Here is a 105632-nt window from a genome sequence, read left to right on the forward strand (position 1 = left end):
AACTAGTAACATCCACCCCGAATTGGCGAAATTCCTCAGCTGGCGAGACAGTTTACAGCCGGGAAGAGCAGAACTCCCCTGGAAAGGTAAAAAAACCAGGGATTTGGGCAGGAAAGTTTGCCAGACCTCTGAGCCCAGAGAGTCGGAGGGAGACCGCGTGGCAGACAGCCGCGTCCCTTGGGACAGGCACAGCCCCTAACAGGGGAAAGGAGAACCGCGGGATTCCTGGCGCTGCCGGGGGAATTGAGAGCTCGGTCTGTGATCACAGAGGACTGAGCCTAAAGGGGGCAGCCTGAAGAGCTGATCAGACCATGCAGTCCCGGTAAGAGAAGAAGCTTACAGAAACCAAGCCTTCCCCGTTTCCGCGGCCGGCGTTTGTTTGTTTGTTTTCACTGAACCCTGTTCATGGGACATTTCGGATACAGACACTCACCTGTGCTGAAGAGAGGGAGAGTGTGCGGAGGAGTGGAATCTGGGGAGAGACTGAGGAGAGAAGGGGGGCCGGGAGAGGTGGCAGCCAATTGAGTGCTGAGACACCCCTGAGCCCACGTCTGAGGCAGCCATTCTCTCCGGAGAGTGAGACTCCTCCCCCCAGCCCCCAGGCAAGGAGCACAGCCACACCCAGATTCCACCCTGTAGGAGATCAAGGATTAAAATAACCTGATCAGTCCCTGGGAGTTAACAGGGTCTGGCCTATAGAGGGATTTTCAATCCCAGCAACAACACAGCACTGGTAACTCTTACGCAGCCAGCTCTGGGCAGTGAACTTCCACTGGACAGAGAGGCCCTGTAGCCTCAGAGGCCAACCCCAGAACACTGCCACCCAGAGGCTGACCCACAAACTGACTCTTTGCTAAATACAAAATAAGGCAGTCTGGGAAACAAATGCGGCTTGCTTTAAAATAAGGACTGTGGTTTACAACACAGAGGAACAGTGTATCGCAGGGAAACTCAACACTCTCCTGAATACCTGGCAGGTCTAAGGCGAGCCACACTGAAGAATAGAAGAACCGAAGGACCTTCACTACTGCAATATTTTTTTTTCTTTCTTTTTTCACCTTTTAACTAAGAAACCAATTTTTTTTCTTTTTTTTTTCTTTTTTTTTCTTTTCCTCTTCTTCTTTTTTTTTTTCTTCTTTTTTCCATCACCTGATTTTACCCTTTTAATTACTACCTTCTTATTTTTAACCAGTATTATTACTGCTACCATTTTACCATTTTTTTTAAAGTGCCATTTTATTTTCTCTTTATTTTATTTTGGGATTAGTGTTCTCCATTCTGTTTTCATCGTTATATTATTGGTTGTTTCTAGTTTGCATTTATCTCCAGGGAGCTGTTGCTGGAATTTGTTGGGATTAATGGCTGTTCTATAGGAGCATTCTCCTCATATAAAAAGTCTCTTCCCCTCTTCCACTTCATTCTCTCTTTTCGCTCTTTTTTTTTCTTTTCATTTCTTTTCTCGCTTTTACTTTCCCCCCTCCTTTTTCCCACTTTCATTTTTGCACTCCTTTTTTTGGTCCCTAATTTTCTTTTCTTTTTTCTCTTTTCTCTTTTTCTCTTCCTTCTTCCTTATCCCCTAATTCTCTTAATTCAGGTGGTCACCTTTATTTGGGGTTATTAATATCGTGAATATATTTGTGTATAGTGCCTGGTACGTGGTGCCTTGTTGTGTTGTATTTTGTGCCTTTAAATCAACACAGCAGATCCAAGCAACAGCAACCTCCTGAGCACCACACCCTCTGCTGAGGAACAGCAGCTGTACGTGAAACCTCGCCCCACCAGCCAGAAGAGCCACCACAGCTGTGAACAGCACCCACCAGAGGAGTTGCTGCCAACTGAAGAGCAGCTGCTACCGCAACCGCCCGAAGAGGAACCGCAGACCAAGGAGTCACTGCCACCAAGGGAGCAGCCACTGAACGACTCAACGTCTAGATATGTCAGTGAGATCAAACATGGGTAGACAAAGAAACCCCCAAAGGAAAGAGAAGGAGGACTCTCCAGAAAAGCAGCTAAGTAATACAGAGGCATGCAACATGACAGAAAAAGAATTCAGAATAAGGGTCCTAGAGTGCATAAACCGGATGGAGGAAAAAATCGACAACCTCAGCAAGAAGCAAGAAGAAACAGATGAAAAAATCGATAACATATGGAAGAAGCTAGAAGAAACAGATGAAAAAATCGATAACATATGGAAGAAGCTAGAAGAAACAGATGAAAAAATCAACAACTTAAGTAAGACCCAAGAAGATATGAAGAGTGATATAGCTGCAATGAAAAACTCCATTGAAAGTATCAACAGTAGACTAGGAGAAGCGGAGGACCGAATTAGTGATTTAGAAGACAAGGAAGCAAAACACACCCAAAATGTACTGCAATTGGAGAAAAAAATGAAAAGACAGGAGGAGAGCCTAAGGGAGCTTTGGGACAACATGAAACGAAACAACATACGAATAATAGGGGTACCAGAACAACAGAAGGATGAACAAGGATTAGAAAACCTATTAGAAGAAATAATATCAGAAAACTTCCCTGAGGTGGGGAAGAAAAAAGTCACACAAGCCCAGAGAGTCCCAAACAAGGTGAACCCAAAAAGACCCACACCAAGACACATCATAATTACCATGGCAAATGTTCAGGACAAAGAGAGAATCTTACAGGCTGCAAGAGAGAGACGGAAAGTTACATACAAGGGATCTCCCATTAGATTGTCAAATGATTTCTCAACAGAAACACATCAGGCCAGAAAAGAATGGACGGAAATTTACAAAGTGATGCAAAGCAAAGGACTGAATCCAAGAATACTCTATCCAGCAAGGCTATCATTCAAACTTGAAGGGGAAATAAGAAGCTTCACAGACAAAAAAAGGCTAAGGGAGTTTATCACCACCAAGCCAGCAATGCAAGGAATGCTAAAGGGACTGGTATAAAAATAAGAAATAAAAAGCTCAGAAAGAAAACAGCCACACAAAAACAGAAATGCCTACAAACAAGTACCTTTCAATAATAACTTTAAACGTAAACGGACTAAATGCTCCAAACAAAAGACATCGAGTGGCTGAATGGATAAAAAAACATGACCCATACATCTGCTGTCTACAAGAAACCCACCTCATTAGAAGGGACTCACACAGACTGAAAGTGAAAGGATGGAAAAATATCTTTCAGGCAAATGGAAAGGAAAAGAAAGCTGGGGTAGCAATACTTATATCGGACAAAATAGACCTCAAAGTGAAGGCCATAACAAGAGATAAGGAAGGCCACTTCATAATACTAAAGGGATCAATACAACAAGAAGATATAATCCTGGTAAACATATATGCACCCAATGCAGGAGCACCCAAATTCATAAAAAAACTCCTGGAAGATATCAAAGGAGACATCGACAACAATACAATCATAGTAGGGGACTTTAATACACCACTGACAGCACTGGATAAGTCCTCTAGACAAATAATCAGCAAAGATACAGCAATCCTAAATGACTCACTAGATCAGATGGACTTAATAGACATCTTCAGAACACTTCACCCGAAAGCCAGGGAATATACATTCTACTCAAATGCTCATAGGACATATTCAAAAATAGACCACATATTGGGTCACAAGCAAAGTATCCCCAAATTCAAGAAAATTGAAATCATAAAAAGCGTCTTCGCAGACCACGATGGCATAATATTAGAAATAAACTACAATAAAAACAACCCAAAATACTCAAACACCTGGAAGCTGAATAGCATGCTATTAAATATTGATTGGGTTACCAATGAAATCAAAGAAGAAATTCGAAACATCCTGGAAACTAATGACAATGAAAACACAACAATCCAAAACCTATGGGACACAATGAAAGCAATCCTGAGAGGGAAGTTTATAGCTCTACAGGCCTATCTCAACAAACAAGAAAAAATGGTAGTAAATCATCTAACTCTACAACTCAAAGAATTAGAAAGAGAGCAACAAGAAAACCCCAGAGTGAGCAGAAGGAAGGAGATAATAAAGATTAGAGCAGAAATAAATGACATAGAGACCAAAAAAACAATACAGAAAATCAATGAAACCAAGAGCTGGTTCTTTGAAAGGATAAACAAGATTGACAAACCTCTAGCCAGACTCACCAAGAAGCAAAGAGAGAGGACCCAAATAAACAAAATCAGAAACGATAGAGGCGAAATAACAACAGACCCCACAGAAATACAAATGATTGTTAAAAAATACTATGGACAGCTCTACTCCAACAAACTAGACAACCTGGAGGAAATGGACAAATTCCTAGAAAAATACAACATTCCAAAACTCAATCAGGAAGAATCTAAAAATCTCAACAGGCCAATAACTATGGAAGAAATTGAAGCAGTCATCAAAAAGCTTCCAGCAAACAAAAGCCCAGGACCAGACGGCTTCACAGGGGAGTTTTACCAAACATTCAAGGAAGAACTAAAACCTATCCTCCTCAGACTACTACAAAAAATTCAAGAGGAAGGAACACTTCCAAGCTCATTCTATGAAGCCAGCATCACCCTAATACCAAAACCAGGTAAAGACAACACAATGAAAGAGAATTACAGGCCAATATCCCTCATGAACATAGATGCCAAAATCCTCAACAAAATCTTAGCAAATCGGATCCAGCAGTACATCAGAAAGATCATACACCATGACCAAGTAGGATTTATCCCAGGGATGCAAGGATGGTACAATATCCGCAAATCAATAAACGTGATACATCACATAAACAAATTGAAAGAAAAAAACCACATGGTCATATCAATTGATGCAGAAAAAGCATTTGACAAAATTCAACACCCATTTTTGATAAAAACTCTCAGCAAGGTGGGAGTAGAAGGATCATACCTCAACATAATAAAAGCCATATATGACAGGCCCACAGCCAGCATCATACTCAATGGACAAAAACTAACACCATTTCCCCTAAGAACAGGAACAAGACAGGGATGCCCCCTCTCACCACTCCTGTTCAACATAGTACTGGAAGTGTTAGCCATTGCAATTCAGCAAGAAGAAGAAATAAAAGGCATCCAAATTGGAAAAGAGGAAGTAAAACTGTCCTTATTTGCAGACGACATGATATTATACATACAAAACCCTAGAGACTCCATCAAAAAGCTACTGGACTTAATACATGAATTTGGCAATGTAGTAGGATACAAAATTAACCCCAAGAAATCCGAGGCATTTCTATACACCAATAATGATCTTTCAGAAAGAGAGATTATAAAAACAATCCCGTTTACCATCGCACCAAAAAAATTAAGCTACCTAGGAATAAACTTAACTAAAGAGGTAAAAGACCTCTACTCAGAAAACTACAGGACGTTGAAAAAAGATATAGAGGAAGACATAAACAGATGGAAGAACATACCGTGTTCATGGATTGGTAGAATCAACATCATTAAAATGTCCATACTACCCAAAGCAATCTATAAATTCAACGCACTTCCCATTAAAATACCAACGGCATACTTCAGAGATCTAGAACGAACTCTCCAAAAATTCATCTGGAATAAAAAAAGACCTCGAATAGCTGCAGCAATCCTGAAAAAGACCAAAGTAGGTGGGATCTCAATACCAGATATCAAGATGTATTACAAAGCCACTGTTCTCAAAACTGCCTGGTACTGGCACAAGAATAGGCATATAGATCAATGGAATAGAATAGAGAGCCCAGAAATCGGCCCGAACCAATATGCTCAATTAATATTTGACAAAGGAGGCAAGAACATACAATGGAGCCAAGATAGTCTCTTCAATAAATGGTGCTGGGAAAATTGGACAGATATATGCAAGAAAATGAAACTAGACCACCAACTTACACCATACACAAAAATAAACTCAAAATGGATAAAGGACTTAAATGTACGACAGGAAACTATAAAAATTCTAGAAGAATCCAAAGGCAACAAAATCTCAGACATATGCCGAAGCAATTTCTTCACTGATACAGCTCCTAGGGCACTTGAAACTAAAGAGAAAATGAACAAATGGGACTACATCAAAATAAAAAGCTTCTGCACAGCAAAAGAAACCATCAACAAAACAACGAGAAAACCCACTGTGTGGGAAAACATATTTGCCAATGTCATATCCGATAAGGGCCTAATCTCCAAAATTTATAGGGAACTCATACAACTTAACAAAAGGAAGATAAACAATCCAATCAAAAAATGGGCAAAGGACCTAAATAGACACCTTTCAAAAGAGGACATTCAGAAAGCCAAGAGACATATGAAAACATGCTCAAAGTCACTAATCATCCGAGAGATGCAAATCAAAACAACAATGAGGTACCATCTCACACCTGTCAGACTGGCTATCATCAACAAATCAACAAACGACAAGTGCTGGAGAGGATGTGGAGAAAAAGGAACACTTGTGCACTGCTGGTGGGAATGCAGATTGGTGCAGCCACTATGGAAGACAGTATGGAGTTTCCTTAAAAAACTGAAAATGGAACTCCCATTTGACCCTGTGATCCCACTTCTAGGAATATATCCCAAGAAACCAGAAACACCAATCAGAAAGGATATATGCACCCCTATGTTCATAGCAGCACAATTCACCATAGCTAAGATCTGGAAACAGCCTAAGTGCCCATCAGTAGATGAATGGATTAGAAAACTGTGGTACATCTACACGATGGAATACTATGCTGCTCTAAAAAGGAAGGAACTCTTACCATTTGCAACGTCATGGATGGAACTGGAGAGCATTATGCTAAGTGAAATAAGCCAGTCAATGAAGGAAAAATACCACATGATCTCACTCATTCATGGATAATAGAGACCATTATAAACTTTTGAACAATAATAGATACAGAGGCAGAGCTGCCTCAAACAGATTGTCAAACTGCAGCAGGAAGGCCGGGGAGGGTTGCGGGGCAGGAGGTAGGGGGGTAAGAGATCAACTAAAGGACTTGTATGCATGCATAGAAGCATAACCAGTGGACATAAGACATTGGGGGATAGGGGAGGCTAGGGGACTGTCTAGGGCGGGGGGATAAAATGGACACATATGTAATACCCTTTGTAATACTTTAAGCAATAAAAAAATAAATAAATAAATAAAGAAAAGAGGAGAAAGAAAAGAGGACGGAGGAAGATAAAGAGGGAATGTTCTATCCCAGGAATGTTATGATTTGGTACTCGACACCCCCACACACACCCCAAAAGCTTTCAAGATTATCCTTGGCCAAAGCTATATAGGTTACACTGTCATGACTACATTAAAAATACTCAACATTAAGAGTTAACAAGTTCATTAGTCAGAAAAATCTGACGGAAATAAGAAATTCCAAAGCACGACTAGGTGAAAATTTGCTTGGTTAATCAGGCTTTATATTTAGAACCCATGACTTTAAAATTCTCATGTCATGAATCTCTCAATTGATACTAAGTCAGTTATAACAAGTGTGAGTTCAGGTAGTTCTCCCAAGATATGACATTCACTTCACCTTTCTGGTCATATTTTAAAATTTACCAATGTGTTTCTAAAGCTTTTCATAGACCCTTTTGGCAGAGGCAGTGCCTGGTGAAGGCAGAAGAGGCATGCTCTCCTAGAAGGGTTCAAACTTCCTTTAAGACATCATCCATGCCAACAGGATCAACACTGTAGCCAGAGAATTTTAGACTATAAACGCAACCCCAATTCAGGCAGAGCTCAACTGGACTGGCACCCCTTGAAAGGAAATATCTATCCTATAGACAGCAAAACAGCATATCAGTCTATGCCTCTGTTTACTCATCTGTAAGATGGGGATGATAACAGCACCCTCTTTATAAGATTGAGTCAAATATTTAATGAATTCATACATGTAAAATGCTTAGTACAGTGCCTGACAACAGTAAATGCTCACTAAGTGTTAACTATTTTATTGTTGTTGTTATTATTATATTAATACATTTTTCAAACCACAGCAATCTAAGAAGATACAGCCATATAGTGGTTGGCAGAGAGAAGATTTTCTTGTGGGACCATACTGTTTCCCTGTTTTAAATTTATACCTTTCTCATATGCATCCCGAAAGCCCATTTCCTCTATGGAAACATGAGCATAAAATCCTGAGTTTCCTTGACATGAAGGCTCCTTCAAGTGTCCCCAGAAACCAATACAGACTGAAGCACTCAAGTTTCCATAAAGTGATAAAGCAAGGCAGCAATGAAACAAGACTGTGATGAGAATGCTCCCAAGAATAAGAACCAAGACTTTTTTCACTTTTAAATCCCCAGTCGAGTGGAAAACCTGCTCAGAGTAGATGCTAGGTGAAATTTTATTGAATTTCACAAGCACAGAAGGAAGAAGTGATTCTCAGCCTCCCTTAGCAGATGCCACAGCATTAGACAGTAGAGGAACTGAGAGAGAGAGAGAGATGCTGTCATCTACAGTATAAGTAGGGACATAGCAAGGCTTTCATTCCAGAGTCACTTTCTCTCACATTAGATGCAAACTCCTTACTCCTTGCAGATGGCCTGTCTTCTCTGTTGTCACAGTCAACCACCAGCAGCATGGTGTGAACACCAAGCAGCACTAAAAGTGCTTCCTGCCCAAAGTGATCCCCTATAGTGGCCTGTCGTCTGTCTTATCTTCTGAGTAGTAGTCTTCACTCTTTAAAGGGTCAAGATATGTACTTTATACTATCCTTTCTCCTAAACTATAGGGTACACACTTTATATGATTAAGTATTAATATGCAGCAAAGACTGGACATCTGATTAATGTGGAGAGAGCCAGATCTCAATTCTTACAGCTCTTTTGTGGGCAGTCCATGATTCTGCAATCCTTCTAAATTCTAATTACAATATCCTTTTATACTTTTTATACAATGTATTGCTATATTATATATATATTCTACTTTTTATACTTTTATCCTTTTATATTCAATTAGGCATATGATAAGCACATGATTCTCCTACATTATAAGGAAACATCCTGCCCTGGCCAGCACAGCTCAGTGGTTAGAGTGTCAGGCTGTACACCAGAGGGTCACAAATTTGATTTTCTGTCAAGGGCACGTACCTGGGTTGCAAGTTCAATCCCTGGCCCCCGGTGGGGTGCATGTGGGAGGCAACCAATCAATGTGTCTCTCTCATATCCATGTTTCTCTCTTTATCATACCACCCCCCTCCCCTGTCTTCCCTTACACCCTCTCTAAAAACCAATGGAAAAATTATCCTCCAGTGAGGATTAACATAAAAGAAAACATCCTGCTCTTAGACTTGGTGACCAATTGCCTGGTACTCTGTTTATGTCTGATAGCATCCTCTGAAACATTGGCAGACAGCACATAGGTTAAATGACTCTTATACATGACTAGAGGGCCGGTGCATGAAATTCGTGCACTTGGGGGGGTTATCCCTCAGTTCAACCTGCACCCTCTCCTCAGGGGATGTCCGACAGCCAGTTTAGACTTGATCCCTCTCACAATCCAGGACTGCTGGTTCCCAACCACTCACCTGCCTGCCTGCCTGCCTGATTGCCCCTAACTGCTTCTGCCTGCCAGCCTGATTACCCCCTAACCACTCCCCTGCCAGCCTGATCGATGCCTAACTGCTCCCCTGCCAGCCTGATTGCCCCTAACTGCCCTCCCCTGCCAGCCAAATTGCCCCCAACTGCCCTCCCCTCCTGGCCCGGTCACCCCCAACTGCCCTCCCCTGCTGGCCTGGTCCCCCCAACTACCCTCCCCTGCCAGCCTGATCTCGCCCCCAACAGCCATCCCCTGCCGGCCTGGTCACCCTCAATTGCCCTCCCCTGCTGGCCATCTTGTGGAAGCCAGCTTGTGACCACATGGGGGTGGCCATCTTGTGACCATATGGGGGCAGCCATCTTTGACCACATATGGGGGGTGGCCATCTTGTGTGAGAGCATGATAGCCAATTTGCATATTACCTCTTTATTATATAGGATTGCAGAGACTTTATAGGGCCCAGGTCCTAGCTGCATAACCAATTCAAAGGTGCATATATATTTTGTTTAAAGGTAGGAACAATGGTTTTAAGTCAAATTTGGAGGAAGAGCCAAGAGAACTTATGATTAAAGACCTTAATTTTTAAAATATACTAAAATTAACTCAAAATAAATAAAAACCTTAAATTTGTAGAAGAAATCATAAAGGAAAATCTCCATTACCTTTGATTTTTGGCATAGCTTTTTAATTATCACACCAAAAGCACAGGCAACATAATATAATTGCATTTCATCAAAATTAAAAACTTTTGTTCATCAAGTCACATTATCAAAAAAAGTGAAAAGATAATCCATAGAATAGGAGGAAATACTTTCAAGTCATATATTTGAGAAGGGTTTAATATCCAAAATATGTAAACAACTCCTACAACTCAACAACAAAAAGACAAACCATCCAATTATTATATGGGCAAAAGACTTGAATAGCTATTTCACCAAAGATGACATGCAAATAGCCAATAAGCACATGAAAAGATGCCCCACATCATTAGTCATTAGGGAAACGTAAAGCAAAATCATAAAGAAATACTACTTCACTCCTACTAGAATGGCTCTAATAATTTTTTTTAATTAGAAAATAACAAGTTGGTGAGCATGTGAAGAAATTGGAAACCTCACACATTACTGATGGGAATGTAAAATGGTGCCATCACTATGGAAAACAGTTTGGCAGTTCTACAAAAAGTTAAACATAAAACGACTATATGATCCAGCAATTCCACTTCTGGGTATACAAAAAAAAAAATCTGAAAGTAGGGACTCAAACAGATATTTATATACCAGTGTGGGGAGGAAGAAACTTTCCTCTACGCTCCTAGGTTCCTTTTGCTGGTCTAATAATCAAATAGACATGAGACAGATTAACAAGAAAAAATAAATAAATTTAAGTACATATGTATGTATGGGAACCTCACATGCATGAGAGGTTCAGAGACAGAAAGGAAAAATAAGGTATATATGGCATTCCAAGCTAAGGATGAGTAAAGTGCCTTGGGGCTTCAGGTCATTCCCAGGCTGATAAGAGGAGCAGGTACTCAGTAATTAGAAGTTTGCCCTGCCCTATAGATAGATCATAAAAAGTTATTTCTGGTAATAATTCTTATCATAGACAAGTTTCCAAATTTAAATTATTTAAGGGGGAGGTAAAAGTTTCTCTTGAGGCTGCAGGGTCTTGATTTCCTTCAGTTCAAAATGATCCACATGCCAAAGTGGCATGTCTTGGGAGGCCTATTCTGAACCCCTTCATTTAGTGTTGCATCAACATTATTCACAATAGCCAAAAGGCAGAAACAATCCAAGTGTCCATCAACAGATGAATGGATAAACAAATGTATAACTACACAATGGAATATTATTCAGCCATGAAAAATAATGAAATACTGATACATGACACAACATAAACCAAGTTTGAAAATTTGCTGAGTGCAATAATCCAGGCACAAAGAACAAGTATTATATGACTAGTGACCCGGTGCACAGATTCGTGCACATTGAAAGGAAATTAATTAAAAGGTGGCTGGCAGGGTGGAACTGGGCAAGACGGGCCAGAAATGCCCTGGAGCCCACCTCTCGTGGTCCCTCCCAGCTGGCCGCACCTGGGGTGGCACCACGGCTTGAAAGGTGTCTGCGGAGTGAGTGGGGGTCCCTCCAGCAGGTGGGGATCTCTCGGCCTGGCCTGCAGGGATTGGACCAAAAAGAGCTCTCCAACATCCCCCGAGGGGTCCTGGAGTGCAAAAGTGCACTCTGCAAAGCTGCCGTCATACAGGGTGTAGAACACAAACACAAGTGTGCAGTAAACCAGATTTGGCCAACAGTGCCCCAGCAACAATATAACCCAGAGCCAAAGGTGGAATCGCATGGCTCCAGGAGGAATTGGGCTCCCTCCTCTCTGGTTTTGGGGTACATCACCCGAAAACTGCTGCTGCCAAGTCAATGCAGCTCGGCAGCTCCTGCGTTGAGCATCTGCCCCCTGGTGGTCAGTACGCATCATAGCGACCAGTCAGATGGAGGGAGGAACATGTGGGAAGCTGCCTATTAACTTCTCTAGCAGAGAGGTGTGGACAAGGAGCCCGAAATGCTGGTGACCTTTGAGCCCTGGCAAAGGTCAGGGCTATGCACCCACTGTTTAGTCAAGACAATGGTAGCTGAAGCAACTTCCCCACCAGATAGTCATGTAAATCCTTACTGATGAGATAGTCTGTCTGTTACTGGAAATTGCCTGCCTCAGGGCTATAGATGTATCCCAAATTGAATAAAAGGATGGCAAGGCCTGAGCAGAAGCAGAGTCCATCCTCTTGGGATGGGCTCTCACCTGCCCCCCAATTTTCAAATTATTATTTCTTGTCTCATCTCTTTCATTTGCATGCGGCCCCTCTTCCAGAGCCTGAACCCTGAACCACACGGGACGTGGGATCATTCACAGGGACACTTAGCATATTAGCCTTTTATATAGATAGATAGATAGATAGATAGATAGATAGATAGATAGATAGATAGATAGGCAGATAGATATAGATATAGATATATAGATATAGATATAGATATTCCACTTATATGAAATATCTTGAATAGGCAAATTCATAGAGACAGAAAATAGATTAGAGGTTATCACAGCCCAGGGATGGAAGGGAGAAAAGAATGGGGATGCATTGCTTAATCAGTACAGTTTCTGTTTGGGGTGATGAAAACATTTTAGAAATGGAAAGAAGTGATGGTTGCACAACATTGTTAATGTAATTAATGCCATTGAACTGTACACTCAAAATGGTTAAAATGGAAAATTTTATATCATATATATTTAACCACAATGGCAAAATTGTTTTATCTGTGTTATTACTTATATTGGAAGTGAGAAGCCATAACAGAAGCAGAAGCAGCCCAAGGGCATCTTGACAGGGGGACTGAGAATAGTATAGCAACTTCAATCTTACTTTTGCACAAAGATGGTGGTAGTTCAGTGCGCTGGTTCAACTTTTGCCCATTCTCATCAGATGCTGCTTTACTGAGCTATGGGGTGGAATGCATAATCTGTGACTCTGTAGACCTGGAAAATAATAACCTCCGCATTTGTGTTAGGCAGGGGAAGAGGATGTTCAAAGGACTGTGGGTGAAAGACTATGGATGGAGCCAAAGTGTTTGTTGCCCAGGGTTATAATGTATGAAGCCAAGGAGCAGCTTCCAAATGCAGAATCTTGAGGAAGCCAAGATGCAAGTTGGTATAGAACCCAAAATATAGATCCCCAAGTCTGAGGGGTTAGCAGAAATGTAGAACCAAGATATAAAAGTGAAAATTGGAAAGATGCAGCAGCTAACACATGAAGTGAGTTAGGGAGGGTTTAAGTTAATCCTGAGCTGTCTGCCTCAGATTTTTATAGAATTCTCATGCCAGATTTTGTATTTAAAGGCCTGAAAAGAACTGAAAGCTTAAGGTATTTTGACATTATAAACTACAATGATTAGATTCTTTTAAGAACATTTCCTTTTAAGGAGAGAAGTTACCTAGGAAACTGATGGAACTGTTAGCCGGAGAACAGAAGACTCAGAGAATGTCAATCATTTCTCCTCTGCAAATTATCTATAAAAATAGCAGCATCCATCAGTCATAATAAAAGAATTTAAAGGACACTTCATTGCAGGCACAGGGACTTTAGAAATGGAAGACAGAGTAATTGCCTGTTCCCTGAAACTGGATATTGGAAATTGCATATTATATGAAACATGTTCCTTGGGTGTTAGTACCTGCTATAGAAGCTTCGCCTCCAAAGCCACAAAACCCAAATGTTAGCTGTCCAGGTCAGGTCAGTGTCCTAAAGGCTAAGAGTGATAACAGGTAGAGAAAATGGGTCCATCTAGGTAGATCTGAGGCAAAGAGTGATACAAAACCTCTGGTATAAAAGACTTATTACACAACTAGGATGGTCACCCCTTTCAACCTGAACAGTGCTCCCACAGCTCATGCTTATAAATTCAGTGCAGAGGCCACCTAGCACAAACATGGGCCCAAAAGGAATGAAACTGTCTTTGAGTGTGAAGGGGAAGGAGGCAGAGAATTTATAGAAACATTGATAAAAGAAAAGTGTGGAGGGGCACAGAACCCAACCTGCTTCTTATTTTACAATTCTAAGGGCTGAGATGCTTGCAAAACCCCAGAAGAGTCAGGGATTCAATATTTACTCAATATGCAGGGACTAACATAGATTATAAGGTGAAACCAGCTGAATTATGAGAATTACTTGAGCAGCAGAAAACTAAGAAATATTAAAGTCATTCATCAGGCCCTCCTATTGCTAGTAAATGAGAACTGGCCAAATCCAATTTCGGGGGTTGCCCAGAAAAGGTAGTGAGTAAAGAAGGAGGCCCTGGGCAGTTAGCCCTACAGGCATGATTTGGAAGAGAGATGCTTCTTTGCTGTATATTAGCCAGAAAACAAGCAATAGTTTAGTGGTGTGGGGAGAAGGAATGGTGGCAGGGAGGAAGACAGCAAGTCCACGTTACAATAAGGAGTTCAAATATGTTATTAAAGTGTCTAGACCTGGGTTTCTTGATCATTTCTTAGCCATAGATCCTTTTGACAGCTTGGTTAAATATCGATTTCTTTTCATAGTAATATTTTTCAATATATAAAATAAAACACAATGGATTACAAAGGAAACCAAATATACTGCTATACAATTATGTAATATTTCATATATGTCTTAGTAATATATGTTTCCTTATTAACACACTAGAGGTCTGGTGCATGAAATTCATACACTCAACGGGGGGGGGGGGTCCAACAGCCTGGCCTGCACCCTCTTGTAGTCTGGGAGCCCTCAGGGGATGTCCAACTGCTGTGGAGGTGGGAGAGGGTCCTGCCACTGTGGCTGCACTTGCCCGGCTTCTGGCTGAGAGGTTCTCCCCCTGTGGGAGCACAGTGACCACCAGGGGGCAGCTCCTGAGTTGAGCATCTGCCCCCTGGTGGTCAGTGCGTGACATAGCAACTGGTCATTCTGGGGTTTGGTCCATTTGCATATTAGTCTTTTATTATATAGGTTTAAATTAACAAGATCTAGCTGTGGATATAATAAGTACCATGATTTCAAAGCAGTGATGAACATAAGAGGTATTTTGAAATCTCTACAACTTCTGTTATTTTATATAAAAGGATTTCTACTAGTTTCAAAGTTGCAGATACTGTGAATATTACTGCGGTTTGTTGCTTACATTCATGATACAAAATATTCAATTTCAGTTTGAAGTTAGTGAAAACAAGCTGTATTTTTTCCAATATAAATATACTGACCTCTTTATTTGGGGGAGGCACTTAACTGAGGTTTTATTAGAATATTGAAGCAATGTCTTTGAAAAAGGCAGCTCTATAAAATAAATATTTTAAATTAAATCCCTAACTGCATGGACAGGAAACCAGGGGAGAGACTGAAGTGAGGAGCAGCATACCCCATCTCCACATCAACACACGCATGTGCACACACATGGAATGCCTTCACACATGTATGGAGTTGGCCCCGTATGCAGCTCACACATGATATCATCTGCCTTTCTTCGTGGAACTGATTTTTAAGGAGTGGGAAAAACCAAAATGAAATACAACAAAGAGCAGACCATCCTTTGTAAGACAGTTTTGTAGAGACCCCTTTATCTTTTTTAATGAGATATAATTGACATATATTTTTCATGGATACCTTGGGAACTTGTGCACCCAGATTAAGAACTGGTAGAAATGAAAAGCAGGAGCCAAAACCAGAAACCAGGAAACTTAAAAACAAAGAGTAACAGAGGGATTGAGTATGAGGTCTAATTGAATTCAGATGATGAAGAACATATACATGTAGTGGCTCTTTACTTAAGTGTTCCCATCATGCACTTGATTGTCTGACCTACATTCAGGTAAAAAGCCTGGCAAAAGGTAGAGTGGGTAAAAATGAAAGAAAAGTGACTATATGTTGTTAACTATTGAAGTTGGGTGATGACTACAGTAGGTTCCTTATAGTATACCCTCTACTTTTCTGTATATTTGAAATTTTTCTTACTAAAATAATTTAGAAGTAAAAAATAAAATAAAGGATCTGACATGTTTATCAGATCCCTCAAATCCATTCACTTACCTATTCATTGATTCAACAAATACTTATTGTTTCCTCTGGCACAGTATAAGGAATAGCAAGGCTGAAACCCAAGTCATGTGAGGGTCAGACCTGGAGAAACAGTAAGGAGGAGTTAGTTTCAGTCCAGAATGAAAGAAAGAGAATGCTTGAATGAAACCAGAAGGTAGAGTAGAAGGCCCTGAGGGAGGACATTTTGATGGAGGTAAAGTTCTTGAAAGAGAGAGGGAAAAGTGGAGTGGGAACACTACATTACAATGGGAGTGATCAGTACAATCTGGAATGGGGGAATGGAGAAAAATGGCTAAAGAAATGGGGATCCACCAATGGAAGTTTTTGCATCTTTCTTCATAGCTATTTGGTGGCTATTTGCTGCCCAAAAAGACATATTCAAGAATATACCATTTGTATAAACAAACAAGCAAACAAAGGCTGGTCACATCAAAGCTCTCTCCTAGAAACATGAGTTTTAGAGTAAATTGTCAATCTCAAAAGAAAAAATATGTTAGCTTTTTCAAACAGAGCTTTAAAAGGTACACAATATAACTGGTCCCTAATGCAAATCAAAAGTCAGAGAGAATAAATTAATGTCTGTTTATATTTCATTTCCTCTAACATTTGCCTAACTGAGAAAACAGCAACTGGGTTTTAATAACATTGGAGGAGTGAAAATTCCCAGGATATAAACCTTTATTTTTTTTAATCTTTATTGTTCATATTATTACAGTTGTTCCTCTTTTTTCCCCCCGCATAGTTCCCCCCCCACCCGGTTCCCACCCCAACCTCTGCCCTTACCCCCGCCACCACTGTCCTCATCCATAGAAGTACAATTTTTGTCCAGTCTCTTCCCCCACCCCCACACCCTTTCCCCCCAAGAATTGTCAGTCCACTCCCCTTCTATGCCCCTGATTCTATTATATAACACAGTTTATTCTGTTCATCAGATTTTTTTATTCACTTGATTCTTAGATTCACTTGTTGATAGATATGTATTTGTTGTTCATAGTTTTTATCTTTACCTTTTTCTTCTTCCTCTTCTTAAAGGATACCTTTCAGCATTTCATATAATACTGGTTTGGTGGTGATGAACTCCTTTAGCTTTTTCTTATCTGTGAAGCTCTTTATCTGACCTTCAATTCTAAATGATAGCTTTGCTGGATAAAGTAATCTTGGCTGTAGGTTCTTAGTATCCATCACTTCGAATATTTCTTGCCACTCCCTTCTGGCCTGCATAGTTTCTGTTGAGAAATCAGCTGACAGTCATATGGGTACTCCCTTGTAGGTAAGTAACTGTTTTTCTCTTGCTGCTTTTAAGACTCTCTCTTTGTCTTTTGCTCTTGGCATTTTAATTATGATGTGTCTTGGTGTGGTCCTCTTTGGATTCCTTTTGTTTGGGGTTCTCTGCACTTCCTGGACTTATAAGTCTATTTCTTTCACCAGGTAGGGGAAGTTTCCTGTCATTATTTCTTCAAATAGGTTTTCAATATCTTGCTCTCTCTCTTCTTCTGGCACCACCATAATTCGGATGTTGGTAAGCTTGAAGTTGTCCCAGAGGCTCCTTACACTATCTTCATATTTTTGGATTCTTTTTTCTTTTTGCTTTTCCAGTTGGGTCTTTTTTGCTTCTTCATATTTCAAATCTTTTACTTGATTCTTGCGATCCTCTAGTCTGCTGTTGGATCTCTGTATAATATTCTTTATTTCAGTCAGTGTATGCTTATTTTCTAGTTGGTCCTTTTTCATATCCTCGAGGATCTCACCAGACTTATTGAGGGTCTCACTAAATTTATTGGCGGTTTCTAGAAAATTCTTTAAAAACCTTATAACCGTGGTTTTGAACTCTATATCCAGTAGTTTGCTTTCCTCCATTTCTGTCATTTGTGAACTGTTTCTTTGTCTCCACATTTTGGATGCTTTCCTGTGTTGATAGAGTGGCTTTCTGTGCTAGGTGTCCTATATGGCCCAGTGGCTCAGCCTCCCCAATTACCTGAGGTGGACACTCTTGGAGTACCCCTTTGTGGGCTGTGTGCACAGTCTTGTTGTAGTTAAGCCTTGATTGTAGCTGGTATCACTGAGAGGAATTGACTCCAGGCCAATTGGCTGTGAGAATCAGCTGTGTCTATGGCGGGAGAACTTCTGTGCTGGAGACACCCTTATGGGGCAAGACTTGCTTCAGTGGGGCTTTGGTGCTCACTGAGTGTGCCCCCTGAGTGTGTCCCTTATGGATCTGATGAGTTGTAATCTGGATGGTCCCACTCTGACCACTGAGTACACTGGCTCTTGGATCTCTAAGGAGGTGCTAATTTAGCCTCTGCCTGAGGCTACCCAGCAGGAGCTACAGAGAAATCTGCAGATTCCTCTTCTTTGTTTGGGATTTGGAGGTGCCCAGATGAGGCCCAGCTGTGGAGCAATGCAAGCTGCTGTGGGGCCTTGGGCCTTCTTTTGGATGTTCTGGGTCTCTCTGACCCAGCTGCAGTTTGTTAGGTAATTTTAGATTGCAAAGGGCCAGGTCATTCATATGCAAAAGCCTCTGCACACAGCTTGGGTGGAGCAGGGTCTCAGGGAATCAACAGGGCGGAGCAAACAGCTATGGCTGATCCTCAGCCCTGCCCTAAGAGGCCTCAGGTCCCAGTGTCCCGCAGTAATTGGTAATCGCTGTAAGCACCTCTGAGAGAAAGTTGCCCTCGAGTTTTACATGATGCCAGACAGTCCAGTTTCTCCCCGTATGAGTCTGGGTACCCAGAGACTCGCCTGGAACTGGAGTTCAGGGCTGTTGGGAGCTTGTTTCTCCCTCCCAATTGAAAGACAACGGCATCCTCAGTTGCCAGCCCTTTCCATGTGCACCTCCGTACCTCTGCACTTTACTTCCGCACCTCCTCTGAGTTTCAGTCTGCTTTTCTTTTTCCTTCTAGTTGTAGAATTTCCACTCAGCCAGCCTTCCTGTGTTTATGGATGATGTCCCTTTTGTCTTTAGTTGTATTTTGAAGTGGTTGTGTGAGGCAGCAATTTCCGGTGTTTACCTATGCCACCATCTTGGTTTCTCTCAGGATATAAACCTTTAAACAAGTTTTCTTCCAAAGCCCATTTCAATAACAACTTTGTAATTATTGCACTCACAGAAGAGCTCTGGCTGGCACCTTCCAGTGGGAGCTTCAGGAACCTCCTGGCAGCCAGATGCCTGAATTCTAAACCCCTGACTCATTCAAGTAAAGAAATGAAGTCCAGATGAGTTTCATCAGGAAACCCTTTGGTAGGAAGGTTGACAAATTAGAGGAATTCTGCTTCAATTTGTTTCTCCTCCGTTAGCTGCTAGTTGTACTTCCTTCCTTCAGCACTTCCTATGGCTCTGTTGACCCAGACACAGTGACTTGAACTTGTCCAATTGTCAACTAATTCAATTCCCTTCAGATGTTCTAGTTACATCTGCCACAACATCTGAACAGTAGGTGGTCCAGTCCCTGTTCACAGAAAAAGACAATTCAGAAAGGACAATACCTCTTAAAATGTTAATCTTGCCCAGCTAGCATGGCTCAGTGGTTGAGCCGTCACCCTACGAACCAGGAGATCATGGTTCAATTCCAGGTCAGGGCACATGCCCAGGTTTCAGGTTTGATCCCTAGTGTGGGGTGTGCAGGAGGCAGCCAATCAATGATTATCTCTCATCACTGATGTTTCTATATCCCTCTCCCTCTCCCTTCCTCTCCAAAATCAATATATATATACTAGTGGCCCGGTGCATGAAATTTGTGCATGGGGGATGGGGTGTTCCTCAGCCCAGCCTGCACCTTCTCCAATCTGGAACCACTCGAAGGATGTCCTACTGCTGGTTTACAGGAATCAGGCCTAAACTGGCAGTTGGCCATCCCTCTCGCAATCTGGGACTGCTGGCTCCTAACCACTCACCTCCCTGCATGCCAGCCTGCTCGCCCCCAACTGCCCCCCGCTGCCAGCCTGATCACCCCCAACTTCCCCCCCTGCTGGCCTGCTCGCCCCCACCTTCCTTCCCCACTGGCCTGCTTGTCCCCAACTGCCCCCCTGATGGCCTGCTCACTCCAAACTGCCCCCCCCACTGTCCTGATCACCTCCAACTGACCCCCACTGATGGCCTGCTTGCCCCCAACTGGCCCCCCTGCTGGTATGCTTACCCCCAACAGCCCTGCCCCCCACCAGCCTGATCACCCACAACTGCCCTCCTCTCTTGGCCTCTAACCGCCTCTACCTCGGCTCTGCCACCATGGCTTTGTCCAGAAGAATGTCCAGAAGGTCTCCTGGAAGGTCTCCCAGTCTCATTAGCATATTACCCTTTTATTAGTATAGAGGCCTGGTGCACAGGTGGGGGCTGGCTGATCTGTCCCGAAGGGTATCCCGGATCAGGGTGGAGGTCCCCTTGGGGCGTGGGGCAGCCTGGGAGAGGGGCCTGTGGTGGTTTGAAGGTTGGCCATGCCCCAGTGGGGTGAGAGTCCCCGCTGGGGGGGCGTGGCCAGCCTGTATGAGGGGCTGAGGGCTGTTTTCAGGCTGGCCACGAACCCGGGCAACCCAGGCTCCCAGATCCTCCTTGAGCGGAGGCCACAGCAACTGGAAGCAGGTATCTGGGATTTATTTATCTTCTATAAATAAAACTTTGTAACCTTGCACAGAGCCCACAGCCAGCCAGGGCAGGCGGGCAGCTTGGCTTCCTCCATCACCAGGGGCAACCCAAGCCTCTGCTCGCTCCAGCTCCCATGGCCACCGCCATCTTGGTTGGGTTTATTTGCATACTTGATCCTGATTGGCTTGTGGGCATGACTTGTGGGTGTGGCTTGTGAGTGTAGTGGAGGTACGGCCAATTTGCATATTTCGCTTTGATTAGATAAGATATATATATATATATATATATATATATATATATATATATATATTAGAGGCCCAGTGCACTTGGGGTGGGGGGGTCCCTTAGCCCAACCTGCGCCCTCTTGCAGTCTGGGAGCCCTTGGGGGATGTCCGACTGCTGCAGAGGTGGGAGAGGCTCCTACCACTGCCACTGCACTTGCCAGCCTTGAGCCCGCCTTCTGGCTGAGTGGTGCTCCCCCTGTGGGAGCACACTGACCACCAGGGGGCAGCTCCTGTGTTGAGCGTCTGCCCCTTGGTGGTCAGTGTGTATCATAGTGACTAGTCGTTTCTCCATTTGGTCTATTTGCATATTAGCCTTTTATTATATAGGACATGTATATACATACATATATACATATCCTATCTAATAAAGAGGGAATATGCTAATTGACCCTCACGCTATTGCAAAGATGGCAGCTCCCACAGCCAGTAAGGAGGGAATATGTTAATTGACTGTCCCACCCTCAAAGATGGCAGTGCCAACAGCCAATAAGGAGGGAATATGCTAATTGAATGCCATGTCCTCAATGATGGCAACAGCCACAGCCACAAGATGGCTGGCAAAGGTGGGCAGTTGTGGGTGATCAGGCCAGCAGGGGAGGGAAGTTGGTGGGGACCAGGCCTGCAGAGGAGAGCAGTTAGGGGCAACTGAGCTGTCAGGGGAGGGTAGTTTGGGGTGACCGGGCGGCAGGGGAGGGCAATTGAGGGTGACTGGACTGGCAGAGGTGGGCAGTTGAGGGTGATCAGGCTGGCAGGGAAGTGGTTAGGGGGTGATCAGGCTGGCAGGCAGAAGCAGTTAGGGGCAATCAGGCTGGCAGGCAGGTGAGTGGTTGGAAGTCAGCAGTCCCGGATTGCGAGAGGGATGTGCGTCTGCCAGTAGTCGGACATCCCCTGAGGGGTCCAAGATTGGAGAGGGTGCAGGTTGGGCTGAGGGACACCCCCCCAGTGCACAGATTTCGTGCACTGGGCCTCTAATAAATAAATAAATAAATAAATATAAAGATATACACACACACACACACACACACACACTAATAAAAGAGAAACATGCAAATTGGTGTCGCTCCATTACGCCCACCAGCCAGTAAGGATGAGTATGCAAATTAACCCAAACAATGATGGTGGTTGATTCAGAAGATGGCTGCCGAAGGGAAGGCAGACTGTAAGACAGTGTGAGAGTGAGAGAATGAAAGGAGAGTGTGTGGACATACCGAGAGAGTAAATTTGTGGGTGAGCGATAGCTATACTCCAGGGGACTGTTGGAGACTGCCGGATCGGGCTCCCCTAACCGGGCAGCCTCCAATGCTGCTGAAATCTCTCCCGGAGCAGCCAGCTCAGCCACGGAGACCGCACCATCTTGGGTGGCTGATATCGGAAGCGTATACATCCAGAAACCCTGCAACCATGGCACCCAGGGTCCAGCTATGAACCTAGGAACACTGGATCTCAAGCAGTGCAAATACTTGGACTCAGATGAGCCCTGCTCCTCCTCACAGAAAGGTCAGATTTTGCCTAGATAAAGGTGTGGTTTGTAATTCAGGTTGGAGAGAGGAACGCATGCGTGGGGGAAGTCTGTGCCCCACAAAGTCCTCGGCCGTTGGGGCTAGCGTGATCCACAAGTATGGAAGGGGTCCCGCAGGGCTGCTGGCAGAAGGGAACTCTAAAAATCAGCCCATAGCTGGACTGGGTGCAAAAAGGCAGCCTCAGATTTTGCCAGTGTGCTGGCTGCTTAGTGCCAGGGGAGAGAGGACATGCGGAAGAGACTTTGGGAGAATTGTGCACTCTGGCTCTTTTTTTTTTTTCTCCTTAAATCTTTTCTTTTGATTATTAAACCCAATACTTAGGATTGCCCAGTTGGGGTCACTCACAGAGACTGCAGGGGAAAGTTGTTTTTGTGGAACCTGGGAATCAGAGTGGGGAGTAATGACCAAGGAACCAGCTCTGGGGCAGTCAACTCTCCCAAACCAGTATTAAGTGCGATAGGGAAAACAAAAACTAAATACTGGCTAGAGAGGACTTGTAGCCTCAGAGGTCAATCCAGAAACACTGCCACCCAGGGGCTAAACCATGAACTGACTCTTCTGTAAATACAAATAAAGGCAAACTGGGAAACAAAGAAATACTGCCTGCTTTAAAATCAGGACTGTGGTTTACAATACGGAGGAACAGTGTATCGAAGGGAACTTCAACACTCTCCTGAATACCTGACAGGACTAAGGCGTGCCAAACAGAAGAGTAGAGGAACTAAAGGACCTTCACTACTGCACATTTTTATTTTTTTCACCTTTTACTTAAGAAACTATTTTTTTTCTTTTTTCGTCATCTGATTTTAACTTTTCAATTACTACACTTTTATTTTTAACCAGTATTATTACTACTACCTTTTACCTTTTTTTAAGTGTGATTTTATTTTCTCTTTATTTTATTTTGGGATTAGTGTTCTACATTCTATTTTCATCTTTCCTTTAGCATCATTTTACTCTATCTCAACTTTACCTTTATGCCAAAACTCTCTTCCTCACTTTTCCCTTTTTGTTGTCCTGTTTCTCTTACCCTATTCCTGCTTTAGATTTTCCCTGTTCCTTTTTTTTACCCGCTGTTAAAATTTCACCCTACTTACATATCTAATTTCCAATCCCCTGCTCTAAGTACATATACAGCTCTCTCTTCTCTTTCTTCACTATCCAATTTTTTTTTCTCTCTCTGTCATTTTGCTGTTGTTTGCTTGATTGTTGATTATATTTGGGGTTTTTTATGCTTGTTTGTGAGATTGTTTTTCTTTTTATTTTTTTGTTGTTTTTTTCGGTTATTTTTTGCTTCTGTTTTCCCTTGCCTCGCTTGATATTAGTTGTTTGTAGTTTGCAATTATCTCTAGGTATCTGTTGCTGGAATTTGTTGGGATTAGTGGCTGTTCTATTGGAGTTTTCTCCCCATGTAAATAGTTTCTTCCCCTCTTCTATTTCATTCTCTTTCTTTTCTCTCTTACTTTTTTTTCCCTTTTCCCAATTTCATTTTTCCACTCTTTTTTTCTATTTTTTCTTTTTCTCTTCTGCTTTCTTCCTTATCCCCTAATTCTCTTTTCTCTGGTGGTCACCTTTATTTGGGTTTATTAGTATTATGAATACATTTGTGTTCATTGCCTTGTGAGTTTTACCTTGTTGTGTTGTATTTTGTGCCTTTAAATCAACGCAGCAGAGAGAGAACTACATAACCAAACACCTGGAGAAGAGAGATCATGGGAAGACAAAGAAACAGCCCGCATATGAAAGAAAAACAGCCATCACCAGAAAAGGAAGTAAACGAAATGGAGGCAAATGAGGCAAGCAACCTGTCAGAGAAAGAATTCAGAGAAATGGTCATAAGGTGGATGAAAAGAATGGAAGACAAATTCAACAATATGTGTAAGAACCAACAGGAAATGAAGAAGAACCAAGAAGAAATGAAAAATGACATCACTGCTATAAAGAACTCAATAGAAAGTATCAACAGTAGACTAGAAGAAGCAGAGGGCCACATCAGTGAGCTAGAAGATAAGCTAGGAAAAAATACCCAAGCAGAGCAGCTTCTAGAAAAAAAATTAAAAAGCAGGAGGAGAGCCTAAGAGAACACTGGGACAACACGAACCGAAACAACATCCACATAATAGGGGTGCCAGAAGGAGAGGAAAGTGAGCAAGGACTAGAAAACCTGTTTGAAGAAATAATGACAGAAAACTTCCCTGATATAGGGAAGAAAAAACTCACACAAATCCAAGAAGCTCACAGAATCCCAAACAAAATGAACCCCAAAAGACCGACGCCAAGGCACCTTATAATTAAATTGGCAAAGACCAATGACAAAGCAAGAATCTTAAAAGCAGTCAGAGAGAGACAGAAAGTTACTTACAAAGGATCCCCCATCAGACTAGCGACTGATTTCTCAACAGAAACACATCAGGCAAGAAGGGAATGGAATGAAATATACAAAGTCATGCAAAGGAAGGGTCTGAATCCAAGAATACTGTACCCAGCAAGGCTATCAATCAAAATTGAGGGTGAAATCAGGAGCTTCACAGACAAAAAAGGACTATGGGAGTTTCTTACCATGAAACCAGCAAAGCAAGAAATGCTAAAAGGTCTGCTGTAAAAAGGAAAAATAGGAAATGAAGAAGGAATACAGGGGTAAAGAATAAAAATGGCGACAAACAAGTATCCTATATAATAAAGGGTAATATGCAAATTGACTGAATGGCAGAATGATTGGTCGCTATGATGAGCACTGACCACAAGGGGGCAGATGCTCAATGCAGGAGCTGCCCCCCCGTGGTCAGTGCACTCCCACAGGGTGAGCGCCGCTCAGTCACAAGCCATCAGTCACCCCTCAAGGGCTCCCAGACTGCTAAAGGGCGCAGGCCAGGCCGAGGGACCCCTCCCACTCCCGAGTGCATGAATGTCGTGCACCAGGCTCCGAGTCTATCAATAATAACTTTAAATGTAAATAGATTAAATGTCCCAATCAAAAGACATAGGGTAACTGAGAGGATAAGAAAACATGACCCATATATCTGCTGTCTACAGGAAACCCACCTCAGAAAAAAGACGCACACAGACTGATGGTGAAGGGATGGAAAAAGGTTTCTCAGGCGAATGGAAATGAAAAAAAAGCTGGGGTAGCAATACTTATATCTGACAAGTTAGATCTCAAAGTGAAGGACATAAAAAGAGATAAGGAAGGCCACTTTATAATACCAAAGGGAGCAATCCAACAAGAAGAAATAACTCTGGTAAACATATACGCACCCAATATAGGAACACCCAAATACATTAAAAAAAACTTCTGGAGGAGATCAAGGGAGAGATTGACAGCAATACAATCATAATAGGGGACTTTAATACCCCACTATCACCATTGGACAAATCCTCTAAACAAAAAATCAGCAAAGAAACATCCATCCTAAATGACTCACTAGATCAGATGGAATTAATTGACATCTTCAGAACATTTCACCCCAAAGCCACAGAATATACATTCTTCGCAAGTGCACATGGGTCATTTTCAAAGATAGACCATATATTGGGTCACAGGGAGAGTCTCTTCAAATTCAAGAAGATAGAAATCATTTCAAGCATCTTCTCAGATCACAATGGCATAAAACTAGAAATCAACTACAATAAAAACAATCCAGAAAAATAAAACACATGGAGACTAAATAGCATGCTATTAAACAATGACTGGGTCACCAGAGAGATCAAAGAAGAAGTAAAAAATAAAATGGCAACAAACAACAATGAAACACAACAACCCAAAACCTATGGGACACAGTGAAAGCAGACTTAAGAGGGAAGTTCATAGCTCTACAAGCCTACTGCAAAAAACAAGAAACAATGATAATAAATTACATAACCGTATAACTCAAAGACTTAGAAAGAGAGCAACAAGAAAAGCCCAGTGTAAGCAGAAGGAAGGAAATAATAAAAATCAGAGTGGAGATAAATGACATAGAGACCAAAAAAACAATACAAAAGATCAACAAAACCAAGAGCTGGTTCTTTGAAAGGATGAACAAGATTGGTGAAACTCTAGCCAGGCTCACCAAGAAGCAAAGAGAGAGGACCCAAATAAACAAAATAAGAAATGAAAAAGGAAAAATAACAACAGACACCACAGAAATACAAAGGATTGTTAAGAAAATACTTTGAACAACTCTACTCCAACAAACTAGACAACCTGGAGGAAATGGACATATTCCTAGAAAAATACAACCTTCCAAAACTCAATCAGGAAGAATCTAAAAATCTCAATAGTCCAATAACTATGGAAGAAATTGAAGTAGTAATCAAAAAGCATCCAGCAAACAAAAGCCCGGGGCCAGATGGCTTCACAGGGGAATTTTACCAAACATTCAAGGAAGAACTAAAACCAATCCTCCTCCGACTATTCCAAAAAATTCACGAGGAAGGACCACTTCCAAGCTCATTCTATGAAGCCAGCATCACCCTAATACCAAAACCAGAAAAAGACAACACAATGAAAGAGAATTACAGGCCAATATCCCTCATGAACATAGATGCCAAAATCCTCAACAAAATCCTAGCAAATCGGATCCAGCAATACATCAGAAAGATCATACACCATGACCAAGTAGGATTTATCCCAGGGATGCAAGGATAGTACAATATCCACAAATCAGTAAACGTAATATATCACATAAACAAACTGAGAGATAAAAACCACACAGTCATATTAATTGATGAAGAAAAAGCATTTGACAAAATCCTTTTTTGATAAAAACTCTCAGCAAGGTGGGAGTAGAAGGATCATACCTCAACATAATAAAAGCCATATATGACAAACCCACAGCCAACATCATACTAAATGGACAAAAACTAACACCATTTCCCCTAAGAACAGGAACAAGACAGGGATGCCCACTCTCACCACTCCTGTTCAACATAGTACTGGAAGTATTACCCATTGCGATTAGACAAGAAGAAGAAATAAAAGGCATACAAATTGGAAATGAAGAAGTAAAACTGTCCTAATTCACGGATGACATGATATTGTACATAAAAAACCCTAAAGACTCCATCAAAAAACTATTAGACTTAATAACTGAATTCGGCAATGTAGCAGGATACAAAATTAATGCTAAGAAATCTATGGCATTTCTATACACTAGTAATGAACTTACAGAAAGAGAGACTAAAAAAGTACTCCCATTTACTATCACACCAAAAAAATTAAGATATTTAGGAATAAACTTAACTAAAGAGGTAAAAGACCTCTACTCAGAAAACTACAGGACATTGAAAAAAGAGATAGAGGAAGACATAAAGAGATGGAAGAACATATCATGTTCATGGATTGGTAGAATCAACATCATTAAAATGTCCATACTACCCAAAGCAATCTATAAATTCAATGCACTCCCCATTAAAATACCAATGACATATTTCACAGACCTAGAACAAACTCTGCAAAAATTCATCTGGAATAAAAAATGACCCCGAATAGCTGCAGCAATACTGAGAAAGAAGAACAAAGTAGGTGGGATCTCAATACCAGATATCAAGCTGTATTACAAAGCCACTGTCCTCAAAACTGCCTGGTACTGGCACAAGAACAGACATATAGATCAATGGAATAGAATAGAGAACCCAGAAATCGACCCGAACCAATATGCTCAATTAATATTTGACAAAGGAGGCAAGAACATGCAATGGAGTCAAGACAGTCTCTTCAATAAATGGTGCTGGGAAAATTGGACAGATGCATGCAAAAAAATGAAACTAGACCACCTACTCACACCATACACAAAAATAAACTCAAAATGGATAAAGGACTTAAATCTAAGATGGGAAACCATAAAAACACTAGAGGAATCCAAAGGCAACAAAATCTCAGACATGCCGAAGCAATGTCTTCACTGATACATCTCCTAGGACATTGGAAACTAAAGAGAAAATAAACAAATGGGACTACATCAAAATAAAAAGCTTCTGCACAGCAAAAGAAACCATCAACAAAACAACAAGAAAACCCACTGCATGGGAAAACATATTTGCCAATGTTTTCACCGATAAGGGTTTAATCTCCATCATTTATAGGGAACTCATACAACTTAACAAAAGGAAGATAAACAATTCAATCAAAAAATGGGCAAAGGACCTAAATAGACACTTTTCAAAAGAGGACATTCAGAAAGCCAAGAGACATCTGAAAACATGCTCAAAGTCAATAATCATCCGAGAGATGCAAATCAAAACAACAATGAGGTATCATCTCACACCTGTCAGAATGGCTATCATCAACAAATCAACAAACGACAAGTGCTGGAGAGGATGTGGAGAAAAGGGGAACACTCGTGCACTGCTGGTGGGAATGCAGACTGGTGCAGCCACTATAGAAGACAGTATGGAGCTTCCTCAAAAAACTAAAAATGGAACTCCCATTTGACCCTGTGATCCCACTTCTAGGAATATATCCCAGGAAACCAGAAACACCAATCAGAAAGGATATATGCATCCCTATGTTCATAGCAGCACTATTTACAATAGATAAGATCTGGAAACAGCCTAAGTGCCCATCAGCAGATGAATGGATTAGAAAACTATGGTACATCTACACAATGGAATACTATGCTGCTGTAAAAAAGAAGGAATTCTTACCATTTGCAACAGCATGGATGGCACTGGAGAGCATTAGGCTAAGTGAAATAAGCCAGTCCATGAAAGAAAAATACCACATGATCGCACTCATTTATGGATAATAAACACCATTATCAACTGATGAACAAAAATAGATACAGAGGCAGAGCAGCATTGAACAGACTGTCAAACCACAGTGGGAAGCCCACGGAGGGTGGGGGGGGGGACGGCGGGGGGTAAGAGATCAACCGAAGGACTTGTATGCATGCATATAAGCATAACCAATGGACACAAGACACTGGGGGATAGGGGAGGCCGGGGAATTCAAGGGGGGAAAAAAGAGATATATGTAATACTCTTTGTAATACTTTAAGCAATAAAACAAAATTTAAAAAAAAACAAAAGATCATAGGACATAGACACAATTTTCATTAAAAAAAGATGGTGGTTAATTTGCATATGCAGGCACGGAGCGAAGACTAAAGATGACTGAAGACTGAAGATGACTGAATACTGAAGACGACTGAAGACTGAAAAGGCTTGGCTTCTCCGCTGTAGCCAGAGTGGAGAAGCCAAACCTCACTGCGGCCAGAGCAAAGAATCCAAGCCTTGCTGCTGCAGCTGGAGCAGAGAAGCCAAGTCTTGCTGCTGCGACCCAACTGGAGAAGTCAAGCCTCGGTGCTGTGGCCCGAGCGGAGAAGCCAAGCCTCACTGCTGTGGCCGCAGTGGAGAAGCTAAGTCTCACTGCAGCCGCAGCAGAAAAGCCAAGCCTCACTGATGCAGCCAGACCAAAGGCCTGGGTCCCAGGTGCCGGAGGAAAAGCGGTACCGGCAGCCAGGGGAAGGAAGGCCTATTGCACGAATCTTTATGCAACGGGCCTCTAATATCTATATATCTATATCTATATATATCTATCTATATATATATATATCTATATCTATCTATATATATATATATATATATATATATATATATATATATATATACACACACACACACATACATACACACACTAGAGGCCCGGTGCACAAAAATTTGTGCACTCGAGGAGGTCCCCCAGCCCGGCCTGTGCCCTCTTGCAGTCTGGGACCCCTCAGAGGATGTCCACCTCCTGGCTTAGGCCTGCTCCCCTGGGGTATGGGGCCTAAGCTGGCAGTCAGACATCCTTCTGGCAGCCCAAGAGCCCTTGGGGGGATGTCCACTTGCCAGCAGCAAGCAGTCCTAAGCTGCAGTCGGACACCCTTAGCACTGCTGAGGCAGCGGGAGAGGCTCCCGCCACCACCGCTGTGCTTGCAGCTGTCAGCCTGGCTTGTGGCTGAGCAGAGCTCCCCCTGTGGGAGCACACTGACCACCAGGAGCAGCTCCTGCATTGAGCATCTGCCCCCTGGTGGTCTGTGTGTATCATAGTGACCACTCATTCCCAGTGGTTCTGCTGTTAGGGTCAATTTGCATATTACCCTTTTATTATATAGGAGAGAGGCCTGGTGAACAGGTGGGGGCTGGCTGGTTTGCCCTGAAGAGTGTCCTGGATCAGGGTGGGGGTCCCACTGGGGTGCCTGGCCAGCCTAGGTGAGGGGCTGATGGCTGTTTGCAAGCTGGTCAAGCCCCCACAGTAGGGACCCTCACCCCATGGGGGTTTGGCCAGTCTGGGTTAGGGGCAGATGGCCATTTTCAGACTGGCCACAGCCGAGGACTGGAAGCAGGTATCTGGGATTTATTTATCTTCTATAATTGAAACTTGGTAGCCTTGAGCAGAGCTCAGGACCGGCAGGTCAGGCGGGAAGCTTGGCTTGCTCCATCGCCAGGTGCAACCCAAGCCTCCTGCTCACTCCAGCTCTGTGGCCGCCACCATCTTAGTTCGGTTAATTTGCATATTCACTCCTGATTGGCTGGTGGGCGTGGCTGGTGGGTGTGGCTGGTGAATGTGGCTGGTGGGTGTAGTGGAGGTACAATCAATTTGCATGTTTCCCTTTTATTAGATTAGATACTAGAGGCCTGGTGCATGAAATTCATCCACAGGTAGGGTACCTAGGCCTGGCCAGTGACCAGGGCCAATAGGGGCCTTCTGGCTGTTAGCTGGGGCCTTCCTTCTGGCTGCCAGCCCAGGTCTTTCTTCCCTGGCTGCTAGCTGCTGGTCGAGGCCTTCCTTCACTCTGCGCCGCCCCCTGGTGGTCAGCGCATGTCATAGTGAGTGATCAAACTCTCAATCTCCCAGTTGAATGCCTGAGGGGACACTTTGCATATTAGATAGATAGATAGATAGATAGATAGATAGATAGATAGATAGATAGATATAGATATAGATATAGATATAGATATAGATATAGATATAGATATAGATAGATATAGATATAGATAGATAGATGATAGATAGATAGATAGATAGATAGATAGATAGATAGATAGATTTTAATCACTTAAAAGCTCTTACAGCAGAACATGGAAGCAGACAGGTCTGGAGTGAGGGTGTGTGTGTGAGTGGGTTAGTGTATGAGAGGGGAGTGTGTGTGGGTGTGAGTGTGGGAGGGCATCCATATATGGAAACAGGAGGTTAAAGTGGTGACTTGGGGGCTCCAGGCCACTATAATCAAAACAGCCTGGGACTGGCATAAGAACGGACATATAGACCAATGGAACAGAACAGAGAACCTAGAAATTTACCCATGCTGTTATGCTCAATTAATGTTCGATAAAGGAGGCAAGAAAATACAATGGAGTAAAGATAAATGGTGTTGGGATAATTGGACAGCTACATGTAAAAAAATGAAACTAGACCACCAACTTACACCATACATAAGAAAAAACTCAAAATGTAAGTTGTATAACCATAAAAATCCTTGAAGAAAACATAGGTAGCCAAGTATCGAACATCTCATATAGCAAAATTTTCACTGATACAACACCTAGCGCAAGAGAAACAAAAGAAAAAATAAACAAATGGGACCACATCAAAATAGAAAACTTCTGCACAGCAAAAGAAAATGAACATCAAAAAGAAAATGCAACCCACTGTGTGGGAGAACATATTTTCCCATGATACATCTGATAAGGGGTTAATATCCAAAATATATAAAGCACTCATATAATTCAACAAAAGAAAAACAAACAACCCAATCAAAAAATGGGCAGAAGACCTAAATAGACACTTCTCCAAAGTGGACATACAAATGGCCAAGAGACATATGGAAAAATGCTCAGCATCACTAATCATCAGAAAGATGCACATTAAAATGACGATGAGGTACCATCTCACACCTGTCAGAATGGTGCCATCAATAAATCAACAAACAACAAGTGCTGGCGAGGATGTGGAGAAAAAGGAACCCTTGTGCACTGCTGGTGGGAATGCAGACTGGTGCAGCCACTGTGGAAATCAGTGTGAAGTTTCCCCCCAAAATTATTGACCCAGTGATCTGACCTCTAGGAATATATCCTAAGAAGCTTGAAACACCAAGCAGGAAGAATATATGCACCCCTATGTTCATAGCAGCACAATTTACAATAGCTAAGATCTGGAAACAGCCCAAGTGCCCATCAGTAGATAAGTGCATAAAAAAACAGTGGTACACTTACACTATGGAATACTATGCAAGTGTAAAAATAAAGGATCTCTTATCCTTTGAGACAACATGGAGGTCCCTGGATATCATTATGCTATATAAAATAAGCCAGTCAGAGAAAGACAAATATCATATTTCCTATCTCTCACTGGGGAAAAGACCAAAATTCAAAATAAACTGACAAACGAAATAGATCCAGAGACATGGAAGCATGGAACAGACTGATGAATCTCAGAGCAGAAAGAGGAAGGTGGAAAAAGATTAACCAAAGAACTTATATGCATATAGGCATAACACATGGACAGAGACAATAGTGCAGTGAAGGCCGGCAACACAGTACAATGTAAAGTATCACTTGTTTATCCTTGTGATCATGTACTTGACTGGGAGCTATAGCTCACTGCTGCTGCTGCCCAAGCATCATGAGAGGGTATCACATCTCATATCTCTCGCCAGGGGAAAAGACCAAAATTCAAAATGTGAAGTATGGTTTCTACTGAATATATACTGCTTTCACACCATTGTAAAGTCAAAAAATCGTAAGTTGAACCATAAGTTGTACACTGAGTGTCCAGATTATTATGACCACCTGACGTTTGTAGGCAAATTAGCTATAATTTCGCTCTGAAGTTGCTAGAGGGCCAGACCATTATAAATAGGGAAGCAGCCCTAACCAGTTTGGCTCAGTGGATAGAGCGTCGGCCTGAGGACTGAAAGGTCCCAGGTTCGATTCCGGGCAAGGGCATGTACCTTGGTTGCGAGCATATACCCAGTAGGGAGTGTGCAGGAGGCAGCTGGTCGATTTTTCTCTCTCATCGATGTTTCTAACTCTCTATCCCTCTCCCTTCTTCTCTGTAAAAAAAATCAATAAAATATATTTTCAAAAATAAAGAAATAAGTAGGGAAGCAGGTTGTTTATGACAGTAGAAGTGATTTTTTTTCTGAAGATATGGGTAAACAACACAATTTAACAGCCTTTGAATGTGGGATATATATATATATATATATATATATATATATATATATATATATATATATATATCTCGTCAGTATTTTGTTATAGCAGGTGTAGCAAACTCATACACTCTTGAACCATTCTTCCTTTAAAAAATAGTAAAATTACACATTTCCAGCCACTTATTCTCACTACCTGCATGCAACCAATGTTAACCGTTTTGTGCATCCTTCCAGAGATGTTTGATGCATGTGAAAAGAAATACATATATGAGCAGAGTCCTGGGCCACACTTTAGAAATTCTGTTGTAGGCAATGGGAGAGCTGCTAGGATTCTTTAAGCTTCTGAGTTACATGGTGGGATAGGCAGCCTAGTAGCAGGAGAAAGATGACAGTGATGGTTTCCAGCTCAAACATGTAATGGCTGGAAGACTGGTAGGGAGCACAGTGAGGAGATTATAATTCACATGTGAGTATCAAGGGCCTGAAGGAGGGCAGTAACCGTGAGGTCAGAATGGCAGAGAAGTATAGGAAAAACATATCCAAGGTGAAATGAGCAGGACTTAATTAATAAAATGATTTTGTTTATACTCCTCTAAATTTTAAAATTAATTACCATGACTGAAAAACTATACCTCTCACCACTCTGATTATTTTTAATATGGCCAGTGAGCCAGGAGAGAATGGAGGTTTTTCTCTAGATTTATTTTATATCGCCTAAAAGAAATTGTCCACAGAGGTCAGAGATTTGTGCTGCAATTATTATTTCTAAGTGGGAAAAAAAAATCCTCTATGGGAAAAACCTTTAGCTACTTTAACCATAGAAAATAATGAAAATAATAAACCTTCTCTGAACAAGAACTCACTATTGGGTTACTGATGCAAGAGTTAGAACAAAATTTGAATTAATGTACATTTTTATTAAAACCTGTTGACGACTACTGCTGCTCTAAAGACTCCTTTCCATAGCCTCTGAGGCTGCGCATTGGCCTTGTCAGCCCTTCCAGCCTCATTCTCAGCCATTCACCTCCCTACTCTCTAACAACATCCACTTGATCTTCGGTCAGGTGTTCAGTGGTGCCAAACTCCTGCCTGGTACTTGCATATGCTGTTCCCTCTGTCAGTGAAGTTCTATCTCATCCTCTTTGCCTGACTTTACTCATCAAGCCCCAATTTAAGTGTTACTTCTACAGGAAAGCCTTCTCTGATACCCTATATTAGGAAATTTTTCCTTTCTTTTTTTTTAATTGAAATATATTGACATATAACATTGTGTAAATTTAAGGTGTACAGTATGTTAATTTGATACAGTTACATATAAATATTATAATATGATTGCCATTGGAGTGATAATTAGCACCCCTATCGCATGACATTATCATTTGTTTTTAGTGGTTGGAATAATTAAGGTCCAGTCTCTTAGCAAGTTTGAATATAATATATTGTTGTCTACATTCACTGTATGGTGCATTCGATCTCTAGAGCTTTTTCACTACTTATTGTAAGTTTGTACCCTTAAACAACATCTGTCCTACCCTCCACACCCTATTCCCATCCCTGGTAACCACCATTTTATGCTGTTTTTATGAGCTTGGTTTTTTAGATTCCACATATAAGTAAGATCATACGGTATTTGTCTTTCTCTTTCTTAATTTATCTAAGCATAATATACTCATGGATAAAGAAGATGTGAGATATGTACATAATGAAATATAATTTAGCCATGAGAAAGAAGAACATTCTGCCATTTGCAACAACATGGATGGACCCTGAGGAAAAATATTTCTTGAGTGTTTGTTTTCTTAGCACCCTCTTATTTTTCCTCATAGTATTTGTCTGGCTCCCCAACTCAACTGTGCGCTCCAGGAGAGCAGGGCCTATGTCCCTTTTGTTCACCACCATATCCCTAGTGTAGTATAGGTACTCAGTGAAAAGTTAAGCTGAAGGCAGAGAAACTGTACAATATTCCCTAGAAGTGGTTTCCTTATGAGAAGGCTGGTGAAAGGAAAAAAATAAAAAATAAAGAGAAGGCTGGTGAGAGAAGTGACCCAACTACCTCCTCTACTTTCTCCCTCTACCATTTCAGCAGTTTTGTCCAAGATCTCCATTCCTAATCTAACCCATTCTTCAACCCACCCTCTATCCTTTAAATCTTAGTCCTCTCCCTTCTCAGTCTAGCTTTTGTTTTCCGTTTTCCCAATTTTTATAGAAACTGGATATAGAAAAATATTTCATGTCTTTTTAATGTCACTTTTAAAGGAACAACGCCAGTTCCATGAAAAATGGTAACCAACTTTCAGATTCAATGTCAATTTGATGAGGGCAGCCACTGTTCAGTTCCAGTTGGTTGTTCTGAGAAAATGGGGGCCCTGTGTGCCAGATTCCATGTTTTCAGAAGTCAGGAACCCATCTTTTTATAAGAAGCCTCCTATTTTTTGAAATATTGGCAACTATTTTTAATGTGAGCATGTGTTAGCTAATGAAGCCTATCTATGGACCAGAGGTGTCCCAGAAGGCACTACTTTGTGACCAAAAAATAGTAAATAATTTAACTACAATGCAAGTCAGAATGAAAACTGTGGTATGATGGATGTGGAAGCAGCATGCTGTAGGAACATATAGAATGCTACGATCACAAAATGCACATTGCCATATTAACGGATACATTAAAAACATAGCCATTGACCTTTGTGTAAGAGCATAGCCAAAGCAGGATTCCTGTGCCCCAACTTTTGTTTGACCTCCTGAGTCACACAGCTTGTCCATTTATGATCCATGACATGTTCTCATGCCTATATTTGCCTCCTGGATCTTGGCAATGGAGACAGAAAGTAAGGGAGGGATGATGATTAAAACAAAGAAAATAAGCTTAGAAAGGAGCACAATGTTCTTTCAGAAAATCACTACAGGAAATAAGTTCAAGAAAAATGATTCATAGACATTTGTATTCATTAATAGTTCATTCCTAGTTGTACTTTAAGTTGTCATTTTGATTGTAATTTCCAATACTGTACTTTAAGATCTTTTTTTGCTTATTTTTGTTTGTTTGTTTGTTTATGCTTTGAAGGGTATCATATTTAATAATACAGTAAATAGATATTCAGGACAAAAAAGGAAATTAAAAACAAAAAACATATTAACATATTGTCTTATTTGATAGGGCACCAGGAAAAGGGCTTCCTTAGATATTGGAGTTCCCCAGCATATAGAAAGATTCCTAATATATTTCTAGTCAGAAGTGACTACAGAAATAGATAGGCCTGAGAATGGGAGAGAAAGAGCAAGAGGAGAGTCTATATATAAGGGAACTTTTTGCTACATTTATAAATGTCACACTTCCATCTTCATAATCCAGGAATACCCCTACTCGGCCAATAGGTTTGGGCACATATTGCAGTAAAAGTGGGGAGGTGGTGAACACATTGTGGTGCATGTCGGTTTTAGCACAACCAAGAAGATAGAATGCTTTCTGGAGATTTATATTCATTACTATCCAATCATCACAAGAGACCCCTAAAGCCCAATTCCAAGTGTCTCCCACTTCTATCTCTCAGTAATGTTTTCCACGGTGAAAAGTCTGAGTACTCCAGAAAAGAAAACATTCAGATAGTGGAAAGGTATATGGTACACCTTCAATAGCACATCCAACACTCAGGTTTATCAAATCTCCCTGTAGGAAGACATGACTGCGAGTTCTTCCAAGACAGAGAGGAATAATCTCACTGTACAAGTTGAACCTTGCTATCAACCCAAGGACGGTCACTGCAGTGAGCTCTGCTTTCACAGGCTGGGGCATGTGCACACACACTGCCTTACTCCTGTGTAATATGTCTCCAAAATCCAGGAGCAGCTCTACATCTGTTTTATGGCACATTTCCTTCAGCTCTGTATACATTCCTCTTAAAAGCTCCCTCTTGTGTGCCATCCTGGCTTCACTGTCCTTGAGTTGTTCAAAAATCTCATTGCCTTCCCTTTGCAGTCTCTCTATATAATATTGCTCATCCGAATAGAGAAATACAGACACATTATCATATTTAGCTCTGACCGCTTCACCCTTTAAGATCACATAAATCTCCCAAGAACAGATTGTGATAGTTTCCACATTCAGGTTTCTGTCATTTTCACAGCATTTCTCCCATAAAGAGCACATGGTCTTGAGGAGTTTCTCCCTGTGTTGCTCAGCAGCCTCTTCTACTGAACAGTGTCTGTGAGCCTGATGCTCCTGGGAGGTAGAGCAGTGCACACAGAGCAGGCTCCTCTGGTCCTCACAGAAGATCTTCTTTGCCTCCATGTGTATCCTACACCTATTGCCCTTAGAGCACAGGAAATGCCACAGACTGGCTTGTCTGACAGTGAGAGCCATTTGCTTAAGAGAGACATTTGTGTGAAAGTCTCTCTGCTGGATTGCTTTCTGGCAATCAAAGCAGTGAGCAAGGACTGACCTGTTAGGCCAGCTGAGGTAGAAACAGGGCCTTCAAAAGCTGTGCCCAGTCTATGGTGATGGGGGTCTATGAAGCAGTTCCTGCAGATGAGCATATGAGTTCATTCTGGAAGACTTTCAAGATGCCATCCATATTTTGTATGAGCTTCCCCTGATTCAAACTCTGCTTGGAACATTCAACTGGCAGGACTCAAATTTCTCCCTCTCAGTGCAAGACCAAGAATGGCAATGCTTGCTCGAGAAGTTTTAATACAAAGAGGTCATCTCAGGGATCAGGTCTTCCAAGCATGGTGGCAGTAGCTCTCAGAAGTCTCCCTGACCAGGTAAGCTCCAAGCACACTCCCTGTGTTCTACTTTAAGATCTTTACTTTAGTCCTTTGCCTCATATCTTCAGTCTCCTAATTAACCAGAACATTCAAATCTGTGTTTGCCACTTAATCCTACCTAGCCTTAATATTCTAATTTTTTTTTAGTAAAAATACTCCTAAATGCTACTTAAATCTAACCACTTTCTCAAAACTTATCTGGACTATTCTCACTAACTCAAATTATTTCTCCAACCATCCTTTATCCTTTCCATTTCTCTATTCTATGACCCTTTGTGAATACCTCTGTGTAGCTTCATAATTCATGAACTCTTTTATGATTAACCTTAGGTAATTAATTTCCTGGAATATAGCCACAGTCCACAAAACTAATATTCAGAGACCTCCTGTGAATATCTGAAATCCTAGTCAAGCATTTCTGAAGACAAGTTATATAAAGAAGTTTAGAGAACCAAGATGGCGGCATAGGTTAACGCTGGAGTTTGCTGCCTTGAACAACTACTTCAAAAGTGAAACTAAAAGACGGAACGGACATCACCCAGAACCACAGGAACGCTGGCTGAGTGGAAGTCCTACAACTAGGAGGAAAGAGAAACGCATACGGACACTCAGAGGAGGCGCAGTGCTGAAGTCAAATTCTGAGGTGCGGAGTGCGCGGAGCGGGCTGGCAGCGGAGGGCGCGGTTGGCGTTTTCAATCGGGAGGGAGTCGCAGACTCGGAGCTCCAGATACGGGCGAGTATTTAGGGACCCAGACTCAAACGGGAGAAGCGGGACTGTCTGGCTTCGGTCAGAGCGAGTGCAGCTTTCTCTCCGAGGTTTGCAGCGGTTGATGGGACTCAGAGAGGCAGAGCCCCTGGGGACGGGACTGAGAGCCGCCATAACTGCTCTCTCCGGCCCACCCTGTTAATCCTGTGCGACCCGCCCCACCCAAGCCCTGCACAGAGGCATTTGCCAAATAGCCTCAGGCAAAGGCTAGATTAGCACCTCCCTAGAGGACAGAAGTTCTCTCACTGCAGACACAGCTGATTCTCACAGCCACTTGGCATGGAGGTCAAACCCTCCCTGGTATTAGCTACAACAATCAAGGCTTAACTACAAGACTGCGCACAAAGACCACTAGGGGGTGCACCAAGAAAGCATAACAAAATGCGGAGACAAAGAAACAGGACAAAATTGTCAATGGAAGATACAGAGTTCAGAACCACACTTTTAAGGTCTCTCAAGAACTGTTTAGAAGCCGCCGATAAACTTAATGAGATCTACAAGAAAACTAATGAGACCCTTGATGTTATGATGGGGAACCAACTAGAAATTAAGCATACATGGACTGAAATAACGAATACTATACAGACTCCCAACAGCAGACCAGAGGAGCGCAAGAATCAATCAATGATTTGAAATGCGAGGAAGCAAAAAACACCCAACCGGAAAAGCAAAATGAAAAAAGAATCCAAAAATGCGAGGATAGTGTAAGGAGCCTCTGGGACAGCTTCAAGCGTACCAACATCCGAATTATAGGGGTGCCAGAAGATGAGCGAGAGCAAGATATTGAAAACCTATTTGAAGAAATAATGACAGAAAACTTCCCCCACCTGGTGAAAGAAATGGACTTACAGGTCCAAGAAGCACGGAGAACCCCAAACAAAAGGAATCCAAAGAGGACCACACCAAGACACATCATAATTAAAATGCCAAGAGCAAAAGACAAAGAGAGAATCCTAAAAGCAGCAAGAGAAAGAAAATCAGTTACCTACAAGGGAGTACCCATATGACTGTCAGCTGATTTCTCAACAGAAACTTTGCAGGCCAGAAGGGAGTGGCAATAAATATTCAAAGTGATGAATACCAAGAACCTACAACCAAGACTACTTTATCCAGCAAAGCTATCATTCAGAATTGAAGGTCAGATAAAGAGCTTCACAGATAAGGAAAAGCTAAAGGAGTTCATCACCACCAAACCAGTATTATATGAAATGCTGAAAGGTATCCTTCAAGAAGAGGAAGAAGAAGAAAAAGGTAAAGATACAAAGTATGAACAACAAATATGCATCTATCAACAAGTGAATCTAAGAACCAAGTGAATAAATAATCTAATGAACAGAATGAACTGGTGATTATAATAGAATCATGGACATAGAAAGGGAATGGACTGACTATTCTTGGGGGGGAAAGGGGTGTGGGAGATGCGGGAAGAGACTGGACAAAAATCGTGCACCTATGGATGAGGACAGTGGGTGGGGAGTGAGGGAGGAGGGTGGGGCGGGAACTGGGAGGAGGGGAGTTATGGGGGGAAAAAGAGGAACAAATGTAATAATCTGAACAATAAAGATTTAATTTAAAAAATTGGAAAAAAAAAGAAGTTTAAGGACATATGGGACATAAAGAGTCAGATCCGAAGATGTTCACTGAAGCATTGTTTGTACAGACATACCTTGGAGATATTGCAGGTTCAGTTCCAGACCACTGCAATAAATCGAGTAAGGGCATACCTCAGAGATGCTGTGGTTTTGGTTTCAGACCACCATAATAAAGTGAGTATCACAATCAGGCAAGTCATAATCTTTCTGCTGGTGAAGGATCTTGCCTTCCATTTGTAAAACAGGCAACACCTGTGAAGAGCAATCAAGCAAAGCACAATAAAATGAGGTATGCCTGTGATAGAAAAAGACTAGATAAACCCAAAAGTCTACCATTTGTAGAATAAACGGACCAGGGCACAACCATGCTGGGGATCACTATGAATGTTTTGTGTATGAATAGACACAGGTGATCTTGGCTTGGGTTGCTAGAAGCAGGATCTGAGACAAGGATTCTTGTGCACAAGATTTATTGGGGAGGTGCTCTCAGGAGAAGGGAGGAAAGCAAGCAAGATAGGGCCAGAGGAAAAAGCTAGGGAATAATTTGGTCTTAAATGGAGACCAACCTCAGTCTGATCCCACAGAAATTCTCTGGCGTATAAAGTGCACTACCGAGTATTCCCCTCCCCACCTTGAGGAAAAGACCTTTTGTACCCCCATGCCCATCAGTCCAACAGTTCTCAAAATGTTTAAGTTCCCTTCTTCCAGTGCACACTTACCTAATGAAATGACCAGGGGAAAGAACTGAAGTAATCATTACTACATATACATGCAGTGGTATTGCAGGGTCCTTCTTCCAGGGGACTTAGACCCCATGTAGTCCATGGGCTCCAGGTCTGAAAACTAGCTCATGTCCAGAAACTCAGCAGGAGGTAATGGCTTTGTACTGGAGCAACTGCCCTCAGCCTCCTCATCATTCAAGCCTGATGGCTTTTGATTTGCAGATTGACCAGTGCCCTTATCTCCAACTATTTTGCCACTGAGGGATATTATATTTTATTAACCACCTCCACAATTCCCACTGAGTCAGGCCCGCTTGGCTGCCTCTCTGGCCTAGCTCCATACTATGATTATTATATCCACCTAGTTCTGGCAGTTGAGCATAACCACCTGGCCTCTATTACTTTGGTTTTCCCATCATCTCCACTGCTAGTTAATGAGCCCAGCTCTGTGATTGCCTCTCCTACTGTCCACCCTGGCCTGTACATGAACTTCTTAATGATGCCGATGCTCTCTCATCTGCACATTCCTCATGGCCCTGGGGAACAGTAGGTTCCCTGAGCCCTCCTCTGGAACATAATCCTTCAGTGGATATTCTGACCTCACATAACAGATTCACTCAGCAGGCTCCACTCTGAGCCTTCTCATCACTGTCAGGACAATTCAGGCATTTCTACCCAACTTAGTGTCAGCAACATGCTTTCCATGCTTCTAGGATCCATCCTAGCAGTGTGTTTTTACCATCTTCCAGGGTCCTTTCCAGGATATTAAATCCTGGACTCCAGGAAAGAGTCCTATATTTACAAACTATCTTTTATCCAAATTTGTGTTCTACCTCCCTTGGTTCAGCAAAATCTTTGCCTATGCCTACTATCCCAGCTCCTGCTGGTACATTTTGACTAGATGCTTCAGTTTTATCCAGGTATTTTACCTTTCCTATCTTAGCAAGCATAACACACCCCCAGTTGGGGTACATTGAGATGTAACACTAAATAGCCTACTGTCCAGGAAGAGCAATGCAGGGAGGTGGGGCAAGTCCTGAGGGGGTAAACACATGCCTTGCAAAGGAGAGGGCCTCTGTATTGTGTTCAAGCCTAATGGAGCACGCTAGCTCTTAATAGCAACAAGTGGGCCACTTCTACATGCTCAGAGGGTTCATGAGAAGCTGGGAATTCGTTTTCAAGGTCCAGAAGTCTCTCTCGTATGTCGGATAATCATTCTTTCCTAACCAGATCCCTGACCTTGGCATAGCAGACCTACCTTAGTTGGGATTTTAATCACATTTAGAGACTGACTACTCATAAGTCCTGCGCCTGGTCCTTTGCGTTCTCTATCATCCTGCTGCAGGAGGAGAGAGCCTCTTTATATGCTACCAAGAAGGTTCAATGGATTTGACACTTAACTTTAAATTGCCAACTAATCACTTTCAACTTTTTATCTTTTTCCAAAATGTCAAACTTATGAATAACCACAAAATTCCATTTTTATAAAGATTACTATTCTCCTTATATTTCTCAAATGCCTGATACAACCAATAGCTGATATATTCCCTTCCACCAATGAAAAGTTTTAACTGCACTGCTACCCTGTGTCAGGGAATATCTACCTACCACTTCAATGGAGTCCAGCCAGGCAGTGGTGATCCAGGTCCAAAATCCCATAATACCTGCTTCTTCAGACCACTCCTGTCACCAATTGTCACAGAGTCTGGGTTCCCCAGAAAACAGACTCTGAGATTGAGATTAGTGTGCCAGGTATTTATTAGAGAATGCCCTTGGGAACAACACCTGTGAAAAGAAGGTGGAGGAAACAGCATTGGGCAGAGGGAGAAATGAAGCTATGATGCAGTCCCAACAAAGGCCTCAGCCAGCCCCATGGTAGTCTCTCAAACTAGAATGGCTGATTGTCCCAAATTTGGTTAAGAGGCAGGACTGGGCCTTGACACCACTGCATTAATTACTCATTAGATGTGGGCTTACCTTTCAAGGAGGCATGATCTTGGGTCAGGCAGTATTCTTTAGCCAAGGCAATCCCTAAAGACAGCTGATATCTGAGGCCATATTCTAAATGTGCTCCCAGCAGCTGGAGGAATAACATCTTCATTGCTATAGGGAGATCTGGGTGACACATTACAGCGTTCATCACATGTACTCATGGCCATACCATGTGAATGTAAACTTTCTGATCTGCATTCTAATAGGTATGGAAAATAATGCACTCACTAGGCCAGTGATGGCAAACCTTTTGAGCTCGGCGTGTCAGCATTTTGAAAAACCCTAACTTTGGTGCCGTGGCACATATAGAAATTTTTTTAATTTTGTTTTATTGCTTAAAGTATTACAAAGAGTATTACATATGTCTCCTTCCCCCTCCCTTGACATTCCCCCGGCCTTCCCTACCCCCCAGTGTCTTATGTCCATTGGTTATGCTTATATGCATGCATACAAGTCCTTCAGTTGATCTCTTACCACCCCCCTCCCGCCCCCAACCCTCCCCAGCCTTCCCGCTATAGTTTGACAGTCTGTTCGATGCTGCTCTGCCTCTGTATCTATTTTTGTTCATCAGTTTATAATGGTCTTTATTATCCATAAATGAGTGAAATCATGTGGTATTTTTCTTTCATTGACTGGCTTATTTCACTTAGCATAGTGCTCTCCAGTTCCAGTTTTTTGATATTTGCAACCATAGTAAAACAAAGACTTATATTTTTTGATATTTATTTTATATATTTAAATGCCATTTAACAAAGAAAAATCAACCAAAAAAATGAGTTCGCGTGTCACCTCTGACACGCATGTCATAGGTTTGCCATCACTGCACTAGGCCCTGACCAGTGTGGCTCAGTTGTCTGGAATGTCGTCATATACCAGAAAGTGGTGGATTTGATTCCCGGTCAGGGCACATACCCAAGTTGCAGGTTCATTCTCTCTCTCTCTCTCTCTCTCTCTCTCCTCTCCTTCCTATCCCTAAAATCAATTTTTTAAAAAGAATACAGCCCTCCCAGGGTGGCTGAGCGGTTGAGCATTGATCCATGAAACAAGAGGTCACAGCCTCGAACAACCACTTCAAAAATACAACTAAAAGACGGAACGGACATCATCCAGAACCACAGGAAGGCTGGCTGAGTGGAAGTTCTACAACTAGGAGGAAAGAGAAAAACATACCGAGACTCAGAGGAGGCGCAGTGCTGAAGTAAAATACTAAGGTGCGGAGTGCATGCAGAGCGGGCTGGTGGCTGAGGGCGTTTTCAATCAGAAGGGAGTCTCAGGCTCTGAGCTCCAGTTCCGGGCAAGTCTCTGGGGACCCAGACTCATATGGGAGAAGCGGGACTGTCTGGCATTGGTCAGAACCCTAGGGCAGCTTTCTCTCCATGGGGCTTGCAGCGATTACTGGGACACTGAGAAGCAGAGCCTCTGAGGGCAAGACTGAGAGCAGCCATAGTTGCTAACCCCGCCCTGTTGATCCCGTGGGACCCGCCCTGCCCAAGCCCTGCAGGGAGACTTTTGCTGGATAGCCTCAGGCAAAGGCTAGATTAGCACCTCCCTAGAGATCCAGGAGCCAGGAATCCCAGAGGTCAGAGTGGGACCATCCAGTTTGCAGCTCCATGGAACCATAAAAGACACACTCAGGGGGCAGACTCAGTGAGCACCAAAGCCCCATCGAAGCAAGTCTAGCCCCAGAGGGGTGTCTACAGCACAGAAGTTTTCCCACTGCAGACACAGCTGATTCTCACAGCCAATTGGCTTGGAGGTCAATTCCTCACAGTGATAACTACAACAATCAAGGCTTAACTACAACAAGACTGTGCACAAAGCCCACAAGGGGGTGCACCAAGAGTGTCTACCTCAGGTAATTGGGACACTTAGCACAGAAAGGCACTCTATCGACACAGCGAAGCATAAAAAATGCCAAGACAAAGAAACAGGACACAAACGACAGAACTGGAGGAAAGCAAACTGTTGGATATAGAGTTCAAAACCACACTTTTAAGGTCTTTAAAGAACTGTCTAGAAGCCGCCAATAAATTTAATAAGGCCCTCGAAAAGACTGGTGAGACCGCCGATAAATGTAGTGAGATCCTCAAGAAATCTAATGAGACCGTCGAGGTTGTGATAAAGAACCAACTAGAAATTAAGCATACACTGAATGAAATAAAGAATATTATACAGACTCCCAACAGCAGACCAGAGGAGCACAAGAATCAAGTCAAAGATTTGAAATACGAAGAAGCAAAAAACACCCAACCAGAAAAGCAAAATGAAAAAAGAATCCAAAAATACGAAGATAGTGTAAGGAGCCTCTGGGACAGCTTCAAGCGTACCAACATCCGAATTATAGGGGTGCTAGAAGATGAGAGAGAGCAATATATTGAAAACCTATTTGAAGAAATAATGACAGAAAACTTCCCCCACCTGGTGAAAGAAATAGACTTACAGGTCCAGGAAGCGCAGAGAACCCCAAACAAAGGAATCCAAAGAGGACCACACCAAGACACATCATAATTAAAATGCCAAGAGCAAAAGACAAAGAGAGAATCCTAAAAGCAGCAAGAGAAAGAAAATCAGTTACCTACAAGGGAGTACCCATACGACTGTCAGCTGATTTCTCAACAGAAACTTTGCAGGCCAGAAGGGAGTGGCAAGAAATATTCAAAGTGATGAATACCAAGAACCTACAACCAAGACTACTTTATCCAGCAAAGCTATCATTCAGAAGTGAAGGCCAGATAAAGAGCTTCACAGATAAGAAAAAGCTAAAGGAGTTCATCACCACCAAACCAGTATTATATGAAATGCTGAAAGGTATCCTTCAAGAAGAGGAAGAAGAAGAAAAAGGTAAAGATACAAAGTATGAACAACAAATACACATCTATCAACAAGTGAATCTAAAAATCAAGTGAATAAATAATCTGATGAACAGTGTGAACTGGTGACTGTAATAGAATCAGGGACATAGAAAGGGAATGGACTGACTATTCTTGGGGGGGGAGAGGGGTGTGGGGGATGCGGGAAGAGACTGGACAAAAATCGTGCACCTATGGATGAGGACAGTGGGTGGGGAGTGAGGGCGGAGGGTGGGGTGGGAACTGGGTGGAGGGGAGTTATGGTGGGAAAAAAGAGTAACTAATGTAATAATCTGAACAATAAAGATTTAATTGGAAAAAAATAATAACCTTAAATAAATGGGTTAAATGCTCCAATCAAAAGGTGTAGGGTACCTGAATGAATACAAAAACATGACCCAATTATATGCTGTCTACAAGAGACCCACCTCAAAACAAGACACACACAGGATGAAAGTGAAGGGATGAAAAATATTTTCCATGCAAATGGAAAAGAAAAAAAAGCTGAAGTAGCAATACTCATCTCCAACAAAATAGACTTGAAAAGCATCATGCTAAGCGAAATAAGCAAGTCGGAGAAAGATAAATATCATATGATCTCACTCATTTGTGGAATATAATGAACAACATAAATTGATGAACAAAAATAGAGCCACAGGGAGGAAAAATACTCTAGAATATAATAGAAGTAATCCTGTTTTTTGCAGATTTTTAATATTTCCTATAACTTTTGTGATATCATACTATGTTAGTGCAGTTTTGGTAACATCATATTTAAAATCCTTTTATTCTTGAAATATTAATGTTTATTGCATTTAATATTATATGTAAGATCATTTTTCTTGAATAATTGGTGTTTATTGCATGTAACATCATATTTAAAATCGTTTTTATTGAAATATTAAGGTTTATTACATGTAACATTATTATATTTAAAATCGTTTTTCTTGAAATAAAAACTGAAAAAAAGAAACAAGAGGTCACTGGTTTGATTCCCAGTCAGGGCACATGCCTGGGGTAATAGGCTTGATCCCCAGTAGGGGGCGTGCAGGAGGCAGCCAATCGATGTTTCACTCTCATCGATGTTTCTAGCTCTCTATCTCTTCCTTCCCGTCTCTCTAAAATCAGTAAAAAACATATTTTTAGAAAAGAATACATTTACTAGATCAATAGCCACATAGACATAGCCATGCTAACTTGTTCTAGTGAAGCTATCTCATCTGACACAGTAGTTGATACTACTACTTAGTAAAATCTGTGGAACTTCATTTTGTTACCTGCCATGATTTATCCTCTTCTTTTTTTTTTTTTTTTTTTTTTTTTTTTTTTAGGGTTACACTAGTCACTAGTGACTAGTGAATTAAATAGGTACCTGATGGGCACTGCATTGTGTAAGTCTTTGAGAGCACTAAATTCTGCAGTTTTCTCTGGGATGCAATATGGTTTTTAAATTTTATTTACTTACTATCTTAGTAGGTGGAAGTGAGGAGTTTCTGAAGTTTCTACTTGGCCTTTCCTACTACAATAGCTCTTACTCTACTACTGGTCAAGGAACCTATGTGAGGGTTCTGCAATCTGCTAAATTTTTCTAATGCAATAATACAGCCTGGACTATCAGCTAAGTCCACAGACCCAGCAGACCCATGGCGAACTACTCCTGGGCCAGGACTCCATTCATTATCTGAACCCCATTTGTTCCCTCTAGAATAGAGGGAGCTGGGTTTCTCCACTATAAAGTTACTATTTTTCCCCTTGTAATTAATAAATATCTTGGGGGAGATACTTTGAGACTACACAAATATCCCATTTCTTCTCAAATTTTCACCCACTAAATTTAGCATGCATATTGTCCACAACAATTATTATTGAGGTATTTGTCTAATGGCGATATTGTATTTTTCTCATTTTTTTACATTTCTTCATTGGAAATCATATGTAAGGCCTATCTCATCTCTCCAAAGTTTAAGAGATTTATAAGGTCACATAGAGTTGACATTTTATGATTCACTGTATTTATCACAATTTGTAATAATTTTGGTTTTCTGTCTAATTGGTCTGGTTCTGTCCCTCTATCAAGCAGTCCCTAAGCAGCAGTACATTGGCAGCTGCTAAGTTGGCTTACTATACTTTCATAGACTCAGCCAAGAAGACTACAAGCCAAATGGATACAGTTTATTACTTATGCAGGCACCAAAGCAAGATCCTCATGATGTCAGCATCCATGTCTCTAGTGCCACAGGATTACATTGAATTGCTGAGACCAGATGACAGATGACATGAGCAGTGGGTCTCTCTGTTGTAGAGAAGCCAACTCTCAATTACAGCCAAGCCTTTATACTGCAGCTATACTGAGGATAAGTGTGTGCACAATGATAGAGAGCATTATACCTCACCAGAACCAGGAAGGCAGATGAGAAACTGCCTCATGGCAACCTCCCATAAGATAGGAAGGTAGATGAGAACTTGTCTTGCTACAGCTCTTCACAATATTGTTCCATGTTCCAGAAAGGATCACAGGGCATACCTCCAAGATTTGAGTCAAATTGTGGTTGAGCCGTTGCTATGTGGCCTATGTGGAAAAGTTCAAGGTCCCCAGGATACTGTGGCAGAATTATTCCCCTACACTCACAACTAGAATGAAAGTTCCATGAGTCTAAAGTCTGTATATGGCTGGTTCACTGCTATATCCCCAGGAACTAAAATAGCACCTGACACACAGTAGATGCTCAGTAAATGCTTGATTTATGGATGGATGATGGATGGATGGATGGATGGATGGATGACTGGATGGATGGATGGATGGATAAGGACTTATAGTGTCTATTCTTATGGATCTCCACCTCAAAGTGGCATCCATGTCCTCTTTCCTGTTTCTTTTTTAGGTCTAATGATTTACCTCTGTCACTGCTGCTCAGTTTGTATGTACTGCTAAAATCAGTTTGAACAAACAACATTTCTATGGTATGTCTTTACTCCTCTTCCCTCTTCTTCATTGAACGCTCTTGACATTTGCCAGGACCAGACTCTAAGAAAGTTGGATTGACTGATTCAGCTATAATGTTGGGTCACTGACCTTTCTGAGCATTGTAGTTCTCAACCCTGGCTGCACCTTAGAACTAGCTTTAAAAAAAAAAAACAACTTGTCCTGGGATCCACCCCCCAGAAACTCTGATTTAAAAACTTATTGGGCCAAACCAGGGCTGAGAACCACTGCATTATGTAGAGTACAGGCTTGTAACCTATACCAACTGCTTTCTGATACACCTACTCTTGAGACCTTAATTATTTTCAACAGGAAACAAAATATTTCATTCCACAAAAGAGAAAGAATAATCAAATGCAAATGGCCCAGGAGAGGAATTAGACTGAACTAAAAATAGTAGTGGCTGAGTGCTGAGCATCGTAGTCAGATGACCTGGGTTGGAATACAGAATCTGCCACTTACTAGCCAGATGCCCTTGGACAACTAACTTCACTTCTTTAATATGTGAAAGCACCTATCCATATACTCAGCATGTAACATATCCCCAATATATGTTTATTAACTCTGAATATGAATCTCTGAGCTTCATCTGTAAATTGAAGGTAATAATGCCTGCCTGCCTACCTACTTCCTAGGGTTGCTCTGAGACTGAAAATAGATAAAAATAAAGGCATTTTATAAATATTTAGGCTGTACACATAGAAATTATAAGCATTATTTTTCTTTTGTGAAAATATTAAACATATATATCACTTTTTAAAACTTTCCAAGAATCATCATCCTGTGGTCTCACAGAGTCTCACAACAGCACTGAAAGTAAACTGGGTAACAAATTAACTGATAAGAAAACTGAGACAAGAGAGGCTGTGTGCTCCACACAGGTTGCTCAACAAAACTAAGACTAGATTCTAGGACCATTAACATAAAGGCAGACATTCTCTTCACCAAATGACTCTTATAAAACATCTACTAATAGCCCCCTCCCCTTAATAAGTAGGTTGGTTATCTGACCAGACTTATGAACTGTTGAACATGTTGGGACAGTTTTTTTACTTGGCCCTTTTAATGCAAGGATTGTATCTGAGAAAATCCACTCAATATTCTCCAGGTGTGGTTTTTGGTTTCCCTCAATCTCTGTTTTCTCTTGTAAAATATTTCATTAATGATGTCATTGGTACATTGTGGGGGGAAAAAATACCTTACACACTTCACCACCATCAGTTTTGTTTCTTACAATGTGCTAGTTTTCTAATTTCAACCTTAAAAAATGCAGTGAAAATGACAATTCTAAAGACTAATAGCCACAAGATGGCAGAATTTACCATTTCATTTTTTTCTTGCTTACATCATTTATTCATTCATTCATCCATTCATTCAAGAATTTTTCTTTGAGTGTCTACTATGTGTCCAGTGTTTTTCTAGGAAGCAAAAAATTACAAAAGAGGCACACTTAAGGGGTATAGTTCCCGACCTTAATGAGCTTTATGGAAGGGCAGTCTGTTGGGGAGAAAAACACATCTGAGAACCTTCAAATGAAAATACACGTGCCCTGACAAAGTAGCTAAGTTGGTTCAAGCATCATCCTGATACGGTTCCAAGGTTGTGCTTCAGTCCCCAGTCAGGGCACAATTTAAATGGAATAACAAATTGATGTCCTCTCCTCTCCCCTCCCCTCCCCTCTCCTCTCTAAGTCAATAAATATTTTTAAAAGAGAATACATGTGATTATGAGTCCAATGAGTGGTACAGACTGCTGTATGAGTTTAGGAGCCAGGTGGGCAGGGAAGTAAACATGGAGTAAGTGAGAACTGAGCTGGGGCTTGAAGGATGAATAAAATAGATAGATTTGAAAGAAATAATAAATCCCAGGCAAAGGGACCAGTGTGGGTTGTGCTGAAGTAGAAATGAAAAAACATGCACCCAGGTCAGTGATGACACTAACCTTGTTATAACAATCAGATATTGGGTAAACAAGAGTGAAATAAATTAGATCTCCATTGACTTTGTTAAAATCTTGCCCACCATAAAAGGTAAAGTTATCTATTAAGTCTGACAATAACTATAGCCTTTAGGCTGGCAATTTGTTCTAGCTTGTTCATCATTTGTAAAATGTGCAGGCTGGACAAGATGACCTCCAATAGCCCTCCCAAATCTTACAAAAGAGAGAGAGGGAGGGAGGAAGGAAGGGAGGGAGGGAGGGAGGGAGGGAGGGAGGGAGAGAGAGAGAGAGAGAGAGAGAGAGAGAGAGAGAGAGAGAGAGAGATGAAGGGAAGGAAGAAAAGAAGGAAAAGGAGGGAAGTGGAGGGGGAAAGTGGGGAGGGAAAGAAAAAGAAAACTGTAAGTTCCTTAACAATTACTATATTGCCTTTATCATGTTTCCATTGCAAACATAGTGACAGTCTGGGATAGTGATTAAAGCTTGGGCTCTACTGTTAGCTAGACTTAGTTTAACTCTTGCATCAGTCACTTACTATCTGTTCAATAGTAGGCAAGTTTACTTACCTTCTGAGGCCTCACTCATTCACTCAACAAATATATAGGTAACATTACTATATGCTAAGCCCTATTCTAGTCATTGGGAATAGAGAGATAAACAAGACAGACAAGAGTCCTTCTTTGGAGCTTACAGTTTTGTAGGTGAGACAGTCAAAAAATAATCACACAAGAAACTAGATAAAATTGTAATAAGTGCAAAAGTGCAGAGTGCTATGAGAGCAGATAACCAAAAAGCCTAACCCAGTTCTGTAGGTCAAAGAAGGTTTCCCCAAGCCAGCCACGTGGCTCAGTTGGTTAAGCATAGTCCCATAGGCGAGGAGGTCTCTGGTTCCATTCCCAGTCAAGACATGCTCGGGTTGTGGGCTTGATTCCCAGTAGGGGGCATGCAGGAGGCAGTAGACAAATGTTTCTCTTTCATCAATATTTGTCTCTCTCTTCCTCTCTGTGAAATCAATTTATATATTTGTGTGTGTGTGTGTGTGTGTGTGTGTGTGTGTGTGTGTGTGTGTGTGTATAAAGGTTTCCCCAAGGAAGGATAAGCCAGGAAAAGATGAGTTCACTTCAGGTCAAGTAAACAGCATGTGCAAGGGCCCTAAGACTAGAAGGAGCTTGGCATAGCAAGGCACTAAAAGGACACAGTAGCTAGAGCACAGAGAACTACGGCGTTAAGGGCAGAGGGGAGACTGAGGTATGTAAGTCAACAGAGCCTGGGTTATATAGTATCTTGAGAGCCCTATAAAGCCTGTGGACGTCATGCTAAAGCAATGAGATGTCTCCCTTTCCTTATTTGTAAACAAGAGAAAATAGTAACTCCTTCCTTATAGGGTAGCTGTAAATATTAAAGGGCACCACTTCCCTTTCCCATCCACACCTTATTGACTCTGTCACCAAGTCCCATCAGCACTACCTTCAAGAAATCTGTCACCTCCAAAATTGATTTCCATCTCCCCTACTGCCACCCTAGTCCAAGTCACTGTCTCTAATCTGGACTATTGCAAACTGGTCCCCTGACCTCCACTTTTGCTCCCCTCCAATCCATTATCCCTGCAGCAACCCAAATGATCTTACTAAAATGTAAATCTGATCATGGCACAACTTTGCTTAAAACCTTTCAGTGACTTCTCACTGATCTTAGGATAGAGACCAAATCCTTAAGACATATGCTAATGCTGCTCCCTTCCCTAAGGTGTATATTTCAACTCAGGACTCCCACCCCCTACTCACCTACTACATTCCAATTCATCCTTATTTCTCTTCTTCAGGTGAAGCCTTCCCTGTACCCAGCCAACCATCTATTTCAGGTTCTTTAGTAATTTACTCACTGAAAACCATGTTCTTTCCCTTCTGATCACTTATCTCTGTAATTACATGGTCACCAGTGCGATTTTTAAATGTCTGTTTCTGTCACTAAATTATTATAAGTACCAAGAAAGGAAGGAACACATATTTTTTGCTTACTTTTCTATTTCCAGAACTTTGCCCAACACTTGACATATAAGAAGCTCTCACTGAATATCTGTTCATTGAATGATTAAGATGTTAGCTACTGCCATAAATAAAAATAATAGTAAAAGTTTTCATTATTGAGGAGGAAACCAAGATGGTGGCATAGGTACACACCTGAAATTGCTGCCTCGCACAACCACTTCAAAAATACAACTAAAAGACAAAACAGACATCAACCAGAACTACAGGAAGGCTGACTGAGTGGAAAGTCTACAACTAGAAGGAAAGAGAAAAGCACACTGAGACTCAGAGGAGGTACAGAAGTAAAGTGCAGAGGTACGGAGGAACACATGGAAAGGGCTGGCAACTGAGGATGCGGTTGTCTTTTTTAATCGGGAGGGAGACACAAGCTCCCAACTGCTCTGAACTCCAGTTCTGGGTGAGTCTCTGCAGACCCAGACTCATACGGGGAGAAACTGAACTGTCTGGCATCAGGCAGAACTCGAGGGTGACTTTCTCTGAGGTGCTTGCAGCGATTACCACGGGACACTGACACCCAGGATCTCTTAGGGCAGGGCTGAGGATCAGCCATAGCTGTTTGCTCCGCCCTGTTGATTCCCTGAGACCCCGCCCCACCCAAGCTGTGCACAGAGGCTTTTGCATATGAATGACCTGGAGCTTTGCAATCTAAAATTACCTAACAAGCCGAAACTGGTTTGGCTCAGTGGATAGAGCGTCGGCCTGCGGACTGAGAGGTCCCAGGTTCGATTCCAGTCAAGGGCATGTACCTGGGTTGTGGGCATATCCCCAGTGGGAGATGTGCAGGAGGCAGCTGATCGATGATTCTCTCTCATCGATGTTTCTAACTCTCTATCTCTCTCCCTTCCTCTCTGTAAAAAATCAATAAAATATATTTTAAAATAATAAAATTACCTAACAAACTGCAGCTGGGTCAGAGAGATCCAGAACATCCAAAAGAAGGCCCAAGGCCCCACAGCAGCTTGCATTGCTCCACAGCTGGGCCTCATCTGGGCACCTCCAAATCCCAAACAAAGAAGAGGAATCTGCAGATCTCTCCATAGCTCCTGCTGGGTAGCCTCAGGCAGAGGCTATATTAGCACCTCCTTAGAGATCCAAGAGCCAGTGTACCCAGTGGTGAGAGTGGGACCATCCAGAATACAACTCCTCAGATCCATAAAGGACACACTCAGGGGGCACAGAAGTTCTCCCACCGTAAGCACAGCTGATTCTCACAGCCAACTGGCCTGGAGTCCATTCCTCCCAGTGATACCTACAACAATCAAAGCTTAACTAAAACAAGACTGTGCACACAGCCCACAAAGGGGTGCAACAAGAGTGTCCACCTCAGGTAATTGGGGAGGCTGAGCCACTGGGCCATATAGGACACCTAGCACAGAAAGCCACTCTATCAACACAGGGAAGCAGCCAAAATGTGGAGACAAAGAAACAGGTCACAAATGACAGAAATGGAGGAAAGCAAACCACTGGATATAGAGTTCAAAACCACGGTTATAAGGTTTTTTAAGAATTTTCTAGAAACCGCCAATAAATTTAGTGAGACCCTTGATAAATCTAGTAAGACCCTCGAGGATATGAAAAAGGACCCACTAGAAATTAAGCATACACTGACTGAAATAAAGAATATTATACAGAGATCCAACAGCAGACTAGAGGATCCCAAGAATCAAGTCAAAGATTTGAAATATGAAGAAGCAAAAAATACCCAACTGGGAAAGCAAAAAGAAGAAAGCATCCAAAAATATGAAGATAGTGTAAGGAGCCTCTGGGACAACTTCAAGCGTACCAACATCCGAATTATGGGGGTGCCAGAAGAAGAGAGAGAGCAAGATATTAAAAACCTATTTGAAGAAATAATGACAGAAAACTTCCCCCACCTGGTGAAAGAAATAGACTTCCCAGTCCAGGAAGCACAGAGAACCCCAAACTAAAGGAATCCAAAGAGGACCACACCAAGACACATCATAATTAAAATGCCAAGGGGAAAAGACAAAGAGAGAATCTTAAAAGCACCAAGAGAAAAAAAGTCAGTTACCTACAAGGGAGTACCCATACGACTGTCAGCTGATTTCTCAACAGAAACTATGCAGGCCAGAAGGGAGTGGCAAGAAATATTCAAAGTAATGAATAGCAAGAACCTACAACCAAGATTACTTAACCCAGCAAAGCTATCATTCAGAATTGAAGGTCAGATAAAGAGCTACAGTGATAAGAAAAAGCTAAAGGAGTTCATCACCACCAAACCAGTATTATATGAAATGCTGAAAGGCATTCTTTAAGAAGAGAAAGAAGAAGAAAAAAGGTAAAGATAAAATTATGAACAACAATTACATATCTATCAACAAGTGAATCTAAAAATCAAGTGAACAAAAAATCTGATGAACAGAGTAAACTGGTGAATATAATAGAATCAGGGGCATAGAAAGGGAGTGGACTGACAATTCTCAGGGGGGAAAGGGGTGTGAGGGTGTGGGAAGAGACTGGACAGAAATCGTACACCTATGGATGAGGACAGTGGGGGCGGGTAAGGGCAGAGTGTGGGGTGGGAACTGGGTGGAGGGGAGTTATGGGGGGAAAAAGAGGAACAACTGTAATAATCTGAACAATAAAGATTTATTTAAAAAAATATGCTGGACATATAAAATCCCAACGGGGGATAGGCACACACTCCGAGAAGATCATTGAATGGCCACGGCCCAAATTTTAAAAATATTTGGGAGATTCAGGAGACACTATTAGAGCTGTTTGAAGAACTGATCAAAGATTGTAAAACATTTCACGGAGTTGGCTTAAGGTGATCAGATCAGAATTGCAGCACACATGAGTTGAAGAGGGAGGGGAAGGCAGGTGCAAAATACCAGGGCCTGGAGGTCAAGAATACTTGCACTGGGGACACAACTATATTGCATATCAAAATAAAGCTGCTCTGGGGTAAGGGGACGCCAAAAAGCAATCACACAAAGTAGTTTTCACCTGGCCACACTTCTCCCACGTGCTCTACCTCTTACTTGAACTTTTGTAGATTGGCAAGCTGCCATGCTCAGGGTTCTGTTTTAGCACATGCTGTCCATCACTACCAAAGCCTTTTTATAAATTTATGCCAGCTTTAAGGACTTGGAATCTGTGCTATGTCATGAAGGCACAGAGGTAAAGATAACCACTGCTTTTTGCCAAGTGGAGTCTATCAGCTTGTGAGACCTAAAACACAAATTCAAAAATTCAAATTTGGTGACCTGGAAGGCAAGGACTATAGGCCCAGGTTGGTTGTCTGAAGAAAAGCATCTCCTTTATGGTAGAGAAGTGAACTATTGGCTGGATAGGGAGAATGGAGAGGAAGGAATAAAGCAGTGGTTCTCAACCCTCTGGCCCTTTAAATACAGTTCCTCATGTTGTGAACCAACCACAAAATTATTTTCATTGTTACTTCATAACTGTAATGTTGCTACTGTTATGAATCATAATGTAAATATCTGATATGCAGGATGGTCTTAGGCGACCCCTGTGAAAGGGTCGTTCGACTGTCAAAGGGGTCGCAACCCACAGGTTGAGAACCGCTGGAATAAAGGAAGCACAGCCTCAGCCTCTGGAATTGCAAAGACACCTGCAAAATGCTTTCCCTAAGGTGCTTGGAGTCAAGTAAACTAATTTGAGAAGCAAACCCTGCCTCTTTTCACAGGCCCTCAAAATGCTTGTTTCAGCCTCCACCCGCTCTATGTAGAGAGGCAGGTTGAAATCTCATTAGAATGTGGAAAGGCTGTGACCCAGAAGTCCCTATTCTCCTCCAACCTGAGAAGGGAAGTGAGAACTGACATGATCCAGGTGTGTGCCCCTGGGGTCTATGTTTCTTGAAGAGAAAGAGACCATGGTAGCCAAGGTGCTGACAACCATATTTGACATCAACTAAATAGCTGAGAAAGGTAGTACTGTTGCTAAAAACAGGATCAGTGAGAGCAAGGAAGGGCAGGGTTGCTTTAAATAAGCATGTTAATGCCGCGGGCCCTCAGTGGCAACTCTGAGTATGGCCCTAAGAGGCCAGAAATCTCCTTGACTGGTCACATTCAGGCCTTCCCTCATTAAGCATACAACAGCTGAGCAGCCAATCAGAGCATTAGAAGAGAATGGGCAAAGGCAATGACAGAACTCTGTGTAGGATTTGCAGAAGGAGGCATCTGGGGCATTTTGGTGTTATGCAAAAATTTGTGGTGGGAGGATTTGACCCTCTCCTTCACATCTGGATTGAGAGAACTTATCTATTCTCTTCTGTACTCACCTGGAGGTTGATGGAAGGAACAGGTAAGTGGGGTCTTCCTTCATAATAACTCCAGAGTTTTCTCCCCAGGCAGTATATAACATAGTTGAGGCTTTAGACTCGTTTAAGACATGGATTCAAATCTTAACTTTACCACTTATTAGCTCTGTGAGCCTAAGCAATTTAATTCTCTTCTCTGAATCCCATCTGTAAAATGAGAATAATAATTACACAATAGGGTTATTGTGCGGTTTAAATTAAATATTATATATCAATGCCTGATACCTAGAACTCAGTAGATTATTATTACTATAATTTGGGTTGATTACTATACATTTTCATCTAAAAAAAGACAATTTTGGATAGTGGGGGAAAATGTAAGTTTTAAAGACAGACAGACTTAGAGTTATATCCTGGCTCTATCACTAACTATTTGTTTTAGCTTGGGCAAGCCAATGTCATCTGTAATATGAAACACTCCAAATGACCATCAACATTTACACCACAAGCAGATCCAGATACTGTGGGGCCTGAAGTTTATACCATTTGGGTTAAATAAGTTTTTTGTCAAAGTTGGGTACAATCCTAAACATTTATTTAGAATCATAAAAGAAATTACATGTGTTAAAAACTGACAAATACCACCCTGGCCAGTGTGGCTCAGTTTGTTGGGTGTTATCCAGTGCACCAAGAGGTCACCAGTTCCATGCCTGCTCAGGGCACATACTCAGGTTGCTGGCTCAATCCCCAGTAGGGGGCATGCAGGAGGCGGTCAATTGATGTTTCTCTCCCTCTCCTTCCTGTCTCTTTAAAATCAATGAAAACATATTTTTTAAACTGACAAATACCATGAACATCACAAAATCGAAAAAACACATTACTGCTTTAAATTAAATTAACATACCTCTTTGCTACCCTTTTTTATTTTTGGAGCTGCATATCTTTTGAACACCTCTTCACCTGATACCACTTTTTGTGGTATAATTTTTATAGCAAGAATAGAAAAACAAATGAGTTTTTTTCAGCTTCACCACCACTCATCACATGGATAATGTCATGTAAATTATCTGGATTGTTTTCAAATTTGGAAAAACCTCTATCAAACCTCTATCATTTATTTAATATATTAGCTATAATATTTTAGGATATGTCATAGTTTTTATGTCAAGACTAATCTTAAATAAGCTTTAGATTTACTATTTTAGAAGTGTTCCCACAAGTCATTCCTACACTGGTATAGCCAGCAATAACTTAACTATATGCAGAAATGATAGAAAACCACGTAACTATATCCTACTAACCCTAAATAAAGTATCTGCAACTCAATTTCTATTTCGTTATATCCCCAAAGAATAGCTCTGGTAAAAAAACAAACCTCTCCCTAGAAGGCAAAGAAAAGCAGAAAATATGAAAAGAGCAGAAGTCTTTCCTGGGTTGGGAGAAGGTAGACAACAATCATTTTTAATACATCTTGTAGATGTCTTCACATGTAGATTCAAGGTTAATAAATGTATTCCCTTCCAATATACGTTTAAAGTAGTCTAGTGTTGTGAACTCCATTGATAGAACTTAGAAAATGACACCCCAGATTCTGGGGCGCAGAAGAATGAAGCCTCAGAGGAAAACTGGTGGAGCCACCATTGAACTCTAGACCTGTTCTGTGGCAAAGACTTTCTAAAGTGTAGCAAAGACAGAAATCTTAACAAAAAGATGGACAGATTTAACTGTACTATATTAAACTTTAAAACATCTTTGTAGTTAAAGCAAACAAAATCAAACATCAAACAAAATCAAACATCAAACAAAAAGTAGGGAAAATAAGTACTTGTTATTCATATTACAAAGGAATGACAGCCCCAGAGCAGCATTGAACAGACTGTCAAACCACAGCGGGAAGCCCGGGGAGGGTGGGTGGGGGGGTAAAAGATCAACTGAAGGACTTGTATGCATGCATATAAGCATAACCAATGGACACAAGATACTGGAGAGTCGGGGAGGCTGGGGGAATGTCAAGGGGGAAGAAAAGGAGACATATGTAATACTCTTTGTAATACTTAAAGCAATAAAACAAATTTTTTTAAAAAAAGAAATCCATTAAATTTTTGGAAGCATGAGGAATTCAACAGGAGGACCATCAAAGCACATGAACAGGCCATTAACAGAGGAAGAAATACAAAAGGAAAAATTGAAAGAATTGGCAAGCATTTAAGGAAACTAAGTCCTATTGAGAATGTAAATTAATTCACCTTTACATGGGGCAATTTGACAATATAAAAATAACACTAACATTTGTAATGAGCTTGCTATTTGCCAAGTATTCTGGGAAATGATTGACTTACTGGATCCTCACCCAACTTTACTGATATTCAATATGCTCCACTTGTAATAATGAAAGACACAAGACTCTTCAGATAATCGACAATAATGTTTAGTTAAATGGATCATGGAACCTCTATAAAAGTAAGGGAGAGCAGACTTTGTCACCTCAAAATATGCCTCTTTGGGATGTGTATTATTTTAAGCTGGTTATTTTTAAAATGTTTTTTATTGATTTTGAGAAGAGAGAGGGAGGGGGAAAGAGAGACAGAAACATCAATGAGAGAGAAACACCATCAATAGGTTGCCTCCTGCACACACACACACCCTCCTCCGGGGGTCAAACCAGCAACCCGGGCATGTGCCCAGACCAGGTATCGAAACGATGACCTCCTGGTTCCGGGTCTATGCTGGTTACTGTTAAGAAACAAAAAAGAACCTTTGAACTTCCCCCTTTACCTGCCTAAAGGAACTCAGGTAGAAAAACTTGCTTAAAGAAAGGAAGCTATCACCTCAGCATCATAATATGAGCTAAGTGTGGTAGACAGTGAGAAGACAAGCAATGTTGGTTAAGATTTCCCTCTGTGTCCCATTCTTTCTGGGAGGTCTGGCAAGAATTTACCAAATGTTTGCTCTTTCTGGTCTACTTGTGAATTGCCTACTTTCACTTTCAAGTCCCAGACCCCTCCCTGCCTTCCTCTCCTTAGTCGAGAATGGCATATAAGCATCAATTACCCAATATGTCCTCTATTCTCATATTCTTCTTTTTATTTAAATTCTTTATTGTTTACAGTATTACATGTCTCCTTTTTCTCCCATTGACCTCTCTCCGGCTGCTCCCGCCCCCCAGCACATGCCCTCATGCCCCTACTGTCTGTGTCCATTGGTTATGCTTATATGCATGCATACAAGTCCTTTGATTGATCTCTTACCCCCACTCCCACACTCCTCTGCCTTACCTCTGAGGTTTTGATGGTCTGTTCGCTGCTTCTATGTCTCTGGATCTATTTTTGTTCATCAGTTTATGTTGTTCATTACATTCCACAAATGAGTGGGATCATGTGATATTTATCTATCTCCAACTGGCTTATTTCACTTAGCATAATGCTCTCCAGTTCCATCCATGCAGTTGGGAATGGTAAGAATTCTTTGTTTTTTACAGGAGCATAGTATTCCATTGTGTAGATGTACCACTGTTTTTTAATTCACTTATCTGCTGGTGGACACTTAGGCTGTTTCCAAATCATAGCTATTGTAAATTGTGCTGCTGTAAACATAGGGGTGTATATATTCTTTCTGATTGGTGTTTCTCATTTCTTGGTATATATTCCTAGAAGTGGTATTACTGGGTCAAATGGGAGTTCCATTTTTAAATTTTTGAGGAAACTCCATACTGCTTTCTACAGTGGTTGCACCAGTCTGCATTCCCACCAGCAGTGCAGAAGGGTTCCTTTTTCTCCACATCCTCACCAGCACTTGTTGTTTGTTGATTTGTTGATGATAGCCATTCTGACAGGTGTGAGATGGTATCTCATTGTCATTTTGATTTGCATCTCTCAGGTGATGTTTTCATATGTCTGTTGGCCTTCCTTATGTCGTCTTTCGAAAAGTATCTATTTAGGTCCGTTGCCCATTTTGTTATTGGGTTGTTTATCTTCCTTTTGTTAAGTTGTATGAGTTCCCTGTAAATGTTGGAGATTAAACCCTTATTGGTGATAACATTAGCAAATATGTTCTACCATGCAGTGGGCTTTCTTGTTGTTTTGTTGATGGTTTCTTTTTCTGTGCAGAAGCTTTTTATTTTGATGTAGTCCCATTGTTTATTTTCTCCTTAGTTTCCATTGCCCTAGAAGCTGTATCGGTGAAGACATTGCTTCAACATATGTCTGAGATTTTGCTGCCTGTGGATTCCTCTAATATTTTTATGGTTTCCCATCTTACGTTTAAGTCCTTTATCCATTTTGAGTTTATTTTTGTGTATGGTGTAAGCTGGTGGTCTAGTTTCATTTTTTTGCATGTATCTGTCCAGTTTTCCCAACACCATTTTTTAAAGACACTGTCTTGACTCCATGGTATGTTCATGGCTCCTTTGTCAAATATTAATTGAGCATAATGGCTTGGGTTGATTTCTGGGTTCTCTGTTCTGTTCCATTGGTCTACATGTCTGTTCTTGTGCCAGTACCAAGCAGTTTTGAGAACCATGGCTTGGTAATACAGCTTGATATCTGGTATTGTGATCTGTCCAACTTTGTTCTTCTTTCTCAGGATTGCTGTGGCTATTCGGGGTCTTTTTTTATTCCAGATGAACTTTTGGAGCTTGTTCTAGATCTTTGAAATATGCCATTGGTATTTTCATGGAGATTGCATTGAATCTGTAGTTTGCTTTGGGTAGTATGGACATTTTAATGATGTTGATTCTACCAATCCATGAACATGGTATGTTCTTCCATTTGTTTATGTTTTCCTCTATCTATTTTTTCAATGTCCTGTAGTTTTCCAAGTACAGGTCTTTTACATCCTTAGTTAAGTTTATTCTTAAGTATCTTAATTTTTTGGTGCAATGGTAAATGGGATTGTCTTTTTCATTTCTCTTCCTGTGATTTCATTATTGGTGTATAAAAAAAGCCATAGATTTCTGGGTGTTAATTTTGTATCCTGCTACATTGCTGAATTCATTTATTAAGTCTAATAGTTTTTTGATGGAGTCTTTAGAGTTTTCTCTAAAACTGTCATGTCATTTGCGAATAATGACAGTTTTACTTCTTCTTTTCCAATTTGGGTGCCTTTTATTTCTTCTGCTTGTCTGATGGCTATGGCTAGCACTTCCAGTACTATGTCAAACAGGAGTGGTGAAAGTGGGCATCTCTGTCTTGTTCCTGTTCTTAGGGGAACTGGTTTTAGTTTTTGCCCACTGAGTATGATATTGGCTGTAGGTTTGTCATATAAGGCTTTTATTATGTTGAGGTATGATCCCTCTATTCACACTGTACTGAGAGTTTTTATCAAGAAAGAATGTTGTATTTTGTCAAACACTTTTTCTGCATCAATTGATAAGATTATGTGATTTTTGTCTCTCAATTTGTTTATGTGAAGTATCACATTTATTGATTTGCGGATATTGTACCATCCTTGCATCCCCGGAATAAATCCCACTTCGTCATGGTGTATGATCTTTCTAATGTAATGCTGAATCTGATTTGCTAGAATTTTATAGAGGATTTTAGCTTCTATGTTCATCAGGAATATTTACCTGTAATTCTCTTTCTTTGTGGTGTCTTTATCTTGTTTTGGGAATTACAGTAATGTTGGCTTCTTAGAAAGAACTTGAAAGTGTGCCTTCCTCTTGAATTTTTTGGAGTAGTCTGAGGACAGGTTTTAGTTCTTCATTGAATGTTTGGTAAAACTCCCCTGTGAAGCCATCTGGACCAGGGCTATTGTTTGCTGGAAGTTTTTTTATTACAGCTTCAATTTCCTCCATAGTTATCGGCCTACTCAAGTTTATTTTTTGTTTTTTTTTTCCTGATTGAGTTTTGGAAGATTGTATTTTTCCAGGAATATGTCCATTTCATCTAGGTTGTCAATTTTGTTGAAATAGAGTTGTTCATAGTATTTTTTTTTTTTACAATCCCTTGTATTTCTGTGGGGTCAGTTGTTACTTCACCTCTTTCATTTCTGATTTTGCTTATTTGGGTCCTCTCTCTTTGCCTCTTGGTGAGCCTGGCTAGAAGTTCATCAATCTTGTTTATCCTTTCAAAGAACCAACTCTTGGTTTTATTAATCTTTTGTATTTTTTTTTATCTCTGTGTCATGTATTTCTGCTCTGATCTTTATTATTTCCTTCCTTCTGCTCACTCTGGGCTTTTCTTGTTGCTCTCCTTCTAATTCTTTAAGTTGTAGGGAGAGATAATTTATTATAAGTTTTTCTTGTTTTTTGAGGTAGGCCTGTCATGCTATGAACTTCTCTCTCAGGACTGCTTTCACTGTGTCCCATAGATTTTGGATTGTTGTGTTTTCATTGTCATTCATTTCCAGGACTTTTTTTTATTTCTTCTTTGATCTCTTTGGTAACCCAATCATTGTTTAATAGCATGCTATTTAGCCTCCAAGTGCTTGATTTTTTAAATTGTTTTTATTGTAGTTTATTTCTTGTGCTCATATTATGGAATCCCTGCCTGTACATCCATAATTATTTGGCCAATTTCTCCCATTAATCTGACTCATGCCAAAAGAACTTAGAGAGTTAAAAGGAAAATGATTTCCGCCCCCACCCCCCCACAATAGGATTGAGATGATTTATATCTCTTAACATGGAAAACTGTCCAAAATGTAATAAGTTTTTTAAAAGGCTACAGAAGAGAATGTACAATTTAACATTTATATAGTATAAAGCTGTATGAATACATGTCTACATGTGTGTGTATATATAAAGAAATCTCTGGGTTATATGCCAAAATTATAACAATGGTTGTTTAAAGGTGGTAGAATTTTACATGAACTTGGTTTAAAGAGTTATACCTTTCTATTATGCCTTCTGAATTTTTGCTATCACTACTCCTGCTGTCCAGAAGTGATAGGCATGCAACCTATACTGTCACACAAAGTCCCAAGTTTAGAAGAGCCCATGTTTGGTTTAATATTTTGCTGTCAATATGTTTAAATTCTGAATAATTCATGAGCAAGGGGCCTCACATTTTCCATTTGTACTGTGTCCTGCAAATTATGTAGCTGGTCCTGTCAGTACAGCTTGCGTGAAGTGTGTTGATCTCTACCCATCACCACTGTGAGAACTTGCTACTCTCATTTTCCTTCCTTCAAATAGAAGGAGAAAAAACTCTCAACTCTCTTTTGACTTATTTTTTCCACTGTCAGTAGACATATCAACCCTCTCCCTGGAAGGAGAGGGGAAACCCCTGAGGGCAGACTATTTTTCTTCCCTAGTAGATTTTAGCTTTACTCCATCTTGAAGCCCTTGACAGGATAGATTATGGGTGTCTATATTAGAGTATCTGCCCATACCTTCCAAAATGCCAATCTTAGCAGGAGAAAAATCTGTTCTGAGTTCCACAATCAATCACAGCCATGACTCTAGCATCAAATGCACATGTGTACATTTACATATGTAAATTATCTTTAGGTCATTCAATAATGAGCCCATACCCATGCCCCTGAGTTTTCCTTATACTTTATTACCATCAACTAAGCTTTTTATTGTCAGGAAGAGTTTCATGTATTGTCCTCTTGGAGATTTCACAGCAATTCCTTCCTTCATATCTTTTGTAAAGATTTGTTTTTAAAAACTATCCCCTTTTCTATCCCTAAGAAATCATGCTTTTGAAATGTTGGAATAATGTCTTTAACCTCCTTTACCTCTACTATTTCTATTGTTTCCTATTTCTAAAGGCCATATATCTACTGAGAGAAAAGAGGGTCACAGTCCTATGGTGACTCAATTCCATTAAAAATGTGGCTATAACATCTTATCAAAAGCTTTTTGAGACCAATTTATATTATATCCACCAAAAGTTTTATCTGCATGCAATTTAATCCTTCAAATAAATCCAGTTAACTAGATAAGCATTATAAGAAATGACCACATTTCCTCTAAGGAATTCTTTTGGTTCAAATATCCTTACTAGCTTTACTGACATGATAGTCAAAGTCTCCAGTTCTTGAATAACCATCATGGTCCCATAACTGTCATATAAAAACTTCAACTTATGGATATTTTCAAACACACACAAAAGTATAGGGAATACTGCAGTGAAGTTCCAGGTATCCATTATTCAGCTTCAGCAATTACATTCTTCCAATTTTAATCATCACTTTTTAATTTTGTCTCTTGATGTAGAGGAAATTTTGAGCATTAGATTCTAATTAGGAATACAGCCATATTGATATTCTCACTTAAAATAAAGTTGTCACCTAACTAGCAGTTATCTATTAGAATCTAAAAGCATCCACATTCCCAGAGTTTCTATCTCTAACCAACCTGCTCCCCAGTTCTCTCTCCCCCTACTCCTGAATTGCAACTGGCATTTGTCCCAGCTAACTGGTATAATCCTTTCAACTACATAATGTAGGACAGCAGGACTTTGAGAGTAGATTTGCTTACCATACTACAAAAGAGGCAAAAATGTCTCCAACCACTGTATCCCAGAGCAATTTCTTTTCAATTCTTTACCTTCTGGAGAAGCAAAAAAATAACAGCATCAGAACAAAACTTATTTTTTGCCCTAGCCAATGGCTCAGTTGGTTGGAGCTTTGTCCCATACACCAAAAAGTTGTAGGTTCAGTTCCCCATCAGGGTACATACCTAGGTTTCAGGTTCAATCCAAACAGAGGCAACTGCTCAATGTTTTTTGTTTGTTTGTTTGTTTGTTTGTGTTCTCTCTCTCTCTCTCTCTCTCTCTCTCTCTCTCTCTCTCTCTCTCTCTGTGTGTGTAAAATCAAATTTTTAAAAATATCCTCGTCCTAGCCAGTTTGGCTCACTGGATAGAGCGTCGGCCTGGGAACTGAAGAGTCCCGGGTTCGATTCCGGTCAAGGGCATGTACCTTGGTTGCAGGCACATCCCCAGTAGGGGGTGTGCAGGAGGCAGCTGATTGATGCTTCTCTCTCATCGATGTTTCTAACTCTCTATCCCTCTCCCTTCCTCGCTGTAAAAAATCAATAAAATATATATATTTTTTAAAATATCCTCGAGTGAGGATTTTAAAAAATGAGAAAAAACTTGTCTTTTAGGCCTTTTGTTTAAATATCTGTTTTAAAACATGCTCATGTCTGTGCATGTGAAAGTGGATGTTAGGAAAAGAAAGCAAGAAGAACAAGGCTCACAGGGGATAAGATGGAGGATTAAGTTATGGGTCATAGAAAAGGAAGCAATAGTTCTAGGTGCCCTCTGGGAGACTTTGTTTTATTTTAATATTTTTTTAAAAATGTTAATACTCACCCAAGGATATGTTTAGAGAGAGGAAGGAAGAGACAGAGAGAGAGAGAGAGAGAGAGAGAGAGAGAGAGAGAGAGATCAACCAGTTCCCTCCTGTACATGCCCCTACCTAGGGATGGAACCCGAAACATAGGTTTGTGCCCTGACCAGAATCAAACCCACAATCTTGGTGTACAGGATGATGCTCCAACCGAGCCACCTGGCCAAGGCAACTCTATTTCTTTTAATCTTCCCCAAAACTTCAGGTATAATCTAATTCCCATTTTCTAAATGAGGAAACTCAATCTCAGAAGTCTTGTGGCTCAAGATACCTAGTTTGTGAGCCTTGGAGGAGAAATTAAACCTGTCTGACTCCAAAGCTGTGCCCTTTCTCCCCAAGTTGTAGGGTCAGGAGCACTGGGCACTGACACAGGGAATTGGGTGGGGTCCCACGGACAATCCCTTTTGAGGCCTGAGCCTGAAATCAATGCCACTTTGTAGTAAGACTTTCTCTTTTTCTCACCAGATGGTTCCCTTAAATTAGTTGAAGCCTGTGGGCCTTAAATATGCAGGCGGATGCAGGCGGATGCATCTTGATTATAATACAGCAGTTTGGTTTTAGTTGCAAAGTGTTATGCTTAAAATGAAGAATGTGACTGGCTGACTTACAGAATTTTCTTTTTAAAGGATGGGGGTTCTTTGTGCTTGATCAGTCCAGTCCCTGAATGCTTGGCTGCTCTCCATAGCAGAACTATACCCAGCCAGACCACCAAAAGCAAATGTTCTATAGCCATTTCTCTAGGACAGCTCTGGGCTACAGGATCTTTCCCCAGTCCACACTGCTGATACTGCCCCTGAGATCCGCTGGAGGCAGCTCTTGCTTTTCTTCCCTTAGCCAGACGAGGAAAGGTGTACTTCCTCAAGAAGCCACTAGCTAAAGGAGTTCATCACCACCAAACCAGTATTATATGAAATGCTGAAAGGTATTCTTTAAGAAGAGGAAGAAGAAGAAAATGGTAAAGATAAAAATTATGAACAACAAATACATATCTATCAACAAGTGAATCTAAAAATCAAGTGAATAAAAAATCTGATGGACAGAATAAACTGGTGAATATAATAGAATCAGGGGCATAGAAAGGGAGTGGACTGACAATTCTCGGGGGGAAAGGGGTGTGGGGGTGCGTGAAGAGACTGGACAAAAATTGTACACCTATGGATGAGGACAGTGGGGGGGGGATAAGGGCAGAGGGTGGGGTGGGAACCGGGTGGAGGGGAGCTATGGGGGGGGGAGGAGAGGAACAACTGTAATAATCTGAACAATAAAGATTTATCTTAAAAGAAAAGGAAGAAGCCACTAGCTTGCCCGGCCGGCGTGGCTCAGTTGTTGATTATCAACCTATGAACCAGGAGGTCATGGTTCGATTACCAGTCAGGGCACATGCACAGGTTGCAGGCTCGATCCCCAGTGTGGGGCAATCAGGGGGCAGCCTATCAATGATTCTCTCTCACTATTGATGTTTCTATCTCTCTCTCTCTCTCTCTCCCTTCCTCTCTGAAATCAATAAAAATATATTTAAAAATTAATTTAAAAAAGAAGCCCCTGGCTTGCCAGAGTAATATCCATGAAGCTCCTTCTTTGCCATCAGCATTTATCCTTCCCTGCCTGGATCTAGAAGCTGATCCCTCTGGACTAGAGATCCTTCCTTTTCTTCCCCACTGAGTTGGGGAGACAAGAAGCAGCTTTAAAACTTCTCTTTTACTCACATTTAGTATGACCATTTTGTCTATAGGTAAAGACTCCCCTGATCTTATATCTAACTTTGGAACTGAGAGATCAGTCTTAATTCAGTCACACATGCTTCCTCCACATGGCAGTTAGGGTGAAGTGGAGGCAGCAGTGAGGTTGCAGGATCCAGAAGGGATTGGTAGGAAAGCATTCTGAAAGGGAGTGAGGAGCAGTCTCTCTCAGGGAAGAGGGATGATGATGTATCAGAAGGCTAAGCAGGCAGCAGTAAGGAAGATAAATTCACAAGTCAGGCGAAAGACAGGAGGGATTAAGTATCAAGCACTATGTTACATGCTTTACATAAACCAAGTAAGAAGGGACTGGAAGCGGGGAGGAATTTATGAATGTCATTACACTAGTTTAAGCAAGAAGTAATGAGGAACTTCTTAGAAGGATAGCAGTTTGAATGAAAAAGAAAGGACAGAAACAGGATTCGCTCTGAAGGGTCTCAGCCTGACTTAGGAACTGATTGGGTGTAGAAGTCAGGGAGAAAAAGGAAATTAAAAGAGCTTTGGAAAAAAAATAAAAAATAAAATAATAAAATAAAATAAAAGAGCTTTGGGTTTTAATAAGTGACTGAGAAGATAAGGGGACATTAATAGAAAAATTATTGTCAGGAAATGGATGTAGGCAAGGTTAATCAATTTAGTTTTGGACACTTTTTAGCTTTTAACATTTTTATTACACAAATTTCCAAACACAACAGAGAGAATAGGATATTGAAGCCCTATATACCCATTACATAGTTCAACAATTATCAACTCACTGATAATTGAGTTACTGTCAATCTTGTTTCAATACCTTTACCCATCCTCCTCTCTCCAACTGGATTATTTTGAAGTAAATCCCAGACATTTTATGATATCATCCATAAACACTTCAATATATATTTCTGAAAGATTGTCTTAACATAGCCACATATAATTATCTCCCCTAAAAAGTTAACATTAAGAGGAGAAACCAAGACAGTGGCATAGGTAAACACCGGAGATTGCTGCCTCGCACAACCACTTCAAAAATACAACTAAAAGACGGAACGGACATCATCCAGAACCACAGGAAGGCTGGCTGAGTGGAAATTCTACAACTAGAAGGAAAGAGAAAAGCATACCGAGACACAGAGGAGGTGCGGTGCAGAAGTAAAATACAGAGGTACAGAGGCGCATGCGGAGAGGGTTGGCGGCTGAGGACACGGTTGTCTTTTTCAATCGGGAGGGAGTCTCAAGCTCTGAGCTCCAGTTCCAGGCAAGTCTCTGGGGACCCAGACCCATATGGGAGAAACTGGACTGTCTGGCATCGGTCAGAACTCGAGGGCAGCTTTCTCTCGGGGGTGCTTGCAGCAATTGCCAGGACACTGAGAAGCAGGGCCTCTGAGGGCAGGACTGAGAGCAGCAATAACTGCTCTGTTGATCCCCTGGGATCCCGCCCTGCCCAAGCCCTGCACGGAGGCTTTTGCATATGAAAGGCCTGGCCCTTTGCAATCTGATAATTACCTAAAAAACTGCAGCTGGCCCAAGGCCCCAGGGCAACTTGCATTGCGTCACAGCTGGCTCCTGCTGGATAGCCTCAGGCAGAGGCTTGATTAGCACCTCCTTAGAGATCCAGGAGCCAGTGTGCCCAGTGGTCAGAGTGGGACCAACCAGATTGCAGCTCCTCGGATTCATAAAGGACACACTCAGGGGGCAGACTCAGTGAGCACCAAAGCCCCATTGAAGCAAGTCTTGCCCCAGAGGGGTGTCTCCAGCACAGAAGTTCTCCCACTGCAGACACAGCTGATTCTCATAGCCAATTGGCCTGGAGGTCAATCCCTCCTAGTGTTACCTACAACAATCAAGGCTTAACTACAACAAGACTGTGCACAAAGCCCACAAGGGGGTGCAACAAGCGTGTCTACCTCAGGTAATTGGGGAGGCTGAGCCACTGGGCCCTATAGGACACCTAGTACAGAAAGCCACTCTATCGACACAGTGAAGCATAAAAAATGCAGAGACAAAGAAATAGGACACAAATGACAGAAATGGAGGAAAGCAAACTACTGGATATAGAGTTTAAAACCACACTTTTAAGGTTTTTCAAGAATTTTCTAGAAACCGCCGATAAATTTAATGAGACCCTCAAGAAATCTAATGAGACCCTCGAGGTTGTGATAAAGAACCAACTAGAAATTAAGCATACACTGACTGAAATAAAGAATATTATGCAGAGTTCCAACAGCAGACTAGAAGATCGCAAGAATCAAGTCAAAGATTTGAAATATGAAGAAACAAAAACACCCAACCAGAAAAGCAAAATGTAAAAAGAATCCAAAAATATGAAGATTGTGTAAGGAGCCTCTGGGACAGCTTCAAGCGTACCAACATCTGAATTATAGGGGTGCCAGAAGATGAGAGAGAGCAATATATTGAAAACCTATTTGAAGAAATAATGACAGAAAACTTCCCCTACCTGGTGAAAGAAATAGACTTACAAGTCCAGGAAGTGCAGAGAACCCCAAACAAAAGGAATCTAAAGAGGACCACACCAAGACACATCATCATTAAAATGCCAAGAGCAAAAGACAGAGAGAGAATCTTAAAAGCAGCAAGAGAAAGAAACTCAGTTACCTACAAGGGAGTACCCATACAACTGTCAGCTGATTTCTCAACAGAAACTTTGCAGGCCAGAAGGGAGTGGCAAGAAATATTCAAAGTGATGAATACCAAGAACCTACAACCAAGATTACTTTATCCAGCAAAGCTATCATTCAGAAGTGAAGGTCAGATAAAGAGCTTCACAGATAAGGAAAAGCTAAAGGGGTTCATCACCACCAAACCAGTATTATATGAAATGCTGAAAGGTATCCTTTAAGAAGAGGAAGAAGAATAAAATGGTAAAGATACAAACTATGAACAACAAATACACATCTATCAACGAGTAAATCTAAAACTCAAGTGAATAAATAATCTGATGAACAGAATAAACTGGTGATTATAATAGAATCAGGGGTATAGAAAGGGAGTGTACTGACTATTCTTTTGGGGGAAAGGGGTGTGGGGGATGCAGGAAGAGACTCAACAAAAATCGTACACCTATGGATGAGGACAGTGGGGGGGTGAGAGCGGAGGCGGGGGTGGGAAATGGGTGGAGGGGAGCTATGGGGGGGAAAAGTAATAACTGTAATAATCTGAACAATAAATATTTAATTTTAAAAAAAGTTAACATTAAGCTTTTTAATGTCACCAAATACTAAATGTCATCAGTAACTAAGCAAATTTTCTCCTTTTTTGTTTGTTTACAGTTGATTGGTTAAAATATGGATCCAGATAAGCTGACCCATTGAATGTAAGATTCTCTCTGAAACAGCCACATGGAGATATCAAATAAGTTATTCAATTTTGGTTCCAAAACTCCAGGAAGAGATAGTGGCCAGAAATACAGATTTGGAAACCATGATCCTCCAGGTTAATGGTTGAAGCTATTTGAATAGATGAAGCTATTAAGTAGGTATCAAAGGTTGAGAATATAACAATAAAAATGACCCAAGGATAGAACCCTGGGGAGCAACTACATTCAGAAGAGAAAGAGACACCAAGAATGGGGGTAGGGAAGGAGTAGTTTGAGAAAGAAACAACAAGTTGAAAAAGAAAGCAAGATAGTATTGTCACTGGAACCAAGAAAGGAAAGAGCTGCACAGAGGGAGGACCACACAATTTTGCTCACTTAACATTTTCCATCAAAAGAATCTTGGGCCCTGTTGGCATGGCTCAGTGTTGAGCATCAACCTATGAACCAGGAGGTCAGGGTTCAATTCCTGGTCAGGGCACATGCCCGGGTTGTAGGCTCGATCCCGTGTGGAGCATGCAGGACTCAGCCAGTCAATGATTCTCTCTCACCATTGATGTTTCTAACTCTCTCCCTCTCCTTTTCTCTCTGAAATCAATAAAAGTATTTATTTTTTTAAAGAGTCTTAGGATAGGACCTAGTCCTTGATCTATTGTGTACTTCTTAACTTTTACACACAGCAAGAGCAAGTCACCACCCTAAACCCAAGATTCTCCAGATATAAAAAAAAAAATGGATAGACCAGTCACTGGACAAATATGAGAGGCTATTCATTCAATAAATCTTTATTGTTATTTTTATTAATAATGTGAAAATATAACTTGACTGTTTAATGTAGGCTTTAAATTTTTTAATATTGGAAAATCATGAATTTGAAAGGTCATAATTCAAGAGTCTCATTAGATCTAATAGCTAGCTCCTAAGAATATCTACTGTGTATGGGCATTGTTCTAAATGCTCCACATACTCATTTGATCCTCAAAAAAATCTTATGAAATAGGTACTCTTAGTAGCCTTGTTTTACAGATGAGGAAGCTAAGGCTGGGAGAAGGAAACTAACTTGCCCCTGGTCACACAGCTAGTAAGCCTCTGAGCCAGAGCTCAAACTATATCCTTCCTATGCCAGAGCCTGACCTCTTAATCACTACATCAAGCTTCCTCTTTAAAATATGCCTTGGTATTTGACAAAGGAGGCAAGAACATACAATGGAGTCAAGATAGTCTCTTCAATAAATGGTGTTGGGAAAATTGGACAGATATATGCAAGAAAATGAAACTAGACCACCAACTTACACCATACACAAAAATAAACTCAAAATGGATAAAGGACTTAAATGTACGACGGGAAACCATAAAAATTCTAGAAGAATCCAAAGGCAATAAAATCTCAGACATATGCCGAAGCAATTTCTTCACCGATACAGCTCCTAGGGCACTTGAAACTAAAGAGAAAATGAACAAATGGGACTACATCAAAATAAAAAGCTTCTGCACAGAAAAAGAAACCATCAACAAAACAACAAGAAAGCCCACTGCATGGGAGAACATATTTGCCAATGTTATCACTGATAAGGGCCTAATCTCCAAAATTTATAGGGAACTCATACAACTTAACAAAAGGAAGATAAACAATGCAATCAAAAAATGGGCAAAGGATCTAAATAGACACCTTTCAAAAGAGGACATTCAGAAAGCCAAGAAACATATGAAAACATGCTCAAAGTCACTAATCATCCGAGAGATGCAAATCAAAACAACAATGAGGTACCATCTCACACCTGTCAGACTGGCTATCATCAACAAATCAACAAACGACAAGTGCTGGAGAGGATGTGGAGAAAAAGGAACACTTGTGCACTGCTGGTGGGAATGCAGACTGGTGCAGCCACTATGGAAGACAGTATGGAGTTTCCTCAAAATACTGAAAATGGAACTCCCATTTGACCCTGTGATCCCTCTTCTAGGAATATATACCAAGAAACCAGAAACACCAATCAGAAAGTATATATGCACCCATATGTTCATAGCAGCACAATTCACCATAGCTAAGATCTGGAAACAGCCTAAGTGTCCATCAGTGGATGAATGGATTAGAAAACTGTGGTACATCTACATGATGGAATACTATGCTGCTGTAAAAAAGAAGGAACTCTTACCATTTGCAACAGCATGGATGGAACTGGAGAACATTATGCTAAGTGAAATAAGCCAGTCAATGAAGGAAAAATACCACATGATCTCACTCATTCATGGATAATAAAGACCATTATAAACTTATGAACAATAATAGATACAGAGGCAGAGCTGCCTCAAACAGATTGTCAAACTGCAGCGGGAAGGCCGGGGAGGGTTGGGGGGCAGGAAGGAGGGGGGTAAGAGATCAACCGAAGGACTTGTATACATGCATATAAGCATAACCAATGGACATAAGACACTGGGGGATAGGGGAGGCCAGTGGATTGTCAAGGGGGGTGGGAAAAATGAGGACACATATGTAATACCCTTTGTAAAAAAAAAAGGGGGGGGTGGGCCTTAATGTAAAGTAAGTGGTGTCCTAACAAAAATAAAGCAAAAGCTAACCTCTCTCAACAGTTGCCAAATTCAAATGATCAAATCCCATGGATAACTGACAATAAAATTAATCATTTCCAATGTAAAATAAAATAAAATATGCCTTGGAAAATTAGATCACCATATTGCAACCCTAAGAAATTATGAATCTAGGCATTATGCATCAATGGCAGCTATCATCACAAAGAGAGATAGACACACCCTAGCCAGTTTGGCTCAGTGGATAGAGCGTCGGCCTGCAGATAGAAGGGTCCTGGGTTCGATTCCGGTCAAGGGGTCAAGAGCACATACCTAGGTTTCAGGTTCCACCCTGGACCAGGATCTGGTCAGGGCACATGCAGGAGGCAACCAATCGATGTGTTTCTCTCACATTGATATTTCTCCCTGTCTTTCCCCTCTCTTCCACTCTCTAAAAATCAATGGGAAAATACCCTCTGGTGAGGATTTAAAAAAAAGAGACAGATACAATTAGGGTTTACAATTGCCAGATAAAATTCACGATGCCCAGTTAAAATTGAATTTCAGATAAACAAAAATTTTTTTTACTGTAAGCATGTCCCATGCAATATTTAGTGTGTCCTATGCATTATATTTGGGACATGCTTAGACTAAATGAGTATTTGTTGATTATCTGAAATTCAATTTTAACTGGGCAACCTGTATTTTTATTTGCTAAATCTGGCAACCCTACTTTTGATCCAACTACTTGCTTATACTAGTAAGGAACACAAAGGACAGCTAAACATATTAAAGAAACAGGATGAGGCTACCTGCACAGACTGTGGTTAACTGTACAAGACAAAAACAGGTCTCTTCAACAAAAAAATATCAAGGCAGGGTGGAGAGAGTGGAGAGAGCGAGAGAACCTATAGACAAATAGAGACTTTTGAGACACAAAAACCAATCACAATGTGCAGACTATTTGGATTTTGATTAAAAATAAGAATGATATTTGTGATATTATTGGTAATTTGAACTGACTGGATGCTTGGTTATATTAAAGAACTATTCATTTTTAGTTGTCTAGTGGTATTGTGGGGGGAGGGGGGTTTAAGAAGCCTTTATTTCTTATAGATACATTTTGAAATGTTTGTGGATGAAATTCTATGTCCTAAAGATGCTTCACCATAACCTGGGAGGGAAGTGGAAGTGATAGAGATGAGCAATGAACAAGATTGGCTTTGAATTTATGTTAAAGCTTCCCAAAAAGAACATGTGGTTTCATTGTACTTTTCTCTCTATTTCTGTATATGTTTGAAATTTCCCATAATAAAGTTTTTAAAGGAAACAATACCTAGCACGGTGCCTGACCTACTGCAAACACATAATACATATTTGTTGGCAGGTAAACGGGTTTTTTTAAAAAAAGGAAAGCTCTCAGACAGCCATCAAATGGAAAAACATTTTTTAAAATATATTTTATTGCCGAAACCGGTTTGGCTCAGTGGATAGAGCGTCGGCCTGCGGACTAAAAGGTCCCAGGTTCGATTCCGGTCAAGGGCATGTACCTGGGTTGCGGGCACATCCCCAGTAGGAGATGTGCAGGAGGCAGCTGATCGATGTTTCTCTCTCATCGATGTTCTAGCTCTCTATCTCTCTCCCTTCCTCTCTGTAAAAAATCAATAAAATATATTTAAAAATATATATATATATTTTATTGATTTTCCACAGAGAGGAAGGGAGAGGGATATAGGGAGTTAGAAACATCGATGAGAGAGAAACATCAATGAGAGAGAAACATCAATCAGCTGCCTTCTGCAAACCCCCTACTGGGGATGTGCCCGCAACCAAGGTACATGCCCTTGACCGGAATCGAACCTGAGACCCTTCAGTCCGCAGGCCGACGCTCTATCCATTGAGCCACACCGGCCAGGGCTGGAAAAACATTTTTGAAACAAGATTGTAAACATAACTATGTCTGAACACACAAATGAGATTCATTTAGGGACTAAACTATACTCAAATGGAAACAATAATGAATTTGCTCAGTCAAGGGAATTTGTTTATTGAAGATGAACAGTTGTGAAACTCTAGGCAGAATAGGTACATATACCACAGGTACTTAATGTTGGTAAATACAGAAGACATTTTTAACCCTCCAAAAAGATGTTATGTAGAAAACAACCTTAGATTTTCTTCAATATTTATTATTCTAATGAACTGTTGTAGAAAACCATGTTCATTTCCCAAAGGCCTTCCCAGTGGTTTTGAAAATTTGAGGGCTCGTATGCAAGTGAATCGCCAATTACTAGATATTAATCACTTCTCATGCTGAATAATGCATGTACTTGGCAGGAGGGCTTTACCAAAAATGCAGTGTTGTCAGTTTTGAATGCAATTCTGCTTTACCTACTGGGTATATAAAGGCAACCAAACTCAAAAGTAACCCTCCCCCACAAAGTGCAGGTTAGTGTGTTTAGTGAAGTGTTTAATGCAGGTTACTGAAATAAGATGTTTATTTTATGCTTACTATTCCACTACATGGATGCACCATAATTAATTCAACCATTCTCTTATTGATGGACATTCCCTACTTTTGCTATTATAAAAAACAATGCATTTGCCTTATACATTTAGCCTTACATTTTGGTGCTTTAATTTCTGGAGGAGAGATCACAAGAAGTGGGTTTGCTGGGCCAAAAAGTATAAACATTCTTAATTTTAACAGACATTAATTGCATGTTATTTTTCTGTCTTATATACAGTGCATAGACTGCTCATTAGGTTATTCCAAATTTTCTGTCCCCTGAATTAATTTTTTTCTAGTTAGTCTGTTGGTTTCTTTTTTTAATTTATTTTTTAAATTTTCCAATTAGTATACATTCAACATTATTCTGTATTAATTTCAGATGTAAAGTGGTTAGAAAATCATGTCCTTTACAGAGTAGCTCTCCCACTACTTCAAGTGCCCATTTGGCCCAATACATAGTTATCATGATATTACTGACTACAGTTCCTATGTTGTAATCTACATCTCTGTGGCTATTCTGTAACTGCCAATTTGTACTGCTTAATTCCTTCACGTTTTTACCTAGGCCACCAACCCTCTCCCTCTGACAACTGTCAAGTCTGTTCTCTGTATCTATGAGTCTGTTCCTACTTTGTTTATTTTGTTCATTAGATTTCACATATAAGTGAAACCATATGGTATTTGTATTTTCTGTCTGACTTACTTCCCTTAGCATAATACCTTCCAGGTCCATCCATGCTGTCACAAAAGATAAGATTTCATTCTTTAAAGGGTACTTTTACTGGTTTCTTTTCCTCTTAAACACTTTGTCCCTCTAATTTTAAAGATCCCTTTATTAGCTATTCTTCAAATTCAAAAATAGCAAATGCTTATTATAACCAGTGGAACAACGCAATAAGAGGATGTATAAAGACAAAAGTAATCACCCACACCTGGACTTCCTGATGTAATAAATAGTAACAGCCTGCTGAGGAGCCTTCCACAACTCTCCTTGCTCATACAAACAGATAAAAAATGTGTACATATATAAAATTTTGTTTGCTTTCACCAAAGTATATTCATACTATACGCATTATTCTGCAACTCATTTCACTTACCTATGTACAAATGTACATATTTATATATATGATGTGAAAATAGACAATATCTATTAGTTAACAAAATATAGTGAAGATACTCTGCAAACTTTCCAGTACTAAAATTGGTTTTTGTATTCCTTTAAAGAACATAACACCATTATAATTGTTTGTAATGAATAATTTGTCTTTTTTTTCCCTGCTACGCTGAGAGCTCCAAAGGGGGGGGGGGGGCTAATTTTGTTCACCACTATAACTCCAAAATTTAGGGTAGTGCTACCAGGATAGTAAATTCCTAAAATCTATTTGTCCATTGTTTCAGTGCTTCTTGAAACCTTCCATCTACACTGGATCATTGCCAATACTCAAGTATATTGTCTTTAGAAACTCAGACCTAAGTCACCATTCAATGTTTTTTGGATAGAACCTACTAACAGTACATTTTAAATATTTGTAAGACTTTGTGCTTTTTAGAAGGAAAAAAAACCTGTCTGCCACAAAAATTAATTTTAAAAGGCACATAACATGTTTAGCGGAGATTTCTGCACTTTTAATTAGGACCTGGGTTCTAGTCCCACCACTGCCTTTAATTTCTCTGTAACCTTTAGGAAGTGCCTTATCCTGGTCCTGGTTCCTCTTCTGTAGCTCTAGAATTCATTAATTCCACAAATATGTACTGTCCACTGCTAGCACTAGGCTAACTACTAGTGTTGCAGGGGTGAAAATAATAGCCAACATTTAACGAATGCTTACTTTATGCTTGGTCTTTTGCTCATGGTGTCATATGCACTATCTCATTTAATCTCCTATGAGATAGCACTACAGTGATATTTCCCGTATTTTACAAAGAAGGGGCGTGAGGCATAGCAAGGTGAAGTAACTTTCCCAGCATACCACAGGACGCAGTGAAGACAGGCTTGGATTCCAGACTCAGGCTTCAGATGCCATTCCAAAAACCATAGCGAATCCTTGCCCTCGTAATTTGATAACTATTTCTGTGCCTTGTATTTTCGTCCCAGCCCAGTAGTACCGGGTTGAGCACTTTCTGTTAATTAATGGGTGCAATGACGACGGCAAATGTTAGAGAAAACATTAACAAATCTGACACTAGAACGGCAAGAGCAACGCTCTCGCTAGTTCTCCGGAGCTCTCGCAGCTTCCACGCAGGGAAAGTGAAGAGGTAGGAGGTGTCAGCAGGTCAGACGCACGCAGTCTCTCTGGAGGTCCCATTGGGTACAGACCAGCGTGCAGGTCACGCCAGCGGGACGCGCTTCTCTGACCTCGGCAGGGGGCGGGGAAAAGGGGCGTGCTGCGTGCGCGCCGCCCTTCCCACTTCGCCGCCGGTCTGCCGCTCCACCGGGCCAAGGGTTCATTTGTCCCGCCCCGCTGCCCCGCCTTCCCGGCGTCCACTTCCTGGCCCTCCCCACTTTCAGCGAAACCAACGAGAGGACACCGCCTGCATCTAGAGCAGCCCAGCCACTAGCGTAACCAAGGGGCACGCGAACGTGAGAGAAAAGCCTTGCGCGGCTGCGCTTTCTAGACGCGGGTGAGTGCCTGGGCATCAGCCTGCACCCGGAGCGACCCTCAGAGGTGCCCGCCCCGTCCCTCTTTTCTGGGTGGCCTGGGTCCTAGCCGACTCCCAGCATGCTCTAGGCGGGGTTCCCGGGGCAGGTGCAGTGGGAGTAGTTGGGGATGGGGGGGGAGAGATACTTAGAGCCACCTTCTTGGAGGCCCTTCAGTAGGGCCTTAAGGTGACAATGACCTCCCTCTCACTTCTGGACTCCATTTAATTCTCCTCCCTTTTCCGTATTCCACCCCCAGCTATCTTCACCTAAAAAGATGCATCTCAAAAACCACTCTGGTAAGATATGCTTCATTTGTGCCCTGCGCCGTTTTAAGTTTCCCTCTCCTCTGCACCAAATATCCCATCATGTTCATCTCCAGTGTAATTTTTTTCTGTCTCCCTTAATGGAAAAATATATATATCCCTTAGAATAATTGGTGCGGGTAATACATGAGTAGAATCCCCATTGGAAGAATTCTGAAGTACATATGCCCTTATCAAGCTGGGAGACGTGTGAATTATCACATATTGGCCAGAAGATGAAATGCCAAAATCTTATCTGAATTATAGAGTGCATCTAACAATTGTAATATTAGGTAGAACTTGTTTTCTGTCCATTCTATTTTCCTCGTTAGAGCTGTGTTTATTTAATAAGTTCCATGGGTGACACAAGAAACCGTCCTTCCTCTTTCCCCACCTCCCACCCCCACTAAGGAATTACATCTGCCAAGCTATCCCACACCTGTCCTTCTAGTAGAAGTCAAAGTCCATTTCCTCTGGAAGAAAATCAAGGGATGGTTTGCATGTAGCAATATAGTAATGTGTGCAAAATGTCAACTGTGGCTAACAAATCCCACATTTTTTTCATTTGTAGGAAAACAAGGTTATTCTGTAACTTGTTTATTAAGTTATCGATAATATGGGTAGAAGCATTGCTGAGATCATTATTCTCTAATAGAAAAAAACATTAGACTGATGTCAAGAGATCTAATTTCAACTTCAGTCCTACCATTGACTAATTATGTGACTTTGGGTCAGTTACTTACACTCTTTTGACCCTCTGTTTCCCTATCTGTTAAATGAGAAATGACATTAAGCAGCTTCTAAGACCCCTTTCAACTTTAAGAGTCAAAGGGAAAAATCTCAGTAGCTAAATAGAACCATTTCTTGTGGAGATAGAGGGGAAATTGGGGAAAATCTCAATAGTTGTATTTAATGTTGGCTTTTCTTTTATTTCTAATTGAAATAAAAATGTAGACCTCACCCCTTTTACTGCCCCCCAAAATAAGAAAATGCCTTGGGAGGAAATAAAAATGGTCATTAATGGTTCCTAGATATGCCTATATTGACTCAGTTCTTGTGCAAATAATTTATTTTCATTATGGGCTTTTATTGCATAAGCTAGTTGGGTTACTTATTGGAAACCATTTAGTCTTAGGAACAAAAGGGTAAATATTAACATATATGGTGTCAGTCTCAAGAAACTTGTTTTAAATATACTCAAAACATCTAAGGACAGCAACCATCAGTTAAATAAAGCACCAGGTTGAGAACAAAAAATGCCAGCACAGATACCATTGGTGATTTGTCCATTGTTGGTGGTATTATCTGTTCAATTGAAAGTTTTGATATAAAAGTCTATTTATTTATATCTGCAGAGGTATTTAAATAATATAATGCAAGCTTGTGAAACTAAATTCCTTTAAAGGGGATTATAAAAAGGTAAGCTATGAAACATTGGTTTCTCAGGTTAATGCTTTGATTTAGTACTTGGGTAATTAAATCCCCATAGATGAAGTACAAAAATAACCTCCCAGAAAAATTCTACTGCATAGAGGTGTTGCTGCAAAGTTCCAGTTTATACTGAACAGTATAAATTGGAAGCTCGTGATTTATAGACTCCTTGGTACTATATGCAACTAACTTATTTCAAACTTGGGAACCTTCTTTTAATGTTAAGAGCAAAAGGTATTTGTATAAGGAATACCAAATCAAATAAGTAGACTAATATTTTTCTGTTAAGTATCCTAAGAATTTTTTTCTTCTTTATAGGAAAAATGCTTTCTGAAAGCAGTTCATTTCTGAAGGGTATGATGCTGGGAAGCATTTTCTGTGCCTTAATCACTATGCTAGGACATATTAAGATTGGTTATGGAAATAAAATGTACCACCATGAGCATCATCACATACAAGCTCCTAAAAAAGAAGATATCTTGAAAATTTCAGAGAAGGAACGCATGGAGCTCAGTAAGAGCTTTCGGGTATACTGTATCATCCTTGTAAAACCTAAAGATGTGAGTCTTTGGGCTGCAGTGAAGGAGACCTGGACCAAACACTGTGACAAAGCAGAGTTCTTCAGTTCTGAAAAGGTTAAAGTGTTTGAGTCAATTAACATGGAAACAAATGACATGTGGTTAATGATGAGAAAAGCTTACAAATACGCCTTTGACAAATATAGAGATCATTACAACTGGTTCTTCCTTGCACGCCCCTCAACATTTGCTATTATTGAAAATTTAAAGTATTTTTTGTTAAAAAAGGATCCATCACACCCTTTCTATCTAGGCCACACTGTAAAATCTGGAGAACTTGATTATGTGACTATAGAAGGAGGAATTGTCTTAAGTATCGAATCAATGAAAAAACTTAACAGACTTTTCAAGTTCCCTGAAAAGTGTCCTGAACAGGGAGGGATGATTTGGAAGATATCTGAAGATAAGCAGCTAGCAGTCTGCCTGAAATATGCGGGAGTGTTTGCAGAAAATGCAGAAGATTCTGAAGGAAAAGATATATTTAATACCAAATCTGTTGGGCTTTTTATTAAAGAGGCAATGGCTAATCAACCTAACCAGGTAGTAGAAGGATGTTGTTCAGATATGGCTGTTACTTTCAATGGGCTGACTCCTAATCAAATGCATGTGATGATGTATGGAGTATACCGTCTTAGGGCATTTGGGCATATTTTCAATGATGCATTGGTTTTCTTACCTCCAAATGTTTCTGACAACGACTGAAAAATAAAATAAGAGCATGTATATGATCACTGTATAGGACATGTGTTGTCATTATTTGTAGTAACAACTACATATCCAGTACAGCAGTATGTTTCTTTTTCTCTTTTTCAGTTTGGTGACACTGGTTTAATCACACATTAAAATTTAAATAGGATGAGTTTTTTCCTTAAAACATATGAAAATGTCAAACATGTTGGAAAGAAGTGTTTTAAGAATAATTTTGCAAATCAAGCATATATTTATAAATATATTTATGTAATAAATTCTAAATTATGAACATTAAAATCTGTGGCACATATTTTTGCTGACTGGTTAAAATTTTAACATGTCTTTTTAGCTTTCTAAGATATGTAAGTGAATCTCTAGTTCTTAATTTGTGATTAAAGTAAAACTTTTAGCTATGTTTTCATTACTTCTAATGTTGGTTTATGTTCTAAGTCTCTGCAAGTGCCAATGATTTTGCTTTCTCAAAATACACAAACAACAAAGGAAATGTTCCCAACCAATGTAAAAGTGGAAGTTGACATCCATCCTTGAGAGAAAAATTGACAATTACAGAGTGTAATAATTTTCCTGGGAGCTAATCTAATGGCATTCCTTAGCATACACAATTTCAATGTAACTCTCTGTACTTCTCTATGCAAATACTGAAATTGGAGTGGTGACTACAGCACTGGTGACTTGTATCTCAGCTGTGTCTCAGATAAAACTATATCAATTAAAATTTATTTACTCTTGCTGGGCAAATGAGTTCTGTGGAAGTCTCCTTTGAAAAACTTTTGGCAATCGGGCAGTTTCATTTAACCTGAGTTGAATCTTTCCTAGTTTTGTTTACCTGTTCAAATTTTGAAATTTTCCCCCATGTTCATGCTTGTACCATATTCCAATTGGTTTTGGTATGGAAGCCTTAACCTCACCATTCACCTTGGAGTACCATACCATTTGTCTAATTTAAGTGGCTACCCAGAAGTTTTATCCAGTGGTGAATACAGTAGCTCCTGTGCTTATAAATGTGTGAAATACTTGGAGCTGATTTGTCCTATAATTGGGCCTGCACATGCTCAATTAAATTAGATCCATAAAGGCCCCATAGCGTGTGAGACCATGATATTTTAGAGATCAGTATTTCCTGTAACTGAGCTCATGAAGTTAATGGTCTCCCACAGCTTTTGCAAACCAGAAATTTCCCCAAGAGGACCTTGGGCTTAAAATTATTGATCATCAGAGTAGTGTGTAAAAAACCTTTTGTTTTAAATTATCTGATTTTCCGTATTGGAAATTTTTGTTAAAATGAAGGGTTATTTTGAAAAATAGTAAAACCCCTTTATCAAGCAACTTAATATGTTACCTCAGATGCAATTACTACAAATCAAATCATGTTCACTGTGAGTCCAATGATAAACGGTATCTCACTGATTATAACACCAGTTTATGAGGGCCACCTTGCCCCCAAAACCAATATATTAAGTGTCTACTATATTATGTTTGGTTACATTAGTGTATTGGCATATAGTTGTAATAAATATATCAGTGAATGCATTCCATTGTTCAATTTCCTAATGGGTGCTAAGGTAACAGTTGCTTTTACTAGTAAACCAAATTGATGCTCTTGATTATATTTTTATACATAGTATTTGTTTATAATGTAACTCTGTAATAACATTTATAAAATGTTGGTTGTCTTAACATGCTGTCTCTTCGAACTTATTTGTACCAGTTCTTATAGATAAAATCTGAATCTGTCACATAGAAAATAATACTGAGGTCACGGTTACCATGCATTCAATAGCCAAAAACTGTAACTCTAACCCCACCATTATTTGGGGGGATAGTTGGGAAGAATGAAATCGAAGAGAAACTGATCATGATTGTGACTATCCTATATAATAAAAGCTAATATGCAAATCAACTGAACGGCAGAAGGACTATGCACTGACCACCAGGGAGCAGACCCTCAATGCAGGAGCCGCCCCCTGGTGGTCAGTGCACTCCAGGGCAGCACTAAGGATGTCTGACTGCTGGCCATCAGTCAGACATCCCCCGAGGCCTCCCAGATTGCGAAAGGACACAGGCCGGGCTGAGGGACCACCTCCTTCCCCCTGAGTGCACCAATTTTGTGCACCAGGCCTCTAGTATTTTGCATATGGCTAGTGGCTACCATATTGGACAACATGGGTGTAACAAATTCCAGAAGTGTGAGACCCATTGAGATATGAATGAGAAAAACTTGAAACTTCTTCTAAAAGTTGTATTTATCTTTCTGGTTGTCTTGAATACAGTGAAAACTGCAACCTGACTTAGCAGGCCTCAGGCCATCTCCTTACACAAGTTCAATGACTAGATCTTCCTTCTCAAAATTGAAACATTGGATTTGGAGCAATTTACAGATTAGACCCCTTGACTTTTTTTTAGCTAAAAGATTGCTTATGTGTCAAATCTGACTTATAATGCCAAGATTTTTCTGTAATACATTTATTTTTTAGTAAAATTAAATACTTTTATTTTTAGAAGGTTTAAATTGTAGAATAGACACCAGATGGTCAAAGGCAGGGTACTCTGATAAAGAAGGACATGAGGATTGATACCTGAGATTCACCTGGCCTGGAATTGTCACAGGCTGTTTAAGTTAGAGCAGTGATTCAAACAGATTGCTGGGCCCCACTCCCAGTTTCTTATTCAGGTCTCCAGTGTCCCATGTCTAACAATTTCCCGGGTGATGTTTATGCTTTTGGTCCAGAGACCACACTTTCAGAACCATTGCAGGTAGGGATAAAATTCCTTAAGAGAAATGTGCCACATTCTAAGGTACTGTGAAGAATGGAGGTAGAGTAAACCCTTACCATGACTGTTATATATGGAATGTACACCTAACCCAAATCCATGGCCTTTGAGTAAATCACCAGAGGCACTTTGCACTAAGGTCAAAGTACAAGCTATAATAATAAAAGCATAATAAAAACTAATTAGACTGGACAGCTGAACAACCTTCCGGATGAAGCCATGGCAGCTGGGCCAAAGCAGAGGCGGTTAGGGGCAATCAGGCAGGCAGGTGAGTGGTTAGGGGTGATCAGGCAGGCAGGCAAGCGGTTAAGGGTGATCAGGCAGGCAGGCAAGTGGTTAGAGCAGCAGTTCTCAACCTGTGGGTCACGACCCCTTTGGGGGTCGAACAACCCTTTCACAGGGGTCGCCTAAAATCATCAGAAAACACATATAGAATTACATATTGTTTTTGTGATTAATCACTATGCTTTAATTATGTTCAATTTGTAACAATGAAAATACATCCTGCATATCAGATATTTACATTACGATTCATAATAGTAGCAAAATTACAGTTATAAAGTAGCAACGAAAATAATTTTATGGTTGGGGGTCACCACAACATGAGGAACTGTATTAAAGGGTCATGGCATTAGGAAGGTTGAGAACCACTGGGCTAGAGGCAATCAGGCAGGTAGGCAGGCAGGCAGGCAAGTGGTTAGGGGTGATCAGGCAAGCAGGTGAGCAATTAGGAGCCAGCAGTCCCGGATTGCGAAAGGGATGTCCGACTGCCAGTTTATATCCCCCAAGGGTCCCAGATTGCGAGAGGGTGCAGGATGGGCTGAGGGACACACACACACACACACACACACACACACACACACACACTGTGCATGAATTTCATGCACCAGGCCTCTAGTACAAAAATAAAAAAGTACAATACAAACAGGGCCTGGGTCTATACCTGGTTACTAGATATGTATATGAAACTTTAGTAAACATCACCTCCTTACTGAGACAGGTTTGGACATGTAACTTCAAACCTCTCTGATGAATAGAAGTGAATCTATTTGTGATTATATAACTTTCTTATTTGAAATTATGACAGGTAGGCTTACAATAAAGTTAAAAACTATCCTATTCATCACAGCACTGGTGACTTGCACAAAATGTTCACCTGAGCCTGTACCCAGAACAGTATACACCTACCACCTTGAGTGAGCTGTAAAATTCATCTAACACCAAGCTCATTGAACAAGTCAGGTTACTGACGTATATAGTCTCTTGATTCAGGGCATCTCTGAAAGCCTCAAAATTGTGCATCCATTCCACTGCAGAGCTGTGATCAGTGATGTCAGTTTTATCCATGACCACAATGAAAGGTAGTTTGGTTTTGTACAAGATACTGCAGGCATAGAGCATATTGTACATGAATCTCTGGGATGGTACTTCTTTTTTGGGGGGGGGAGGGGAGATGGTACTTCTTGATGTTCCACCATTGTGCCCAAGTCCACATTATTTTGTGACTTCTTTATACTTCCCAGTGTCATAAATATCATTATTGGCAGGGAAGGGAACTTCATACACAGCTCTGCCTGGATTGATCACATACTAGTAAGACGGAGAGCGTCAGCTACACAGGTGTCCTGTGAGCCTCTCAAAGTAGTGCCATGAAAACAGGAATCTTGTCAACCTCATTTTCACTGTATCCCCAGTGCCTGTATTTGAGCCAAATTGATGACAGTTACCAGTAAGCAAGATCTTAAATGCTCCTATAATGCATTTAAACAAACCCACCTATTTGGCCTTTTTAAAACAGGGCACATCTGTATTAGAAAAGTTACTGAAAACAGTCTGGTGATGATGTACCACTTATTTGTCCTACATTTGTTAAGAATATGATGTTCCTTTTAGGGCTAGGTGGATTGGATTAATGGCTAAATGCTTATCTGCGTTGTTACATGAAGAGCATGTTTGTAAAAGTTTAGCTTTCTTTTGGCATACAAAGAAATTCAGAAATGTTTGTCAACCTCCCAGCAAAGGAGTCCCCCAAGGTTTAATTCAAAAATAATCACTCAATATTTCCCATATCATCAAAGATAAGTATTTAAAGGGTAATGGGAACAATGAATTTTTTGGAAAGTATGAAATGATGAAATAATAGTATATATCTGGGGTCTCTATCAAAATAAAAGAAAGAGAAATCCACCTTTATTAGTATGGAGTCTATACACTATAATATTCCTTATATATATTGAGTATTGATGGGCCCAATGCTAGGCCTGGTATTCTGTGGAAAGCAAAAGAGCCCAAACTCATGATTCATACAGAGAGTCAAATAAATAATCACTTTGTGTAAGTTTTGCCTGAGTAGTAAAACAAGCCATAGTCTATTATTAGAATACTAGAGGCCTGGTGCATGAAATTCGTGCACTGGGGAGGGTGTCCCTCAGCCCAGCCTGCACCTTCTCCAATCTGGGACCACTCGGGGGATGTCCAACTGCCAGTTAAGGCCTGATCCTGGCAGTCGGACATCCCTCTCACAGTCTGGGACTGCTGGCTCCCAACCACTCGCCTGCCTGCCTGCCTCCCCGATTGCCCCTAACTGCTTCCTCCTGCCAGCCTGATCACCCTCTAACCACTCCCCTGCCAGCCTGATTGATGCCTAACTGCTCCCCTGCAGGCCCGATCGCCCCCAACTGCCCTTCCCTGCCAGCCCGGTTGCCCCCCAACTGCCCTCCCCTGCAGGGCCAGTCTCCCCCAACTGCCCTTCCCTGCCAGCCCGGTTGCCCCCCAACTGCCCTCCCCTGCAGGGCCAGTCTCCCCCAACTGCCCTCCTCTGCTAGTCTAGATCGCCCCCAACTGCCCTCCCCTGCCAGCCTGCTCGCCCCCAACTGCCCTCCCCTGCTGGCCTGGTTGCCCCCAACTGCCCTCCCCTGCTGGCCATCTTGTGGCAGCCATCTTGTGATGATATGGGGGTAGCTATCTTGTGACATGGGCATGGCCATCTTGTGACCACATGGGGCAGCTATCTTGTGCAAGGGCATGATGGTCAATTTGCATATTACCTCTTTATTATATAGGATGGCGGTCCTTTTGCCTTGAAAGTCTTCAATTTGGCCCTGATCTGTATGGCTTAGTTGGTTGGAGTGTCATCCTGTACACCAAAAGGTGGCCAGTTTGATTCCTGATCAGGGCACATACCCATGTTGTGAGTGCCATCCCTGGGGGGGGGGGGGGGCGTGTGAGAGGTAGCCAATTGATGTTTCTCTCTCCCTTCCTCTCTCTAAAATCAGTAAAGGTTGCCCTAGCCTGTTTGATTCGGTGAATGGAGAGTCAGTCTGTGGACTGGGGGGTACCGGGTTTGATTCTGACCAAGGGCACATACCTCAGTTGCAGGTTCTATCCATAGCCTTGTTCAGGGCATGTGCAAGAGACAACCAATGGATTTTATTTATTTACTAGTGGCCCGGTGCACAAAGTTCATGCATGGGGGAGGGTATGTTCCTCAGCCTGGCCTGCACCCTCTCCGATTTGGGACCCCTCGAAGGATGTCCTACTGCCAGTTTACAGGGATCAGGCCTAAACCGGCAGTTGGACATCCCTCTCGCAATCCAGGATTGCTGGCTCCTCACCGCTCACCTGCCTGCCTGCCTGCCTGCCTGCCTGATTGCCTCTAACCACTCTGCCTGCTGGCCTGCTTGCCCCCAAATGCCCCCCCCCGCCAGCCTGATCACCCCAAACTGCCTCCCCTGCTGACCTGCTCGCCCCTATCTTCCCTCCCCACTGGCCTGCTCATCCCCAACTGTCCCCCTGCTGGCCTGCTCACTCCAAACTGCCCCCCCCCCGCTGTCCTGATCAGCTCCAACTGACCCCCACTGATGGCCTGCTTGCCCCCAACTGGCCCCCCTGCTGGTCTGCTTACCCCCAATGGCCCTGCCCCCCACCAGCCTGATCACCCACAACTGCCCTCCCCTCTTGGCCTCTAACCGCCTCTACCTCGGCCCCACCACCATGGCTTTGTCCAGAAGAACATCTGGAAGGTCTCCCAGTCTCATTAGCATATTACCCTTTTATTAGTATAGATGAATTATTTTATAGAATGGGCATTTTATTACAGATGGTTTCCCATGGCACTTTTTCTAAAGAAGTAAAAATTACTTTAAAAAATGTCTCAGGAAGACTTTGGGAAATTTACAGTATCTGCTTTTCTTCCAAGAAAGTTGTCACTTTTATGCCAGAGTGAGAATTATTTGTATGCTTTGTATGTCAGCATTGGGCCACTGTGACTGGGGGGCACTTAGCTTGACTTGAGAGTAATTATCTTGCTCACTGGCTGGGAGGGAGGTTGTGTGGCAGAGGAGATAAATACTCAGTTCTGGATTATTCATAGATTGCTGACTTTCTGGATTGATTGTGCAAGCCCCTCCTTTTATTGATGTCCACCTTCTATTGACAGACATCTACCCTGGGAGAGAAATGAGATGAAACTCTCTTTCTTTTCATTGTAAAAAGCATTTGAATTCCTAAGGTGTGATAAGGCCTCCCAGCCGTCCACAGTCAAGGTACACATTTTCATGGAGGATGTTCCCACTCTTGAATAAATAAAAACAATTTTTTCTTTTAATTTAAACTTTCTTCTATAACTGTTTTCTTGTTACTTAAAAGCTAGTTTTTTTGAAACTACTTCCAAAGCTTTTCAAGCTGTATATGTCCTTGGAATGAATTTATAAATTAGAATTGAGCCCAGCCAGTGTGACTCGGTGGTTTAGCATCGACCTATGAACCAGGAAGTCACAGTTTGATTCCAAGTCAGGCCACATGCCTGGGTTGTGGGCTTGATCCCCAGTACGGGGCGTGTAGGAGGCAGCCGATCAATGATTCTCTCTCATCATTGATGTTTCTTTCTTTTTTAAAAAAAAAATATTTTATTATTTTTTTACAGAGAGGAAGGGAGAGGGATAGAGAGTTAGAAACATCAATGAGAGAGAAACATCGATCAGCTGCCTCCTGCACGCCTCCTACTGGGGATGTGCCTGCAACCAAGGTACATGCCCTTGACCGGAATCGAACCTGGGACCCTTCAGTCCACAGGCCGACGCTCCATCCACTGAGCCAAACCAGCCAGGGCTCATCCTTGATGCTTCTATCTCTCTCCCTCTCCCTTCCTCTCTGAATCAGTAAGAATATATTTGAGAGAGAGAGAGGAGTATATATGTTTGTAAATAACAAAACATGTATTTGATGCTCTTAGAAAGTCTTATTTTCTTTCATTAAAACTTGTGCAGTATAGGGAACTCCATAGATTCTCTTAATTTGAAGAAAGTTAGAGGGAAAGGTACTAATTCAGAGTTCCTTGGGAAAATGTGTCACTTATTTATTTTTTTATATTTATTTTTTTTAATCAAAAACTGAAATATTTTCTATTCAGAAAATATATTTGGATCTAAATATCTTCTATAATTTTAACCCTAAAATATCAATTTAAATATTTTTAAAATGGTTGGGTTGTTTGTTTTAAATAAGTTAGGTTACTGAAGTTCTACGTGTTGCTGGATCATCTGGGGTAATTTTCTGATTGAAAAATTAAGAATTATAGTCAGAGGGGAGAACATGAGAATTTTTAAAGAACATAATCAATTTACTTTAGAAGCCGAACCTCTCTTATCATGTGACTTGTTTTGTATGTTTGTTAAAGTATATTCTCACATAAGCATTGCTGCTATTGGGACAAACAGTGACAGTTGACTCGGGTCATTTGAATGTCCACTGTCTGTTTTAATTTGTATGTTCGTTTTGACTCTGTCATATGCTCAATCTTCAGTGGAAGTCATGAGAACCTATTATTTTTGCCTGCTCCCTCCTTTACGTTGGAAATACTCTTTTTTACTCAGAGGGACCTTAACTTTAATGTAAGGGATTGTTTCCGTTGCCAACTGTTTTCTTCCTTGCCAAGTAAGAGAGTTGCTGTGAACTCTTCAGTGATGCCTTCCCCAGGATATTTGCAGATGTGGTTGGGAAAAGTCATTTCATCCCCGACCTTTGCATGTCAGGTGCTGAGGTGCTGGGGGTGCCATGGCGATCACGGGAAAGCAGGCCAGCCGGCACCCCAGGCCCCGGGGGATCCGGGATTGCGGGCTGGCCTGCTCCCGGGCTCTCTCTCCCTCCGATCGTCATGGTGATCACAGGGAAGCAGGCCAGCCGGCACCCCTGGCTCCGGGGGTCTGGAATTGCGGGCTGGCCTGTGCCCGGGCTCTCTCTCCCTCTGATCACCATGGCTATCACGGGGAAGCAGGCCAGCTGGCCCCCCCAGCCCCAGGGGGTTCGGGATTGCCAGCTGGCCTGCGCCTGGGCTCCCTCTCCCTCCGATGCACAATGCGATCACCTGCCGCAAGCAGCCCTCACCCCCAGCCTGGGGTTGTTGCCTCGCCTGCTGCCAGGCTTTCCAATGGCGATCACCTACTGGAGGGCGGGCAAAGGTGGCTGGCAGGGCCACCTTTGCCCGCCCCCCAGCTCTTGCCTGCCACCTGGGTTTTCGATCCCTTTCGCCTCCCATGATTGCACCTATGTATGCAAATTAACCGCCATCTTTGTTAGCAGTTAACTGCCATATTGGTTGGCAGTTAATTTGCATATTGCCCTGATTAGCCAATGGGAAGCGTGTCGGAGGTACGGTTAATTACCATGTTTGTCTATTATTAGATAGGACTAGAGGCCTGTTGCACGAAAAGATTCATGCAATAGACCTTCCCTTCCCCTAGCTGCCTGCACCGATTTTCCTTCAGCACCGGGGACCCAGGCCTTTGCTCTGGCCAGAGCCGCCTTCAAAGCCTTCGCTGCTCCAGCCGGACCCGCTTTGATCGCTGCTCCAGCTGGGGCCGGACCCGCTTTGATGGCTGCTCTGGCCGGAGCTGCTTTGATGGCTGCTCAGGCCGGACCCACTTTGATCACTGCTCTGGCCGGACCCGCTTTGCTCGCTGCTCCGGCTGGACCGCTTTGATCGCTGTTCCGGCCAGAGCCGCCTTCAAAGCCTTCACTGCTCCAGCTGGACCCGCTTTGATCACTGCTCTGGCTGGACCGCTTTGATCGCTGCTCTGGCTGGAGTTGCCTTCAAAGCCTTCACTGCTCCAGCAGAACCCGATTTGATCGCTACTCTGGCCGGACCTGCTTTGATCACTGCTCCAGCCGGACCCACTTTGATCGCTACTCCAGCCGGAGCCGCCTTCAAAGCCTTCACTGCTCTGGCCAGACCCGCTTTGATCGCTGCTCTAGCCAGAGCCGCCTTCAAAGCCTTCACTGCTCCAGCCGGACCCACTTTGATCGCTGCTCCGGCCAGACCCGCTTTGATCGCTGCTCTAGCCAGAGCCGCCTTCAAAGCCTTCACTGCTCCAGCCAGAGCCGCCTTCAAAGCCTTCACTGCTCCAGCCGGATCTGCCTTCAGTCTTCGCTCTGCTGCTTCCCGCTACATATGCAAATTAACCGCCATCTTTGTTCTCAGTTAACCGCCATCTTTGTTGGCAGTTAATTTGCATATCTCACTGATTAGCCAATGGGAAGCATAGCGGAGGTATGGTTAATTACCATGTTTGTCTATTATTAGATTAGATTATTATTATTATTTTTAATCCTCACCCAAGGATATTTTTCATTGATTTTTAGAGAGGTCCCAGGTTCAATTCCAGTAAAGGACACGTACTATAGTTGCAGGCTCCTCCCCAGCCCGGACCCTGGTCGGGGCTCATGCAGGAGGCAACCAATCGACGTGTTTCTCTCACATTAATATTTCTCTCAGTCTTTCCCTCTCTCTTCCACTCTCCCTAAAAATCAATGGAAGAAAACTAAAACAACGAGGTACCATCTCACACCTGTCAGACTGGCTATCATCAACAAATCAACAAACGACAAGTGCTGGAGAGGATGTGGAGAAAAAGGAACACTTGTGCACTGCTGGTGGGAATGCAGACTGGTGCAGCCACTATGGAAGACAGTATGGAGTTTCCTCAAAATACTGAAAATGGAACTCCCATTTGACCCTGTGATCCCTCTTCTAGGAATATATCCCAAGAAACCAGAAACACCAATCAGAAAGGATATATGCACCCCTATGTTCATAGCAGCACAATTCACCATAGCTAAGATCTGGAAACAGCCTAAGTGCCCATCAGTAGATGAATGGATTAGAAAACTGTGGTACATCTACACGATGGAATACTATGCTGCTCTAAAAAGGAAGGAACTCTTACCATTTGCAAAGGCATGGATGGAACTGGAGAGCATTATGCTAAGTGAAATAAGCCAGTCAATGAAGGAAAAATACCACATGATCTCACTCATTCATGGATAATAGAGACCATTATAAACTTTTGAACAATAATAGATACAGAGGCAGAGCTGCCTCAAACAGATTGTCAAACTGCAGCGGGAAGGCCGGGGAGGGTTGGGGGGCAGGAAGGAGGGGGGTAAGAGATCAACTGAAGGACTTGTATGCCTGCATATAAGCATAACCAATGGACATAAGACACTGGGGGATAGGGGAGACTAGGGGACTGTCTAGGGCGGGGGGGAAAAATGGACACATATGTAATACCCTTTGTATTACTTTAAGCAATAAAAAAAAAAAGAAACAAAAAAAATCAATGGAAAAATATCCTCAGGTGAGGATTAACAAAACAAAACAAAAAGTAAAAAGGCAGAGGTGAAATTATTTTCAGCATTATATTCTATTTAACGTAATATATCCAAAATATTGTCGTTTCAATGTGTAATCAAAAGAAAATATAGTTAACATTCTTTTTATTAAATTTTTGAAATCCAGTATGTATCTTACAGATACAGCACAGGTCTAAACAATTCCACAAATCCTGGCTGAGTAGCTCAGTTGGTTAGAGTGTCATCCTGATATGCCAAGGTTTCAGGTTACATCTCCAGTCAGAGCATATACAAGAAGCAACCAATGAATGCATAAATAAATGGAACAACAAATAGATGTTTCTCTCTTTCCTCTCTCTAAAGAAATAAATTTTTAAAAAAGAACACAAACAATTCCACAAGTGCAAGGACCCTACCTCCACCTTTGAATGAGAGAAAACTTGGTTTCTTCTTTTTTTTTTTTTTTAATAGAATTTATTGGGAAACTTGGTTTCTTCTAAAAGTCCTGTTTATTTTTCTGGTTGTCTTGAATGCTATGGAAATTGCAACCTCGCTTTTAGTAGGCTCCAGGCCATCTCCTTGCATGAGTTCAATCACTGGATCTTCTTTATCAAAATTAAATCATTAGATCAGGAGCAAAATAAAGATTAGGCTCCTCAGCTTTTTTTCTTAGGTTACAACTGAACCAAACCGCTCCTGTCATTAATTTTAATACTCACTAATCCTTCTCCCCATCTGTCTTTTAGATATATTGATAGTCACAAAGCAGCTGCTAGTACTGCCTTTGTATATTACACTCTACACTGTCACCTCCTCACTTCTTTATTTCTAATTACTAGTAAAAAAAAAAAAAAAGCCATGTGACTAATAACAGAAAAGTTCAGACCTCAGGACTGAATCCAATTTCAAAAGTTATACCCTGCTGATTAAGAGGGAAACAGAAAAACAACCCCTCAAAAGCACGAAGACAATGTGTAAGCAACAACCCAATCTTATGCAATCACATCCCACCCATATTTCCCACTGTGGAACAGAGGTTTGGGAAATTATATTTCTCTCCAGTAACCCATAAACAAAGACGGTGATGGGACTGTGGGCTGAGGTTAACATTTAATAACAAATGAGGGGAGATTGTCTGCAAAACAGGCCCTGCAATCAGGCAGACCTAGGTTCAAATCCTAATTCTGCCATTTATTAGGTGTGTATTTTCAGGAAAGTTATATAACCCCTCTCTGCCTTAGTATCTTCATTTGTAAAATGAGAATTAAAATCTACCTCATGGACTCATCATAAAAATTAAGCAAGAAAATTAAGTGCTCAGGGAATGTTATTTCCCTTTCCCTCTCACAAGTTTAACTAGCACTTTTACAGTTAAATGTGTACCAATCCTTTTTATTAAATATCTTTATGGTAAAATATTAAAATATTGATGTGAATAACAGCTGGTATTGAATATTCTAATTCACAAGAGAACTCCTTAATTAATAGTTTAAGATAACATCTGTACATTTAATCTGTGCCATGTAATAAAATAGCTTTCTCAAACATCTTTTTTATAAGGTAAATATTTTTAAGGTGAAATTCAGAAGTTACTTTTAAGAACATTAATTTAGAGCATGTTCCCCTTCCACAACAAATTAGACATCATTAGAGCAAAAATTGCCCAGATCAGTATGGTTTCTATCTCCTCACACTTTAATCAAGATGTTTCTCTTTATATTGGCAAAAACTATTGGTTAAGTGAGACTCCTGCATCCCTTACAAATGTATCTGGGCATTTAGTACTTGAGACACCATTGGATTTGACAACACCCAGAAGCAAATGAGACCATGTGCCTTCTCTTGGAGCTCTGCATTTGGAAGCAAGAAAGTGGACTCCGTTCTGGACTCCTTTTAAAACATTTTACAAAACATAAAATTTTTACCTTGTAAAACACAACATAAGTACAGTACTGTATAAGTATCCAAGTTTTTACTACATTTTAGCCCTACTATTGTTTTAAAATATATTTTTATTGACTTCAGAGAGGCAGGGAGAGGGTGACATAAAAACATCAATGATGAAAGAGAATCATTGGCTGCCTCCTGCACGCCCCACACTAGGAATCCAGCCCAAAGCCCTGCCATATGCCCTGACTGGGAATTCATAGGTCCACGCTCAACCACTGAGTGGCACTGGCCCTGCACCCCTACTATTTTTAAAACAGAACAAAACATTGCAGTGAAAAATATTTCTCTAGTCACGTGCTTTTTGAAAGCTATTTAAGAGATAGATATTAATTTGATGGGTTAGAAATTGCTATTATTCCACTAAATGAAGCTGTTTCTATCTCTATATTCAAATACATTTCAGGTTGAACTTCTTAAATATAAAATGCTTACACAGCAAACATTAAAACAATCTTAGTCATGCAAAAGCATACTTTTTCCTAATCTTGGATAAATCAACTCTAAGAAAGCTGTCCAGAGCTACAGGGAAAAAGGACATCCCCCTCTTCCCCCCCAAGTCCTCCTCACCTTGCCCAATTTAGTCTAATGTTTAAGTAAACAGTAAATTTTGTCTTTAACACTGAATGGGGAAACATTAGAACTGATGAAAACAGTATCCAGACTAAGAAATACATATGAAATCTTTCAGAAAATTTGTTAAAATGTCAATATGCAGAAAAAATTTTTCAAGCCCTGTTGATAAGGAAGCAAAACTAGAAGAAAGTATATGCTGCAACTTATAAAAGTTGTCTCAAATTTACGCTAATTCAAGGACTATTAATCATGTCAATCTAACGTGCAGTTTCATCACAAAATCATCTTATTGGTTTGCAAGTTCCCAAGCCTCACTGCTTCATCATGCATCAGCATAGAAGGACAACCCAGCATTAGGGACAAAGACAGAAAGTGTCCCCTTTTAAAACAGAAGTTGGTAAGAATAAAAATAGGTCACCTGACTGCAAAAGTCTCCCCAATATGGGAACTGAATTAGATTTGTTTTCAAGGCACATGTTTAGAGAAATGGCACTTTCTCCAAGTAAGTGCTTAGTTAAAACAACTGCTTAAAATCCAGTCTTTTGCTCTTATGTTTATGAAAATCAGAAAAATTACTAATTTCACCATAGATTAAAATTAATAGCTATAGTTGATAATCAAGTCTTATAAAAAATTAGAATAAAATAAGAAGGAAAGAAAAGTAAATCTTTGTACCTCTTAAATTTATGAATATGGTAAAGTTCTGATAACACTTACAATGAACTTGAAAAGAATGGGGTAAACGATTATGCCTTAAAAGTCCACTATATTCACATATTTTCTGAAATTAAAGTATTTTAGAATTGGCAAATGAAACAAGAAAAGCAACAAAATTATGATTTGGAAATTATAATTTGTTTTGCTTTTAAAATGCAATTTTTTAAGTGTATAAGACATCTAAATAACATTGCACAATAGTGAGATATGTAACAACTAGAGTTTTAAGTAGAAATTATTTCACAAATTGATTTTTTATTTCTCAAAGTGTTTAAGGATAAAATATGGTGTTTTTTAATTTTTCACTAATTTAAAGTGAACTAATTTAATAATATTAATTAGCTTATATTTTCTAATCAATGTTTCTTCCCTATGACCTGTTCTAATGAACATATTAAAAGAAATTCCAGTGAGTCATCTCCCATATTTCTTTCCATATGTAAATTATATTCTCCAAGAGGGCCAGCCTCTTCAACCAACCAACCAGCCTACCTAGTAGTCTCAGCAGATTTAAAAACTGGTTCTCAATTTTGTTCATTCATTCCTGTTCTAATGGAGTTAATAGTCCTTTACAAGTCATTAATTAGTTTAAATACAATAGCAAACAAATCATTGTTATGGTTCATTATATCTACTCACTCGTTTACCTGCCATAAAAAGTATACATACAAAGTGTAAAAACATATAATGCAAAGTATACATTTACATGTGTCAGTTTGCATGGTGACAGGTATGATTTCATTAGGAATTATTGTTGAGAGACTCAGATATTAAGAATACAATTTATTTAGTCTAATTTTTACTGCCTTAATACAATTACACACTAAACCAGTGATGGCAAACCTATGACACGCGTGTCAGAGGTGACACGCAAACTCATTTTTTTGGTTGATTTTTGTTAAATGTCATTTAAATATATAAAATAAATATCAAAAATATACATCTTTGTTTTACTATGGTTGCAAAGATCAAAAAATTTCTATATGTGACACAGCACCAGAGTTAAGTTAGGGTTTTTCAAAATGCTGACACGCCGAGCTCAAAAGGTTCGCCATCACTGCACTAAACATAAGTGTTCTGAAGGGTTTTCAAATATATTTTAACTAGAGGCCCAGTGCATAACATTCGTGCACTGCGGGGGGGGGGCGGTATCCCTCTGCCCGGCCTGCACCCTCTCACAGTCCGGGACCCCTCAGGGGATGTCCACCTTCTGGCTTAGGCCTGCTCCCCCTATGGGAGCACACTGACCACCAGGGGGCAGCTCCTGCATTAAGCATCTGTCCCCTAATAGTGCATGTCATAGCGACTGGTCATTCCACCGTTCAGTCTATTTTCATATTAGCCTTTTATTATATAGAATGACCTAATTCTTTTTTTTTTTTTTTTTTTTTTTTTTTTTTTTTACAGGTTTCAATGGTTTTTTTCATTAATAGTATGATGTTAGCTGTGGGTTTTTCATATATGGCCTTTACTATATTGATATAGTTTCATTCTCCATCTGCTTTTTAGCTATGCCTCTTTGTATTATTTTTAGAGGTTTCTCTTGGCATTAACATATGCATCCTTATTATAATCTACTTAAAATTAATATCTGATCACTTGACATTTTATTCTTTATATCTGACTTTCCCCACTTTGTAAATGAAAAAAATGTCACAACAGTTTAATTCCATTTAAACATCCTACCCCCTGAATTTTAAGCTACTGTTTTTTATCTTCTAATTCTTCATAAGTTATGTCGTAAGTCCCATCATAGTGTTATTATTTTTACTTTAAACTGTTATTTTTTTTGTTTAAAAGCAATTTTTTAATATATATTTTTTACTGATTTCAGAGAGGAAGGGAGAGGGAGAGGGAGAGATAAAAACATCAATGATGAGAATCATTGATCATCTGCCTCCTGCACATCCTCTACTGGGGATCGAGCCCATGTGCCCTTGACCAGAATTGAACCTGGGACCCTTCAGTCTGCAGGCCAATGCTCTATCCACTGAGCCAAACTGGCTATAGAATGACCTAATTCTTAAAGGTTCCTAAATAACTTAAATAAATTTCTGATTGCTGAGACCTCAGAAGTGATGGTTATATTGACATAGGATGCATACACATTTTCCCCTTTCGTTATAAATCAGTTTCAGTGGATACTCTTTTAGAAATTGGAACATTTAAATCCTCAACAAAATATTAGAAAACTGGATCCAACGAAACATTAAAAAGATCAAGTGGGATTTATTCCAGGGATGCATGGCTGGTACAATATCTGCAAATCAATAAACGTGATATACCACATAAACAAAATGAAGGATAAAAACACATGATCATATCAGTAGATGCAGAAATGGCATTTGATAAAATCCAGCACCCATTTATGATAAAACTCTCAGCAGAGTGGGAATAGAGGGAACATTCCTCAATGTAATAAAGGCCATATATGACAAATCCTCAGCCAACATCATACCCCTTGGGCAAAAACTACAAGTGTTTCCCTTTAAATCAGGAACAAGACAGGGATGTTGCTTTCACCACTCGTATTCTACATAGTACTGGAATTCCTAGCCACAGCAATCAGACAAGAAGAAATAAAATTCCTCCAAATTGGAAAGAAAGAAGTAAAACTCATTATTTGCAGATGACATGATACTGTGTACAGAGAACCCTAAAGTTTCCACCAAAGATTATTAAACTGAAAAATGAATTCAGTAAAGTAGCAGGATACAAAATAAATACCCAGAAATCAGTTTCATTTTATACACCAATAATGACCAATCAGAAATGAAAACTAAGAAATCAATCCCATTAACAATTGCTTCAAAAAGAATAAAATACCTAGGAATAAATTTAACCAAATATGTAAAAGACCTGTAGTCAAAAAATTATGACACTGAAGAAAGAAATTGAAAAAATACAAATAAGTGGAAGTATATACCATCTTTATGAGCAGGAAGAATTAACATCATTAAAATGTCCATATTACCCAAAGCAATCTATAGATTGAATGCAATTCCTATCAAGATACCAATGGCATATTTCAGAGAACTAGAAAAAATATTCCAAAAATTTATATTGAACCACAAGAGACCCCAAATAGCCACAGGAATGTTGAAGGAAAAAAAATAATAGAGTTGACCCTAGCTGGTTTGGCTCAGTAGACAGAGTGTCGGCCTGCAGACCAAAGAGTCCCAGGTTCAATTTCAGTCAAGGGCACGTACCTAGGTTGCAGGCTTCTCTCTGGCCTGGGCCTTGGCCGGGGCTCGTGCAGGAGGCAACCAATCAATGTGTTTCTCTCACATCAATAGTTCTCTCAGTCTTTCCCTCTCTCTTCCACTCTCTCTTAAAAAAAAAAAAAAAGTTAATGGAAAAATATCATCCTCAGGTGAGGAAATAACTAACTAACTAACTAACTAAATAAATAAATAAATAAATAAATAAATAAATGGAAGGAATCACACCACCTGATATAAAACTGTACAATAAGTCCATAGTCATCAAAATAACATGGTACTGACATAAAAACATACATATAGATCAATGGAGCAGAATAGAGAGCCCAGAAAGAAATCCATGCCTTTATAGTCAATTAACATTTGACAAAGGAGACAAAAACATACAATGAACTAAAGGTAGTCCGATTTGAAACCACAAAAATCCTAGTAGAGCCCTAGCTGGTTTGGCTCAGTGGATAGAGCGTCGGCCTGCAGACTCAAGGGTCCCAGGTGCGATTCCGGTCAAGGGCATGTACCTGGGTTGCAGGCACATCCCCAGTAGGGGGCGTGCAAGAGGCAGCTGAATCGATGTTTCTCTCTCATAGATGTTTCTAACTCACTATCCCTCTCCCTCTCCCTTCCTCTCTGTAAAAAAATCAATAAAATATGTATTTTTAAAAAAAATCCTAGTAGAAAACATAGGCAGTAAAATTTCGGACATTTCTCCTAGCAATATTTTTTCTAATATATTGCCTTGGGTGAGAGAAACAAAATAAAAATTAAACAATGGGGTTATATCAAACTAAAAACTGTAAAGGAAACCATCAAAAAAATTAAAAGACTGTCCTAACTGGTTTGGCTCAGTGGATAGAGCATCTGCTTGCGGACTGAAGGGTCCCAGGTTCGATTCTGGTCAAGGGCATATACCTTGGTTGCAGGCACATACCCAGTAGGGGGTGTGCAGGAGGCAGCTGGTTGATGTTTCTCTCTCATTGATGTTTCTAATTCTCTATACCTCTTCCTTCCTCTCTGTAAAAAATCAATAAAATATATATTTTTAAAAAATTAAAAGACAACCTACTGAATGGTAGAACATATTCGCCAATATTAACTCTGATAGGGGTTAATATGCAAAATTTATAAAGATCTTAATAAAAAACTCAACACTAAAAAAATCCAATTAAGAAATTAGCACAAAACCTAAATACTGTAGATACTTCTCCAAAGAGGACATAGAGATGACCAATAGACATATGAAAGATGCTCACCATCACTAATCATCAGAGAAACGCAAATTAAAACCACAATGAGATATCACCTCACACCTGTCAGAATGGCTGTCATCAATAAATCAAAATATAACAAGTGCTGATGAGGATGTGGAGAAAATGGATCGCTAGTGCACTGTTGGTTGGAATGCAGATTGGTGCAGTCACTGTGGAAGCAGTATGGAGTTACCTCAAAAAATTAAAATTGGTGCTGACTTTATGACCCAGTGATTTCACTTCTGATAATTTATCCGAAGAAACCCAGAACACTAATTTGAAAGAACATATGTATCCATATGTTCATTGCAGCATATTTATAATAGCCAATATATGGAAGCAGCCCAACTGTCCATCAGTAGTTGAGTGAATAAAAAAGGTGTGATACATTTACAGAATGGAATACTGCTCAGTAGTAAAAAAAGAAAAAAAGGAAACCTTACCCTTTGCAACAGCATGGATGGACCTGGAGGGCATTCTGCTAAGTGAAATAAGTCAGAGAAAGACAAATATGTGACTTCACTCACATGTGGAATCTAATGAACAAAATGAACAAGCAAAATAGAAACAGAGTCATAGAGAGCAGGCTGATAGCTGTTGGGGGGTGGCACTGGTTTGGGGCTGAGAGTGTGGAGGGATTGAGCAAAAATATAAAAGAGAGAAAACTCATGGACAGGAACAAGTGTGGTGATTGCTTGGGGGAGGGACATAGGAGAAGGTGGAGGAGGGCATAAGGGTGATAAATGGTGATAGACAAAGACTTGACTTGGGGTGGTGAACACACAATACAGTGTGCAGATGATGTGTTGTAGAATTGTGTACCTGAAACCTGTATAATTTCGTTAACCAGTGCCACCCCAATAAATTTAATATATAGGGGGAAAATTGGAACATTTTGAGTTTCCTGAAGAGCCTTGAAAGATATATTCTCAAAATTAAGGAACTTAGATAAAAAAAAAAAAAGTTAAAACATTTACATTTTGTTTGGGCATACATTCATTTCATATTCCCGTTAAAATTTTTATGAACAACAAAAAAGTAAAATATTTATTAAATACTGCTGCAAATTTAGTTGTCATTCTTATGTAGTTTTTTGAAATACTATGCTTAGAAATACTATATCCTAAGTAGCTGATTTGTATACAGAGAGGGAAGTGGCTGGATATCATTATTATTTGACAAATGCCATATGACCTTCTGTTTGGGGACTATCAAATACCTTGAACTGAAATGTTCATGATTACCCCTGGGATAAATCCAGCTGCTTGTTTTGGATCCAGAACATTTTTTAAAAAGGAAAAGGAAAAAAATAGCTGCCAACAGAAAACCACAAAACCAGTATAACAGTCTGCTAGAAAAGGGTTGATCAGGCCTTTGCATTACTGCAAAATGGGACAGTTGGAATGCAGAACTGTCCAAACTCCAAGACATCTAGATTTTTTTAACCTTCTTACACTGGATACAATAGAAAGAATATTCTTATATTTGGTTCATGTGTAATTTGCAAATTTTGATGGCTGAAATTGGAAAAGCATTAGTAACTTCCTACTGGCCTGTCACCATTGGGCAGATTTTTTTCAAATTTAAATTTACTCACTAAACTGGAAGATCCTTAAGGGTAAGGGCCGCTTGTGTATTATTCAACTTTATGCCACATCACCTAGAACCTAGGAGATATTCAAAAATGTCCTTGAGCTGAACTGACCTTGCCTGAGTAAACGTGTCAGATATACATAAGTGTAGGCTAACTTGACAGAAAATTAATTTTGAAACTTAAATTGCCTAAGAGAAAACAGAATCTTCCTGAATTTCTACTCTCAGGAATGTGGGTAAACTAGGTTCCCTTTAAGCATAGTGCCTAAAGAGGCTGACATGTGTTAGTTTAACCTCTTTGATTTGGGTTCCCTGCATGATCTAATGTTTAGAAAGTGATAAGGCTCCCCTGATTAATACCAATGACCTGAGGCCTCAGACCCAGAGGAAGCAGGAAACAATACATATTTAGTCCACATCACCAAGGCAACACAGTCAATGTACCTCAGCATAGTAGAAAAACAAGCACAGATGCTGATGTTGAATATTTAAAAAGTATTCCCTACACTCACCGTAACACTGGTTAGAAAAAAAGGATAACTTATTTCAGAAACCAAGACATTACAAGGTTTTAATTTCTCTACTATGTGTGCTTTGTTTTTCATTACTAATACTCCATAGGCAATCTTGGTCAATTAACATTACCTTAGCACCAAAAGTAAAGGTTTCAAGTTTAGTATTTGTTTTGTTTTTACTGCTTTTCAAAGAAAGGAAAAAAAAGTATGCTTACTCTTCCATTTCAAAGTTTAGTTTTGACACTGACTCAGATACTCTCTTTTTAAGACTACTATAAAGAGCTATATAGGCCTCAAATAGGGTCCCTCTTTCCCCAGATGGGCAGGTATCTGAATTTGAAATTGGTAAGTCGGCATAAAATGAAACATCTTTGGAAGAAACCTACTCTGAAAGATGATTTATAAATTTGGTACTAATGACATCATTTACATTTTTATCCATCAGGAATAAACAATAAAATATAACAATATGGTATGCTGTAGAATATAACTGTTATAACAAAGGAAAATATTCTATGTATAACTTAAAAAGGATACAGGAAGTAAAATATCAGGGTGCCTGTACAGGCTCGGAAACAAATATGGCAGACATAAGCCTTCTAATTAATGATGAAGCAGGAAAACCTCTCTAAGCCTTACCCCAGCCCAGATGAAATATTCCCCCAAATTATTAACCTTCCTTTTCTCTTAGTCATGTTCACCAAGAAACTTCCAGTTTACTAATTGTTTACCCTAAGCAAACTTACCACTCTAAATACATCTACACTCTAACATAGGAATCTCAAAGTCCTACCAGTTTCATTAGTGGGTAGGATTCATTTCTCAATCTGAGGGTCAGACCTGGATCTATTACCTTCACCTATGTTATATTTTGAGAGGCTCAGCTGTAACAGCCAGCCAAATGGTCTCTCTCTTTTTCTGTCCCTCACCTTTCTCGCCAGTTTCTAACTGTAACACAGGCCACCACAAGCTTGTAAATGTCTGTATCCATATGAAAAGTAAAACCACGTCACATACTTGTAAACAACCAAATAAAGATGGCTGAGACACTAGAATAACAGCAAGGTTATTAGGAAGAAAGGCCTATCATCACTATATAAGTTCATAACAGCTCATGTAACTCCCAAAACTGCTTACTGATCTTACTGAAGTAGGTCCACTTATGATAGAAGATGCACATTGTTTGAGGAATACAGTGGAGACCCAAATCCGAAGTTCTGGCACCTATATAGTTTCAAGAGAGGACACTAAGTAAATGGAACCTGAATCTACTCTTATCTGTTTACAGGCTAGATGGGGCATAAAAACAAATTAAATTACTTTACAGCAATATAATCATCAAAAATCCAGAATGTGGGAAGAAACTCTGTAAGACAAAACAACTAAATTTCTTAAATAAAGAGGAGAAGAAAGAGGGGGAACTTACAGATTAAAAGAGATTTCAATAAATAACAACCAAATGCAATAAATGGACCTTGTCTGGTTTCTGTTTCAAGCAAACCAACAGTTTAAAAAAATTTAAAAAGAGAGGCAATCAAGTCAGTTTGTCACATATTTGGACACTGTCCAGATATTTGATTGTATTAAGAAACAGTTACGTTTTTTAGGTGTGACAACTACATTGTGGTTATGTTTGTGTTTTTTTTAAAGAAAACCACTTATCTTTTAAAAGATCCATACTAAAGTAATTATGGATAAAATTATATATCTGAGATTTGCTTCAAAATAATCAGGGACTGGGGCGGGAAGGAATAAGTGAGATATAGATGAAATAAAACTGGTTATGAATTGAAGTTAGATGATGGATATAGAAAAGGTCCATTATACTATTTTCCCCATACTTTTGTATATGTATGGAATTTCCCATCGTGAAAAG

General features: G+C 40.7%; 2 protein-coding genes and 1 long non-coding RNA gene across 5 annotated transcripts; 1 reads left to right on the forward strand and 2 right to left on the reverse strand.

Moving 5' to 3' along the window:
• Nucleotides 1–19472: 19472 nt before the first annotated feature.
• On the reverse strand, nucleotides 19473–38414 carry LOC118653376 (tripartite motif-containing protein 48-like). Its single transcript, XM_036304121.1, is given in 6 exon segments — nucleotides 19473–19536; nucleotides 22159–22312; nucleotides 37311–37437; nucleotides 37654–38077; nucleotides 38079–38095; nucleotides 38397–38414. Coding segments are annotated over 6 exon segments (804 nt in total).
• Nucleotides 38415–40828: 2414 nt separating this feature from the next.
• LOC118653321 lies at nucleotides 40829–65993 on the reverse strand. The gene is made up of 3 exons (XR_004966838.1): nucleotides 65916–65993; nucleotides 57509–57694; nucleotides 40829–40964 (listed from the first exon to the last, which is right to left on the reverse strand). It is a non-coding gene; the product is annotated as an uncharacterized LOC118653321 (long non-coding RNA).
• Nucleotides 65994–79339: 13346 nt separating this feature from the next.
• C1GALT1C1 (C1GALT1 specific chaperone 1) lies at nucleotides 79340–84217 on the forward strand. 3 transcript variants are annotated; one of them, XM_036304088.1, is made up of 3 exons: nucleotides 79340–79499; nucleotides 79775–79814; nucleotides 81570–84217. In XM_036304088.1, the coding sequence occupies exons 2-3, from the start codon at nucleotides 79793–79795 to the stop codon at nucleotides 82529–82531; spliced, it is 984 nt and encodes a 327-aa protein (XP_036159981.1). In that variant the 5' UTR covers nucleotides 79340–79499; nucleotides 79775–79792; the 3' UTR covers nucleotides 82532–84217. The 3 variants fall into 3 exon arrangements, with proteins under 3 accessions (XP_036159981.1, XP_036159982.1, XP_036159983.1); XM_036304089.1 differs by having other exon boundaries at nucleotides 79342–79543; XM_036304090.1 differs by lacking the exon at nucleotides 79775–79814 and having other exon boundaries at nucleotides 79342–79499.
• Nucleotides 84218–105632: the final 21415 nt, after the last annotated feature.

This window comes from Myotis myotis, unplaced genomic scaffold (genome assembly GCF_014108235.1).
Source record: "Myotis myotis isolate mMyoMyo1 unplaced genomic scaffold, mMyoMyo1.p scaffold_m19_p_4, whole genome shotgun sequence".
Taxonomy (NCBI): Eukaryota; Metazoa; Chordata; class Mammalia; order Chiroptera; family Vespertilionidae; genus Myotis; species Myotis myotis.

Bases quoted from the DNA above. Each gene is read 5' to 3' on its own strand.
- C1GALT1C1 (XM_036304088.1), top strand. From the start codon at position 79,793: ATGCATCTCAAAAACCACTCTG. The intron at 79,815-81,569 runs GTAAGATATGCT...TCTTCTTTATAG, and splicing joins GCATCTCAAAAACCACTCTG to GAAAAATGCTTTCTGAAAGC.